At 45.0% G+C, this 144,179-nt stretch overlaps 3 protein-coding genes across 7 annotated transcripts in view; all 3 read right to left on the bottom strand.

Moving 5' to 3' along the window:
- LOC114029442 (forkhead box protein L2-like) overlaps positions 1-479 on the bottom strand; it is an 867-nt gene extending 388 nt beyond the window's left edge. Inside the window, exon 1 of the mRNA XM_027843881.1 lies at positions 1-479. This exon is cut by the window's left edge and continues 388 nt beyond it. Coding sequence (XP_027699682.1) covers positions 1-479 — 479 coding nt within the window.
- An 11,968-nt stretch (positions 480-12,447) lies between these two features.
- TMEM201 (transmembrane protein 201) lies at positions 12,448-58,636 on the bottom strand. 5 transcript variants are annotated; one of them, XM_027843817.1, is made up of 11 exons: positions 58,524-58,636; positions 47,236-47,356; positions 45,435-45,629; positions 40,030-40,206; positions 38,206-38,573; positions 35,491-35,694; positions 24,052-24,275; positions 20,412-20,483; positions 16,729-17,028; positions 15,608-15,745; positions 12,448-15,210 (listed from the first exon to the last, which is right to left on the bottom strand). In XM_027843817.1, the coding sequence occupies exons 1-11, from the start codon at positions 58,634-58,636 to the stop codon at positions 15,113-15,115; spliced, it is 2,010 nt and encodes a 669-aa protein (XP_027699618.1). In that variant the 3' UTR covers positions 12,448-15,112. The 5 variants fall into 5 exon arrangements, with proteins under 5 accessions (XP_027699618.1, XP_027699619.1, XP_027699621.1 ...); XM_027843818.1 differs by lacking the exon at positions 58,524-58,636 and adding an exon at positions 53,463-53,541; XM_027843819.1 differs by lacking the exon at positions 12,448-15,210 and adding an exon at positions 15,922-16,023 and having other exon boundaries at positions 15,655-15,745.
- Positions 58,637-59,996: 1,360 nt separating this feature from the next.
- Positions 59,997-90,516, bottom strand: SLC25A33 (solute carrier family 25 member 33). The gene is made up of 7 exons (XM_027844053.1): positions 90,417-90,516; positions 71,284-71,463; positions 67,451-67,528; positions 65,712-65,812; positions 64,220-64,286; positions 62,748-63,034; positions 59,997-61,394 (listed from the first exon to the last, which is right to left on the bottom strand). Exons 1-7 carry the CDS (start codon positions 90,473-90,475, stop codon positions 61,192-61,194), a joined length of 975 nt encoding a protein of 324 aa, XP_027699854.1. The 5' UTR covers positions 90,476-90,516; the 3' UTR covers positions 59,997-61,191.
- Between the last annotated feature and the right edge of the window lie 53,663 nt (positions 90,517-144,179).

The raw sequence follows: 144,179 nt of genomic DNA on the forward strand, positions 1-144,179 counted from the left end.
GATGGCGTAGGGGACTGCCCTGTCGGGGGCCCCGGGGGCTGCGGGACGCGGGGGCGGGGGCGCCGGCGGCGGCGACGACGATAATCGCCCTGGTCGAACATATCCTGGAAGGCCGGGTCCAGGGCCCACAGGTTGCCTTTGCGCTCTCCGGGGGCGCCGGGGCCGCCGTCCGGGGGAACCTTCACGAAGCACTCGTTGAGGCTGAGGTTGTGCCGGACGCTGTTCTGCCAGCCCTTCTGGTTGCGCTCGTAGTAGGGGAAGCGACCCACGATGTACCGGTAAATCCCACTCAGGGGCAGCCGCTGCTCAGGGCTCTCCTTGATGGCCATCGCGATCAGCGCTACATAGGAGTAGGGGGGCTTCTGCAGGGGGTCTGGCCCTGCCCGCCCGGCCAGCTCGGCTGCGCCTCTGCAGACTAGCGCCTCTGCAGAGGAAGTCCCGGAGGGCACGGGCTGGGCAGCGAAGTCCTGAGTAGCCATCGCCTACCTTCTGCGCTTCGTGGGCTCTCTGTAACGCGCGCCCCTGGACGGACCCGAAGGCCCGATGATCTACTCGCCTTTCTTCCTCTGGTCTAACCGCTGGCACCTTCCGCTTCCTACCCGGCCGCTGCCTCCCCTAGACCCAGACAGACTCAATTTGGTGTCTCAGGAGGGTCAGAGGGTCCAAGAATCAGACTCCAAATGATCCAATGTCCTCCCTTCCCCGAGTTTGAGTCGAGTGCAGGCCCAAGGACAGAGGATCAGCATGCATCCTCGAGTTAAAAGTTAAATTTGTCAGGCCTCTCTTACCAAAGGGAATGTATACACTCTAGAGAATGAATCAGTTAAAATGAGATTCTGTAAACCAAGCCCAATTCTCTCCCTGGTTTCCGTAATAAAGTTGGAGATGCGTTCCGGCCCCTGGTCTCGGCCTAACGCCCTTGACTTGTAGTCCACTGCGCTCACTTTGGCAGATTCAGGAAAACTGGAGAGTGGAGAGCCATCCCTATTCTCTGCCCCTATCCTTTACCCCTGAGCTGCCCACAAGTCACTTCTTCCTGCCTCAGTGTCTTTCCCTTCTCCCGCCCTATCCCCCAGCTCCTGCTCAGGACTGCCTCTCTGAGCCTCCCCACCAGCAGAGCAGTGCCTGCTACCAGAACCTCCTCCACTCTGCTTGTAGGCTATGAGTTGGAGGGAGGAGTTCTTGGCAGCTGGGAGGGACATCAGAGCTTAAAATTCTGCCTGCCGGGAGCAACCTTCCCCTCTATGCTCCTCAGGCTGGTTTTATTTTTAACCCTTAAGCCATACTACACTTGTATGTGTTTTCCCCACCTAACACTTGTGTCTGGCAGGAGCAAAATTTAGACAAAGTGAGAGACCTCTTTGGCATGAAAGGGAGAATGGTGGGGTGGGAGGAATAGAGAGTATTCTCTGATAAGAAAGCCTGACTCCTCCTCCTCCAGGCCAAGAGGCAGCTGGCCAGTGGCCACCCTCAGAGGAAACAGAGGCAGTTGTCCCCAGGGTCACTGGAGAGCTGGGAATCAGGCCAGAAATACAGCCCAGCTGCTTCAGCCCTGATCTACTCTCCTCTCTGTGTGGCTTAAAAAAATAACGGTAGCTGACATTTGTATAGATTTTAACGATGACAAAATATTTAATATACACACATCATTTCATTAAAGTTTACATGCGTGATCTCACTTGAACAGCATGATAACCTTGTGAGATTGATGCTAGGGGTTTTTTCTCTCCATTTTAGTGGTGAGAGAGGAAGTGGGGCACAGAGAATCCAGTACAACTGTTGAGTCCCGCCTGATCCATACTAGTGGGGTGACCTTGGGCACACAGGATTTCTCCGAGCTCTAGACAGCCCTCTGACCCTAGAAAGTTACAGAGAGCTGACTTGCATTTGGTAGAGTTTCCACATCCAGAAATTACCTAAACCAATAAAAACCAGGTCTTATCCCTTCAGAGATGAGGAAACTGAGTCTTAGAGAGAGAAGACTTGTCTATTCTCACATAGTGTCTGAGGTGGGATTTCCAATCTAGCTATCTCCTGATTCCAAGTCCAGGCCAGTACTTACTAAAAGACAGTGTTTCTCCATCATACAAGCCCTCTGGTCCCAGGGATAGCCGGGAGATTCCTCCAGTCTAGGCATGATTCCCTAACAAGACCCTCATCAGCTTCTAACAGTGTGAAGTTCCAGAGACAGTGTGGCATATGGACAGAGTGCTGGACTTGGGATAAAGAAAGCCTGGATTCCAACCTCACCTCTGACATCTAGTGGCTGTGTGAACATGAACCCCTTCCAATCTTGTCGGTTTTCTTAAACGTTATTCCCTTTTGCTCATCCTATGGTCCAACCACACTGTCCTACTTTCTTCTCCTCACCAGGGCTTCATCACCTGTCTCTGTGCCTTGGATTCTCTCCCTCCTCATCCCTCACCTCTTAGTGTCTCTGGTTTCCTTCAAGACTCAGCTCCAATATCTGGGAGGTATAGGAGGTCCCCAAGCATTTAGTGCTTTCTTATTTGAGGTTACCTTCCATATACTCATATACTATGTACCAATGTATACCATATACATTGGTACATAGCATCTTGTATATACCAATCAATGTTTGTGTTGTTTCTCCTGTTAGAATGTAAGCTGTTTGAGGACAAGCACAGGTTTTGCTTTTTCTTTGTGTTCCCCACCTCCCACATACAAAGCACTTAATAAATTTTCATCAGTTGATTTAACCTCTCTGAACCTTCATTTACCTATCTGTAATACTCATATTATAAATGTTTATATAGTATATACTTGTTATACATTTATAATATGTTATATATTATATAAATGGGACAGCTAAGTGGCACAGTGTATAGAATGCTGGGGCTGAAATCAGGAAGACTTCTTTCAAGAGTTCAAATCTGGCCTCAGACACTTACTAGCTGCATGCCCCTCAGCAAGTCACTTAACTCCTCTATTTGCCTCCATTCCTCATCTGTAAAATGAGCTCGACAAGGAAATGACAAACCACTCTGGTATCTTTGCCAAGAAAATCCCAAATGGGGTCCTGAAAAGTCAGATATGACTGAAACAACTGAATAACAAAATTATATAAATATATTTTGTATTTATAACGTATAATACATTTTATGTGTATATACAACATAATTATATGTGATTATATTATGTAATGATATACAAGAAGATTATATACAATTTAGTAATAACAATAGTAAGCATATAGCACTTTAAGGTTTGCAAAGCCCTTGACAAATTTTATTTGGTCCTCACAACAGCCCTGGGAGGTAGGTGCTATAATTATTCCCATTTCACAGATAAGTAAACTGAGGTAGAGAAAAGTTAAATGACTTGCTCAGGGTCACACAGCTATTGTGTGTCTGGGGCTGCATTTGAATTCAGGTCCTCTAGGCTCCAGGGCTCCGGCCACCTAGTGGCCTAAAACGAGGATGATAATCATTGTAGTCCTGGAGGCTTAAATTTTACTGGAAATAGACGTTCCAGCAAAGGGCGGGCTGAAGAAAGCCTTGGGCAGAGGAGACGCTAATGGGGATGTCCTGACTCCAGATGCAGGTTTCAGATCTGCGTCTCAATCTCTCCGGCAGCAAGACTGATCTCTTTCTCATAGCTCTCCCCACCCTGCTATTTCTGACTTCTCCCCACTTCCCAGCCCAACAGCATTCCAGCACCCCTCTCTCCCTCCTCCCTCCTCCAGGGCTCCATTCTCCTTAGTAAGAGGGTAGGACTCAGAGTTAGGAAGAACCTCAGACACATCTGGTCCAAACTACTCATATTACAGATGAAGAAATCAAGGCCCAAAGTCACACAGCGTAGTACCCCCGACTGTCTGAGCTGAGATTCGAACCTAGGTCTCCAGACTCCAAATTCCACCATCTTTCCACCTGCTTCTCAAACAGCATGTTGTTCCCATCTCTCTGATCCACAAAAAAGGAAGGATTATAAGTATCTTGAAGCAGTTTGGTGCCAGTGGGATGCAGACTTGGATTTAGAGTTGGAGCATCTGGGTTACAGTCCTAGCTTTGCCACTTACTGCCTATGTGACCTTGGGAAATTCACTTAACCTCTCTGGGCCTGCTTTCTTATCTGTAAAATGGGCATTAAAAAAAAACCCCCACAATCAACTACTTGCCCTAATTGACAGGGTTGTGGTGAGGAAATCCCTTTATAAACCTTAAAGTATGATACAAATGTGAGTTGTGATTATAACTATTATCTCTAATTTGAAGAGATTGGACTACCTTATGTCTCAAGTCCCTACCTAATCTTGGACTAGATATCATAGCAGTGAGGTGGAACAGTGAACAGAGTGCTGGGCCTGGAGTCAGGAGGACTTGAGTTCAAATGTGGTCTCAGGCACTTCCTTCATGTGTGACCTTGGGCAAGTCACTTAACATTTGTCTGCCTCAGTTCCCCCATCTATAAAATGAGGATCATGAGATCACCTTCCTTGTAGGGTTGTCGTCAAGATCAACTTAACTTTTTGTAAAAAGTGTTTAATGGGGATCATAATAGCACCTGCCTCTGTAAGGTTCTTGTTAAGATCAACTGAAATGATATTTGTAAAAAGTGCTTAGCATGGTGCCTGGTACAGAGTAGGTGCTAATGTAAATACTTCTATCTGCAAAATGAGGGAGGTTGCCCCCAGCTGATCTCTAGTCCCTTTCTACTCCATATCCTACTTCACCTCCATAAGTGTGTTTCCTTATCCATAAAATGGGGATAATAATCTTCAGCACCTTACAGAGCTGTCAGTCAATCACTGTTTTTATTAAGTACCTATTAGGTACCAGGTCCAGTGCTCAGCATTGACCTGAGGCAAGGGCTGCAGACACTATAGAAATATGAGTCCTCCTGCTCATTTTCATTAGGTTCCCAGATTTAGGCCTGGGATCAAAAACCAAGAAGTGACCTAGTAACACCCCTTGCTTTCATTTTACAGATGAAGAAACTGAGGCCCCAGATCAGGGAATTGACTGGCCCACAGATAGAGTCAGACATCTAGTAACTGTCAAAGGCCAGACTCAAAGAATGGCAAGAAAGAAGGTCTTCTGGACATAAGGAGGCAAGGGGGCAAAGGCAGAAAGAAGCAGGCAGTGAGTACAACCAGTCTAAGGTCTTTGTGCACTCTCTTGAACACACCTCTCTCTGGCTTGGCCCCCACTCAGCAGCACTGTTACCCCCCCCCCCCATTAATCTCTCCCCTGGGTGGGTTAACTAAATCACACACTTAGGAGTGGGCCTCCTGAAGTACCAACTCCCTCCAGGAACAAGGTAGTCTCATTAAGTCTCCAGCCTTGTAATTTGGGTTACAACTTGGCATCAGCACCTGCTGTTTTGTTCTACAAGGTGTGTGTATTGGGGGGCAGGAGGGGGGTGGGACTGCCAGGCCTGTGCTGATACTTGCCAGGAGAGCTGTCTGCAGTTCATTGGAACCTAACGTGTGCATTCCCTCCAAATTGTCAATAAAATCTTAATCAATTCCGACCAACCTGGGTCTGGGTTTCTGAAAAGTAAACCCAAAAAGGTTTCTTCCCCTTTGCTGAGTTTCTTCAGCCTCGATTTCCAACCTGGCCCAGCCCCTAACTCCCCTATTGACTTCTCCATCTCTGCCCCATCATCACATGGGCAAAACCTTCACCCAAGAATGTGCTGCCAAGTGTTTAACAAATGGCTTTCACAGGGGCAGCTAGGTGGTGCAGTGGACAGAGCACCGGCCCTGAAGTCAAGAAATCTGGCCTCAGACTACACACTTGACACTAGCTGGGTGACCCTGGGCAAGTCACTTAACCCCAGTTGCCTAGAAAAAGAAATGGCTTTCCAGTAAACATATATACAACATACCCATAAGATAATTTTATATTTAAAATCTGCATTACTAACATTTTCTCCATCACATTCCTAAGCCTATACCATCAACAAAACAATAAATTAAGCCCTGATTTGTGGTATTTGCTGATTTTCAAAGTGTCAATGTTCATGCCAAAAATTTAACAATCAGCTATGTAAGTCCATAGGAGCTGGTTCTAGCGTACCTACATCTTCACCTCTATAACCTCTTCCTTTGATTGGAGATTGGATCTTTCATTTGAGGAAGTACCCACACCTTTTATGTTCATTTAAAACCCATAACTCTCTGGATTACTTTTCCACCTTGTCTCCTGCAGGCACTTATCTCACCCTTTTCAATGACTGTGTTGTATTGTCTTCTCTCATTAGAATGTAAACTCTTTAAGGCAGGAACTGTCTTTCTCTTTGCTTGTATTTATATTTCCAGTGCCTGGCACATAGCAAGCACCTAATACATTTTGTTTTATCCCCCAACTGTACGGGTCTTAGAAATGCTTTTCTTCCTTCATAGGGTGTGTTAAACCCATTGCTTCAAAAGACAAGGTCATAGACTTTCAAGGCCATCTGTTGCAGACCAACCCTTTCACTTTAGAGATGAGGAAAAAGAAGCCTAGAGATGCAAATCAACTTGTCTAAGCTCACAGAGGGAGAAGGAAGTATGTAATGGAGCTGGAACTTGAGCCCGTATCATTCAACTCCAATTTTGCACCACGCTGCCAGTTATTTGTGGTGTAACAGAAGCAGCTCCGGTGTTGGAGTCAAAAGACATGAATTCAAATCTAGTCTGACACTAGGTGGAACTGTGGGTCAAGTTGGGATTTAAAGCCAGGCCTGATGAATAGCATCCAAATATTTGATTCTACCATGATGCCCTGGAGGCATGGGACATAGACCAGCTGGTCTGACTTCCTGTGATCCATTCCTTTCTTCAAACATCAACTAGGTGCTATCTGTTTACGGAGCACTGGGGGGGGACATACAAAGTTTAGAAGATACAGTCCCTGTTCTCCTAGACAGAGTTCAGTCTAGTAGCATTTCCTGAGCTATGACATATTGTGTGAGCCCGGACTATTGTTACCAAGCGTTTACTCTGCCCCTAGCCCTACCAGGGATGAATTTACTGTCTAGTCTCTAGTCTTGGTCACACAGGGTAGTTACTTTTAGGTTCTTCCTCCGTAATTACCCTGTCTCTAGGGTATATTAATTCGGTGTGTGGGTATACACATAAATATATATGTATACATATACATGATAAATATGAAACACGTAAATATGTAACAACATGTTTTTGCTGTTCAGTCATGTCCAACACTTCATAACTCTATTTTGGGGTTTCTTGGCAAAGATACTGGAGTGGTTTGCCATTTCCTTCTCCAGCTCACTTGAAAGAATAAGGAACTGAGGCAAACAGGGTTAAGTGACTTGTCCAGGGTTACACAGCTAGTAAGTGTCTGAGGCCAGATTTGAACTCATGAAGATGAGTCTTCCTGATTCCAGGCCCAGTGCTCTATCCACTTTACCACAAAGCTGCCTGTAATATAACATCTAACATAAATATATTTAATATACCATAATAAATATAATAGAATATATTTAACACATTATATAAATATAATAGAACCTATATTTAATGTCATAAATATAATAGTATACATTTATGTAAAACTATAAATATATTAAGCAATATAACAATATGATATAAATATATTATCTGAAATAATACAATCTGTGGGTATGGAGGAAGAGCTCAGATAGGCTTAGGGACACTTTCCTGTTTTCCTACAGAGAGATTTAGGAGAGGAGTGTCTTGGAAAGGAAGAGGAACAAATCTGAAAGATTGGGTCTGCTGGACTTGGAGGCAGGAGCCCTGGGCTCAGAGATCTTGCCTTGGACATTTGCAAGTTCAGTGACCTTATTCAATCTCTCTGAGCCTTGGTTTGCTTACTGGTGAAATGGAGAGAATACCCACTCCATATTTCTCCCATGAGAAAAAAAAATGTGTGAAGGATTTTGTAAATGTTAAAGGGCATATGGATGCCAGTCATTATTAAAGTCAGAGGAAGTGAAGCAATCCCGGTCCCACAGTTTCCTTGGCTCAGCCTGACTTTAATGTTCTGCAATGGCTGGCCTCATCGCCTGGGATGTCACCAGCCAGGCCAAGCTTCTCTGTGCGAGCTCAGTCCTGGTACAGGCCGGGACAGTTAGCTCCTGTGTTAGTGTGGCTGATCAGAAGATTTGTAGAGCAGGGAGGGGTTCTTAACCTTTAGCATGTCAGACCCCTTTGGTGAAGCCTATGGGCCCTTTCTCAAGAGTATTTTTATATGTGTAAAATAAAATACATTAGAATTCCAAAGGAAGCCAATTATACTGAAATAGTTCTCTCTCTCTCTCTCTCTCTCTCTCTATACACCATATATACATACATGTGTATATATATACATGTTTATATACATACATATGTTTATAGATTCCAGGTAAAGAATCCCTGCTATAGGGGGACCAAGTGACCTATGACTTGGGGGGAGAAGGCAACAATGATGGTGGGGAGCTTACAGTTAGGCTAGTCCCAATAAAATGCAGGTGACTGGTTTTCCTTCCTGGCTGCCTCTCCTCTTCCCCATCTATGTCAGTCCCATCCCTCCTATGTTCCTATCACTCCTCTGGCCTTCCCATCATGCTCTCCAGAACCTTTGTTCTACCGTTAATAAATCCACCCTTCCCTTGAAGTCTATGCCTTCCCCACCCTCCAGTTTCTGTGTGTGTGTGTGTGTAAAACTTACCCATTTATATGTTGTTTTTACCCCTTTAGACTGTAAGCTCCTTGAGGGCAGGGATTGTCTTTTTCCCCTTTGTATCCCCAGCTCTTAGCACAGTGCCTGGCATGCAGTGGGTGCTTGATAAATGTTTATTGAATGAATGAATGGTAGATACTTAATAAATCCTTGTTGATGAAAACATGCCCTTTGATACACATCAATAAATAAGTGCGATTTAGGAAGGGACAGAGTGCTACTAACTGGAGGGTGGAGCCTTCATTTCTGATGGGTCTTTAAGGAAGCTAGGAATTCTTAGAAACAGGGTTGAGAAAAGAGGAAGCACAGGAAGCAGCCTGTACAAAATCACAGAGTGGAGATAGAGCCAAGTTCAGGGAACGCCAAGTAAGCCATTTTGGCTCGTACGTGAAGAGTGTGAGAGGTCCTGCACAAAATAAGGCTAGAAAGGCAGTAGGGAACTAGGTTATGGCGGTCTTTAAATGCCAGGCTCATTAGTGTGTATTTTATCCTGGGGGTAATAAGAATCCACTGAGGACTTTTCAGCAGGGGACTGACATGACCAGGCCTATGCCTTAGGGAGATTACTTTGGCAGCTCTGTGGGAGAAGGAAGATGGTGGGGCTGATACAGGCCGGATGCGTGGCAGGGTGTAAATGACAGTAGGGCAAAGAGACAGTTTCCTCATCTGCAAAATGAGCTAGAGAAAGAAATGGCAAAGCGCTTGAGCATCATTGCTAAGAAAACCCCAAATGGGATCACGGAGAGTCAGACGTGACTGAAATGACTAAACAATATTGAGTCTAGATCTGCCCGTTTGTAACTTCCCTGCCCATTGGGCCTTCTGGACCCAAGTGGAGCAAATCAAAACCCTCCTCCACTGGCCAGTCCTTCAAACACTTGAAGGTACCACCCAAGACTCCGGGCACCATCTCCCAGTCAGTAGTCTTCTCTTTTCCAGGATACAATTCCTTGCCTTCATAAGGCACTCTCTCTGGACCATTCACCATCCTGTCTTGTCAGCCTCCTTCCCAAAATGTGTCACCTGGAAGACTGGAATGAGCAGAGCTAAGAAAAGGGCATCAGAAGACCAGCATACCCAATGACTACAGTGATGCAGAGGGAAAGTCAGAGGCACTGGGACTGTATTGGCCCGTCTCTGTTCCAGAGAATAGATAATGAAACACGCTTTGTTCCTAGAGAAGTGTTGGACTACGAGTATGGAATGCTGTACACATTGTCTCTGATAGTTGGTTCTGTTTAACTGGAGGAGTTTTGGTTATTAAATGCTTGTTGAGTTCATGAACTGGGTTCAAGGTAGGGGGTGTGGATATTGGGAATCAGGCAAGTAACGAGCACTATGCTAGGTTCTGGGATAGAAAGACAAACGTGAAACAATGCCTATCTTCAAAGTGCTTATTCTATTGGGAGAATCAACTGAAGAAGAAAATAGCAATTTATGAAGCACTATGTGCCAGGCACTGTACTAAGTGGTGGGGATACAAATAAAAGCAAAAAAAGAGCCCCTGCCCTCAAGGAGCTTACATTCTAATGGGGAAAGAGAACACCCACAAGGGATCTGAAAAGCAGAGAGGCCATGGTTTTGAAGCCTGGAAAGTTAGGAACTGATCCTGCAGGACAATGCCCAGCCTTGGCCCCTCACAAAATGGAGGTACCAGGAAGAACTCACTGACAGTAGAACTCAATCTTACAGGGGATTTCCCGGGGTGAGAAGGTCACAGGGGTGGTTGGATGTATCAAGGTGAGGAGGCCCGAGGAGCTGTGGAAGTTCTGGGATGAGATAGCAGCAGAAGCCTGCTATCCAGCCTCAGACACTTACTAGCTGTATGACCCTGGACAAATCACTTAGCCCTATTTGCCTCAGTATCCTAAAGTACAAAATGGGGATAATTTCCTACCCCCTAGAGTTGTTGTGAATATCTAACTCGCATTTGTAAAGCAATTAGCATGCTGCCTAACACATAGTAGGTGCTTAATAAATGTTTCCTTCTTTCTGGAAATTCAGGAACAAGGCTGGGAAGGAAATGAAGGACGGCCAGCCTGGGCCCCTCCAGAGACACATTTAAGTGGACACAAAATATCCACAGGACAACTTTATTCCTGTTGTCCTCAGAGACAAGTGTGGGGAAGGTATATGGGGGGGTGGGGTGGAGATTGAGACAAATTAACAACTATTTACTGTTTTCCCTGTATTGGGTAACGTGCAAAGCTAAGGAGAATGAAAAGGTCTCTGACAGGAGTCACTTGGGCTGAGCTTTGACAGAGACTAGGATTCTGACAGGTGAGAAGAAGTTTATTCTAGGTATGAGGATAGGAGAGGGGATGTTGTGGGTGAAGGACAGTGAAGTCAAGTGGAATAGACCAGTGGCTCCCCAAGAGTGCATCTTTAGCTTTGCTAGGGGTGCCCCGAGATTTTGGATGTTTGGTTACTGAAGATAAAACTCTTCTGTTGAATGTAGATTTTAAATAGCATATCCAGTGTGGTTACATGTACCTTTTGAAAAAAATGAATAAAACTTACTTAGCACATGTACACACTACTGTACAAAGAACTCACCAAAAAGGGTCTTCTCTCACTGAAGGGAAATCCCACGCTGGGTATCTCCTACCTCTCCCACACTGTTGTCAAATTCAGCAGCATGCCGCGGCTCCTCGTGGCAAAGAACACTGAGCCCCGGGCTAAACAAGGTTTGAGAACCACCACAGAATGCAAGAAGGGGGAACATCTGCAGTTTAGAAAGGCAGGCTAGAGCCACACAATGAAAGGCCAAACAGTTTGTATCCCATCCTAGAGGCAATGGGGAGCCAGTGAAGGTTCTTTAGCACAAAGCTGACATGGCCAGACCCACACTTCAGGAATACTGCTTTGGCAGCCACACTGCCAGAAAGACGGAGCAGAGAAAGCTAGGAGACCATGCTGGTATTGACAAACAGGAACAAAAAATGACAGTAATACCCAAGATAAATAAGAAAACTTGGTACCCAGAACAGAACTCCACCCCTCCACATCTGCCCTGAGGAGACCCAGTACCTCTCTTGCACTGCCAGGTTGTGGTGTTAACATTCATGAAAACCTCTAAATCCCTGCTAACTGCTAAAACTGCTGCGGCTTCAGTGAGCATTTGTCAGCCCCCGGGTTGGATGAGAATTTCTGACTCTCACCTCTCCTTTCCTGGAACATCCCATCACATTTCCAGACACGGGGGAGCTTCCCTTCCCAATCCCAAGCCTGGCTCCTCACCTTCCCATCCCCCAAGTGGGCCAGGGAATGGCAAGGATTCCTAAACCAGAAGCATAAATAAATGCAAACATGACACTGATTTATATTTCAAAAAGTATACCACAGACAACTTATTTTTTTAATTTCCTTTTTTTTATAAAGAAAAATAAGGTTTGTCTTTCTTTGCTTGAAACACAGAACAAAACTCCAAAGCTGGGACATGCGCATCCCATCTGCCATGCCCCACCCCCCCACCCCAGGACACAGTCAGATACCACCCGGTAGCACATGCCCCACTAATGATGATGAGTGAAGAAAGCTGGGGGGAGGGTGGAGATCTAGCTGACTTCCCCAGCAAGGAGCCCCTGCAGAGGCCAGAAGAGCTGGGGGGGGCAACAAGGGAGGAGGTCTCCCCTCAAGGCAGGGCCTGAGTCTCGAGGGGTGGGGGGTCGTGGCTGTTCTAGCCCAGCTGGGAGACTTCGGCACTATTTGAAGTTTCCCCACTATTTCTTTGGGAAGGGGGCCAATGGGAAAAGTGGTGGTGTTTGTGTTTAAAACAGACAAGCAAACAAAAACCTCACTGTTTGGGCTAATTTATTAAAATTGGAAAAAAAAATACCGCCTATCCTTTAAGTTCTGATTAGTTAGGACTAGGTGACATCAACCACTAGTCAACAGCTGCTTCCTTCGGAAAGCGTGGGTTTAGGTCCAGATCAGTGACACCCCCTCTCCCCTCCTCGGAGATCAATTCCTCTGAAACTTAGTCTTAGAGAGTTGATAGGGGTCAAGTGACTTGCCGAGGGTCATACCACCAGTCTATGTCAGTAGCAGGACTTCAACCCAAGTCTTCCTAACTCAGAGGCTGCTTCTCAGTCCCCAAGTTAAGGTTGTAGAAAAGCAGATATACGAACCCTCAGTCTTTAGAATTCCATCTCCCCAAGAGATCCGGAGGCCCAAGAACCCCTGGAGGGCAGGAAGCAGCTTCACAGATCCCAAATTAGGGAGGGCAGAGGACGGGAGAAGGACAAATTCACTTAGGCCTCAGCTGACTCCCAGTCACCATCCCTTCCTCAAACACTTGCTAAAAAATAGTAACAAAAAACTTTCTAGATTAAGAAACCTAAAGTCTCCTAGGACAAAAGATTCTAAGACAGTTTACTTTTCCCCAAACACCTGATTGGTTAAAAAAAGAGTTTTGTTTTGTTTTTTTTAGAAAAATAAAACAAACTCCTTGAATACAACTATGTGTAAAGCTTGACAGCCTTCTGAAGACCCAATGTTCTCTCCCTGGCCCCTCTATTCCTGCCAAGAATTCATTCACGTTCAGGGGCTTCCTTCTATGAGACAGAGACATCTATCCCATGAGCATAAACGCCGTAGTTATGGGACACACACACACACACACACACAAAATACATCCTAATCTCAACTCAAGCCAATGATGACGAGACCAACAGTTTGGCTCAGATCACAAACATGAACACAGATACGGACGTGAGCCACACCTCATCCGTCAAGCACAGACAGTTCAAGCACCAGATATCAAAAGGCTACTTTCCCCCTCTTGGAATCACTCTCAAACTCACGGGAGGATGTGGCATGGGAAGGTCAGAAAAGAAAGGAGAAAAAAGTACAGATGGATAAAACCACCATGCCACTAGTCACCAGAAGAAAACATGAAATGGGAGGTGAAAACAGAGGCAGGTACAGCAGAGGAAAGGGGAGGGAGGGAGGCTGGAATGAGAGCCTGCATGAATACAGATGGTGGCTCCAAGGTGAGCACAGAAGGCTGGAGGTAGCACCATCCATCGACTTTGAACAGGGTAGGTCATTTGGGGGAGAGGTTTCACAGTGAAGCCCCCCACTGGCAGTGGGTGGGGAGAAAGAGAGGAGCTGGCCTGGGAAAAATCAGGGTTCGAGAGAGGACGCTGGATCTTAGCTCACATCCCTAAATGCCCCTCTCTCCATAGGCTAAGAAAAAAATGAAAAAAAAAAAAAAGTGGCCACATGAAGAGAGCTGGGTCAAGGACCCCGAGCAGAGGGACCTACACAGGAGAGGGCAGAGGGAGGCAGTCTGACTGCTGAACAGGACTCGTCAGGGATGGGGTTGGAGCCAGAGTGTGAGCTGGGACAAGATGCACAATTTTTACGGGTGCTGTTTGGTTGCTCGGGCCATCCCCTAAGGGATGAGGGAGAGGGAGTGGGAGCAGAAGCCCCACGTCCTGGTGGAAAGAGGAAGGTGTTTCCTTGGCATAAAGCAGATTTCATTGCCCCAGCAGGAGACAGAGGAAACAGGGTCTGCTTGCTACAGGTTGATGGCAGAGGATGTTTGTTCTTAAGATGATAAGCTTCCCACCCAAGGGGCCTAAAATTCATGAACTTTTCTGGTTCCAGAAGGAAACACACACAGGCATGCACGCACGCACACACAGGCACATCCACGTGCTTTCAAGTCCCAATAAGCACAAAGCGGGCTCACCTGAGACCTCAGGAAGGGCCTGTCTTCTCACTCCCGAACCAAGCCCCAAGTGAGCCAGCCTGTCCTTGGGAAAGCTGTCCCTGAAGGACAGGCCAGCACCACAGTGTGGCTGGTGGTGATTCGAGTCCCCATCAGGCCAGGGCAGGCCTCCACTCACTCCCTGCTACAGACTAGCATCCCAGTTGTGGTGGCCCCTCTGGACAGGGTATTCTAGGGTCCCAGGCTCCAGACACCACCACACCACAAGGCCAAGCAGCTTGAGGAAGGAAACCAGAGAGAGCCCTCAGGCAGACCCAGAAGACCACTCGGAACCTAAGCATCTGAGCACCTGGGCAAAGCAGCCACCTTGTCCGGAAAAGAGAAGGGAGGAAGGGGGACCCAGGGCCCGATTCGTGCTGAGAGCTGGCCAGCCCCCCCACTTTGAGACAGCTTGTGCTCTCTCCTCAGCAGCAGCTTCCAATGCTGAACACACCATACGAAAGCCATAGGGATTCGAGGGAAAAGAGCCAGAGATGTCAGCAGGGGAGGGGGCAGGCTCAAAGGTGGTTTCCTGGAGAGCGGGTTGCCACCCTGTTGAGGTCCTCACCACTGGCGCTGTCTCTGGTGGTGGGGGGAGCAATTAGCATTCAGTTGCAGAGGCAAGCAAGGCCCACGGGGGAGAAGGGAGAAGAGGGGCCAGCAGGATCCACAGCAACATGTGTCACAGAGTTTGGGGGCTGCAGACCCCCGCGCCCCTCTGGAGGCCTGGAGCGGGGCCGTGGGCTCAGCGCAGGCTCTGGTACAGGTAGGCGGACGTGAAGAGAGCGTTGGCCGCCAGGCTCACGGCCAGGAGGCCTTGCACCACAGAGTTGCCAAAACGAGCTGAAAAGAGGAAGAAGGAGAGAACTGGAATGGGAGAACGTCAGGGCTGGAAGAACCCAAAACAATTAAGGGGCAGCACCAGCAGCTGGGGGCCTTAGCTAGCAAAGCCTTCATGTAGGGAATGATGCTTGAAGGGAGCTCTGAAGGAAACGTTCCTTACACTAGGCTTATTAGCCTTAAAATACAGAAGCATCCGTTAGAATGTAAGCTCCTTGGGGGCAGGGGCTGCCCTGGTTTTGTCTTTACAAGCACAAGGCTGGGCACAGAGTAGGCGCTATTTACTAAATAGATGTTTGCTGAAGTTACATGAACAAAGAAATGGGAGTTAGTAAAGTGCTCCTGCAGTCAGGAGCCCGGGAACACAGGTTCCCTCAGTGTCCAGGGGCGGGACACACACCTTTCCAGCCCACGGCCTCCTCCAGGCACCCTTTGGTAGTGGTGTCCACCACACAGGCCGACGAGCGTGATGAGCCATCCTCTTTTTTGACGGAGTGGTCACTGCAGATGCTGCCGCTCTCGATGTGGGACCGCAAGTCTGGGGACAAAGAGACACTTCACGAGAGGCTCTGAGCACGGGGGAGACGAGGGAAGGCCTGGCCTGAGCTGTCTGGTCACTTCCCATCACTCTGGGTCAAGTTTCAGGAGGGGGCGGGGTGGGACCCAACAACCTAGGGGCTAACCCCTGCAGGAAAGCAAAAGCTGTTTGCTCACTCAAGGATCACTGCAAGGCAGCTGCGTCTGGAGTGGTGAGCAGCAGCTTTAGTGACCACACGGCCACCACAAGCAGCGGAGGAGGGAGGACCCTGCAGGTCACTGAAAATCACAGAAGGAAAAGAAAATGGAATCAGACTAGGGGGGCACAGGAAACAACATCCTCATGAGGTAACCTAATGACTACAGGTCAGGTGAAGGGAACCAGATTCCGGAGGGTGGCCCAGAGGCCAAGGTGCTCACTGCAGATCTGGAGTTGGGAAGGTCTACTACTGTATGTTCATTAAGTTGGTTTCATTACAGAATCATTCAGGAGAATGTAAACTCCATGAGGCCAGACCCTGCTTCACTTTTGTCTCTATTTACCACATGTGTCAGGGGCTACCAGAGGATTTTTATTTTCATAAATTGTTCAATTAAATTGCAAGGGCCTGATAAACTCAGAGGACCTCCGGCAGCCATCTGGCTTAACCAACAGCTCAACAGGAATCGCCTGTCTTCCACACAGTCAGGTCATTGAGCCTTAGCTTGAAGACCTCCAGTGACAGGGAGCTCATTACCCCCCAAGCCAGCTGATTAGCTCTTCCCACTATCAAGGCCCTCCCTCCAAGGCCAGAGACCATGAGAACTATCACCTCACCTGAGATCAATGCCACCACTTGCCCCCCAGCTCCCTCCCTCCTCCCCATGGGTCTCTTACCCAAGGATGGGCCAGACCTGATGTTCCGTAAGTAGCTTGCCAAACTTTAAAGGGCCCAGGCCCAAGGCTTCTCTCACCTCTTCCAGTCTGATGGGGAAATGACTTACCACGCATGGGCTGGAGGCCCTGTGCAGGCTGCCTCTTGCTAGGGAATCGAGAGAACTCTTGGTTGAGCGGACCGCCATCAGCAAGGCTGGGCTCATTGGAGCTGCTGGGGCTGTGGGGGGTCTCTCCGGGGGATGGGAAAAGCAGAAGCTTCTGCCCCTTCAAGTTGAGGCGGGCTGGGCTGATGAGCGGCCGTCGGAGGCGAAGGGAACCAGAGCTGGAGCCCACAGATCCTGCTATGGAGGGAGCCGGAGAAGGAAGAGGGGATGACGCACAGCTCCCAGACAGCAGAGTGAAGTAATCTGGAAGAGACACAAGGAAGGGGCAGGTCGTGAGAAAAATCGGACCTTCAGTAGCTGTGACAAATAAAAGCACGGCCAGAAACTGACATCAAGGGGAGGAAAGGGGTTTCTCTGCCAGCACTGTGGATGTAAGGAGAAGCAGGGAATCCTGGTTACCCAGAATCATAGAATACCAGCGTTGGGAAGGACCTCAGTGGCCATCTAGACCAGTCTCACACAACATACTTGAAAAGTTTTCATCGGGCTGCAACCCATTACCCCCCAGGGGCCTGTTCCACTGCTGGACAGCTCTCACTGCTAGCAAACAGATCCATGATCCCATGGACTCAAGAGCTCGATCCCATGATAAGACTGGAGTCTATTCAACACAAGCCTCACCCACCCCTTCCTACACATTCACCACTCACCATGTCCAGCACATCCAGAGCACTTAATGGGCTGCCCACCCATCATCCCACAGGACCCCATCCTTCCTAGTCTCCATTTCCCTGAGGGTGTGCTTCCCCCCTATTCTGAGATTCCTCCCGGTGCTGGGTCACGGCCCACGCGCACCAAAGGATGCATCTCCACCGCCCACTTTTTGTGATGTTCATCTCCCATTCTTTGGAGATGGCTGTGTTCCCTGCTGTAGCCACAAAGCAACTCTGGGAGAATTTTGGTATGAAAAAGATGGGTCCCAGGGCACTAAAACGAAGCCCACTGCCAACCTCCTGACAGAGCGGTAGGACTTCAGGGGCGGAAGAACATACATTTTCAGACATAGTTAATGTATTTTGGTTACAAAGAGGTATCTTTATTATATAACAAAGAGGCATCTTTGCTATAGCCTGCCCTCTTTCTAATCGGGATGGGTTGGGAGGGAGAAAAGGGCTAGGTGTAAGACAAAGAGAGAAGTGGGGGAGAAGGGGAAAGACATATCATTAAAGCATTTGGTTTAAAAACAAATGCAGAGAAGAACAGAACGTTGGCCAGAAAGAATCAGACAAGCGGAGGAGCTTTGAAGGTTACATCTCGGTGGTACAACACACTAAACAGAGTCATGAAGACCCGAGTTCAAATCTGACCTCAGACACTAGTTGTGTGATGTTGGCAAGTCATTTAACCTCTGCTTACCTTAGTTTCCTCATAAAGTTCCTGTAAAATGGGGATTACAGCACTCACCTCCCAGGGTTATTTTAAGGATAAAGTGAGATACTGGTAAAGTACTTTGCAAATCTTAAATAAAGTGCTATGGAAATGCCAACTATTATTATATTGAATTTATTATGTATTTAAAAAGAAAAGCAAGATGTATATAAGAGATTTACAGAATCATATAATCCTCTTTTACTATGTATATGGAAATGCCCATTTTATTCAATGTTCAAGGTAAAAATTGAAAAAGATAAATAAGTGCTTAATAAATGTCTGTTAAATTGCATTACTGAATTGAAGGTAGAGACAAAAATGGAATTTTGTTTTTCGAAGAAATTTGGGGTCATTAAAAAGAGCTTTTCAATTTTTTTTTAACATTTTTATTTCAAGTTTTGAGTTCCAAATTCTATCCCTCCCTCCTTCCCTCTCCTCTCCACTTTCCTGAGACAGTAAGCAATCAGATATGGGTTATATATGTACAATTAGAAGGTGGGATTTTAGCCAGGACCTGAAGGAAGTCAGTGAAAGTGGGCTGCCACAAGAGATGCTGCATAATAGACCATCACCTTTACTGTCACACAATTTACTGAAAGATGTATAAAATACGAGATCCTATTATGCCTGTTGTTTGTGACTGTTTGAAACCACATTTGACTTGGCGAAGCAAAACACGTTAGAATTTCTCTTTCAACAAGATGCCAAAATTATTCAACATCATCAGACAAGGCATAAGACGGAGATAAATGTACTCATGTTTGCCTCTGTGACTGAGATTGAAAGCAGAGTCTAAGCTGAAGAGAGATTCCCTGTGGATGCTGCAGGTTGATATCGTGTCGATTCCATCAAACCTCAGGACATTGGCAGAACCTCCTGGAAGACGTCAATAATCACTAAAAAAAAGTGTTTGGCCTGACTATCCACATAGGAAAGATCAAGTGGATGAAGACTATCTGCGGCCCAGATTATGACATGTAGTTGAAACTTACAGAACTTGGCCACCACTGTGCACATCTGGAAATGTCCAGTATAGCTGAACACCAAGTTGGGCCTTCATACCCATCATGCCCTCTAGCCCTGATCTCCTCTGCGTATGCTTGGTTCAATTCAGCTCTTTCCTTATTTTTGTTCTCATTATTGCTGCCACTTTTAGCTCATCATCAAGAATACCAGTGGGTTGCCTCTACTGTCCTAGTGGTAAAAAGTTTACTATTTTAAAATAAATCTGTGCAGATCTTTCCCATTCTTCTCCTGTTTGCTGCCCTTCCATTTTTATCTTTGAACAGTCTCAAGATGAAAGCTTAGTTGAGTCTCTTGTCGTTTTCTTTAGTTTTACCTTCCACTGTTTCTGCTTCATGAAGCAATACTACTCATGATTTTCCATTATTTTTCTGCATAGCACATAGCTAAGTGTTTTAATAAATTCTTATTTCTTCCATGCTTTTTACCATTCCAGCTGCTGAGTTCTGGAAGCTCCTCTACTTCCAATACTCTTCCTCTGACTTGGGTCTCTCTCCTTCTCTCCTCTAGCCTCAAGCATAACTGTAGGAGATAAGCCAGGAAATATTCCCCTCTCCTAGCCCTTCCGCTATAGCTTTGGGGCTACCAGAAGGGAAGGAACAGGGAATACACTTGCTGGGACTTCTGCTTCTTTCTAAACCTGCGTCAGCACCCAGGCCCAGTAGGGTCTTCAGCACATTCCTAGTTCAGAGGGACCAAGATGGTATTTGGGGGAACAAAGCTGAGATTGAAAGCTTTCACAATTCAATGAACTTATAGGATTTGACGTTCTCGATCTAGTCCTGCTGCTTGCTGTTTCGTAAGTGACTGTGACTCAGTTTCTCCAACTGTGAATTGAGATCATCCCCCAAAGCCTGGGAATGTGAAATAACAGAATTAAATGCCTGGCTCATTGTGAGAAAAATCACTGAAGTATTATAAAAATGTGAACTACTATTAATACTAACCCTCTGAAAAACCTACTTTTCAAATCTTCCCCTTTCCCCCAACTCTCTCCCCTCCCCTCTAGAGGGTGCAGCAAGAGGAGGGCTGGACATGAAGTTAAAGAACCTGCCTTCCAGTCCCAGCTCTGCCACCTGTGGGACTTTAGGCAAATCCCTTAATTTCTCTGGTCCTCAGTTTCCTCATGTGTAAAGTAAGGGGTTTGACTAGATGGCCTCGAAGTCCCCTCTGGCTCAAGTCTGTGATCCTCTGATCCCACTCCAGTCCCCAAATCCGGTATTTCTCCTTGCCTGACAGAGGCGCCTCCTTGGACTGAGATCCCTGAGATGGTGGGCGGCTCCCACTAAAAAGATATCCTGAATCTGGAGAGGAAAGAGAAACAAAGAATGTCATGAGGATGGCCACCTCCAGCAGAGCACTTCAGCTTCCCATCTCACTCTAGAACACACAGTATGTTCTCTCTCCCTCGAGCTAGAGAGCACCCACCCATCAAAGCACAGCTCAAGACCCACCCCCTACGCCTTCTCTGCCTGCACCAGTCTCCTCTTTTTCTGAATTCTTTACAATGAAACATTTATGCTTTGTTTGGTTTGTGTTCATAGACCGCTGTGGTTCCAGTCAAATTTTCCATTACTCTCTCACATACTCAAACTTCCAGGCAAAAGAATTAGAAATTGAGGAGATACCCATCAATTGGGGAATAGCTAAACAAACTGTGTTAATGTGATTGTAATGGAATACTATTATGCTATGAGAAATGATGAGCAGGATGCTTTCAGAAAAATCTGCGAAGACTTACATGAACTGAAACTGAGTGAAGTGAGCAGAACCAGAACATTCTCCACAGTAAAAGCAATATTGTAATGATGACACACTATGAAACTTAACTATTATGATCGATACAATGATCTAAGACAATTCCAAAGGACCCGTGAGGAAAACACTATCCATCTGCACAGAGAGATCTGATGAATTCTCAGTAAGACTGAAACATACTTTTTCCCCTACTTTCTTGCTTTTTTTTTGTAACAACTAAGACAGAAATATGTTTTGCATGATTTCACATGTTTAACTGATGTATCATTTACCTTCTCAATGGGTGAAAGGGAGAAAATCTGGAGCTCAAAGATTTTTTTTAAATGAACGCCAAAAATAAATAAATAATTCTAAAAGGAGTGCTTCCCACTAAACTGGCCCACTGTGACCAACATGACCCAATTCTTGCCTCCATGGCTTTGCACAGACTCGCCTTCCTCATTTCTCTCAGAATTCCTAGCTCCTTGCTGGGCTCAGGTCAAGTGCCCCCTCCTACATGAAGCCTTTTGGATTCTTCCTAGTTATTAGCACTTTTTGTCCCCTAATTAGTTTGTGTATACCATCTTTGTGCATATTGTTTTCCCCAATAGAATGCAAGTTCCTTAAGGATATAGAATATTTTGATTTTTGTGTCTATAATGTTCCAGTGCATAGCCTGTCATTAGCAGACCATCTTTCTTCTCTCCTGACCCCCAATCTAGCCTACACACAATGTGCCCTCCAGCACCACGGACAGGTACCTCAGCACTGCCCTCCAGCACCATGGACAGACATCACAGGGGTCCTTGTAAAAGTAAAGGAACCAAGCCCCTTAAGTAGAGATTCTTAACCTGGGGTCCATGATTTTTTTTTTAAAAATACCTGACTGATACCTGCATTTTAATATAGGTTGTAATTCAACATATTTTATGCATTTAAAAACACGATTTTGAGAAGGGGTCCCTAGACCTGTTAGAGGGCCCAAGGCACAAAGTGAGGAACCCCCAGTCCACTGGGCAGAGGAAGGCCTTTCAGAACATGCAGCAGCTATGGCTAAACCCAACCAGCACTTACTAAGCACCAGTATACTGTGCACTGTGCTCCGTTATTAGGATACAAAAACAAAACAAAGTTGTTCCTGCCCTCAAAAAGCTTACAATCTACCATGATGGCTTACATTTTTCCTTTCTGTCTTTGTGTCCCAATGTAAGCCTTTAGTAAAATGCTTTCTCAGCCTCCATGATCTCACCTAATCCTCATAATAACACTGTGAGGTGGGAGTTACTATGACATGCATCTTTAAAGCTGCAGAGAGTGAAGCTCAGAGAACTTGGAGATCTGTTCTGGGTCCCACCACTAGGCAATGCCTCAGGTGCGTCCTGTCTCCAAGTCCAGCGCCCTGTGCCCTGCATCCTGCCATCTTGGCGTCAGAGAAGGAGCAACACTAAACTTGAAGTGCTCCATTGGCACAGGGAGGGTCAAAGGCCCCGATCCAGAACAGGACTAGCTCAACTGGCTGTCCCAGAGGCAGCACTGGAAAGGTGTCTCTCTTCCAGACACCCCCCACACCTGCTAAGATCCTGAATGAGGGCTTGTGAAAGCCAGAAAGGGGATTTCAGTGTCATCTCTCTTCAAAGGGAGGAAAGGCAGGGGGTGCGGCTGTGAAGGAGACACCCAAACCCGCCACTGGGGAGGGACCGGTTCAACTCCCTCTTCATCCTTACAGACAAAGGCCTGTTCCTCAAGCCTGTCATTTATCTTCTAAGGAAAGATTAGGGGCAGGAATCATTCCCCTTCTGAAGTTAAGACCCTGCCTTTATCCTGTAAAGGATAATTAACGATACTTTATTTAAAGGGAAAAAAGGCAAGCAAACCACTGTGCCCTCAGATCCTTGTTCTTCCCTCCCTCAGAGTACCATTCAAAAAATCCTAGCAGTCATTCCACTGCAATCTTATTTCCTGGTCTTGAAAAGGGGGAGTGGAGAAAGATGGATAACTCAGAAAGATTCAATGTAATGCAGAGGATCATACAATGGGTGAGGAGGAAAGAGAAGAAGGCCCTTAGAACACAGGATGTCAGAGCTGAGAGGTACCTTAGAACACAGGATGTCAGAGCTGGGAGGACCCTTAGAACACAGAATGTCAGAGCTGGGCGGGGCCTTAGGACACAGAATGTCAGAGCTGGGAGGGCCCTTAGGACACAGAATGTCAGAGCTGGGAGGGGCCTTAAGACACAGAATGTCAGAGCTGGGAGGGCCGTTAGGACACAGAATGCCAGAGCTGGGAGGACTCTTAGAACCCAGAATGTCAGAGCTGGGAGGGCCCTGAGAACACAGGATGTCAGAGCTGGGACGTACCTTAGAACACAGGAGGTCAGAGCTGGGAGGGCCCTTAGGACACAGGATGTCAGAGCTGGGAGGGGCCTTAGGACACAGGATGTCAGAGCTGGGAGGGGCCTTAGGACACAGAATGTCAGAGCTGGGAGGGCCCTTAGATTATAGGATGTCAGAGCTGGGAGGACCCTTAGAACAGAATGTCAGAGCCAGGAGGGCCCTTAGGACACAGAATGTCAGAGCTGGGCGGGGCCTTAGGACACAGGATGTCAGAGCTGGGAGGGCCCTGAGAACAGGCAATGTCAGAGTCAAAAAGGCTTTAGAGCACAGAATATGCCTAGAATCAGTTTCAGTGTTGGCTGTCCGATCCACAAGCCAGGTTGAAGCCTTAATCTGGTCCTTACACAGCCTGACCAGGGAAGGTCAGAGGAGTACCATGCTACCGGAAAGAACAACGGATTTGAAGTCAGAGGAGCTGGGTTCAAATCCTTGCTTTGCCACTTACATCTACGACCTAGGGCACGCCATAAAATTATCCCAGCCTATTTCTTCTTCTATACAATGTGAGGGTTTAGATTCAATCATTCTTAAATCTCTGCTTCCAGGTAACTTTGCAAAGAGGATGGAAGGGTGGTTAAAGCCAGCTGAGAAGCCTCTGAGAGCCACAGGCAGCTGGCCCAGAAGAGGCCTTACAAGGGGCAGGGCCAGCCTCGACAGCCAGGCCCTTGACTCCAGGCTCTGTCCTTTCCCCCCTCCCTCCCCACCAGTCTCTTGCTCATGCAGATGCTGAACCGGTCCTCACCTGCTCGGGTCAGGGAAGGAATGGTCCCCAGAGAGAGGGCCCTGTTGAGTCGTCCTGGAAGGGAGGAAGAGGATGTCCGTCGTGGAGACCTGAACAGCTGCTGGTTGGTCAGGTGGAAGAAGGTGGGCGGGGCTGGGACGAACAGAGTCGGTGACACTGGAGGGTATGGGAAGGCCAGTCCATTGCTGCCAGGGAAGTAGGCATTGGAGTCTCCTGAGAGATACCTGTGAACAACATAAATGACATGGCGGGGGAGGGAGAGACAGCAGGCTCAGGAGGCCCCAAGAGGTAGATGCTGATCATCCCTCCCAATGGCAGCAGGACCCCAGGCCAGGAGGAGCCCAGAGCGGGGGGAGGTGTGAGGTTAGTGAAAGCAAGGAAACAATCTGACCACATTCACATCATTAGGAGCGGGCGGCTGGGAGGTGCCAGCATGACCCACCCCTCACCCCCCAAGCTCATCTCTACCCTTTTTTTGGAGGGAGAACAATACCCCAATCCCTCAGAAATTCCCATGAGCACTCAGGCAGACTAATTTCACTACAGGTGCAAGGGTCTCGACTTTAAAGGGACACTGTCACCCCTGCGGACCCCCACTCTGTCCACTCACCTGTCCTCTTCCCCTATGAGACTCCTAGGACTTGGGACCCAAACCTAGGCTCATGCCCAGCGCCTCCCTTGGTGGTCCAGCAGTCCTACTCAAACTGGGCCAGCTGGGACCAGGGTTTGCAGGCAGGCAATGGGAAAAGGGTTAGGATCAAGCTTTGGGCTTCCAGACCAACACAATACCTTGTTGGGCAACCCTAGTTACATGATTTAGAAAAAAAACAAAAACAAAAACACTTGTACATTTTTGCTGCCTCTCCACGGGAGAGGACCACGCAGGAAGATGGGGAGAAAGCCTTCTCCTGCTTTGGGCCCCAGGGTCAGCACAATGACAAGGAAAGGGCAGGAAAGGGGATGCAAAGCTTTGGAATGGACACAGCAGGACATCGACATCATATACCAAACTCCAGGCTCGGGGTGATGGCTTTAAAATGACTATTAAAAAAAAATGAACACAAAGAAATAGAAATATGTAAACGAGCCAACCGCTGGACAAAAGGTGACAGTGTCTCTTTAACTCAAGAACAAGACAAACGACCACCAGACTGGAAGGTCCACAAGCCAGAATTTTAACCATGCTGCTGATTAAAGCAAATGATTATAAGGGGGGGTGAGAGACAGTGACCAGAGGGAATTAATAGATTAGTCTGCCAACTTTGGGGGGGGGGCAAGGGGTAGGGAGGGGGGATCTGGGGAAGGTCAAACCTTACCTCTGGTCCCAGGGGACAATTGAGGCTGGTGGACTAATTCTTAGGATGGATGTTTGTTTGGCTGTCCAGGCTGCTGAATGGGGTGCAGCTAGAAGGCTGTGGTTGGCCTTGGCAATGGGACTGGCAGGTCAGACAATGCTAAGGTTTCCATTCGCACCAAATTAAGTGTTTGCTATCAGCAGGGTAAGAGGAGCAGCCTGTCGGCCTTCTAGACCTTGAGCAGTGGGTCAACAGAGAGGGCTTCCCATCTTTCTGTTTACAGACATGGTCCATTTTGGGGAAAACTGGGAGATGTGGGGAGGTGAGGACTCAAACAGCCAGCCTGTGCAGGAGCCACAAAGATCAGTCCCCAGGTGTGAGCTTCAGCATTCCATCAGCCCCTCCTGAGGACACAGTTTCTGCCCCCTGTCGCTGCTCTTCTAAGGGAAAGTCACCCCCCAAAAAGAGCCACTTAGTATATAGCCTGAAACCCAGCAGTGTGGCTTCAGCGCCTGTGACACCATCTGGCCCCTGGCTTGCAGACCCTCATGCCTGGATCCAAGATAAAGCTTGCTTATGAGAGACCTCAGATGGGCCTCAGGCAGGCTCGGGGTGGGCTCTAGGTGTGTATATGTGTGTAATCAGTACTGAAGGCAGCAGCTTCTCCTGTCCCTGAGGCAGACACACATAGGCACACACCGGCACTGGGGCTGGCAGGTAGGTTTGGAGATGTCCCCAGGTAGCAGGCCCACCGGCACGTCTCCAGGTGCCTAACAACAGCCAGGCCTCCCTGAACTAGCTGTGTGGAGAAGCTTTCCCAAGCTCAATCATCCAGCCAGAAGCAAGGGCTTGGCCTGCTTGGGGTCCTATTTCTCATATGTCATTCCCCTCCCCCAAATGCTTCCCATCACTCCCTATACCTGGCAGCAGCTCTACTCCTGGGCCTGTGATTTCTGTTAGTTTTGGGGAGACTCCTAGGACGGGCAATTCCCTACATTAACTGAAACAGAAACTTGTATGTGACTGAGCAGACGGGCCCTAGGGAATGACCTGGGGGCACTGAGAGGTGAACCACACATCTGACCAGAGACAAGACATGAACCCGGGCCTTCTATCAGCTGTCGCCAAACTGCCTCAACAAGCACTAAGAAGCCGCTGAGGGTTGAGGAGCATGTGCTCCCAAGGAATTTGGTTTCTATTTAAATATAAGCATAGATCTACTGTGAGAAAAGAGAACTGCTGATCCAAGATTACACCCATGCACATATGCATATACACAGGACCTTAGAGGGGGAGCTGAGATCTCAAGTGACCAGCCCAAGGTTCCAGAGATGATGAGTATCTGAGGCGGGATATGAACCCAAGTCCTCTAACTGCCTGAGATTTATTTTTGTGTGTGTGTGTGTGTGTGTGTGTGTGTGTGTGTGTGTAGTGTTTAAATTAAGATTTAGAAAGTACCTTCTTCTAAGTCTGGGCAGTGAGCTGTATAGATAGAATAGGGAATATAAACTTTTAAAAAAAGGTTTTTCATCTTCCTTCGTTGGGCATAGGGACCTGGTCTGTGATTTCATTACTACCAGGAACTCCTAGGCGTGGGAACTCCCTCTATCAATGTAGGCTGGCACTTTCTTTGTGACTTCCAGCCTTGCCCATCTAAATCTGGATGTGTCGGAGGTCAGGCTTACCCCCAGGTCTTCCTAGGCTCCCCCCCTGCCTCGGAGGCCGGCTCTCTACCAATACCACACTGCAGTGCCAACATTATTCTCAATCACAGATAAGGCTGCCAGGGCTCAGAGAGAGATGAATGATGTGCTCAGGGTCACTAAGCTAGAAAAGATAGGAGCTGGGGATTCCAACCTTCAAACAGGTCCCCCTGTGCATCAAATCCTGCCTCTCTGACTACGCACGCCCACTTCTAAGTTGTGGGAGGAAAGAAGCTACCCGTGAGCGCCTCTTCTGCGTCCAGATGCCCAGGCCCTGCAGGAGCACGCCTCTGCAGCTGAGCTGCCTCCACGGCCCTGGACACATCCGAGTTCACACCTAGGGCTCTTGCCATTCCTGCCATCCGCTTGATAGGGGGACCTTCCGAGGGCCCTCTCCCCTTCTCCAGCAAGACAGGCAGCAGTCAAACCAAAGCGTCTTGGCTTTAGAGCATCTCTGAGGACAACACCAACCAATGGAAGAGTCTTCCTTTAGCCAAGAGATTCAAGTTTCACATCTGGCTACAGAATTCTTCCAAAAGCACCAGACAGTTTGGTTTCTTTTCTTCTTTTACTCTTAAGCCCACCCCTAAAATACCAAGAGATCAAGTAAATTGTCTGAAGTCACACAGAGAGTAGGGTTTGAACCCAAGTGATCCTGCTCCCAAGTCAGCTGCCTGTCTAAGCTCTAGACAACCCTCAAAGACTCTAAGTTGTAGAGAAGGAGCTGACCTGCACTGGCGGAAGAGTTTCCTCACCTGGGAGCTCCCTGTGCCAGTGAAATCACTGGCCTAGCTCTCAAACCTGGTTTAGGTCCGCCTTAATCTAAGCTGAGACTCTTCCTGGCCTTCCAGCCAAAATATGGACGTTCAGATCTCAGCCCAAAAGGTCTGAATTAAAATCTTCACCTGTCAAATGGAGACCATGCTAAATTAGCCCTGGAGAGGAAGTGAAAGGCAAGAAGAGAGGAGAAATGGAGTAGTCAGACACGTGAGAGATTGAGGGGAAAGTTTATTGAGAAGGCCCAGTGAGAGGTGGGACAGGAAGGAAAGGCCAGCCCACCTAAGCTGGCTGACCACCCAGCCCCACCAGCCTGAGGCCCAAGGCCTGACACCTGGAGGGATACCGGTGGGAGACTGTACATCATAGTCCAAGCCCAAAATGAAGCTTCTCTCCAGGTGGAAATGCTTTAAAATTTAAAAAGGATAAAACAATATGTCACCCAGAATCAAAACCGCTGGACAACCAAGGGCCAGGAGGCATTTATTTGAAAGCTGTGAACATGAAAACTGGCACCAGAGGTTAGGTTTATACAGCAATTCGGGGGTCACCAGACAATTAACCAAAATGCTGCTACTGCTGCTACAATGACTACAAGTACTACGAGCAGTACTCGACTATGACTACGATGACGACTACGGCTACGACTACTACACAATTTGATGTTTAGAGAATGTCACAGAGATAGATGTCACAGGACAAGGACTCTGGGAGAAACATGGTCTTTAGAATCCTGGCATCCTGGGGCCACCTGGGGAGAAGCCCATACCTGGACGGGGAGCGATGGGGAGCAAGCTGAAGTCAACTAGGGGTGGTAGAGAGGTTGACCCGGGGATGGAGAAAACCCTGGGACAGAAACCAAGGATGGGTGAGGGGCCTTTCATGTCCAGGCTAAAGGGTGGGGGGCACTTTTAACCCCCCACAGCGCCACCCTCTCAGCCTGTCCTCAGTGTCTTGTCAATCACCCTGCACCCTGGGTGCGATCCATTGACAGCCACCACATACCCTTGGCCCTGGGGAGAAGCCCCAGCACTTCCCAAACCAGATTTTCAATCAATACTTCCCAGAGGAAGAAGCCATTTTCCTACACCTTTAGGGTTCCCCAACACCCACTGGACACATCTCCCCAACGATATTCCCTTTACATCACAGATTTCTCAAAATAAAAAAAGTTAACTTTAATTTACGTTAAAATAAATAAATGTGACACAGAACTCAGAAGCAGAGGGGCAGAAGTTACCAAAATGAGCCCCCACTCACACACACATCTATACACACACACACACACACACACACACACACACACACACACACACACACACAGAGGAGGTATGTTATTTGAAATACCAGCTATATGGTACCACTCCCCCAAAACCAGGAATTACTGTCTTAACCACCTTATCCCTGATTGCCTTTCCAAGCTCCACCCCCAATCAGAAGGGGAAACTCTTTGTTAGAATGATATATAGATACATATGCACATATTTCTGTTTATTATAAATAACTTAATCCTCACACACAACTAACTTTAACTATCAGAGAAAGCTTATTAGTATCACTCTCTCAGTATACATGAAAATGGCAGGTTTAGAGAAGAAACAGAAAATTCAATTGCTAAAAATCAGTAAGATGGTGAGCGTCTCTGGAACTTGATGCTCACCTCTCTTGGTCCTTGGAAGGCTACAATCACGTACCCAGGCTCTGACCCAGAGACAGGACCAGGGTTTGGGAGTAGAAAAGCTAAGTGGATCCATCAGTCCTCACCCAGGGGAGAGGGTCCTTCCTCTATGCACCCAGTACATAGAGGGTCCCATTTGCCCATCCCTGTCTGAAGCTTTGGCACTCTGGCTGTGACAGCTAACGTCAGAGCCTGCTCTGCTCTGATCCCTGTGAAGCAGGCAGCTCTTCAGGTCCCCACTTTACAGAAAGACATTAAGGGCATGTAGAATGGCCACTTATCAAGCACAGTTAGGATTGCAACCCAGGCTTGCAGCCTCTTAGACCAGGACTCTCCAGTCAAGCAGGGAGAGGCCCAAGCTTGGATCCAAAGAAGAGATCTGAGAAGAGCCCTCCCCTTGCTTCTCTGCAGAGGTGAGGGACTACAGATGAGGAACACTGCAGACATGGCCAGACTGGGGCCAGGCTAGTTTTGTTGAGCTGCTCTTGCTTCTAACTAGCACACAGGACCGATTCCTGGATGGAGGAGAGGAAGGGATGTGTTGGAAAATCCAGGTGAGGGACAATAAGAGATAGGAATAAAAATTAAGGGAACAAAAGGGAGGGGGTGTTTAGGCTTCGCTACCAAGCCTGCTGAAGGGAAGGAAGATCTCGTTTGTTTGGCCCCTGAAGGTACTCCACGTTTCCGCAGTTTGGCACCATGGGACCAGGCCTCACTGAAACCTGTTTCAGATTTTGGAAGGCTCACAGTTGGGCTGATCTATCCCAACTCCCAAAACTACTTAAAATGAGAGCCAGGACAACGGCAATCCCAGGGACCAGTCTGGGGGGGGGGGGACGGAAAGCCCTGAAGGCCTTGCCAAGAAGAAGGGGTTGAGAGTCCTCCTTCCTCTCAGCACGTGCTCGGTGCTCCTGGCAAAGGAGTCCTGGCTCCACGCCGCCTCACGAGGTGGGCACGACCTTTCTCTAAGAGGTTCAGTGACCAGTCCTGTGGCTGCGCAGAGCCACTTACTTTCCCCCCAGACTATAATGTTTTCTCTGATGCTCCTTTCCTTAGGTTAAGCTGCCTCTCAAACTCCCCCTCAAATAAACTTTTCACGATTTCACAAGTCAGATAAAAAACAATGGTAAAGGAGTAAAGAGGACATGGAGGTTAGGCTAGAAAAGGCGTTCAGAGAAACTCAGTGGGGCACAGGGTGGCAAGGAGGGTGCACTTGTAACCCAAAAGGCCCAAGCTGGAAGGCCTTAGGGAGGTCACTTTCATCCTGGGCTGGGTTTTTACCTCGTGACTAATGCCACAGTAGCGCAGCTAGAGAGAGGCTGGCAGCAGGCCTTGTCCTGTGGGTTTTGGGTGGGCCTGGGGAGGACAGAGGGGTGATGGGCTTCCATTCCTGTGAGCCCTTAGAAAGAATGAACCAGGAACCAAACTCCTGTCAGCTCCAATCTTCGGATGACACAGAGGGCCTTTGTACCCTTCCCCCATACCTGGTGACCCCCATCCCACCACAAGGGCTGTCTATGGGCCCTGTTCCCCAACAACCCACCCATCAGTCTGGAACATGGAGCACAAAATCATGCAAGAGCTGCCTGCCACCTGCGGGTGCCAATCACCAGACCCACAGCGCCCTCTGTGCTCCTGCAAAGATGTAAGTTTATGAAACTTGGTCGAGGGCTCAGGAGCGTAGGGAAGCAATGACCCAATTTACTGATCCTCTATGTCTGACCTTCACCTGTGCGCAGCAAGGCCCCCACACCAGGATGGGGCTCTCCTGCCCAATTTTCCCAAAGAGCAGCACACACAGCCTCCCTTATCTACCAGCCAATCAATCACCATCTATCAGGCACCTACTGTGTGCCCAGCACTGTGCTGAGTGCTGGAAGGGGTCTCTCAGGCCAGTCTATCCAGTGACGGTCACCACTGAGGTTGGGCCCTGCCAGCGTCACAGATGCCAGTCAACCTGGGAGCACAGAGCCTCAAACCACCAGACAGAGGATCTCCTTGGGGGGCCCTTCAGTCAATTCTCTCCCACTGAGCACCCAAAGGGCACAGGCTAACAAAACAGGCTTCCTGGCCATTTGGTGACACTTCTCAAAGCATTTTCATCTATGTGAGGTCCCCCGTGGTCCTCACAACCCTGTGAGGTCAGTAGGGGGGAGGGTCAGTTAGTGGTTAAGTGACTCATCCAAGGTCATACAGAATTATGGCAGAGTCCATGGTTTTCTTTTTTTCTGTAAACCCTTCCTCTAGTGTTCCACATTATGCTCCTTTTCAACCTCCCCATAAGAGTTGCCTCTGGCTTCCCCACACAGCTTATTTAAGTTAGAGAACAATTCTTTCATAAATTGAGAGACAGGTGAGAAATGGTGATAGCTTTAGGGGACCAGGGTTAGCCTGGAAAAAGGGGTTTCAGGCATACATAGAAATTCAGGACCAGGAGGACCCTGAAAATACAGGTCAAAGCTTGGCCCCAAATAAGAGACATGAGAATGTATCACCTGCCCTTCTCTGTACAGGTGGGGGCCCAAAGGTAGGGAATACATTCTTTGTTATTAGAGATAAGGTAAAAACAAAGGTCAGATAGGAAAAAAAAGTGATAGAAAAAACAAAATTATCAATTAAAAAAATAGAATGGAGAAGGTCAAAGCAGGGAGGGTCTTTAGACCACAAAAGACCGGAGCCAGCAGGGCCCTCGGAGAATATCTAGTCCAACGCACTCCTTTAATTAAGGAAACCAAGACCCAGAGGAGAATCCAGGACTAGAGCTCAGGTCTCCTGACTAAATCTGCTGTTCTTTTTACAAGGCCCCCACTCTTAGCTGCCAACACCCACACAGAGTCAACTCCTGTTGAAGTCAGGCTTGGTAAGACCCCAGAAAAAGCCCCAAATGCCAAGGGAGAACCAAGGTATACTGGGTATACTGAAGGTGGTAGATGGGGATGGCACCCAAAAGAATGGCTGACACACCTGAACAAACCCAAACTCACTTGTCTCTGGACAAGACTTGGAGAACTCCAGATAAAAAGAGCCAGGGCAGAGAGAAGAGTGAGGCAGCGTGCTGGTGATGGTGGCCAGGGACACGTTGTCCGTTGGCCAGTAGGCATTGATGGTGAGATGCATCACAACAGAGGGAGGAAGGATGGAGGAGGACAGTGGCATGACCACCTGGGAGAGACCCTGACAATGAGGGGCCTTGTCGACAGCTACAGAGGCTCTGCCCACCACTTCTACCCATCGCGTTGCACCTAATCTTCCCCAAGGGCAGGTCAGATGCCTGCGGAGTTGTACAGAAATGATAGAAGACCATTCTCTGGGTGGAAAATGCTAAACAAACTGTGATGGGGCTAAGGCAGGAAGAGAAAGGTCTCACTGATCCTCCTCCTGGTTTCTTATAAGCTAAGTTGTAGGGCCAGGGATGGTGAGCCTTTAGAAGTCAGGCCCGAATAGAGGCCTCCAAATCAATCCCCAGGGAATTTGTAGAATGGGGGGCTAACACACCAGGGTAATAATTCTGTCCTCAAGTATGCCAGGGGTTAATAAGGAGGTGACTTTTAGGATATATCCCAGGGAAAAGGAGAGAAGTCTGAGGAAAAAAAACAATGACATGTTGTGAAAGCCTAATAGTATCCCCTGCTGGCAAATCTGGAGACACGGAATCATAAGAAATGGGGGACGAATGGTACAAAACGAGGCCTTTGATTGTACAATCAGCAGAATTCCCCAGCAGAAGGCCTAAAGAGCAGCAACCCTGGGGTGGAATGGAGAAGGGAATGATCACGGAGAAGGCTCTGCCAGAACAGGGATAAGAATCCTTTTCAAAGACGGTGGGAGCGTGTGTTTAAGCACTCACTGTGCACCAGGAATCTAGTTAGGTCTCGGGGATCCGAGACAAAAGGAATCCCTCCCAGAAAGGTGCCCAGGCTTTCCCATCCCCGTGGCAGCAGAACCCTCTGGAGGTGGTGTGTGCTCCAGTGGGGAGGCTGGCTTTTTTCCATCTGAATCTTCAGCTCCAGGCACAGAGTAAGCACTTAATAAAAGCTTTTTCAATCATTCCTTCATTTATCCATTCACTCACCCACTCAGCCAGCTGGGGATTAGCAGGCCACTTGAGTGTGTGCTGGGGCAGATGTGTTCCCAAGTACCAGGTGACCTGGGTCTGGCTGCTAAAATGAGCGCTTCTGCTAGTGGTCAAAGATCATCATCTCCCAGGAGCAAGAAAGCAACCAAAGAGACCTTCCCCAGAAAGAAGATGCCAATGACAAGATGGACTTTACAGAGTGAGGTTTCACAGGCAGGAATGGGGCCAAACAAGTGGCCTGGGGACCCTGGGGGCTGACAAACTCAGGGGAAGATCCCAATTGTTGGTCTCCCCTCGACGAGACGGTCTGCTTAGTTTCTGACCTACCCACCCCAGTCAGGCTTTAATTTTCTGACTACAGGAAGATGCCAAAGATGGCATTTGGCCTTCCTCCTGTTCTTCTCAGGGGCCTGGGGAGACAGAAGTCAGGACCCATCCAGCATGGACCCACAGAGGGGTGAAGGGCGGATGGTACCAACTGCCCTGCCCTGCTCCACTGGGATCCTGGGATTCAGATCTGCAAGGGAACTTAGGAGGTCATCTACTCCACAGTGGAGGCGGCCAAGGCCCAGAAAGCTTAAGAGATTTGTCTGATGGCATACAGCCAGTGAGAAGCAGTGCTGGGATTTGTACCCAGGCTCTCCCACTTCACACTCCATCACTGCCAACCTTGTAGGGGCTGAGAGGAACTGGCCAGTGAGCTCAAAGGGGGTCCATCCCGGAGTCCCTGCTGGGCCAGAGCAGCTAACAAAGAGGAAGAATCGTTGAAGGGGTGGGTGGGTGTTTCCAAGGTCAAGCCCCCTACTAGCTCATGAGCTCTTAAGGGCAGGGGCTGTCTTTTGGCTCTTTTTGTATCTCCAGCGCTTAGCACAGTACCTGGCACACAGCAGGCACTTAATAAATGTTTAATGACTGACTGCCTCTGGCAGTCACACTGAGTCACAGGATATTAGGGCTTGAAGGACACTTAGAATAGAGTTAGAACATAGAATCTCAAAAGCCAGAAACGCCTTTAGAAATCACTGTGTCCAACCCTGTCTTTTCATAGGCAAGGGAAAGAAGGCCCAGAGATGGAGAAGTGACTTTCCCAAGGTTACACCGTTAGTGGCAGAGCAGGGACTCCAGTCTCCAGATTCCCAGCCTGGGGATTTCTTCACCACTGAAATAATGACAGTGTTCTAGGCACTGGAGGAGTGGGAAAAGGCCAGGGCAGATGACGATACAAATGGGAAGGTTCTAAACACTCAGGACAGTTAGGACGTCCTGGAGCCTTGACTCCTGACCTCAAACCCCACACCTTTCCTCCCCAGGGAAGGCTGAGAAGCAACAGAAGAGGGAGGTTAGGTCATGCCGGGAGGCAGAGGAGCCCCGCAACTCCCATCCTTTAACGAGAGAAAGGAAGAAACAGGAGAAAGGTCTGCCTTCTTACCTATCCACATGCCCCAAAAACAAGGACAGGAAGGTTACTGGGGAGAATAAAGGCAACAACAAAAACTTCCACTGGTTTCGGGACCAGGACGCCAGGTTCAAGTTCAGAAGGTGAGGGTGCCCCACCAAGAATAGTATCCATACAGAACCCTCCTGCAAGGGAGAGAGTAGCTCTGTGGTGGGCACTGCAGCATGACGAGTGGGCCTGGGTGGCAGGAGGGTCACTGACGGGCTCTGAGAGGGAGGAGCGAGGCAGGCAAACTGGGCCTTTGTCCTGAAGGGACTCATATCTGTGCGGAGAGCTAACAATGGGAGAACAGGAAGAGTCCTGACTGTCTCTACTAGAAGGAGATGTGTGGGTGCAGAGGGGAGGAAAGGAGAAAGAGACAGAAGCACCCATCAGGTGGAGGATGCCAAGCTTTGCGGTCTGTTGTTTAAAACCACAGCCCCTCCCCCCAAGTCTGTCACTGCTGGAGCTCTGACCTTCGGGGCCGGTATCTCCGCTGGCCCGTTGCTTTCCGTGTAGCCACAGCTGCAGTGAGGCCCACCAGGCAGCACAGGGATGTGGCGCTGAACTTGAGCGTGTCGAGCCAGCTGGGGGGGTCCATCTCTAAGTAGCGTTCCACCAGGTGCAGCCCCAGGACCAGAAACCACAGGAAGGAGGAAAAGGCGTCGATCCTCCGGAGTCTGTGGGATTGGGAATGGGCCAGGGTGAGTCACCATGGGCCCCCTCACCATCCACCAGGGGTTCACAGACTCCCTACCCCCCACTCTACAGTTCTCAGACCCTCTTCTACTTCCTCTTTATTGGTAGACCATACAATAGAGCCAGAAGGGACCCCAGAGGACATTTCTCCTGAGGAAATCCCGAGGCCTAGGGAGTGAAGTCACTTGCCCAGGGTCCCAGAGGGAGGAAGGAAGCCAGGAGAAGGCCTTCTGTCTCCTTACTCCCTAACCCGCAGCCCTTTCCCTGCACCCCTGTGGCTCTTCTCATTCATCTGATCAATAAAGCACTTATTAAGCATCTCCTGTGTATCAGACACAGTGAGCTTTCCTCCTTGGCTGCTCCCAGAGGAGTTGGGCTCAGAAGCAGGGTCTGCTCTACCTCAGCACAAGTCACGTAACCTCTCTTGGCCTCAGCCTCCCCGCCTGTTTAATGTGGGGGGCTGAACTAGCTGGTCTCCGGAGTCTCTTTCAGCTCCCAGTTGAAGACCCTATCTAAGGTCCTACCTTTGCAGATGGGCAGAAAAAGGACCTCTGTTAAAGAAGAGCAGATTAAAAATTAACCTGACCCGATGACCTCTCTGGATAAAAGGCCTGAGACACAAGTGGGGTTCTGAGGACCTGATAAATGGTGCTCAGAGCTGTTTTTAATCTCCCCCATTAGACTGGGAGCTCCTCGAGGGCAGGGACTGTCTCTTGCCTTTCTCTGTCTCCTCGGCACTTTGCACAGTGCCTGGCACACAGCTGTTGTTCAGTTGTTTCAGTCATGTCTATCTGATTCTCTGTAACCCTATTTGGGATTTTCTTGGCAGAGACACTGATTTGCCATTTCCTTCTCCAGCTCATTTTTCAGATGAGGAAACTGAGGCAGAGATGAAGTGACTTGTGCAGAATCACAGAGCTAGTAAGCGTCTGAGGCCAGATTGGATCTCAAGTCTTCCTGATTCCAGGCCCGACACTCTATCTACTGGGCCACCTAGCTGCTCTGGCACACAGCAGGTGCTTAATAAATGCCTGTTGACTGTTTCAAGGGTAGGCCTCAGGTAATAATGGCCGCAGGGCATTGTAGTCCATCAGCTCATTTACTTCCAGAGCTTTAAAGGTGATAACGGAGACACTGTAAACCAAATAACTATCTGGGGACTATGAGATTACACAGGGAATCCTCAAAGAGTTCCTAGGACCTGGGGCTGCTGGGATCATGCCTGACGAAAAGGTGGGACTATGCTACGTTAGCACCGAAGGGAGACGTGAGAAGCTCCCTCTGTCTTCAATGACCGCCTCCCCTCCTCCTCCCTCCCCCGATGATGCAGCCCATCTGGTCTTTTCTCTTCTGACACGCTGGTGTCTTGGCCATCCCACAGGCCTGGGGTGTACTTCCTCCTCACCAAGTCTCTCCTCCCCCTCCCAAACGACCTTGTATTTAATTTGCATATATTTGTACTGCTCCCAACTTCCCTCTCTGATTGGAGGAGACAGAGTCTTTGCTGCATTTCCTAATGAGAAGAAGCCTGCTTTCTCTGAGAGCCAACTGGATGAAGGTGAATTCCCTGCTACTCGAAGAGCTGATTGGGGAAAGGAGGAGAAACTCCTTAGGGCCCCCCAAAAGAGCTGAGGTCCTTGTCAGTTCTCTGATTTTGGGGGGGACTGTCTGCCCCTGAAAGAGAGTAACACCTCATCATCTTGCCATGGGTGGCAGAGTTTATCATTGTTTAGTGGTCTGGGAGTAACATGGAAGGTGATGAATGTAGCAGACTCTAGGTATCCTGGACATTAAAACCGGCCTTCTAGTCACCAACTGCTTCAGGCACATGGGCTTCCCTACTCATTTTCTCCCTTGTTAGGTTTCTCTGTGTGTCCACTATCTCCATGGATACTGCGTGCCTTGGTGGAAGGCTGTGATCCAGGTCTATGAGTAAATTTCTCTATTTTGATTATTCCTTCTCTTAAGTAAATGTTCTGATTATTATTGCTCTTGCTTTATCATCAAGTAAATGTTTTATGTTTAAGAATTAATGGTATTAAGAGTGTTCAAAAAAAAGAGCCAATGGTGTCATGGTGACAGGTTTCTTATAAATGGGAAGCACACCAGTGGGGGCTCAGAAGCTACACCACCAGTTAGCATGAGTTAGCCCTTCCACACACCTCAGATTCTGAGAGAGTTTTAGTTTTACCTTTGGAGCCATGGCCATTGTAGGGCCCTCTCTGGGGAAAAAAACTCAGACAACATGAGGGCTGATTTAGGTAAGTGAGCCAGCTCAAAGAGAGAAAAGGGAGGTACAGGTGACTAGCTGAATATCAAGCCCATCGGCTACACTGTGTGAGGTTACTACGGTGAGTGTCAGAAGCGAGATGTTAACCCAAGTTTTCCTGATGCCAAGCCCTGAAGTTAGGCAAGATGATAACTTAATTCTATGTTCCCTATGAGCCACAGCAAACCCCCCTACCTTCCTTCCCAGAGGCCCTGGCACCCACCTGATGCGTCCAGCCAGCAGCATGGCCAGAAGGCAGGCGAGGAGGCCCAACGCCACCACCACCACCTGGTGGCTCTGGCCCAAGTCCCAGGCCTCACAAAGCTTCTCCAACACATGCTCGGGAAGCAGGTGGAGCAGCTGCTGCCAGCCCAGGGCCCCCGCATCAGCAGTGGTGTTGGATGAGGCCGAGGTCCCCGGGGAAGAGACGTTTCCCCCCGCCAGCAGAGCAGGGGTCCAGGAGGCAGCTGGGGAGAAGGGATGGCCAGAGCCGGACAGGGCAGTGACAAGCAGGAAGCTGCAGATCAGGAAGGCCAGGAAGCGAAGGAGGATGACCTGGGCTGGAGCAGTCACTGGTGAAGAACAGAAGCTCTAAGGAAGAGAAAAGGAAAAGAACTGAGGACTCACGCACCGTGTCTGGGGGCCAGAGTCTAGGGCACAACTTCCAAGAGCTCACTGGGGGGCCCAGGTCCAGAAGATGTGGAGGAGGGGGAGGGCAGGAGGCCCACATAGCACCCAGGAGTCTCAGGGCTCTCCTAGAGGGGCATGATTCACACAGTGAACTCCCATTCTCTCCCTCTGTCTGTGGGAGGCGTGACTCTCCAGGGGGCAGGGCCTGCAGGGTTAGCTTCTATAACTCTACCTGATCACACTCTAGCTAGCAAATAGGGAGGAGGGGGAGGGAGAGAAAAAGGGGTTTATCAAGAAGAGACTTAGCTCCTACTCACAAAATCTGAACTGGAAGAGATTTTAGAGGCCAACCCCCTCATTCTACAGATGGGGAAACTGAGGCCCAAAGAAGGGAAGAGACTTGCTTAAGGTCATAAGGGTAGTTAAGTGGCTAGGATCTGAACCCTGGTCCCAACTGCAAAATCAGTACTCTGTCCCACTAAGCCTTCCTACTCAGAAATGTCTTTTTGTGGCTTCATAAGCTCACCCTGTAGCGTTTCCCAACTCCAGCCCCTGCCCTTTGGAGCTTTGGCAATGGGATTTTACTCATCCTTTATTCAAAACTTCTGAAATCTAAGCAGTCTGTACTAAATCAGCTACACATGCTTGTGTGAGATGTATGACCTCCTCACACCTCAGTTTTCCTACACAAAAAATGGGAATGCATTGGGTACATTACAGCAGAGGTGTCAACCACTAGGCCCACACTCCAACAAGATTAAAACATCATGGGGAAATGTTTAATGTTTGTTTGCCTCAGTTTCTTCAACAGTAAAATGGGAATAACAGTACCTCTCTCACAGCATTATTATGAGGATCAAATAAAAGAATATCTGTACAGCGCTCAACACAGTGCCAGGCACGCAGCCGCCGCCACACAAAGGCTCATTCCCCTTTTCTAAGTCCATCCTCACAGGGACCCTCAGCATGGTTTCGTAGCCGCTGTTTGTCTTTGACTTCGACACCACTACATTATAGGATGGAACAGATAGGGGGCGCTATTGTGCAGAGCGCACCAGGCCTCGAGTCAGTGCAAATCCTGAGTTCAAATCCAGCCTCAGACACTTGTTAGCTGTGTGACCCTGGGCAAGCCACTTCACCCTCCCTGTCTCCTCGGTGAACTGGAGAAGGACCTGGCAAACCACTCCAGGATCTTTGCCAAGACAACCCCGATGGGGTCACATCATCAGACAGGACTGAAATGACTGAAAAACAACGTCATGGGTGACACAGGTCTCAGCGGGCTAGTGTGGGAACCCAACCGTCATTATTAATGCTGCTATGGGGAAACCCCTCTTGAATGACCCCCTTATGAGTGAAGTGGGGCACCAGCAGCACTCGAGCGGCTGTCGAGCGCCCGGAGCCCTTCCTCCTCTACCTGCACGTAGGTCTTGTCTGTCTCGCGCCGCCTAAACTGGTGGCTGAGCAGCAGAGCCCGCAGCTGCCGGTTCTGGTGTTTGATGTAGTACTCCACAGCTGCCTGGCAGGGCCGGCACAGCTTGTACATCTGCTCCAGATGGTGTCTGTAGACTTCAATCTCCTCATCATATTTACCCTGTTGAGAACAGAGGCTTTGGATTGGGGAGGGAAACACTGAGGTGGCGCGCCACACTCTGCCTACTGGCACTCTATGGGGAGGAGAGGAGAGCAAGCTGGAGGAAGGAATACGGAAGGAGAGGAAGGGAGAGAAGAGAGGAAGGCAGAGAGCTCAGGTGCACTCAGGCTGTCGTGCTTCGTCCCAGATGTTGCCCTGGAGGGTCCAACTGCAAACTCTCAAACCTGGGAGGGACCTCAAGGGCTCTCGTGGCATAGTGGAAAAAGCCCTAGCTCTGATATCAGCGGACCTGCGTTCAAATACTACTTCTGATGCTGACTGCTTACGTGACTTTGGTCAATTCACCTGACCTCCCTGGGCCTTGGCTTTCTCAATCTGTAAAATGAAGGAGTTGGATGGACGTGACAGCCTTTGATGATCCTTGCAGGCCAAAACTCAATGATCCACCTAGGTCAGTCCATACTTGAATATGCACGCTTTTTAATGATGTTCTTGCAAAACTGAGGAGCTGATTTTTTTTGGAAAAAAAAAATATATATGTGTATATATGTATATATATATATATATATATATATATATGTAAAATGGACAAGTCATTAGCTAATTTGATTTTGAAAAATAAGAAAACCAAATGACCAGTATCAAAAATGAAAATGGTGAATTCACAACCAATAAAGAAGAAATAAAAGCCATCATTAGAAGCTATTTTGTCCAATTATATGCCAATAAAACTGACAATCTAAATGAAGTGAATGAATATTTACAAAAATATAAATTACTCACATTAATATAACAGTAAAGAGAATATTTAAATAACCTGATCTTAGAAAAAGACACTGAATGAGTCATAAGTGAACTCCAAAAGAAAAAACCCCCAGGATCAAATGGATTTCCAAATGAATTCTACCAAGCATTTAAAGAACAATTAATTCCAATACTAAAGAAACTTTAGGAAAATAAGGAGTCCTACCAAATTCCTTCTTCGACACAATATAGCCTTGATACCTGACCCAAATAGAGTCAAAACAGAGAAAAAAACTATAGACCAATTTCATTAATGAATACGGATGCAAAAACGTTAAAGGAAAGATTAGCCAGGAGATTACAGCAACTTGTCCCAAAGATTATACACTATGACCAGGCTGGATTTATAACAGGAATGTGAGATTGGTTTAATATTAAGAAATAAGAATAACTCACCATCTTAATAACAAACCAACAAAAATCATGATTCTTTCAATAGATACAGAAAAGGCTTGGACAAAACACGACACACATTCCTGTTAAAAACACCAGGAAGCCTCACAGTAAATGGTGCTTTCCTTAAAATGCTAGATAGTATCGACCTGCAATGTCCTTGCCCCAGGGACCCCCGCAGCCATCCCGGGGAAGGTCTGCAGGGAGGACAGGCCAGCCCTGACTGGTGAGCTGCTGCTGACATCAAGTCAATGTCTGCCTCTCTGTAACTTCCACCCACTGTTCCCAACAAGGCCAAGTCCCTTCATGAGACAGCTAGGCCGTTCTTCATGCCCCCAATTTCTTTTCTTCTCTTCTCTAGCCCCAGTGACTTCCACTGATCCTCATGTGACACGGGCTTGAGAAGCCTTTAATGATGATGATGGTGATGTTACATATATAGTGCGTAAAGGTTAGCCAAGCGCTTTATCAACGTTATCTCATGTGATTCCTCCCAACAACCCTGTAAGGCAGGTGCTACTATTTTCATTTCACAGGTGAGACCTCTGAGACTGAGGAAGGTTAACTAACCTGCCCCAGGCTACACAGCTAGATGGATGTGAGAGGCAGGATTCGAACACAGGTCTTCTTGACTCCCCCACTCCATCTGCTGCATCCCCTAGCTGGCATAACGTCTCTGGACGAGCCACAAGACACCCCGCGGGGGCTTGCAGCTCCTCCCAAGTGGCTTTATCATTGTCTCCCTTGCCCCCACATGGCTTAAAAAGGTTGTGCCTAAGTGATGGTGCCATGAACAAACAGCTCAGTCTCAGAAGAAAGGATGAGGGTGGCTACAGGCCTGCAGGAGGGAGCCTCACACACGGGACGTCTGTCCTACCTCAGAGGACACTGAGACACAGGGAGCCACTTTTGCCCCTGCTCAGGGAAGGGCTTAAAGGCATCAGTCAATCGCCTCCCCCGACATGGGTGGCTTTCCATCCTCCGCTCAATGACCTCTACCACTCTCATCTCTGGTCTGTCCTTCCCTCTCCCTCCTCAGAGACGTCATCGGCAGCTCTCAGGAGGGCCAGCCTGGCTGGGCCCGTTAGGGCCCCTGTGGTGGCTTGGCCCATCCCATGTACCTCACCGGGGTGCGGAGAGCTTTGAGCATCAGTTCTTCCTCCCCCCCTTCCCCAGGCTCAGCAATCTCTCCTGCCACAGAGACGCGTGGCACAGCTCCATCTCCCTGGGAGCCTCCCCCCTGCTAGTGCCACACTCCAGTCTAGAGTTCCAGGGTTTCGGCCTAGGGATGGCTGCTGCGCACGAGCAGCGGGCAGCCCTGGGTAAATGCTGGCTGAGGGCAACTCCCAGGTGCAAACCAAGCAAGGATTCCCAGGTGAGGACTGGCTGGAGGAAACAGGAATGTTCAGCCTGAAGGAGAAAAGCCTCAGGGGCACAAGGCAGCTGTCAGCAAGCATCTGATGGGCTGTCGGGTATGAGGGATTCGACTCAGGACCCTCGATTTAAAGCTGGAAAGGACCTCAGGACATCTAGGCCAACTTCCTCATTTTACAGATGAAGAAACTGAGGTGCACAGAAGTTAGGTGACTGGCCCAGGATCACACAGCCAGCGAGCGGCAGAGCTGGATTCAAGCTCAGGTCCTCTGACAATAAATCCAGCTTCCTTTCTATTTCTCTGCCCAGGCTTTGCATTCCTCCTAGCCACAGAGCACAAACTAGGAGGTGGAAGAGATGGTTAGCACTATGCAAGAGGGCACTGGGCAGCCTGGGGAGCTGGCGGGCTCCCCTCCTCAGGCACCAGCAAGACGTGGCTGGACAAACACTGGCTGGGCGCAGTATGGCGGGGACTGCTTCCTGCCATATAAGCTGGACTGGACGGTGCCTGCCAGCTCTACAATTCAATGATGTCTTCAAGCAAGCAGGAGACAGCTGTTTACTGGTCGACGTGTTGTCTCCCTCCGTTACGTGAGCTCCCTGAGGGCGGGCATTGTCTTCTGCCTTTCTCTGTATGCCCAGCGATCACATTAAGCACCTGGCACACATAGTAGGCGTTTAATAAATGTTTGAAGACTGACTGAATGTTGGAAATGATGGAGCGGGGATTCTGGCACAGGTTGGACCAGAGGGCCTCTGGCCTTCCCTCCAGCCTTCAGATTCTGTGGTCCTCCAAGTCTGATGGAGATAGCCAAGTGAGTGGCTCCTCTGACCCCTGAAGCAGTGGTAGGGAGAAGCAGGAAGGAATAAGGAAGCGCATAGTACAAGGAGCTGACTGGTTATTGGTCAAGACGGCTCCGTCAGTCAGTCAATCAATATTTATTAAGCACCTACCACGTGCCAGGTCCTGTCCTAAGACCTGGGATGCAAAGAAAGGCCAAAGACAGCCCCTGCTCTGAAGGAGCTCCCAGTCCAATGGGGTGACCGTATGCAAACTACAGACAAGCTACAGATGGGGCGGACTGGAAATCATCAACACGAAAAGGCCCTGGGATTAAGGGACCTGGCAAAGGCTTCCTGGAGGAGGTGGAATTTAGCTGGGCACCCATGAAGCACCCATGTTTTTCTCTTTTAGTGTTGGCCTCGGAGCTGAGATGGCCTGGGTTCAAATTCTGCCTCTGACCCTATTAACTGTATGAGCGTGAGCAAGAGACTCGACCTCTGAACTTTAGTCTCCTCATCTGTAAAATGGGGATAATCACAGCTCTGATGCCTGGTTTGCCAAGTCTGAAAGTACTCTGCAAATGCCAGTTACTCTAGTTGCAGTCACAGTTGTCCTTACTTGGTTCCTAGAAAACCCCTTGGCCACACTCTGGGCTCCCTCTCCTGGCCACAAGGTGGCCCTCCTCCCAGAGTCATCCATCAGCCAAGGAGCACTGGCTAAGCCCCTGCTGTGTTGGGCACTGTGCTGGGGGCTGGGGACACACAAACAAAAGCAGGCAGCCCTGCCCTGCTCCTTTCCGGCACCTTTCTGGCACCGGCCAGGCCTGGGAGGCCAAACCTCTGTCTGCTCCCTCCTCCCTTTCCCTGGAATCACAAGGCTACGTCCCCCACGGGCCTGGGCGGGGGGTGTGACAAACAATTCAGGACTGGCCAGGCCAGAAGGCTGCACCCTTTCCCAGGCCCTACTGGGGGCAGGCTCCAGGGGAGCACAGATCCTGAGCCTTCCCCAGTCACAGGGGCTCACTGGCCTTGGAACCTGAAGCTCCCACTCCCCCCAACCCCCAGCTCTGAAACAAAAGCCACTTTGTGTCTGGGAGGGAGGAGGGCCTCGGGTGAGTGCCTGCCTGGTTACCATGGCACCCTGCTCCCAGCAGCAGCCTGATGCTGGTACGAACCAGTTACCTGCAGGATGTGGGGAGGGAGGGGAGGCCGATGCAGAAATAGCACAGCCAGTCATGTCGGGGCAGGCAAGGCAGGGGAGACCTGCTGCTCGGCCCAGAAAGGCCCTAAGATGATCGATTTGGGGCCCCGAGAGACCTCAGAGGCATCTAATGAATGTCGTCATTTTACAGATGGAGAAACTAAGGCCAGAGAGGTTAACATACAGGGTGTGTGAATGCAGATCCTGACTCCAAAGCCAGCACTTTCTCCACTATTGTCAGAGTACAGAGAGAGGGATGGGGATGGGAAAGGAGGAAGCATTTATACAGGGCCTACTGTGTGCCAGTTTCATAAGTATCTCCTCTGATCCTCACAACAATTCTGGGAGGTAGGGGCTGTTGTTAACCCCATTTTACAGATGAGGAAATTTGAGGTAAGCAGGGGTTAAATTGACTTGCTCAGAGTTCCAGGAAGTGTCCAAGGCTGGATTTGAACTCGTCTTCCTGCCTCCAGGCCCAGCCACCAGCAGCCTCTGGTGAACCCACTGCAATCTAAGACAGGCATGTGGAGAAGGCAAGAGGGAAGAGTCCAGGAACTGGGGATGAAAGGGCTGCGACCAGCTCACCTTGACCAATAAAAAAACCTTTGTCCAGGGGCTAGAGAGAATGGCATGCCAAAGAGCCAGCCCCACCCAGCTGGCGGCTCCATCTCACCTCCTCCCGGGGGGCGAAGGATGCCAGCTGCTTGATCTTGGTCGTCTGATGGTTGTTACATTTCTTACACAGCAGGACCTGGCTGCTGACCCATTGCTGGGGCTGGGGGCTGTCACAGAAGGGCGCGGCACTGGTCACCACATGGTTCAGGTGCTCCAGGTACTGGGCAGGGATGGGCTTGTTGTAGTCACCGTTCTGTGGGGGAAGGGGAGACGAGACACAGTCAAGGGTGGCAGCGCATCTCCTTCCCCTGCCCTCGGCAGGGTCCGGTCCTGTCCTGTTCCCAAAGAGCTTATCATCTACAGGGGGACACAAGGCAGAACCCGGTAAGGACACGCATGACAACTGGAGAGGACCTGAGCCACAGGGAACCACAGGGGCATCTCATCCAATCTCCTCATCTCACAGATGAAGAAAGTGAGTCCAAAGCCCGCAAAGGATCCACTCCACCTCCCAAGAAAGGATGTGTCACTGGGGGTGCTCGCAGCTGGGGACACGAGAGCCAGGCCTCTCGAAGATTGGCCATTCTGAAACACGGGTGAGGGGGACACATCGGGTTTACAGGCAAACAGCCAGGGCAAAAGTGTGGAGACAGGAGATGAAGAGAGGGTTGGGTCTGAGGAACAGCTGGGGGCCAGTGTACGCACAGAGAGCAGAGTGGGATGGAAGAAGAGAGAAGAAGTGGACCTGGGGCCCAAACCCACCTGAGCAAAGGGAGAGGCCTCATCTGCCCGGCCCAACCCACGTGCAAAGGTACAAGGCTCAGCACCCTCCAGGGGCTTATGTTCTGAGACAGGTGGGCAAAAGACAGGGGTGCAGGCAAATGCTGATGAGGCGAAGGGCAAGATGGGACAGGGAGGCACAGTAAATAAAGGGAGGGGGAGGCAGAAAGAGAGACAGAGAAAGATGGAGACAGAGGCAGAGAGACAGCAAGCCAGAGACAGAGGGAGATCATTTTCAGGGGTGTGTGGGGGGAGGAGAAACTGAGGTGTCTTGGGTGAGGTGGCCCCTGAAATGAGCAATGAAAGGAGGGACTGCAGTAGGTGGAAGTGCAGTAAATGTGGAAATGACTGACTTTGGGACCCTTCCTCAGGAAGGCACTAGGCACAGGAAATGGCACAGAAAGGGAGGATGAGGCTCAAGGCAGCAGGAATGTGTTTTTGAAACCAGATGGTGAAGCCTTTTATCTGAAAGGCAATAGGGAGCCACTGAATATCTTTGAGCACGGGAGGGACACGGTTCTGGCATCCCTGGGATGCATGGAATGGGAGTCTGGCCAGGTGAGAGGTGATAGCGGCCTGAATCTGGGTGGGGGCAAAGAAGAGGGGACAGATGCGAGAGATACTGGGGAGGCGGTCAACAGAGGAGGAAGGAATGGAAATGAGAGAACATCCCTCAGTTGGGAGGAGGCAGGCGCCAACTTTATTCCTGCAGATTCCAAGCCAGCCATCTGTTGTGGGAGAGAGCAGGCAGGGCAATCACACTCATCCCAAGAGAGCGGAGGCTGGGGTGCTGGTGGCAGGAGGTGGAGACGAGAATTAAGGGCCCTACCTCCCACAGGAAGCAATACCCATCCAAGGATCTGACTCCATTAACTGGGAGACAGCAATCAACCACTCATCTAGCATTCATGAAGCGTCTGCTGTGTGCCGGGCTGTGCTGAGGGCCGTCCCTGTCCTCAGGAAGCTTAGGTTCTAATCACAGACGCAATCCGCATGCGGTAAGCAGAGTCCTACCCTCCCCCCTGGAGCTGCAGTGGACAGAGATTCTGCTCCCCGAGGGCCTCGCTCCCCAGCCCTACCTCCTGGAAGCCATTGTACTGTTCACAGTTGGGGCAGTCCCAGCAGTTCCGGTTCCCGTAGGGCACCACGGTGTCCTGATTACAGAACCAGCAGTTAACAGTTGTGTGTGTCGGCTTTTTCCTAAACACAAAAAAGAGAGAGTAATCAGTGGTGGAGCAAGCAATACCCAGGGAGCAACTTCTCTGAACCTCAGTTTTCCCGACCTATAGAATGGGGGCAAACCCATCAGCCCAGGTCTAAGAGTGCAGAATTTGGAGTTCGAGGACCTAAGTTTGCATTCTGGCTCTGAAGCTGACCACCTGGACACGCTGCTTCATCTCTCTGGGCCTCGGCTTCCTCTTCTGTCAGAGAGAGCTCTCCACCAATGATACGATGATGTCCTTGTTCAGATGTAAGAACATTTCAGGGAGGAAAAACGGGGGGAGCTTGAAGGCAGGTGGCCAGGTAACAGCTCCTGGGACACGGCTCCAGAATGAAGGAAGAGGCCTCCCTGGAGGAGGAGAGGGGCCTCTCTAGCAGCTCTTTCCCAACAAGTGGCTCGGCCACTTCCCGACCGAGATGGTCTGGGGCCCAGGCTGCAGGCCCAGGAGAGCACCGAGGGAGACTGGAGGAAATGCAAAGGGAAGACTCACCCTCTTCTGATCCCTAAACTCTGCCAGATCCTCATGACACCCTGGAGCCTCCAGAAGCCTGGGTCTGGCTGCTCAGACATGCTCACTGAGTCCTGCACAAGACCCGCCGCAGGGAGGGGGCCCGGCCACCTCCCCACGCTTTGGAAGCACAGCCTGGGGGAGTTTTCCTAACGCTGTGGGCTGAAGGAAACAGCACTGCTTGGTGCAAAAAACAAGTGAAATAAATACAAGAGTCCAGCCCAAGGCTGCTGGACAGCTGTCCTAACCTGACAGCAAGGCCTCCCACTGCTTCACTACCCATTGGTCAGTCCCCTTGTCATGCACGCGTGTGTGACAGGTGGGTGACCACCAGATAATCCCAAACCCAGACACTGGGGGATCTGTGCTAGGGCGACACCAGCTGCTCAGCCTCAATGCTGGTGGGCTCAACTGGGGCCAGAAGGAAGGGCAACTGGACGGACACATTCTCAGCTCTGGAAGCCTAAAAATAATACAATCATTCTTTACATCAATTTTGCACAAGGAATTCTGGGACTGGCTCCTCTCCCTCCAACCCTCTGCCGCAAGGGGGAGTTCTGTGTGAATACTGGTCTATGCTGGGTGCCTGGCACATAGTGGGTGCTTAATAAATGACCCCAGGGTCAGGTCTGGTTTCTTGCCGCTAGGTGGGCAGAAGACAAATTGGCCCAATACTCCTGGCAGACAATGGGTGCCCTGGTCTCCGAGCTGCAACTGGAGGAGGCCAAAGTCCATTTGCCATCTGCTGCACGGCTAAAGCTTGGAGGAAAAATGGCAGTCAGCAGCATGGCCTTGGAGGTAGAAGGAATAAGCATTTATGTAGAGATTTAGAGATGTCCCTCTTGTCCTCTTTCCCCAAATAAGCAGCTAGATAGAACAGTGAGTGGGTAGAGCTCTGGGCATGGAGTCAAGAAGATCTGAGTTCAAATTTGACCTCAGACTGTGGAGGCTGTGAACAAGGGAAGGGAAGGAGTCCCCAACCTGCTCCAGGAATTCCTAGGAGACAGGTGGATTCCATTTTTAACACCAGCCCTTTCTGATTCCCTAGAGGGCACTTCCAGGCAAGAAGGTACAGGCCTCTCTGCCAGACGCCCTCTGCACCCAGGAACTCTACTCTGTGCCCGTGCTTTTTATAAATAGTCTCTCATGTGATCCTCAGAACAATCCTGGGAGCTCAGTGCTATGAATGTATCATTCCTATTTTCAGATGAGCAAACTGAGGCAGGCAGAGGTGAAGTGACTTGCCCACAGTCACAAAACCAGTCTGAGGTCAAATTTGAACTCAGATCTTCTTGACTCCATGCCCAGAGCTCTACCCACTCACTGTTCTATCTAGCTGCTTATTTGGGGAAAGAGGACAAGAGGGACATACTTGGCCAGCTCTCATAGGATCAGATTTTGAGACTGAAGAGATGACCTTTGAGGCCATTCTGCAGATAAGGAAACTGAGGCCCGGAGATATGAAATAACTTGGCCATACATATGCATAGCTGGTACACCTGAAGTAAGATTTGAACTCAGGAAGACCTGACTTCATGTCCAGTTCTCTTATCTACTATGCAATGTAGAATACATTTTAAGCACTCTAAATGGGGAGACACTGAGGGCAGCTAGGGGGCAAGCAAAGAGAATATCTGGCCTGGGGTCAAGAAGACTCATCCTCCTGAGTTCAAATCCAGCCTTAGACACTTACTAGTTGTATGACCATACATTTAAGCCTGTTTGCCTCAGTTTCCTCATTTGTAAAATGAGCTGGAGAAGGAAATGGCAAACCACCTAGTATCTTTGCCAAGAAAACCCCAAATGGGGTCACGAAGAGTTGGACACAACTGAAAATGACAGAACACCAATAAATTCTGACTGACTGATCCTTGTGGGTCAGGAGTCCCAGAATCAGGCAGAGATGGGGTATTGCTGGATTCTGCCAAAGACAACCCACACTTCTAAATATCAGCATCTTCTCCCGCCAATTCCTCTTTCTACAGGTTGGGTTTTTTTTGGCAGGGGGGTGCACACAGACTTGGTTTTTCATTGGTTTAGAAAAACTCCAGGAAACTCCCTTTACAATGCAAATCAGGACCTGCTCCGAAGTTTTTAATCTTACAGAGCTTCCTGAGGTCCAGATACTGTGGGTCAGAGATGGGACTTGAACCCCAGTCTTTCTGCCTCTAATTCACTTCATCTCAAAGCCTTCAGCCCATAATCCAATTCCATTTGCTTAGAGAGGCAGGCTTTATATCGTCTACAAAACCCAAATGAAATAGTCCCTGCTCTCAGAGAGCTCCCCATCTACTAGGGAGAAACAACCAACACATCGATAAGAACATAACAAATACCTACAAAGAATGAAGGAAGGTGAGAAGGAATCACAGACAGGCAGGACAGCTTTGAAGGTCACACTTCAGCAGAAAAGCAAACTGAACCTGCGAGCATTATCATTTCATGTACCATCTATCCTTTTTTGTCCCGTCCCACCATATGGATGGAAATGCTCGTTTTATTGGGGGTTTAAGTTGAGAACAAAACATTTACAATATGGAAAAAGCAAATACAAAATAATTCGGGGAGGGGAGAGAGACCTGGGCGGTACCTCCAGCACAAGACGGTGCCAGAGCAGGGCCTTGAGGGAAACTGGGCATCCTCCTATCCGGACAGGGGGAAGGTAAACTCCTGGAGAGGCAGGGACTTTGCTCTGTATCACCAGCATCCATCACAAGGACTAGCAGGTAATGGGTACCTAAGCAGGTGCTATTATTATCCCCATTTTGCAGATGAGCAAACTAAAGCAGAGGTGAAGTGACTTACCCAGGGTCACACAGCCAGTCTGAGCCCAAATGTGAACTCAGAGCTTCCCAACTCCAAGACCAGTGCTCTGTATACTGTGGCTCCCCTGCTGCCTGACAGCACCTCCTTCCCAGGGGTGTTGGGAGGATCCAATGACATTATATTTGATACGCACTCAGCACAGTACCTGGAACTCGGCAGACCCTCTATAAACGCTCTTCACCCCCCTTCTGGATGATCATCGGGCAGTGTGGACATCAGTGAGGACGCACTTCCTTTACTCAGTTATCACCATTTTCTCTACCGTTGTCTTTGTGGGTATGAAACCTAAATCTCTAATTAGATTATAAATTCCCTGAAGACAGATACAAATCTCAGCTTTTCCAAGGGTCTGGTGTTTCTCCCACAGCTCCAAGCACCTGGCACAGGCCTCCAGGCAGAGGAGGTGCTCAGCCGTTGACTGCCTCCCACGTATCCTTTGTCCTCCCCACCCCAAGGACACCTCTTTTTAACCACTGCACAGGCTGGTGCATTCCACAGCTGTCTCTTCCCTATTCCAGAAGCACCTCTACGTGCCCACCCCCTCCCTTTCACCTGCCAGCAAAAACCCAAATCTGACCGGCTCGTGAACAAATACAAGAGAGGACAGAAGAGCCAGGAGACCTCTCCCAAGAGCTGAGGATGATTCATGAGCAGACAATCCTGGGGCTGGAGCTCTCCTTGCTCTGAGAAATCCAGCCAGGTCTCTGTCCAACACAGGCTCCCCATTAATTCTGCAGGCACAGCCTATCTGGTACTGTGGGGTGTCCAAGCCCTGAGCTTCTGCTCCTCACCTCCAAATTTCACAAAATGATGCAGAGGCTGGCTGTGAACAAGGGAAGGGAAGGAGTCCCCAACCTGCTCCAGGAATTCCTAGGAGACAGGTGGATTCCATTTTTAACACCAGCCCTTTCTGATTCCCTAGAGGGCACTTCCAGGCAAGAAGGTACAGGCCTCTCTGCCAGACGCCCTCTGCACCCAGGAATCTCCCAAGGACCCCGAATGTTGGTGGCCCATCTGGGAAGTGACAGCGTCCACCAGCTCTAAACCTTTGGCCCCAGCACATGCCCTTGGGGCTTCTTCCAAGGTGAGATAAGAGCCAGCCTCCGGGAACTTCAGGCCTGGTGGAGACATCTCCTACACAGGATCAGAGGTTCTGAGCAAAGGCTCTGAATCCGGGGCCCACAAACTTGTTTTTGGTTCCTTCTGTAACCTTTTGTATTTTACTTTATGCATTTAAAAACATCACTCTGAGAAGGGAAACCCAGCACCTCCAAGGTCTAGGGGTAGTCATTCAATTCAGCCCTCTCACTTTAAAATAAAAAATGTATTATCAAGGGCTTAGTCTCTCCCTCACTCTGGAACAACAGAAAGGGACTTCTGCTGATGAGGCCCTGGCCAGTCTAACACCCTGGCCTGGTCTCTGCTGCTTAGAGTCCAATAATTCACGTTCTTTATTATTATTTTAACACAGCAACACAGCAGCCAGCTTTCTCCCTGCCAGGGACCTAAGGCTCCTGCCACACTCGTCAGCACCGGGGTGCAGGCTCATTTCATGAGCCGCGGGATGAGACAAAAAGCAATGTTCTTTCTGCCTTCCACCCCACAGGGCCCTCCTACCTTGCACAGGCTTTCCAAAGAACAAACCTGCCCTAAAAGGTCAAGCCTGGGGTTGGGGTCGGGGGGAAGGGCTGTGGCCTAGAGGCCAAAAACACCTGCTCCTGAGCACCCCTCCTTGCCAGGCTGTCAAAGGTCCCTCAGGAAACCAGAGCCACAAAGGGTGGAGGGCGGGATGATAAAATGCCATTACATTCTCCAACCCCAGCCCCCAAATCCCACCTGGCACTCCCCACCCCATCATCTAAGCAACTCTGCCTTTGCTTCCTCCTTTGGAAAGGGCGGGCTGGCCCACTCCCCAGACCCCAGGGAGCCTCTCCCTGGGAGGGCGCAGGCCTCAATGTCGGCAGCAGCATCACAGCATTGACAGATCACTCAAGTCAGAAACCCCTTTATGTGTGTCATGTTATCTGATCCTGTTGCGGAGGCACTGTTACCCCCATTTCCTAGATGAGGAAACAAAGGCTGATGAGAAGTGACTCACCCAGGGTCACGGGGCTGGTATCTGAGGCAGCATTTAAACACAGTCTTCCTGACTCCAAGTAGAGCGCTCTCTAACCACTGCCCCATCTAAGTGCCATTAGAGTGAATGAAAATCTACCCAGGTCCAATGAAAACAAATTCTGTTTTCTATTGGGTCTCTAACCACTAAGTCTAGTCTTCCAGGGCCATGAAAAACGAAGTCATTTAAGGAAGAAGAGGAAATGGGCTATCCTATGGTCAAGCCCAGCCCCTGTTTGTGTCCTTGGAAAGAAAACTGGATTTGGGGCGAGAGGCCCTGACTCCACCAGCATGACCTTGGCCAGAACCTGAGCCTCAGTTTTCCCCTCTGTGAGATAGGCAGCTTGGACCAGATGCCTTCTAAGATCCTTTCATGCCTTCAGATCTATGGGCTCGTAGCCTGGACAGGACCGCTCAGCAACAGGCCAGACAAATGCCATCGTGGACCTGATCAACGGGCCCCAAGGGGGAACAGGAAAACGCCCTCCAGGATCTTGGCAGCACAAGGCCAGGGACATTCCCTCCCCCTTCTCAAATTTGCCGCAACGTCAAGTCTGTCATTGGGGGGTGAGTTCTGAGCCCCAAGCTCAGTCCTGGGTCTGACCCTACCCTCCCGTTCCCTGGGCACTGCTCACCAGAGTCCAAGGTCTCTGCTCCTTTTTATCAACGACTTGGATGGAGGCCTAGATGTCTCGCTCATCAAATCTGCCAATGGCACAGAGCTCACGGGCAAGGCCAACACCAGGTGACTGAATCAGGATCCAAAAGATCTTAACAGATCAGAACGCTGTCGAATCTAATAAAATGCAACTAATGAAGAAGCAACGTCATGTCTTACACTTGGCTCAAAAGAAAATCCACCCTACGAGAACACGATGGGGGGAGTGGAGTCGGACGGCAGCTCACGCTTCTACCACGCATCAGGGGTGCGCTACAGCCGGCGAGAACGCTTTGTGCTTTCTGGTCACATAGGTGTATCTGTACATGTGTGCACACACACACACACACACACACACGTCAGAGGTGAGGTGGGTTAGTATAGTGGAGACACAGACTTGTCCTGGACACAGGGAAGATGTAGCTTGAAGACTCAAGACCCAAGCTAGCTGTGACTCTAATCATCTCTGGGCCTCATACAACTCTCTAAGACTGGAAACTGCAGAGAGCACCAAGTCTGGAGTTAGGAAGACCGGAGTTCAAATGTGGCCTCAGACACCTATTAGTGGAATCACCTCAGCTCTGTGTACCTCAGTTTCCCCAAATGCATAGTAATGATCATAATAGGGAAAAGGGAAGGGAATAAGCATTTAGACAGCACCCATTATGTGCCAGGCACTGTACTAAGTGATTTATAACTATTATCTCATTCCCACACCAACGCTGGGAGGTAAATGTTGTAATTATCCCCATATTATAGCTGAGGAAACTTAGGCAAATAGAGGTTAAGTGACTTGTCCAGGTTCACGCAGCTAGTAACTATCTGAGGCCAAATTTGAACTCAGGTCTTGACTCGAGGGCCCTGGAACTGTCCATGGTGCTAACAGCTGCCTCTGACAGCACCTACCTCCCAGGGTTGGTGTAAGGATCAAACGAGCTGACATTTGGGAAGCACTTAGCCCATGGCCCCCAGGGCGGCCCCTTCCCATTTTCTACAACTTTTTATCCAAAGCCCCTACCAAAGAACCACAGAGCAATGTTACCCTTTTCCTCAAAACAACATAAATCCCACACCAAAAAGTTCTCACTTTCATACATCATCCTCATGTCTATTCTTTACATACTGAGTTGCTAATGTTTGTTGATTTTTTTAAAATTTTACACTAAAAAGGCTACTTTAAAAATAACCTCCCCACTTCACTGCTCCCCAAACTCTTTAACTCGTATGGTTGTAATAACAGCTCTGTGAGTCACAGAATGAATGCTGTCCTCAGCCCCTTTTGCAGAGAGGGCTGGGCCCTCAGTCACGAAGGATCAGGACCTGGGAATGGAGGACGAGAGTCCTGAGGGCCTTCTTCAGTAGGCAAGGTCTAGCCTCTTAAGTCCTGACCTGGGCCTCTAGAACAGATACCAGGACAGTGGCAAAATCTGAGAGTGACTGCAAGGCAGCCAGCCAGGATCCCATTTAGAATATCGAAGGAGGGGCAGCTAGGTGGCACAGTGCTCTGATAGAGCACTGGCCCTGGAGTCAGGAAGACCCGAGTTCAAATCAAGTCTCAGACACTTGACATTTACAAGCTGCGTGACCCTGGGCAAGTCACTTAACCCCAATTGCCTTGAAAAAAGAAAAAGAAAAAAAATAAAGAACCTCAATAGAATATCAAAGGTCTCACTGCTCCAACTCTGCTCCTGGGTCCTCTCCCCAGTTACAAGGCCACCCATCACAGGACATCAGAGTCCGAAGGGAGCCTGCAAGGACAGCGAGCACCAGCAAAGTGAGCGGGCAGCAACAGAGTCAGCAGGTGAGGAGTTAGGCTGGACATGGAATCAGTGGCAATTCCAGGGCATTTTCTAAATGTGGCAGAACCCAAACACCAGACTTGGAGCCTGAAAGAAGACTACATTTAATTCAAGTCCACAAAGATTTATTAAACATCCTTAGTGTGTGATGCTGGGCAAATTACTTAGCTTCCGGGCCTCGGTCTCCCCAACTATAAAACAAGAGAGCTGCAATGAACGACAGCCTCTGAGGTCTCACCTGAGCCTCCAACCACAACCCTGAGAGGCAGGCATTACAGGTGGGGAAAATAAGTCTCCCAGAAGCTAGTGAGCACCTTGCCCTCAGTCACCCAGCTAGGGGATGCCTCTCTACTCCGTAGACCCCTGTGGCTCCCTTTGACCTCCACAGGCAATCACTGTCAAGTCCCCGGGTTGCCTTCCCTGCCTCCCAAGCTTCCAGGCTTCTGATGCTGGGCAAGACGGCCCACCTCCCCCTTCTGATCTTTCTCTGGCCACCCCAGGCCTGGCCCCTTCTCTCTCCCCTTGTCTGCACCTCCCAGCTAAAATCTCACCCTCGACAAGCAGACTTTCCTGATGTCCCGCAATGCTAGCACCTTCCCTGTTGGGCACTCCCAATTCATCCTGTTTATATTGCCGGTACTCAGTCAGTTGCATGTTGTCTCTCCCATCAGATTAGAAGCTCCTCGAGAGCAGGGACAGTTTTCTGCCTTTCTCGGTAATCCCCAGCGCTTAGCACAGAGCCTGGCACACTGCAGGTGCTTAATCAATGCTGGCTGACTGACCATGTTGCAGTCCAGACACCACAGACTGAAGGGACACAAATATCCTGTGCCTTTTGCCCCCCTTCCCCACAGGATCACAGAGTGAGAGCTGGAACGGGCCTTAGAGGCCATTTAGTCTAAACCCCTTGCTCTACAGATGAGGAAACTGAGGCTCGGGGAGGTTAAGTGACTTGCCCAGGGTTGCACAGCTAGGAAGCACCACAGATAGAATTTGAACCCAGATCTTTCTGCCTCCAAATCTCCACCTCTGTGGCCAACCTCCACCCTCCCTTTGCCCTGGGCCCCTTGTTCACCCTCTGCCCCTTTCCCGTGGGTTTCCAAAAGAACCAGAGAGAAGCAACTGATTTAAGGTCTCCCTTTGGACACTGCTGAAATAAACAGCAGAACAGTCACAATCATGGTGACTTTCAAGGTCATTGAGGAGGGAAGGCATGGCACGAGGCCTCCTTCCCTCCAAACATCGCTAGGGTCTCCTCCTATCTCCAGAGGAGGGACTGGAGCCCTCAGAGAGAACACCAGGTGGGGCTAAAGGAGAGCCTCAGACTTTGAGCAGCCCCCAAAATGCCCTGTGGCCTCTCGGATTGGGTCGAGCAGCATTTGGCTGGCTATATTGCGGCCCCAGTGAATTTCTACTGCCTGGGGGAAAGGAGGCTTATTCTTGGTTCTGCCACGATGAATCACACCTAGTTTATGAATGATGATGATAATAATAATAATGACTGACAGTTACACAGCACTTTGAAAGTCTGAAAAGCACTTTCCACGTAATTATCTCACTTAACCCTCCCAGCACTCCTGGGAGGAGGTACTGTAAGTGTTATGGTTCGGGGGAAAGTACAATCAGTCGATCTGTATTAAGCACCTACTACGTGCTTAGTGCTGGGGATACACCAACCAAGCAAATCACCGTCCCTGCTGTCCGGCAGTGAACATTCTAATGGGGGGAGATCACACAAATATCTGGGTGAATGGACACATAAGGAAATGGGAAGGCACCAGGCAAATGGGCGCTTCAGAGCAAGAACACTTGGGTTCAAATTTCGCCGCTGACACTTTGTACCTACATGAGCATCCGTTTGTTTTTTCATCTGGAAATGGGGATTGGAGAGTCCAAGCTAGAAGGGACTTCAGAGGCAAGGCCATCACAAACAGAAGAATGCTCACTACTGCCTCCAGAACCAGATCAAAATGTAACTGGGAAATACTTCACAAAATAAATAAAAATACATGATCAATATTCATCTCGCAGGGATCCTTCTGTATGGATGAGTGGGCCCCTTTTTCTATCTGAATGGACACCAACCTCCTCCTTTTACAGATGAGAAAGGGTTAAGGTATTAAATGTCACAGATGAGATTTGAACTCAGGTCTTCATGGCTCCAAACCTAGCACTCCAATCCCTCTGCCTCTCCAAGGGAAGGAATCTTTTTTTTTCAACTCCACAAGGATTACATAATCCTATTATAGGGAAATGTGTCCTTCATTCAATCAATGAGCATTGATTAAGAGCCTACTGTGTGCCAGGCACTTTTCTAAGTGCTCAGGATAAATTGTAGACAATAGAGGGCAGGCATTGGCATTAAGGAAGTTCAGGAAAAGCTTCCTGGTGAAGATGATATTTTAGCTAAGACTGGAAGGAAGCCAAGGAGATGGAGGTGGGAAGGAAGGAAGGGCATTCCAGACATGGCACTGCTAGAGGAAACGCCTGGAGTCGGGAGATGGAGAGGAACAGAGTAGGGGAGAGGAGTAAAAGTATGTGTAAGAAGGGAAAGGTGAGCAACAGCCCCTGCCCAGGACTGCCCACGGCCCACCCAAACGGGGATGCTGCATCCGCAGCATTTATAGCAGTCCAAAGGGGAGGGAAGGGGCGTCCCCGCGGGCTGGGTGTGACCCTGAGGCTACAGCTTCAATCAGGGAGCCTCAGTTTCCCCCTTCGTCTGGCTTGTAGTAGATAGGGCCTGGAGTCGGGAAGACACGAGTTCAAATCCAGCCTCAGACACTGACTAGCTGTGTGACCCTGGGCAAGTCACTTCACCCTGTTTGCCTCAGTTTCCTCATCTGTAAAGTGAGCTGGAGAAGAAAATGCCAAATCACCCCAGTATCTTTGCCAAGAAAACCCCAAATGGTGTCACGGAGGGTCGGACACGACTAAACACTCCCCCGCCCCACCGCGTCTGGAGCCACGGCCCTGCCCCTCCCCCTCACGGGGCTGCGGGGAAGTGGGAAAGAGCGTTTTTGTCAACTTCGCAATGGACGTGAAGGCGGCCAGTGCCGGGGGGCAGGGGCCAGCTCGGCCCGAAGGCCCTAGGTCCGAGTCCCGGCTTGGCCCGGCGGCCCGCGCGGCCCTGGGCGTCTCCGACCGTGGGGCTGAGGAGAGACACGGCGGGGGGCGGCCGAGCGCGGGGGGGGGGGGGCGGGTCGGGGCGCGGGGGCGGGGCGGCCTCGCGGGGCACTCACCTGCGCGCGATCCTGTAGAGCAGCACGCCGAAGGCGGCGCACACGGTGACCCCGAGGCCGCCGGCCAGGCCGCCCGCGGGGCAGCCGGCCAGCAGCGCGCTCACGGCCTCCATGACCGTTCCTCCCGCCGCGGCCCGCGGCCAGAACGGGTCGAGCGGCGCAGCACGACCGAGCCGGACCGGGCCGGGCAGACAAAGCGGCGTGGTCCGGGCGCGAAGGGGCGGCGGTGCGACGTCAGGAGCCACTCCACGAACGTGCCGGCGCCGCGCGCGCCTCCCGCCGTGACCTTCTCCGCCTCGCTTTGGAAGCGGCGCCGGGCCGCTCCGCGACACGGGCGCGCTCCCGCCGCACAGCCAATCAGGGCGGCGGGAGGCCGAGGGGGGCGGTCCGAGCGGAGCCGGGCCGCTACTGGCCGGCGCAGGGCCCGCCCCCTCGTTCTCCCGGCGTCGGCCCGGTGGCTGCGTAAGCCTGGCGCCGAGATTTGGCGGGCCCGGGGCCTCGGAATCCTCCTCCCGCACGGGGGAGGCCGGTCCCGAGGAGCCTCGGGTCCGTGGGACCCTGCTTCCCCTGCAGCCCACTGTGGTGGGAAAAGGGAGGGGGCGCACACTCGCGAGGCCGGGGTACGGGGGGTGGGGGACTGGGGGCACGCAGTCCGTTGTCCCCGCCCGCGGTTTTCCCATCAGCGGGGGGGGGGGGGGGGGGGCTGACCCTCTTTATTTGCGCACTGGGCTTTGCCCGCCCCCAGCCGGCCCCCGGGCAGAGGTCCGCCCAGCCAGGGGCATCCATCCCGGCCGCCCTCGGGCACAGGTCCGCCAGTCCAGGGACGTAAATCCCAGACGGCCCTCTGGCACAGGTCCGCCAGGCCAGGGACATCCATCCCGGCCGGTCCCCCGGGCACAAGTCCTCCCGGCCAGGAGCACCCACCCTGGTAGGCCCCGGGGCACAGGTCCCCCCGGCGGCATGGAGCAGCAGCAGCTGGTCAGGGCTTCCGTTCCTACCACGGCATTGTGCCTACTCACAATTTTAGTAAACCTCAAGGGTGGATCTTCATGGGAAACAGAAGTGATGCTGGGAGACCTCTCTCTAATAAGCATTTCACCAAAATTCCAACCAATTTGTTTAAACAGCTTCCCATGGAAATGCCCCATTTATATTCTTCCTCCACAACTCCTCCCAAGCCCTGGGTGTGTGCTCTTTCTTCCCAGCCAGGGGCAGGGAGCTGGGCTGAGTGATTTAAGTTGGCACTCCTGATGTGAATGCCTTGTCTAATTCACGTAAATAGCAATGAGCCTCTTGAAGCAAAGGCCCAGCCGCTAGCCCCACAGCCAGCTTAGACACAACTGCAGCAGAGCCCTGATGGAGGTATGACTGTTTATTGTTCTTTCAAGCCGTTGATGATGGTTCTCCGACTTCAGTCACAGTGGGTGAAGCAAGTTACGGCACAGTTTATGAGTACGCTAACTGACCAGTCCAGAAGGAGAAAAAGTAACCTTTTAATGCAATCTGCTGAAAACACCCTCTCCAGATCATCTGCAAATCATCATAAATTACAACTCTAAACAGTTCAAGCATGGCAGTCACAAACATCAACCGTGCTATTCGTTCAAATTGAAAACCACCTTAGCACAAAACATTAAAATCCTAGTTACAAGTATGAAGAGATTACTGAATTTCGACATGACTGACCTCTCATAGTTCAAATGAAGTCGACTGGTTTTATATATTACATTGAAACAGCACATGTAAAAGAGGTGGTATAAACTAGCATGCCCTTTTCTGACGCTCTCATTACTAGCAGTTAATTTTCCACCCATTTCCCAAGATATCTTAACTTCTAGGACACAACAGAAATGCCTCAGTGGAAAGAAATGTCCTTGTCCTACAGAGTTTCTCTTAGAGATCTAAGCAAATGGTTAGAAAACCAGACTATGAAATATACATTCAAAGCCAATCTCAAGGGGCTGTCTTCATGTGGTTTTAGTCCAAGCTCAACTTATAAAATTATTTTTGGCAGGTCTGTAGGGGTGAGGTGTGCCTATGGGCTTAAGGGGCAGACTCATGCTTTTGATGAAGTGAGGACGGGATGTGGCTACAAGACCATAAAAATAATTTCACATTCTAAACCGTTTCTTTCCAGACAGCTGAACATTTTTGCTGATCTCAGCAGTCTGAAAGCCTGGGTTATAAGCAGCATGAAAAAATAATGAAACATAACAGAGGAAAAAACAAGACCCCATCTGTTCTGGTCCACGTGCTCCTCAACATTGACGTTTGACTGACACCAGCAGGGTAAAATCTGGGCAGATTACAAATCAGCTCTCCTTCTGGAGCACATTTTTACTAAAATAAATTAATGCCTGATGTGACAGTACAATGAACATAAAAAAAGGACACAAACAAAATTTATACTTAAATTAAATAGCATGATTTAATTTAGTAGCTGCTTAATTCTGAATTCTTAAGTTAAAAAAATTGTAATTAACTATTAACGTTAATGAATTAAAACCTTCCAGAAAGCATGAATCCAAAAGGAAAAGTCCAGCAGGTGATAAGAGCCAGAGATGTTTCAGCCATTCCTGCATAAGTCTCTTAAACACTCTCAACATTAATGAGAAACTGCCCGGCAGTTTCTAATTAGTTGTTCTCCTAATGCCCATTTCCTGGCCTGTCACTTCGTATGGTCTTCCAGTAAGTACACAATGAGCTCATAGGTGGACAAGACGATAGCAGTATTTGGGATCTGCCGGATAAGCTGGGCAAAGAGTCCTCTGTAGAACGCCAGATAGCCCTCTTCTCGTGCTATCAGGCGGGCAGTCTGAATGAAAGCCTTATACTTGGTGCCCTCTTCTCGAAGTCGGGTTCTTATCACTTCTACAAGGAGAAATACATATTTAGTGGTGCAGAGGAACACTGTGTCCAAATCATAAAATGCAACACCACCGGAGAGGCTGCCATCCGTCTCCCCTCTCCAGAGCTTGTACTGGCTTCTCTACATGTTGTACCCCCAATTAGTAGATGATGCAAGCTCCTTGAGGGAAAGACTCCTTGTGGGTTGCTGCCTTACTCTGATTCCCCCAGTGCTGATCCAATACGTGGCACATAGGAATTGCTTAGAACTGCTTGGTGATGGAAGGCCCAGAAGCCAAGATTCCTAGTCTACGCTTCTTCCCTCCACGACCACTGTGTCATTTCCTGTGATAATTCACTCCACTCTGCATCTGCTGCCCAGATGGGTTTCTCCTGGGATAAGCTCATCACCTCTAATCTTACCACTAATCAAGTAGCTAACCAAGCCTGGATACCACCTCCCACCTCCTCCTCTCCTCTCCCCTCCCCTCTGGAGGGCTCAGTACCAAACTCCTCTCAATGCCTTCCTTTATAGAGGGCAAAACCTGGACTCTCAGATCACTGTACTTCGCATCTTCGCCTCTGCTTGGTTCCGCAGAACAAGTTGCCCCCCAAAGCCGGCAATCTCCCATGATGTCCTGTGCACCACCGTCCCCCTTCCCCATTCCCCCCATTTTCTTGCCTCCTTTCGTGTGTTGTGTCCCCCTTTAGACTGTAAGCTCCTTCAGGGTAGGGAACTGTCTTTTTATTAGTTGTATCCCCAGCTTTTCAGTGCCTGGCACACTGTAGGTACTAAATAAATGTTTATTGGATTGGATAACGGCCTGTTCCTAAGTGCAGGATTCCCCTGCTTCTTGTCAGAAACAAAATTATGCATATTAAAAACACAGGATGGGGGGGCAGCTAGGTGGTGCAGTGGATAGAGCACCGGCCCTGAAGTCAGGAGGACCCGAGTTCAAATACGGCCTCAGACCAAACACTTGACACTTACTAGCTGTGTGACCCTGGGCAAGTCACTTAACCCCAATTGCCTAAAAAACAAACCAAAACAAAACAAAAACAGAAAACACAGGATGACCACCTAGGAGGGGCAGTGAGGTGAATTTCATAGACATTTACCTATGCTCATTACATACTCTCATTACTGTGTATAGATATGTACAAGTACATCTTCTCAAACAGAAAGTTGAAGGCATATCTATGAAATAAAAAATTCCCAAAATAAGATCCAAAGCCACCTTAATTACTGTCTCTGCCTTGCAAACTCCAAATAACTAATTCCTCCAAAGAATGTTCTCCATACAGCCCCAGACCTAACAACTACAGTGTCGGTTATTATGAGTTTACTGCCCCATCAGATAAAGGATAACAACATACCATGCGGATAAGCGATACAGGAGGCGCACCCCTTGGAGATAGCAGCAGCAGCCATAAGTCCAAAAAAATTGGTGGAGTTTCTGCTTCTCTCAGTTCCGTTTGCAGAAGGGGTTAATGGGACCTCTTTTAGCCATTTCTTCAAACTTTCATAAATAGCAAAACAGATTATGGTCTCAGAAATGCCAGCATACGAGGCAGTCAATCCTCTGTAGAATCCACGAATGCCTTCTGTCTGGTAAACATAACGAGCACATTGGACAGTGTTCATTTGTTTGGAACCCCTCACTCTGCAAAGGGAAAAATAAAAGAGCAATTAACATATCTATGTTTTAACTCTTCCCACTACACCAAACGGCTGACTTAGAAAACGAGAATGAGGATCCCTTAACCAACCTTTCTGTGTGATTAGGACTGATAGTGATAATAGATTCTGGTCTCCTGCTAACCATCAGACCTTAAAGCAGAGTTCAGAAGAAAGAAAACAAAAATCACTTTTCTCCTTTTCCACACAAATCAAATATCAGGAGCTCTGCATATGCCACTTTGAAAACTGGTTGCACTAAACCAGAATGGCACACTAACCATCTGGGTTGCACTGTCACTCATCTTAATTTTTCATAGCACTTAAACAAGAAAACAATCGTACCAAAACTACGTCGTCTCATGTTATACAGACATAAAATGTACGAAACAAAAAGATTAGACAAACTAATTAACAAATTCAGAGAAGAAAAGCCATAATACAAATTTTCAAACTTCAGTTTCTGGCATAAACCCAGTCATAAAACAAAATAAGACTCTGAGGAACATTATCTTAATGAATTATTGTGCAACTGTACTTGGAGGTTTATTCTGATGGATGAATTTCACTGATGTTGGCATTTTCTGTGTACAGTTTTATTTCCAATTTCAAGCATTCCATCAAATCAAAAGGACCTGCTAGGTACAAATCACCGTGCTAGAGGCTGGGGATACAAAAATTAAAGCCAAACAGTCCCAGCCTGGGTGAGGCTGCTGACTAGGCAAAGATTAGGGAAGCAGACACTGCTTCAGACCACCCTAGTGCTGAGGAAGCTCTTGCCTCCCTGGATGGCCGTCTCTAAAAGCAGAAGGTTGGGATGGGGAAAAAACAGCCTTCAGGACTAACAGGCTGATTGCTACCAACCAACTAGGGATACGGAAATACGTGAAACTTCACGTACGCTGTACTCAAAATTGTAATTATTTGTAAATTGCCTAGCAGTACTCTTAGGACACAGAGGATACAGAGGCAAGTCCAAGGAAAATGGTTTTTGTTTGTGACAGATCTCCTCTGAGTCATCATTAAATAACCCTTTATTTAGCTATTGGACATCACTAAGAAGCACAGGCAAAAAAGAATCCTTTCTCAATCAATATGCAGTAAGACACATGCAGAGGAAACATATGTGGTTTTAAAAGACTTTCAGTCTAAAATTCAATTAATTACTTACTTCCGTTCTAACTGCATCCGGGTTTTAACCATCCATATAGGATTCATTAAGGTATTTGTGATAAAAGCTATAAAAAGAGAAAAACAGTGAAACTGTAAGGGAAAGGAAAGGAAAAAGCATTTTCATGGCACCTACTATATGCCAGCCACTGTGCTAAGCACTTAAAAAATATTATCTCTTGATCTTTATAACAACCCTAGGAGGTAGCTGCGATCATTATGTTCATTTTACAGCTGAGGAAATTAAGGTAAAGAGAGGTTGGTTAAGTGAACTGCCCAGGGCCATACAGCTAGTAGTGTCTGAGACTGGATTTGAATTCAGGTCGTTCTGACCCAGACACACTGAAGTCCCATTTCCTATGATTTGAAATGTCTGACAGAATCTCAGAATTGGGAGGGACTTTTGGGAAGAGATAACTGAAGCCCAGAGGTGAATGACTCGTGGTCAACTTGTTTGGATGTTACATTATGATTCAACGATCCTAAAAAACTGCCCTCCCGACCCACTTATCATGGCTGTGTCCTGGAGCAGCACTGTCCCACACCTCCAGGTGGCGCTGCTGCTATTTCTCAAGCTGTCTCCTGAGCCTCTGGGGCAGCCCGGGCGCTGGGAGCACAAGCACTCCCTGGCACTGACCTGGGGAAATGTGTTGAACCAAGTGCCAGCTCTCCCAGACGGATGCCTAGCACACACAGCCCAGTGTCCAGGCTCCTCATTCTATTACTCATAGGCAACGTTTTCCAAGCATCCTCATAAGAACCTTGCAAAGTAGGTGGTGGTGTCCCCATTTTATAGGGGAAAACTAGGCCTGAGAGATGTCAGGTGACATGCACAGGGTCACACACAGCTGTGCTTGAGGAAGGATTTGAATTCAAGTCTCCCTGACAGACTCCAAGCCTAGCACTCTATCTACTGTGCCACCTCTACCCCATATCATAAAATGCATCTGGGGTGTGTGTATAGAGATTTTTTCCAAAGAATTTTTGGAAAACATCTTTCTCAAAAGAGTATAGTTTTCCTATTTTTTTCCTCAGCAATCACAATTCCAGAAAAAGGAGAATAAGCCAAAAGGCTAATACTTCATTATAAGGACTCAAAAATATTTAAAAAAAAATTAAGAACATAAAACTCAGATTAGTAAAGGTTCATCAGTTGTGTGCAGAAATTATGGGGAGTGACCGAAGAAACAGAAGACTGAAGTATCTAAGTCTGGAGAAGTTGCAATCTAATCAGGGAGAGAAAACCATACCAAAAACCCATCAAAATACCTTATAAAGAAACACGTACCCTAGTAGTTACATGCAAGGTAGAGTGTGCACCAGAGAACAAGGGTTTTAAAACAAACAGGGGAAAGCCCCCAAATACACTTAAATAAAGGCAACGCCACGGAGTTTCAGGCTACCCTCTTTCATGAGAGAGAAATGTAAAAGAAGACTAGCTAACTTAAGCAGAGTCAGTGATGCAGCCAAGCAGCTCCCACAAAATCTCCTACCTGCAGAGCCAGAGGAGAAAATGTGGACGACATTGCTGTTAGGCACAAAAATGCCATTAAAATGCTCTTTGGCCTTGGAGTAACATGCAAAGTAGACAGCCCTGTTAAGAGACAGAAGAGAACTCTGAGAAACAGCTAAAGGACTCAATAGTCTCTACACAATATCTGAAAAATGAGGACAACATCCATCTGCAACAAAGCCTTCACTAAGCAGAGCAGGGAATTCTCATCCCTCCAGGAACTGTGTGCAGTGAGTTTTCCAGAACAGCAGAAATACCCTGTTATGAATATTTTACCAGATAAATGAAGATTATATGTCCAATTTTTAAAAAAGCTTTTTATGGAAAATTTCCTGTAGCTATACTATGGATACTTCAGTACTTATACTATACCTTAGTAACCAGAATGTCTGAACTTGTCAAAGGAATTGCTAGGATGGCAACACTTTCCATGGACAGAGATCATAAGATAATTCTGAGGGCACTGCTTGAGGTATGGAGTATAGTGTGTAGAATGCTGGGCCTTCAGTCAAGAAGACTCAAGATCAAGGTTCGAATCCTGCCTCAGACACTTACTAGTTATGTGACCCTGGGCAAGTAACTTAACCTCAGCCTCAAATTTTCCCATCTGCAAAATGGGGACAATACCTTACAGGATTGTTGTGAGGCTCAAATGAGTTACCAATATGTAAAGCAATTTGTAAGCCCCAAAAGCCGTATTAATGCTAGATATTATTACTGACTAACCCAGGATAACAGAGTTTAATAAGCAGCAGAGGCAGGATTCCAACCCAGGTCTTTTCTGAGCCCCGAGCCCAGCATTCTACCTAGGCTGTCTCTAGCTGTGGTACATTAATCATCATTAACTTAGTCTTTCTCTTGATGATTAAGGGTTACATACATCAACCACCCTTCTATGCTGTAATCGTTTCAGAAGAGACAGAGGTATGTAAGGCGCTCTAACTGCTCATGTCACACATTCTGTTCTAACTGGCCCATCTCTTCTCTTCCCACAGAGGCATCTCTGTTCTTCGTCATCACTTATCCACATCTCACTGACCACTGTCCTCTTCCTTCCTGCTTTTTTCCTTGTTATCGCTTCTTTATTTGTCACTTCTGAGTTTCATCACTAGAATGCTCTATTCTTCTGTTATTGATCATGTTATTCCCTATGTAATCTTCAAATGTGCAAGTCTCTTGAACTATTTTCACTATTGCTTACGTTTACCAAAGGGTTTTCATCTAGTCAAAAAGGCCAGCATTTCCATGCATTTGATGTGTTGCTGAACATGAATTTCAACTATGGTAACTCATGAAATTTGAAAAAGACTGAAGTAACCCCATAGATTCAGCAAGAATATGTATTTTATTTCCTCCATATACTCCCGTATTATAAACTTTTTAATATACTATTGATTTATAATGTTTTATTATCTAACACTGCATAAAGACTAAACTATACAATAAAAGGAAATATTTGTTCTATTAAAGGTAAATTGTGAGAGCCTCATAGTCTAATAGAGCAAAGCATACTCATTTTTAACCTAAAGATAAAATAATTAGTAATCATATCTTCAACTATAGTATGCTCCAACATTTTATTCATTAAATATCTTTGTATACATTAAATATTAACATACTCCCAACACATGAATAAAGAAATTTAGCAATGTTACCTTGATTTTTAAAAAAAAAGATCACCTTACAGAATAAAGTATATGAATATTTTGTCATTCTTACCTTGATGGTGCAACTCCAACCAAGTTTGGACCCAAGCCTCTAAAAAGTGACCTTGGTCCCTCTTTCTCCAAAATTGACCTGGACAATAAAAACACAAATCAAAAACCTTTGTGCATGACTTTATGGAAAATTATGAAACTTAAATCGGTTAGCAGCCATCAAAGTTAGTACATTGGAAGAGGCCAAACTAGACACTAGATACTTGTATAGAAATGTATAGTATAGGAATGTAGTAAAACTGGGACCCTCTCTTTGCTATGAGTATAAAAATATGCTTAAAAAACATTAGCATATTGCCTATAAAAGGTGCTAAATAGGTTTTCTGAAATAATTGTTTTGAAGAACAACTCCTCAAGCCCTTTCTCCATTCACATAGGAATAAAATATCCAGTGCCCATATAATTAGCTAAAATTGTGACATAGGGTGAAAGAATTTAACTAAAATCATCCATTTAAAAATAAAGCTCACCATGCAAAGAATACAAAGTTCAAAAGGTATCCTTTATTTGAATTTTTCATTTTATAATTCTACTCTCTATCTTTTGAAGCATCAGGAATCTCTAAAAACATGCATCTGAGCCCATACCAAGGTCATTATTTGTGCATAAGTTTTAAACATTCATTTCATAGTACAGCTGCATATTATGTAAGAGTTGCAAGTTCAATATTTCCAAGGAGATTGTTACGACTGCAAACTTAACACATTTATATATAGTGTATTCTCCTTTCTAGATTACCATAATAAATTTGGACAGATGCCTAAGGTTTTTTCCCCATGAAAAAGGCTGACTCTTAAAAGTTTTGGTCAGGAAGAAATAAGTCAGTGTCAATAATGCCCAAGAAACTGCAATTAACCAAAAAGGGAAGAGAGTAGTTAGAAAGCTCTGAGCCTGTTAGTCCTGCCTCTGACACATACTGGCTAAGTGACATTTGTTCAGTCACTAGCTCTCATGCCTCAGATGATTCTCTACTACGGAGCTACAGAGTAAAGTGTTGGTAGCTTACTGTGGCCCTTAATTTTCTGCTCCTAAGAGGTTTTCCTTACTAGGCAGGTATAAATCCAAGCTCTTACTATTTGACTCTTGGTTTAGGGACTCCATGAGTCAATTTAGTTCTCCTCCCCACATGCAATGAACGTGCACATCAATTATGCTTCTCTTACTCCAAATGGAGAGTCTCAAAGAAAAAATTTCCTATACTCAGCCAGATCCTGTAATGAGGTTGCCCCAGTGGAATGTAATGTATGGATACCACTTTGGTATGAGCTATACCTTTGGTCACTGCCACTTTATTCAATAATGAAATTCATGATAAAAGATTTTTCAAATGGATAAAAAACCTGAAAAAGCTTCTCGTTTGCTTGTGGCCATCAGTGAAGTACACTGTGCAGCAGCAGCATCCATTTAAAGCACAGCCTCAGCTCCAGGAAGCTCCAGCCCTTTCATCTACGATGCAGCAGAGAGCTAGAGTCCTCAAGTGACTCACTCTCTTCAGAACTGCATTTATGCAGATGAACACCACAAGGCCAAATTGCATATTACATAATCCAATAACTATAACCTATTGGCATCTTTACTCAATTTTTTCTAGAGCAACAAACTTCTTACTAATGGGCATTTGAGCATCAAAATAAGCCTAGTGCCTGACACAAAGTAGATGCTTGTTCTGAATGGCAATAAAGACACTTAGAGATGAAAACAGATGTTTTCCTACCTTTAAAAACACAGCTACCAGTCTCTAGATGCTTTAGTTCAGAAAGAGGAGTAATAGCTAATGACCTAAGGACTGGGTTATGTTAGTCACTGCATGCAAGTCAAAAGATATAAACCCTTTAAAATAATAATTACTAAGATAAAGGTTGCATCCTTAACAAGTTATGTTGCTTTCTAGGATTTTATTAAACTTAGAGCTCAACAGGTCAGATTAGGGCTGCCAAATAGCAAGAAAGTACCTCAGCTACTTAAAGACCAAGAGCTCTGAAATTCACCCTGCAGAAGACTTTTAAACAAGGAACTATCTAAAATCAACTGGTAAATGACCACAGGCTGCTTACACTTACATTTAGCCTGTATCCAATGATGAAAATTTTGCCTCTTTTTAAATAATTATATCTTACTGCAGAATTAAAAATTTAAGGTCTTTATTACTCTACTCCAATATGGCTAACACAAAACTAAGACAGCACAAAAAATGTCTTATTTGCCCTTTGCAGTACTAACTAACCTATTCAGTTAAATACTACTTTCAAATCACAGGGCTAATACGGTAATAGCTTAAACTTTAAACAAATTATCATATGTAAGCTTCTCACCGTGGGCTTTAATGCATGCTAGAAATGTTAGTTTTCATCTCTTCTTTTGAAAATTTGAACAAAGCATACATAATGTGTCCCAACTGTCATCTTTCCACTTTAAAAAGCCTTTTCCACCTATTTTGTGAGTTTAACACCAGACACATTTTTCACTTAAATCAGAAGTTATCTCAAGCTCTTCCTTGACTCACTGGACATAGATCCTAAAAGAGGTTCCTTTTTAGCTATTTACTGAGGTCACCCAAAACTGAATAAGGATTTAAGCAGTATGCCCCTGTTGACACCCATGTAACAGCTTCCCTATTACGGTAAATGTAAATTCATTAGTCATGAATTATTTGGCAAGCACAAGAGGAAGTTTATTTTCAGTGTTAATAAGCTGACAGAATACCTGTCTCAGTTTCAACATTTCAAAACATCTCCTAAAGCAGGATATTATTGTTTGAACTTGTGAACTGACAAAACCAAGGTGGTGATTCTTGGATTTTTGTATAATCTAGCACCTGAATTTAAAATGGCTAGTTTTTCCACTGTTAAAAAGTCTTCAAAAACAAAATAAAGTGAGAATTCACAAATGAATGGATTTCACTGCAGAACAGGCAGGAGATATAAGGACAGGACATGAGTCAGGTTCCCTCATTTCTCTAGTCCTGATCTCCTCCTAGTTCCTTCTCCCCTCCCCTGAGCTTCATCCTATCACTCACGACGCTCCCCCCCCACCCCGTTAACTCCCTTTCTCTAGTTCAATTCCTAATCCTGTAGTTCTCACCAGCCGGCAGCTAGGGGTGGTCTCTCTGTCTGTTCCCGACAAGCACCTAACTGATGCACGTTTGGCGCTGAGTATGAGCAAAATGCAATGTAGCATTCCCTGTGAATGAACTCAAAAGACTGTTCAATATCATAGGTATTAAAGAAAAAATAAAAAGGGCTCTCTCAATTTTACACCATTTTCTACCACTGCCCCGAGCTAAAAGAAAAAAATGTTTCAACTAAAAAGCTTCACTGACAATCTCAATGGTCCTGTTTTCCAGGTACGTGCTTTAGATGTCTTTAATTTATATCTTCTGAACTTCTAAGTTTTGCCAAGAATGAGGAAGCATGCCAACTTTTCCTTAAGTGGCTCAGGCATAAAGACAAACATTTTCAAAACAGCTTCCTTCTATCATTTGCACCTCCCAGCATGCACTCCTCTTCTTTTCCACACTTAATTTCCACACATAAAGCCAGTAACTCCTCACATCACCAAAGAGATCTGACCAACTCCTTCAATCCCACTTTAGTTTCCTTTGATAGAGGCTACTTTAAGATTTGATCACAAGCTGCTGACCTTTCGTGACCCCTCACCACTTGTCATCCAAGGAGCAAAGATACATTTGTATAATGCTGGTAAAATGGTAAAAAATCTCATTTAAATTGGATTAACATCATTCAAACAGAAAATTTTTATTTCATGTGTCCCATGTTCCAGGCATATGAAGCATCATAAAGTCAAGAGTTAAGAAACAAAAGTAAAACCACTCACTTCAGAACCTGTATGAGTCCAGGTGATACTGATGTTGGTCTGACCACTCCTGCTCCACTAATGGTCCCCAGCTGAACTTGAGGATAGTAGACAGTTCGTAAAGCTAATCTTGAAGACTGAAGTCTGGTCTTAATTACCTCTAGAGGACAAGTAAAAATAGCACCAACAGTGCCTCCACACCTGTAAGACAGAATTTAGAATGTCAGAAAAATGGCTATTTTGTATATAATCACAAAGTGTAAGCAAAATCCTTATTTTAATAAACTTCCAACACAAAGTATTTAAATCTCATTTATTTCTCCTAATTTGGAATTTAACTCTGACTTAATGAACTCATCTTTAAAATACACAAAGAAAAGGTTTGCTAAGCCAATTATAGTGGCCCAATAAGATCTCAGGAATTTTTTAAAAATAAGCAGCATTTCAGTCTTTAAAGAAAGCCACAATTTACAATTCATTAAAAAACAATTCATTGGACTTCTACCTGTCTCTCCCTCTCTTTTTTTTCCTCCCTTCCCATCAAACCAAGGTCTAATAGCCAGAAAATGAGACCCAGATTAGCTGGGTTTCATATACTGTGCCTAAATGGTCCAGCTATACAACCATTTAGTGTCCAAAGTGGCTCTCTAAAAAATTTAGATTGTTGTAGAGAAGTTACTTATCTGCATAAGCACAGAGAATTCCCTCACCAGGCAACACAAATGATATTGCAGGTCCAGACCAAAAGAAAAAAAAAGAAAAAAAAATCCATGTATTTCAAAGGATCATAAATTTAAGGCTGGAAAGGACCTGAGAGGCCATCAAATCAAATCTCCTAATTTTATAGAAGAGGAAACTGAAGCACAGAGTTATACAAACTAATAAATGTCTGGTGGCAGAATTCAAACTCAGGACCTCCTGACTCCAAGTCAAACTGATTATCCACTATACCACTCAGCTGCCTGTATATACATCACCTCGCTGCTTGTAAATGTCATCCCGTATATCAACTATTTTCTCTGCCAAAATAATCTGCCTCGCATAAAAGCTGACAGCAGTTCAGAGTTTGTGTTAACTTCTGCTTATAGGGTTATATTTTTAACTTGAAAATAAAAAACTGGATTTCTGGTCAAAGATGACTGTTTGAATAAAGGCAGATAGCTGAGCTCCCACACCCTGACTCCAACAAAAAACTTAAATATAGCAACAAATGAAATCATGATCAAGGAATCTAATGACAAACTATAATAAGTGACTTATTCTACCCTAGAACTGCAGAAGCCCACAGGCTCTTACCTGGGTAAGAACCAGAGGGCAGATGAAAAAAGCACTGACCACAAATCTCCCCAGATCACACCACCTCGGAAGCACAGAAAACTTACGCAAACTAGCTGTGAACAGAGCAGGCGAAAAAAGTCTGAAACTTGGGACAGTGCTCCTTTACCCTAGGTGAGCACAGCCCAACTCTAATATAAAGTTTAAAGTCAAAAAATAGACTGGAAAAATGAGCAAACAACAAAAAAAGAATCTGATTATAAAAAGCTACTATGGTGACAAAGAAGGTCAAGACACAAACTCAGAAGATAATGATGTGAAAACATCTACAGGCAAAGCCTAAGAAAATTACAGATTAGACACAAGTCCAACAAGAACTCCTGGAAGGGCTAAAGAAAAAGACTTTTTTTTTAAAGAACAAAAATAAATTTTTAAACCAAGTAAGAGTAGTAGAGGAAAAACTGGGAAAAGAAATGAGAGCAATATAAGAAAATTATAAGAGAATTAACTGTTTGGTAAAAAAGCCACAAAAAATAGTGAAGAAAAGAACTCCTTAAAAAACAGAATTGGCCAAATGGTGTAAAAAAAACCCAAAACAACAAAAGTCACTGCAGAAATCCTTACAGAGCAGAATCAGTGAAGTGGAAGCTAATGATACATCAAGAAACAATAAAACAAAGTGAAGAGAATGAAAATGCAGGCCTTTGGTCTCTGAGGTCTCTGGCACTCTGTCTTGAGTGCTATATAGGGCTGGAAGATCCAGCACTTTGAACCTCAAAAATCTAGCTAGGGCTACGATGTGGGGGTTGGAGGTTAACATCAGAACCTACATAACCCAGACTGAAACCAAGAAGGGTTGACCACTCCACTCAAAAACAGCAAAAGGCAGCAGAGTCTGGCCCTGGTACAAAGTACCAATTTTGGAACTAAGACTGGAGAAATGACTAAACCAAAGAAGATACAAGCCACTATAGAGAATTACTGATCCAAAAGATAGCCACAGGCAATAGCGCTCAGGGTAGCCTGAGCCAGCAAGAGCAGAGAGAGGCTTCCCAGAGAAAGCCCCAGGGTGGTCAGAAACCCATAGCATCAACCTTGGAAACAACCAAGAGCTGAAATCAATGACCAATGTGGTAGAAAATTCAGGCCTGGTAGAGCCAAGCTGCTGGAGTAGAGGGAACGTTCAAGTCGAACTCTCCCAACATTCCCCTCCAAACAATTTTAAAATCATGCGTCAAATTGAATTCTGGAGCAGCACAGCCACTGAAAGATTGGAGTGAGACATGTTTCCAGCCCAAGACAACTAAGATCAGAAGGAGAGGTCTATGGACTGGGGCAGAGGCTGGTCAAGAGCACAGTGTGGTCCAGGGATAGCAAAGAGACTGAACAACTGGTCAGAAAGAGATTACAGGGAATCCTTGTGCATGTACAAGGCACAGGACAGGTGCTGTCTGGCTTCATTTCCCAGCTCTAAGGCACAGAGGAGCATTCAAAGTTGTAAGGGATTCTGCCTTATAATCATCATATAAAACACAAGCCTATAGTACATCAATAATATATCCCACCTCAAACAAATTTATCTTCTATTAAATTCTGCTCTGTAGTAAACAGTGGCACAGCAAGGTTCCAGTGTTTTAAAAGAGCATATGCTCACAGTATAATCATCAAAAGAACTACCACCTCCACCCCCATTACACCTGACTAGAACATTTTAATCATTGGATTATAGACTGAAAGAACAAACAATATCATTAACCAACAGCCTGATGGTATTGAGTCAGAGGTAGAAGAAAAGCAGTCAGAAAGGTCAAGATTTACAGCAACTAGATTTTTCTGACTATTTAGGGAAATTGTGGTTAAACACTTTCTAGTTGCACCATACCTAGGACCACAGACTTAGAACTGAAAAGGGCCTGAAGAGATTAATTCTAATCCCTTCCTATGAAGAAGGAAAAAACTGAGGCTGAGAGAGACTCACTCAAGTTCATACAGACCTCAGGATTTGAACCCTTAATCTCTGACTCCAAATCCAGGTGCTGTTTCTGCTACATCACAAATCTTTCCAATTCTATTTATTATTTAGTCCAAGTAAAAGATGTGCCCTGCAATACCTAAAAAAAAAAATATTACGCACCAAGTGAGTGCTAAAAATGTGTTACTTTCCAATTAATTCTGGGCTATACATAAGGTGAAATGTAGAATTTTAGGGACCTGGTGTCCCAGTTAAGCTCTGCCTCCCTCACTTAAACACAGTAAGTAGGGCAAAATTTTGTTACTATTCAAGTAAATAGCCGCTCTAAAAAACTAGATAGAACATATCTAAAGAAAACAGGTGTAGAAGTGTTAGGCAGGATATGAGAAGCAAAAAACAAAATTCTATAACCCAAGTCAATTCAAATACCATTACTGTTTTCTCTTGAGAAAATTCCATATATATGGAAAAAAAAAACAAAACACTTATTTGAGCTAATAATCCCATCACAGGCAATCAGCCTCTGGGCCCGACAGGTAGATTAGATTAATGCTCTGTTTGAAGTGTACTTTGTTTAATAAAATGACTCTCAATGGAAAGAAAATGTGGGTTCTGAGTATGTCCTTTCATCAGCTCATATTGTTTCTCGGTCAGTTGCACTCGTAACCCTGACCAACTATCTTCTTAGTCCTAGGCCACTGGTCAGTGAGGATCAGGAAAAACTGTGGATAAACAAAACACGCCCAGCTGTCCATGAGTCAGTACTGTATTCAAGAGGCAATTATACCCACGGTTACTTTTTTTTAGAATACTTACAGAAACCTTACAGTTTTTAATATACTTCTCCAGAATGAATCTCTTGAACCTTAGAACTTAGAAATAATACTGGTTTCAAAAGACCTTTGAAAGGTAATTTAAGATTTCACATCAAAAAATTTGAGTATAAATTTTAATATCTTCAATTAGATGAAAAGAATCAATTCCAATTTCAAAGCACATTCCTTCTTGAACTGATCATTTTATCACTATGATGTGTAAAAATTGTCTATTTACTGCTATTTGATATTTTTCACAAGTTTAAATAACCTGGATTCTGGAGAAAGGAAAGCCATAGCAATTTTCAGATCAACTTTAGCCCTTTTCCCCTCATGAATCAATAAATAAAACATGTTTTTTGGAGTCTTCTCTGGGGAAAAAATTAAGTTAAGTGATTAAAACACAACTTTTATTTTTTTTTATATTTTTATTTTTTTGTTTTCAACATTTACTTCCACAAGATTTTGAGTTCCAAATTTTCACCCCATCTCACCCCTCCTCCCACCCCAAGATGGCATGCATTCTGAATACCCCCCCCCCTCCCCTGCCTTCCTCCCCCCCCCCCCCCCCCCCCCCCCCCCTTCATTTTCCCTGTAGGGCTTTTTTTTTTTTTTTAAAGAAAAAAAATTCTCAGAAGTTTTCAGTACTTAAGACTGTCCCTCCCCATGGCGCTGTGGCATGAAAGCTGGCCTCAGCACCAGAAGACAGATATATTCAAGTCCTGCCTTTGACATATTACCAGCTCAGTGTCCTGGGGTAAGTCATACGCCTCAAGCATTTCTCTAAGATAGTAATGTGCAGGAAAGGCCCTGGCTTACGTTTGTAGAAGCTCATCCAGGAAAATCCCTAATGGAATCAGTCCTATCCCTGTCCTGTTGAATACAGGTGACATATTTAATGCCAATGAATTTTGTCAATACATGAGAGACTGCAAGATTCAGATTTCATCTTATATGAGCCTTGTCCCTGACTTCTTCTCTATAAAGAAAACCCACCCAATCCACTGAAGCCTTCCATCTCACTCTCTTAACAGGGTGGGGGGTAGGAGGGAGGGAGCAAGAAGAGAAGGGATCAGAATACTCAATCTTCCATCTGTTAAACTGTCTCTTTTACTACATGAGACTAAAAATTCCATCTCTACATCCTAATTTTCTATTTACTTCTTATGTATCCTTCACTGACATCATGTGCTTCAGCATGTAATCTCAAGAGTTTCAATGTGAGGCCTTGACAATGGACAAATCGTGATATCACTTAAACTGTTGGCACTCTAGACTTTGTCCAACGATGGCTCCTACCCACACCTGCAGAAACCAGTGATAACAAATAGGGACTGCATTCAGAATAAAGTTGGCCAACTGCTTAGTCAAAAGGATACCACTATTTAAAATAGGGGACATGCTGGAAGGCAATCTATACAATAAAATACCTTAAGAACTTTTCAAACATCAATCACAGTCTTAAGAGTTGGGAAGGAACCATCTAGTCACACGTGTGAAAAATCCCTCCTGCAACACAATCAGCAAGTGGTCTTCTTTTCTTTAAGACCTCCAATGAGGGAACACCCTACCTTCTGAGGTATCTCATTCTACTTTTGGATAGCTCATCAGTATGTCTTTGAGGCTCATGTTTCTAACTTGCTACAACAAGGCTGGGGAACTTCAAGGATCTAACTTTTGTTTTTATTTTGGCCCCAGGATTTTTAAAAATGTTTTGACATTGTCACCATACCCCGGAGAATAGTTCATGATGGGCCTCGACTTCCTCATCTGTAAGACAAGTGGAATGGACTGAACAATCCAAAGTCCCCATAATCTCATATGAATTAAAGGTTTAAAATACTGTCAGTGGTAAATAAAATGTATGCTTCCCTACTCAATTTTAAATTAAGTGAATTTAACCTTTTACGTCCAACTTTTAAAATAAAACACAAATTAATGGTGCTTTTTTTTTTTAACTTCCATACCACTTTTGATTCATCCCCTCCCTCCTGGATTAAGGACCCTTGTGGCAAACAAAAATTCCTCTCCTCAGTTTTGTCACACAGCATGATTATTCTTGATACAATTTGTTCAAAATAAAGATCATTAATACTATATTCGGGGCACCTTTTCTTTTTTAATCTATTATTTATTTTTAGTGTCCTTTTTAAATTTTGAGCTCCAAACTGTCTCCATCCCTCCCACCCACTCTACCCACTGAGAAGGCAAGCAATGTCATTTACATGTGTGAAATCATGCAAAATATTATTTCTGTATTAGCCATACCTCCCAAAAAAAGCAAGAAAAAAATTTTAAAAATGAGAAATTACTTCAATTTGTACCCAGGAGTTCATCAGTTCTCTCTCTGGAGGTAGATGGCATTTTTTCATCATGGGTCCTTCAGCACTGTCTTGGATCACTGTTTTAATCAAAGTATCTAAGTCATTCATAGTTGTTCATCATACATTGTTGCTGTTATTGTGTACAATGTTCTCCTGGTTTTGCTCACTTCACTCTGCATCTGTTTATGGAAGTCTTTCCAAGATTTTCTGATGTCATCCTGCTCGTCATTTCTCATAGCACAATAATATTCCATTACAATCAAATGCCACAACTTGTTCGGTCATTCCCCAATCAATGAACATCCCCTCAATTTCCAATCCTTTGACACCACAAAAAGTTGCTATGAATATTTTTGTACATATAGATCCTTTTCTTTTTTCTTTGGGATACAGACTTGGTAGTGGTATTGCTGGGTCAAAGGGCTATACAATTTTATGGGCATAGCTCCAAATTGCTCTCCAGAATGGTTGGACCAGTTCACCATTCCACTAGTAGGTCGTTAGTCTATCTATTTTCCCCTCATCTCCTCCAGTATTTGTCATCTCAGATAGGTGTGAGGTGGTGCCTCTAAGTTGTTTTAATTTGCCTTTCTCTAATCGATAGTGACTTAAAGCATTTTTTCATGTGACCATAGATAACTTTGATTTCTTCTTCTGTGAGCTGCCTGCTTCTATCTGGTGTCCATTTATAAATAGGGGAATAGCTCTTATTTTTGTAAATTTGACAATGTTCTATACTCGGTATACATTTCCTTTAACAGAGAAACTTGCTGTTAAAAATTTGATATTATTTGTCTATGATATCTTTCAGCAAAATGTAGTTGCCCTGATTTAGATCTATTTTTGCTTTGTCTGAGAGATCATGATTGCTACCTGTGCTTTTACTTCAGCTAAGGTATAATATTCTGCTCCAGCCCTATATTTTAATTTTGTTTGTGTGTCTTTCTATTTCAAGTGTGCCTCTTGTAAAAAACATTGTTGAATTCTGGTTTCTAAACCATTATTTACTGTCCGTTTCCATTTTATGGGTGAGCTCATCCCATTCACATGCCGTTATGATTTTGTACTGTTTTTCCTCTGCCTCATTTTCCTGTTTCTTCTTTCTTTTTATCCTGTCCCTCCTCAAGTCTATTTTGCTTCTAACCACAGTCTACCTTAATGTGTCCTCCGCTGGTCTCTTTCTTTTATTCCATTCCCCTACTACTCCCCTATTGGGTTAAGTTACATTTCTATACATAACTGAGTGTGCACAGGTACATATTGTCTTCCTTCCTTTGAACCTCACTCTGATGAGAATGAGGTTCAAGCACCTCCGGCCACCCCCCCCACCCCTGCCCCCTGCAGCTTTCCTTCCATTGTAAAAGTTCTTCCCAGTGTGCTTCTATGTGAGAAAAATTTCTCCCTCTCCCTCCTCCCTTCTCCCTCCCCCTCCTCCCTCTTCCTTTCTCCCAGGGCATCCCTCCTTCTCACTCCTTTGTTATTTCTGGAGTTCATTCCGACATAAAAATCCACTCAAACCCATGTCAGTTTATATAAACTCCTTCTAAGTGCCCTAATAATTCTTAAGGGTTATATGTATCATCTTCCCATACAGGAATGTAAACAGTTGAGGCCCTTATGATTACTATTTCATACTGATATTTATCTTGGGCCTTCTGTTTCAATATCAAAATTTCTGTTCAGCTCTGGTCTTTTCATCAGGAATGACTGAAACTCCTCTATTTCATTAAATATCCACTTTTTCTCCTGAAAGATTATACTAAATTTTGCTGATTCTTGGTTGCAATCCTAGGTCCTTTGCCATCCAGAATATAACCAAAGGTTTTTTTTTGTTTGTTTGTTTGTTTTCAGGCAATTGGGGTTAAGTGACTTGCCCAGGGTCACACAGCTAGTAAGTGTCAAGTCTGAGGCCGGATTTGAACTCAGGTCCTCCTGACTTGAGGGCCGGTGCTCTATCCACTGCGCCACCTCGCTGCCCGATCCAGAATATAAATCAAGCTCTCTACTCCTTTAATGTGAAAGCCGCTAAATCTTGCGTGATTATGACTGTGGCTCCACAATACTTGAATTATTTCTTCCTGGCTACTAGAAATATTTTCTCTTTGACCTGGGAGCTCTGGAATTGATCTATAATATGCCTGAGAGTTTTCATTTTGAGATCTTGTTCTGGAGCTGATTAGTGGATTCTTTCAACTTCTATTTTACCCTCTGGATTAAGATATCAGCAGGGCAGTTTTCCTTGATAATTTCTTGAAATATAATGTCTAAGTTCTTTCTTTGATCATGGCTTTCAAGTAGTCCAAAAATTCTTAAAGTATCTCTCCTTGATCTATTTTTCCAAATCAGCGGTTCTTCCTATGTGATATTTTGAATTTTCTTTTATTTTATATTCTTTTGACTTTGTTTTATTGTTTCTTTATGTCTCATGGAGTCATTAGCTTCCCTTTGCCCAATTCTAATTTTTGAGGTATTCTTTTCTTTGGGGGAGATTTGTACTTCTTTTTCTATTTGGCCAATTCTGTTTTTTCTTTTCTTTTCTCCCCCTCCCCCCTTTTTTTGGCTAGGCAATGGGGTTAAATGACTTGCCCAAAGTCACACAGCTATTAAGTGTTAAGTGTCTGAGGCCGAATTTGAAGTCAGGTCCTCCTGACTCCAGGGCTGATGCTCTATCTACTGTGCCACCGAGCTGCCCCCCAATTCTGTTTTTTAAGGAGTTCTTTTCTTCAGTGAATTTTTGTGCCTTTTTTACCATTAGGCCAATTCTGTTTCTTATGGTGTTAATTTTATTCGGTACTTTTTGTGCCTCTTTTTACCAACTTTTTTCTAATTTTCTTATATTACTCTTATTTCTTTTCCTAATTTTTCCTTTACCATTCTTAACCCTTTCTTTAAAGATTCCAGGAATTCTTGTTGGGTTTGGATCCAATTAGAATTTTTCATTGAGGCTTTGTTTGTAGCTGTTTTCAAACTGCTGTCTTCTTCTAAGTTTATGATCCTGTTCTTCCCTGCCACCACAGTACCTTTTTAGAGTCAATTTTTGTTGCTGTTGTTTGCCCATTTTCCCAGTCTATTTCTTGACTTTGAACTTTATGTTAAAGTTGGGCTTGGCTTGCCTAGGAGCGGGGAGGCACTACTCCAAACTTCAGAATTTTTCATGCTGCCATTTTTTTCAGAGCTAGTTCTGGGGGGTCTGTTAAGTTTTTGTTGCTTCCAAGGAGGTGTGATCCTGGGAGAAGCATGGTCACTGATCTCCTGGTCTGAATTCTTGGTTTTTACCCAGGAAGGGCCCCAACTCCACTACAGCCACAAGTGCTATTGCTCTTCTTTATCTTGGAACTGCAACCAGGGCTCCCTTCTCCCTTGTAACCAATCCTCAGAGCTCCTCTTCACTCTGGACCAAGAAGTGCATATAGGAATAGAGTTGCCAATCAGTGCCAGCTATACCCACAGCCAGCAAAGGGTCCCCTTGTAATCTCTTTCTGACCAGTTGTTGGACCCCCTTACCATCTCTGGGCTGAGAGTTCCCAAAGCTGTTGCCACCACCACCAACATGGACGTAGACTTCTACAAAGAGACCTCCACTCCAGAGTTACAAACGTCTCCTGCTAACCTCCTAAGTTTCCTTAGACCAGAAAAGTGTCTCTCTCTAATCTTTTATTGATTCTGCCACTACAAAATCTGATTTGAGGCATTAAGTCATTTGGAGAGAAATGTTGAGAAAGTTTAGCTGGATTGCCTCTAATCCACCATCTTGGCTCCACCCTCCACAACCTATCCCTTTCTAAGCAACAATGGAGAGAATCTTAAGTTACCTACAAAAGGAAGGTAAATCTGGGATCTGAGGAAGTTTTGAAAAAAGGGGAAAAAAAATAACTTCTGATAAGCTCTCAGAAACAGGAAAAACAATGAAAAGGTATGGGAGTTATAATGATAACACAAAGCCATTTTTCCAACTAGAAATTCTCCAGCCATTTTTTTTTTTCCCATTCTGATGGGAAATATTTTTTCATTATTTCAAGCATCTATTTTGTCAAAGATGTCTTAGTGGAGGGATCAGTCTTCCCATCCAGGCATACAGTTTCCTCAAATGTAAAGTGGAGATCATAACAGTGCTTACCTCACAGGATTGTTGTGAGGATCATGTGGGAAAATGTTTGTACAGCTCTTAACCCAGTGCCTGGAACACAGCAGGTAAATATAAAAATGCTTATTCTCCCTCCCTCTCACCATCCACAAAGACACAAGGGCCTACTCAGAACAGGTCCTTCACCATCTGTTCTCTCTGGCCATTCATTCCCCCCTTCCCTTTGTGCCCACCAAGAATAGCAATCCTCAGGTCATCCATGGGGAAATTCAAAGGGGGAGGAAAGGAATTAATTCACTCAGATTTGAGACTCTCACTAAGAACTGAACAGATGTGGACTGGATTGGTGGACAAGTGAAAACTTATTTCAACCCACAGTACCAAGCGGACCCCAGACCATGCTTTGCATCCTCATCCAGCCATCAACCAGGATACCAAGACGACCCAGCACGTTCACCTTGTACTTTGTCCTGACACGTAAGCTGTTCCCTTCCCACTACTCCTCTTCCCACAACAGCCCCTCTTGCACTGAGAACAATAACCAAATCAATACTCTGCTACTGAAAAGGCCAAAACTACACTGCCCTATGGCTCTACTCACAACTCGTTACTGCCTCGACCAAAAACCCATGCCATAACTGCTACTCCCTTATATGTGCTAAAATTCCCTTATAGAATGTAAGCTTCATGAAGGCAGGGATTATCTTGCTTTTGTATATTTGTTCCCAGTTCTTAGCACAGTGTCTGGGAAATAGGGAGATGTTTAAAAATGCTTGTTGACAGAATCGCTATGACTCAAACATTCACCATCTAAGGGACTTTTGATAAAGAGCCTCTTCAAACTTAGCTAAGCTTGTCCTCAGCCCAAAGACGACCATCTTTCCAGTACGGGGCCTGCCAGAGCTTGGCCCTACTAGCATAGCCTTTAAGAACCCAGAACCACAGGAAGATTTGCATGAACTGGTGCAGAGTAAAGGAAGCAGAAGGAGAAAGATGTATACAAAGAGCACATTACTTTTAAAGGAAAACAACTCTGAAAGACAAGATCTTGGTGGAGGAGTTGGTAGAGAGAGCTCAGTTTTACAATGCCACCTAGCTGGGCTCCTCCATAATAATAATAAAAAAAAAAATTAAAGGAAGAAGGGGAAGCATATCTACAGCAAGGTGATACTTTAATGGAGAATGACAAACATAACTAAAAATAAAATTTGTTAAAGTATACATTAAAATGCTCAATTAAAATTGTTATTGGTTTGTAATTTAAAATAACCGCAACAGAAACTAATTACTACTTATTTTGTCTATAGAGGCAAACTGTTTTATAAATAATAATTCTTCTTCTGGATAAACCCCAATTTCAGCAACACTCATTCATACTTTCCATTTTTGGTACACTCTCAAGAACAAAGAAACAAATTACTACTTTTAAAAAAAATACTAAATACTTTTTGTCTCAACGTTGTTTACTCTCTCATTTAGTCACCTGATAAACCAATAGAACTTATTATTTGTCATCAACTTACTGCCATTATGACCTTGGAGAAAAAAGTATTCTCCCTCCAAATACCATATAACTACTTGCAAAAGAAGTTTAACAGCAATTGCTACTGCAAGTGTGGTGCAAGTGCGGTACAATTGCTCTTTTTCTGGCAGTATCTGGAAGTTTCTATCTTTACTTTTTGCTATCTCTATTATTTGCCACTTCAGGCATGCAAATATATGTATATGTGTGTATATATTAAGTAATTATGCATAAATGCATTAATTGTACAGGAAGGGATATATATACATATAAATATGTTCTTCATACTTCAATAATCCATTATTTCAATGATGTGGAAAGTTTTTAAAACTCCTTTATAACTTTATTAGCATGCTTAATTTGCCTTTTAATAAAAAAAAACAAACCAAACCAAACCAAACCTGGTAGCCAAGGTTATACTTTGATGAGTTTTTCTAAATATAGGTTCCAGGATAATAGGTAAGTCTGCCCACCAGGTGCTGTCCTACACACAATACTGGAGCACCAGTTCAATAGAGACAGGATAATATATTTCAACTTACCAACTTTTTTAATCTGTAAGCTTGACATAGATAGCACAATGCTACAAACTCCTTAAACTTTTAAGGTTGGTAAATGTTGCCATCGAAATTGAGATTTAAAGTTAAACAGAACTTCCAACGAGTCAGAGAACCATACAGTTTGTACACATGAAAATAAATACTTGCACACTGTGAATCAGCCAATTCTTCAAATGACACTTCCTATATCCTGTCTCAATTGGGAATAGAGCTAAAAATAGTAATACGAATGAAAAAAACACTTTGTAGTTATGTGTTCAGACCTTCTAAAGAATCAGCCATCTGGAAAAAAATAGGAAAGAAGAACAATTTTGCACAAATGTACACAAATGATTGATCATTTCTTCATACTACCAATTAGAGCATGTAAAGTTTGAGAATGTTTACTACAAAACCCAATTTACAACCCACAAAGATACAGTGATGCTTCCCTTATTTAAGTGAAACTTATAGGTGACCACAGGCTACAAACGCAGATAAAAAAAAGTAGCATCTCTTCCAAAGAACTCAATCTCAAAACTGTTTAAGGTTGCACAGTAATTATCTGAGACAGTAAATGAAATGGAGCTTAATTTGCATCACTAATGGAAATATATATACACACATATAGAGAATTATTTTTAAGTAGACAGAATTCATATATATGTTTAACTCATCAAAATGTCTAAAAGCTTCAAAGAAATCCATGTGCCTCCTCAATTGAGCCCCAAATAAAACACACACAGACTCACAAGTGTCATTTTTTCCTGGTCCAATTCTACTTCTGCGCTATATCCTAAGTCAAAAACTGAGTTTATAAACTTTCTTTAAAAGAGATGCCCAAGTAGCCTATCAGCCAACTTGATAAAAAGGTCCATAACAATGTTGGAGAAAAGAGGTCTTTAAGAAATTTCCCATGGGTTATATTTTAAAATCATAGCAGCCATACCTTCTTTCTTAAAGTGGAACTTGGAGAAACTTTGAAGAGATCTGAGGTTCTAGGATCTATTTCAAGACTTAAGATTTAAAGCATGTAGTTCAGTACTGTAGCGTATAAAACAAATTATAGCTTAGATCAGTTATTACAAGTAATACGTAAGCCTCAGAAGTCTACAAGTTACTGCCTGTGATAGCTGATGAGGGATATCATATCAAACTCTAGCTAGGTGATAATAATAAGAAAAATAATAATACCTAACATTTATATAGTACCTACTATGTGCCAGGCTCTGTGCTAAGGGCTTTACAAATATTATCTCAACTGATCTTCACAAAAACCCTGGGAAGTAAATGCTATTATCACCCCCAGTTTACAAATGTAGAAACTGTGGCAATAAAGGTTAAGTGACTTGCCCAAGGTAAGCCAGTCGGTATCTGAGGCCAGATGTGAACTCAGGTCTTCCTGACTCCAGGCTTGGTGCTCTGTGCACTACCACCTAGGTACCCCAAGATACTAAAAGTACTATGCAAGAAACTGTACCACAGGTACTAAAATATATACTCAGTATTTCTAAGTTTAATCTGTGATGAACAAATGTTAAATTTAAAAATGAAAATACTCTTAATAATGAACACACATACATACATAAGAGGGTCACTTAAGATGATCTCAACTTTTTAAAACTACATTATGTATTTGGAATAAAAATTTCAGGTTTTATTTTGTATTTAGTCATGTTTGTCAAGACACTGGGGCTGCAGGTTCCACCAAGGAAACGTACCTAGAAGTAGGGGACAGGAACAAGACCACCAAAGGTCACCCTCTCAAAATATATCCACAGTGAGTCCCCCAAAGTATCTCTCTGGGTCTCAGTTTCCTCATCTATAAAATGAAGGATCTGGACTAGGTAACCTTCCAGGTTCCTTCCAGCTCCGGAGCTAATAAGAATCAACATTAAACTGATGACTACAAGCAGCTGCAAGAAGTAACCACTCCACATGTTTTTCAAACCTTAACTAAAACAACATGAAAGCTAGACTATAATTGTAGCTGTCACCAGGAAGTGTTGAAACAGAAGATGGGAGTCTCCATGGAATCTAGAAAAAGGAGAGCAGAAAGGAAAACTTTGGTCTCCAGTTTTGTCTAGGACAAGAAGCTGCATGTTCCTCACCCCTAGGAGGAAGGCTGATAATTTTAATGCTGGCCACTCATTTAGCTAGAAAAAATACCCCTAGAATGAAGGGCAATTTACCCCTACAATAGCTGGAGGGAAATATTCCTCAAGATATCCAACTCCCTTCCTTCCAATTTCATTCCCACTAGACAACCTTTTGATTTATAATTTTACTTCTTAAGTGGGCCTGCCCACCAAGAGCAAGTGCCCTCTTCAAATGACTAGCCTTATTGCCAAATAGATCTCTAGTTATTATAAACAAATATATTGGTATTCTCATTTAAAAAGAAGCGTTCTTGGGGCAGCTAGGTGGTGCAGTGGATACAGCGCTGGCCCTGGATTCAGGAGGACCTGAGTTCAAATGTGGCCTTACACACTTGACACTTAACTAGCTAAGTGACCCTGGGCAAGTCACTTAACCCCAATGCGTAACAAAAAATAACAACAAAAAAAGTCCTATGAATTTGGTCAGCATGTATCAGAGATGGATCATACCTTGATGAACTAATAAAATGAGTTTCTAAATCTTCAAAGTTTAGCACCATGCCCTATACCAACAAGAGCTCACCAAAGTATGACACTTCACCTCTCTCTGGGTCTCAGTTTCCTCATCGGTAAAATGAAGAAATTGGACTAGGTAACCTTTCAGATTCCTTCCAACTCTAAATCTATGATCTTAATCCACATAAGCCTATTATATAAGTTATCTGAATACTCAGTTATCTTCTGACAAAATTGTTAATTAATGTCAAAAGTCAATTGAAAATTTTTTAAGTCTTTTTCCCCATTAAAAAAAGAATGCTTATTGGGTCTCCACATAATCAGATGTAAAGTTCCACAGTACTGTAATGTTTCCAAGGACATGCAATTCATTTAAAGTCTTGCCAACTACTTAAAAACCATCTCCTACTAGATGGTTTATAAGTCTTGCCAACTACTTATAAACCATCTCCTACTGTCAGCACTTAAATGCAAAGTGTTTAATAGTATAACCTCTACTGGCTTTAAAAGAGAAATGGAGCAGTTATAATAAGGCTGGGGCTAGAGGGGAGGGTGAATGTCTTTCTTTTAAAAAAAAGTATTTTTTTTTAAATGAAATTAATTCTCTGGAAAGCTGCCACATTAACAGCAAAAACAAACTATTCAGCAATAGAAATGAAAAGCACATAAGCCATATGGTCTTCACTTTTATTCTTAGGGATCATTAGGCTGATTGGTTTCAAGTGCATAATATATAATCATAATAGCTAGCATTTTATAGTGCTTTTCAGCTTTATATCTATTACCTCATTTAATTCTAACAAACCTGGGAGGTAGGCACATTTTTGAGCAAACTGACCCATTTTATAGTTGTCCTATTACCCTAAAGTAGAACAGGCTAGGGAACAGGGAAATAGATCAAGATATTGATTTATTACACAGAAAACTTTTTTTGTAAAAAGGCATTTTCTATGCTTAACTACTTGCTTCACATAATTTCTAAAATTGTAGTTTATCAACTACAAAATAAAGCTAGTGAATGAATACAAAAACTTCATAGCCTTGCCTTAATTATCTACTTAAGCTTAAATCAAGATATGCTGAAACAAAAACAAAAAACAAACAACTTTACTAAACAGAGCAAGTGAATAAAGTAACAGGTATAGCAAGGCAACACCTTAGAGTAGGGGTTCTTACCAGTAATTCATAGACCCCTAAGAGGTCTAAGGATAGATATTTTAGGGGATTCATTAACATGAATGAGAAAAAAAAATAATCTTTATATCAACCAAATTAGTTTCCTTAAGTAATCCTATGGATTTATTTTACATATGTAAAAACATAAAGGGGTACATGAACCCAAAAAAGGTTAAAAAAAAACAACCCTGCCAGACAGGGTACTGAAGGGCACTTTAGAAGACTCATGGGGATTTCTTATAAAGTAATCCTCACGGGATCACAGATTTAAGAGCTAGAAGGGACCCTGAAGGTCACAGTCTGAATCTCTCATTGCAGAGAGGAAGAAACTGAAGCTCAGAGAGTCTACATGAAGTCACACAGGTCAGAAGTGATAAAAGCTGAGACTGAGATTTCTTCAAATGTTTGCTGAAATGATGAGTATGGAAACACTGACTAACCCAAATTCTCAGATACTGCCTGCCTTCAGTATCAATCTCAAGGGAAATTGCAATTCACTTTTACATAGGGAACTTCACACACCTATAAAAATTAGCCAAGGTTTTTTGGAAGGTAAACACATTCCTTGTGGTGCTATACCAACAGAACATATCTTCATATGTAGAGCTTTAAAACTGTGCTAAGACTATTGGGACATTCTTTATAATCACAAAACACAAATGAGCAAATTAGAGCTTTATTCCTTTCTCTACTGAGATGTTTCTGAAAGATGTTACGTAGAAAACAAGAGTCTATGCAGTAATCTAAGTGTTCATTGTTGTCCCAAAACTAACAATAATCTTTTATTCAAAATCTGTCACCCTCTTACAATACAGGGCAGGAGACAAGTGAAACTTCTCAAAGATTCAACACTGCTACTAATTAACCAAAAACATAATAAATCTATCCAGTAAACTTTTCTAGTCAATCCAATAGACTCACTTCAAATAATTATTTAAAAAAAAACCACAAACAAAATAAAATGTTTCAAACTCATAGCACTTACTATGAATACTCTGGTTTATAGGCTAGGTGTCACACAATAGATTCCCATTTTGATTAAAAAACAAAAAACAAAACAAAAACCTTGACCTACAAGAAACAATTAAACTCATCCTTCCTGTACCTGAAATGTATCACGTAAGTATCCCAAAAGTACACTGTGACTAAGTTTATAAGGAAAAGTCATGGTCATAACCACAGTAAACAAAACATTTATTAAGCGCTTATATGTGTCAGGCACTGTGTTTAGGACTGGGGATATAAAAAGAGGCAAAAGACAACCCCTGCCCGCAAGGAACTCACAATCTAATTATCTAAAAGTCTTATGATAATGATGACTTTTTTTTTTTAATCTGTGGAAAATGAACTGGGGGGTTTGGGAAGCTGGATTTTGAAGCCCTGGACTGTGATGCTGACTCCTCTCCTAGATAGCTGTGTGACCTTGGGCAAGTCACTTATCCGGAGACTAAGTTTTCTAAAGCTCGTTTTGAAGATCAAAAGAAAATATACGAGAAAGCTCTTAAAAAAAACTGTAAAATGCTATAAAAATGTTAGGTATTGTTATTAGGATGCTCAAATGATGGAGGAGAAAACAATATGAAGTACTAAGGAGATAATAGAAATAGCCCTGACTTGGAGTCAGAAAATCTGAGTTCCATTCCTGGCTCTGGCCCTATTACCTGTGTGACCCTGGTTAGAGACAAGATGCAATCTTTTTAGGCCTCAGTTTCTTTACATGTAAATTCAAAAGAATGCTCTAGATGATCTCGAAGGGCCTTTCCACCTCTAAATCTATGCTCCTAAGAAAAGCAGGTCTGTCACCAAGACACAGAGGAGGGTAACAACAGCACGGGGAGGAAAAGCAGAGGGTTGGTGAGCTAGGTCAAAAAGATTCCAGAGATCCAAACGGTTTTGGAAAAGGCTTAGAGGCTTGGCAAGGTCCTGTCCCCCACTCTTGTCCCACTCTCCAACATCAGTAAAATTCAACATCCCCACCCCTTTCAGGAGTTTCATGAACAACGTGCTTCTCTTGAATTTACCCACATCTAAAAAACAAAATCAAAGCTCTTCCTCTTTCCTAACTCGTAAACGTCTACATTTCTCCTTCAAGATAACTAACTGCAAAGTGGGGAAAGAAGTGACAAAGTCGAAGGGAAAATGAGTCCGAGGGGAAAAGAATTAGGGCTGGGGGTCAACACCAGCAGAGGCACAGTTGGACACGCAGAAATCGGGAGGGGATCCAGGAAGGCAGGCAGAAAAGTGGGGAGAGGAGAGAAAAACAGGGAGACAGGCTGGGGGAAGGAGGGAAATGGGGAGGGGGAGAAGAGGCTGGGAGCGTGGGTATGTGGTAGAGATCCAACGAAAACAGAACGGAGGTGAGGGAAGAGAACCAGTTAAGGCAACACGGCGGTGGGGGTAGGGGTGGGGGGATTCTGGGAAGACAAAGGAATGGCAAGGGGGGGCGAAGAGGTAGAAATGGGGGTGCGTCAGGGCAGGGAACGGGGAAGGGGACCAGACGGACAGAGGTGGGGGAGGGGGCAAGGCCGAGGAAGGCAGAACGAGTGGACGACGAGGGAGGCAGAAGTGGGGAGACCCGGGGAGGCAGAGGGAGGGGATCCAGGGAGGCACAAAGCCGGGCACTAAGTAAGGGGAGGGGGCCTTCGGGAGGGGAGTGCCCAAGAACACTCTCCAGGAGACCACCAGTAAGGGGGTGGATCCCGGGGGTCGAGGTGAGCGGGAGGGGCGAGAAGGGGCCCGGGAGGGGGGAGGGGAGGCCTGAGGAGGGGCGCCCCGAGGCCACTGGGTGAGGCCGAGGGAGGAGGGGGCCGGGGCGGCCGCCGCTCCACTCACCCTCCGGCGAAGAGGTGCAGCAGCGTGTTCTCCTTCTGCTGCGAGGGGGCCGTCGCCATGGCCGGGCCGGGCGTGAGGAGGGGCACGGCTCGGGGCTGCTCCGCCGCCGCCGCCGCCGGCTGTCGGTCAATCACGGTCAGTTGGGCGGCGGGTCCCCGGCCTGCCTCCTCCTCCCCGCCTCAGGCCGCCTCGGCCGCAACCGTCGCCGCCTCCATCCAGAGCCTCTCCTACCACCGTCTGCGTCCGTTCCACCGGCCCCTGCGGCGCGAGCCGGCTAGCGAGGGGGTGAGGTCGTCACGTGGCGCCGGGGGCCGGGCCGCTGACGTCACGCCGGGGCTGACCGCGTGCCCCGGGGCTGCAGGGGCGGAACGAGGCGGAAAGAGCCTGAAGGCGTGGAGCAGCCGCGCGCTCGTATGCGTGCGCATGCGTTTGGCCGAATGCTCCGAGAGGGGGAGGGGAGAAGCGCGAGGGAAGAAAGAAGGGAGGGCGGGGGCGGGGCGGGGCGGGGCGGGGCGCGCTTCTCCGCGCCGATTGGCCGGCTCGCCGGTTGCCCCGGTTCTGTGGTTGCCAAAGCACTGGGCGCTGGAGCTGCAGTTACCGCTACCCGGGGGCAGAGGCAGACCCGCGGAGATTGTTTAGATTCCGACTTCATGGACGCCTTTTGTTTTTGCATCAAGCTCATTTCGATTCGGTCCCTCTGCCCATGCCCCCCTCAGCTAGCCATTCCTCGAAATAGACTTAAAATGGGGAGAGGCGGTTCATTCTGTCTGTCTCTCTCATTCTTTGGCTATCAAGGGAGGAAAGGGAGAAGGGACGTAGTTGGACAGAAGTTTTATATTTTTAAAAACTATCAATTTACAATTTTTTGCAACCAACCAATAGTTCCACAGGATCTGGTCCTATATATATATGTATATGTATGTATATGTATATGTATATGTATGATGTGTGTGTGTATGTGTGTGTATACATACATACAGATATCCACATACGCAATATTCCACACACATAGTCCCCCTCCTCTGCAATGAGGTTCATCATCTTAATTCTTCTCTAAGTGACAAGCTTGCTCATTGGAACAGCACAGCGTTTCTTTTTATTTTATTGTTGTTTCCCTCTTCGTTGTTGTATATTGGTTTTACTGGTTCTGCTTATTTCTCTCAGAGTCAGTTCATATAAATGTTTGGATTTAAATTCGTCTCCAGGAGCTAACCCAGGCGACCTGAACCCCAAACTCTCCTACAAGCTTCCTGGGACTCCCAGGCTACGGTGACTCATCACTTGGGCTCTCTATGGATGACAGACTTCTTGGCTGCTTCCAACTATGGGTTGACTCATCTTGGAAGGACTAATCATCTTAGGATAGCACAGAAAGCCTAAGTTTTCCCTTAGTTCTCCCCTACTCTCACCCCAGGGGGATAGCACATTATATTCTGTCTTTCTTGGACCCCATGTGTGGCATCAGGTAACTGCAAGACTCCTAATTTGGGATAAGATGCCCATGTCCATTCCATCACCATGCCTAGCCCATCTCTTTCTAGGGAGAGACTCAATTGTTCCAGATTGCTCTTGGGATCCTGGTTGCCTTTTCTCCGTTTTGCATTTCCTGAGTAGGGGGCAGAGACATTTTCAAAGTGTGTGTGTCAAGGCACGGACCTTGTGAGTTTGAGAGGTCTAGAGCAACTGGGACACAGAACAGACAACCGGGGCAGTTTCTTCTTCCAAGAAAATGACCACTGGCAGGAGGTTGGTGGGGAGTCATTTCAAAAGTGCAGAAACAAGCTAAAATATGACCATACCATTCTGTAGTCTCCTGAATTACTTTGCCTTTATGTGCTTCCTGAAAGCTCCTGTTTTACGTCATTCTGTCAATGAAAACTGTGAGCCTTTTGTGTAAGTAAGTATTTGCAGGTGGAAAATAAATGCCTATTCCATGCTTGATTTACATGGTACATTGAAAACTTCCCTGATTTGGGGAGTTGTAGACAAAAGCCCAAAGCTTTAAGTAACTCCCTCTCCCACATATAGTGGGTGACTGAAACAGCCAAAAAGCAGGAGAAAAGGGAGTCTCGACCCTTTCTCACTAGAGGCCAGGTCACCTCTTCATTGACTGACTGACAGGTTCCCCAAGTTTGAACCCTTTAGGACCATAATATCTAGGTGCAGAGAAGACAGGGCCCCTTATGAGGGAAGAGGAAGGTATGAAACCACATGGGGGGCAGCTAGGTGGTGCAGTGGATAAGCTCCAGCCTTGGAGTCAGGAGGACCTGAGTTCAAATCCAGTCTCAGATGCATGACACTTACTAGCTGTGTGACCCTAGGCAAGTCACTTAACCTCGATTGCCTCACCAAAAAAAAAAAAAAAAAGAGTGAAACCACATGGTCTCTTGGACTCAGCAGTGGTTCTGAAGGGTAGACAAATCTTTCCATACTTCTCAGAACTCTTGTTTCCCGTTTCTTCCAATGCAATCGTATCTCATTACATACATCCATCGCCATTTCTTTAACCACTCCTTAATCAGTGGACATCTACTTTGTTCACAATTCTTGGCTACTATGAATGTTTTGTCTATATGGGACCTTCCTTTGTCCTAGAAGTGGTATCTCTGGGTCAAAGAGTTTGGAAATTTTAGACACTCTGTGACAGTCACATTTAATGACTCTGAACTTGTCCCCAATCTCCAAGGTGTCCCCGTAGCACAAGAAATCTCTTAAGAGCAGGGAAAATCTACACGTAGGTCATGTTGTTGTGTTCCTGGTTACATAAAATGTGCACCTGGTCATCTACCCAGGTATGGGTCTAAAAAAATACCAAGAAACTCTTTCAGGGGTCACAGTCTCTGTGCTGTACTAGGCAAAATGGGACTTTGCAGAGTAGGAAGCAGAAATTCCTGTCTATATCCAGGGAACATGATTGTTTCAAGCACAGATTAAGCAATTAGGGTGAGCAGAATGCTGACCTTTACTTTGGAAACTTCTCTAAATAGTTTTTGGCCAAAGCAAGCAGATAGTAGTTGGTACAAACAAAGTCTGGCCTAAATAAAGAGGAGGATTTTGCGTAAACATGTGGTCATCAGCCCAATTCAAATATGCCTCACATGATTCACTAACAACAAACCTCAGGAGCTTTGATCCCAGACACAAATGAGGTGATTTGGTGACATCCTCTATGTGGGTGAAGGACCCTCCTACAATGCCTATCACCACTCACCCGTGTGTGGTCATATCCTGGGACTCTGGTCCTTGTCTTTCTATGAGCCTTCCACAAGGGATTCAGCCAGGGTATGCTGGTAGCTATTTAACAACCAAAAGTCCTCGCTTGACACAATTAAGTTTAGTGTGCATTATTAACATTTTCTCAATCATTTTGAGTGTATTCAATCAAGAAAACAACAAATCAAACCCTGGTTTCTAGCATTTGCTGATTTCCAGGTGTAGATGCTCACCCAGAAAACAAATGGCTAGACTCTTGGGCAGGTTAGAGCTGGCTCCGGAACACCATTGATTCCTGCCAGATTGCTGGAGGCCACCCTCAATATGTCTTGACATCTCATGGATCCCAGTAGACGGGTCCATGTTTTTTTTCCTTGATCATACATTTCTCTGATGAAATCCTTTATATCAGTTCCCTTTCTTAATTCTTTTTTTATAGAGACCATGTTACCTCTTGCTCACACCCACTAGTCTCCCCTTCTTTTCCTTTTTGGGTGTGATCCTTGCTTTCAGTTCTTTCGAGACATTCATGTCCCACAACTCGAAGGTGGGAAACATCCCAGAAAAGATTTATGCCAGCTCATGGAAAAATCAGATGATTACAGTAGATTAGCAGCTATAATTCTAGTTTTTGTTCAGTCATATCCAGCTCTTTATGACTCCATTTGGGGTACTGGAGTGGTTTGCCATTTCCTTCTCCAGCTCATTTGACAGATGAGGAAACTGAGGCAAACAGGGTAAAGTGACTTGCCCAGGATCACACAGCTAGTAAATGTCTGAGGTCAGATTTGAACTCAGGAAGATGAGGGTTCCTGACTCCAGGCCCAATGTTGCCCTGTAATTCCTGGTAAATAGGAAAATCTACAGAATTACACAGTAAGCAATACCTGGGCCAAAAGATCCATGCCTAACTGGAAAAAGGAATCCATATGCATGTCCTTAATTCGAAAGTGTATTAGCATCAATCAAATTTGGCCCTGAAGAAAGCAGAGAGGTGTATTTTTTCCTCTCTCAGTTTCTCTTCTCTGTCAGACTTATTTTGTTAAATTACCTTTTTCTCTCTCTTTTTTATTGCTTCTGACAAGATGAGCCTTATGGTGCAGTAGAAAGAGAACAGTCTAGATTTGGTGGACCTGAGTTCAAATCCTGTCTTTGGCATTTGTTACCTGCATAACCTTGGGTAAGTCACTTAACCATCTGGGCCTCAGTTTCCTTATTTGTAAAACAAGGGGGGGTTGGATTATACTGCCCCTAAGGTCCCTTCTAGTTGATAACCCTAGGGTGATTCTTAGAGAAGGGAGAAAGGATATATTTAGAAATTAAGGTGATGGAGCAGCTACATGGTGCAATGGATAAAGCACCAGCCCTGGAGTCAGGAGGACCTCAGTTCAAATCCAGCCTTAGACACTTGACACTTACTAGCCATGTGACCCCATTGCCTTGCCAAAAAATAAAAAAAGAAATTAAGGTGTTGTAAAAACAAATGATATCAATTAAAATATAAAAGAGAGTTTATTAGGAGATAGCACATTTGGGGGGATTCTGACTCAGAGGCTTCGATCATTCCCACAAATGGTATCTTCACCCCACTGGCTTTTCAGCCAAGCACATGTACCAAGTGTCTAAACTTGGTGTTCTTCCATTAAGATTACTATGACAACAACCGTTCTTGAGTGGGGGTGAAACTCATCAAAGCCAAGCCCCTTCATTTATGGAGGAGGACCTCTATAACTGAGGTCAAGAGAGGTGAAGCAATTTGTTTGCCAGACCTTAGTTTCTGACCACATTGTCTGTTATCTTTCTACAAATGATATTCCTTGACTGACTATCTCGGAACCTCCTTGTTCCAGGACAGAGTAGAGGGTTCAGGACAAGAGACGACATGGAATGGTCCCCTCCACCCTGCCTCCCAACTCTGAAACTCCATGATTCCAAGTCAGAGATTTTTCTGGAGTGAAACCAATGCATTTCATGGAAACAATATGGCATCCATGATAACTTGGAAGCCTTACGTTCATCATGGGAAATGCATAAGATGCAAACAACAACAGAATTCCCCTTTCTTAGACTTCCCCAATCCTTGTTTAGAGAGTCAATATTCTGTTGTCTATGGAAGTTAAGCTATATGCCCCATTCCAAGGGCCTGAATTGACTCTCAGAAATTCAGAGTCCTTCATTAATTTCTGGATACATTTGCAAATCTAAATGAAGAAGTTATCATTTAAAGTATAAAGAATAGAACATTTTCCCCTTCCACCTTTGGCTTTCTTCCTCAGACGGAAAGGCTGATTGTCTAGAACAAACCTAGAAATTAATTCAGCAGACATTTTATTAAGCACCACTGGGGAATTGATATTACGTGGGGGTGAAGTATCCTAGGACTTCCAAGATTCCAAAATAAGGAGCGTTGTGGTGTAGTGGTTAGAGACATGGCTTTGATTTCAAACCCTGCCTTTGACACCTACTGGCTATGTGACCTTGGACAAGTCCCTCAACCTTTAAAAACCCCCAAGGTCCCTCTCTAAGGCTTAAAATTGCATTGCAGTTGCTGATCCGCACTGGTAGAAATCCAGAAGGATCATGGCAGGTTCAAACACTGGGTTGAATCTAGTTAAGATGAGATTCAATAAGGATAAATAGATATAAAGTCTTATACTTGAGCACAATAAAATCAGCATCACAAGCATAAGATGGGGAGGCATGGTTAGACAACGATTGCTTTGTTTGAGAATTTTAGTGGACCATGAACTCAATATGATTCTGCTATGAGATGTGGCAGGGCCCCCTCCCCACCCCCCACCCCCCAAAAAAGCTAATTTGTTCTTGGGCTGCATAAAGAAGGGTACATCTCCCAGGAATGGGGAGGTTATGATCCTGTGTAAACAACCTTCATCTGTCCTCATCTCGGGCACTTTGGTCAGCTCTAGGTTTCATAGTTAAAGTTCATTGATGGGTGAATAATGAATATACCCTCATTCCTGGCCAGGTTTCACTAGGACTCTCTGAACTTTCTCTACCACGCCCGGAGGGAGGGTACTTTCTCTTTGTGTGCGTCTCTGTGTCTCTTTCCGTCTCTCTGTCTCTGTCTCTCTCTGTCTGTCTTTGTCTCTGTCTCTCATTGTCTCTGCCTGCCTTCCTGCCTGTGTTTGTCTCAGTCTGTCTCTCTCACAAGTAAACTGCTTAAGGGCAGGAATTTCCTTTCTTTTTGACTCCCACCCCACCCTCTCCATTAGAAAGTAAACTCCTTGAAGGTAGAGACCTTTTTTTTTTTTTTTTGCACTGTACTTAATAACTACTTGTTGACTTAAGAGTCCAGGGGGGGTGCTGGGTTTGGGGAAAGGTCCTGAGGCACGCAAGTCATACGAGAGCTAGGAACAGACTGTGGTTAGCCTGGAGAAGAGACAACTGGGGAAGGGAAGGGCATGACAGCCGCATGACAGCTTGTAGTCACGCACTGGAAGGACTGTGATGTGGAGGGGTTAAAGCTGTTCCCGAGGGCAGAACCAGAAACCGTGGGTAGAAGTTTCAAAGAAATTAATTTAGACTCCATGTCATCAGAGCGATTTCCTAACAATCAGAGCTATCCAAGAGTGAAACAGGCTGTCTTGGGAAGGGAAGGGAAGGGAGGGAGGAAGGGAATCCTACTCAGAAGCTAAATGGTCCCTTATCATGCATGTTGTACTGGGGATGACTTTTGTGTGTGAAAGGCAGCCAGGTGGCACAGTAGAGTTCTGGGCCTGGAGTCAGGAAGATCTGAGTTCAAATCCAGCATAAGATACTAACTAGCTTTGTAACCCTGGGCAAGTCACTTAACCATGTTTGCCTCAGTTTGCTCATCTGTAAAATGAGCTGGAGAAGGAAATGGCAACACTCTAGTATCTTTGCCAAGAAGACCCCAAATGGGGTCACAGAGTGTTGGACACAACTGAAACAATTCAAGAACAGCTGTTGTGTGTAAAAGAAAGCAATTTCTCCAGCTGTCCCCCTATGCCTGTAATGCTTTCTCTTCTCTCAAATTTCTGACCTCCCTGGCTTCCTTTAAGTTCCAATTAAAATCCCACCTTCTACAGAAAGCCTTCCTAAACCCCTCATTATTCCCTCTTTTAGTTATTTCCTATTTGTCTTGTATGTAGCTTGCTTTGCATATATTTGTATGCTGTCACCCCCATTAGATTGTAAGCTTTTTGAAGGCGGGGACTGTCTTTTGCCTCTTTGCACTTAGCGCAATGCCTGGCACGTAGTAGATACTTCAGAAATGTTTATTTATTGTTTGATTGTGGGGCTCCCTTCTCTTTCCATCTTCACATATAAACAGAGTGTTGGTTTATTTGTTTAAAGGATCCTATCAGATTTAGTGCTAAACAGAACCTTCCAGACAGCAGCTACTGAGTCTTTTAATGTAAGAGGCAATTGAGGCACAGAGAGATTAAATAATTTGCCCAGGTTCATTGCTCTAGATAGTAGTACTAGTCACTGGTTACTCAGGTACAATTAAGTGTCTGAAGTGGAATTTGAACCTAGATCCTTCCTACCTCCCAGTACATCATGCTGTCTCGGTTGCTAGGGCTGAAAAATTGTTATTGTTATTATGCTCAGAGACACACAGCTAGTAAGTGTCTAAGATCACATTTGAGCTCAGATCTTCCTGACTCCAAGCTCAGCTCTGTCTACTGCTCCACTTAGCTGTTCTGGGGCTGAAAAATTAGTCACCCCAATTTTTGAAACGATTTTGTTCAATTAAGTAAACATTTATTAGGTGTCTACTACGTGCCAGCAATTGTGCAAAGGCCTGGGGTCATAAAGGCAAAAATTAGATAGTTCCTGCCCTCAAAGAGCTTACATTCTACTAGAAACATACAGGTATACATGAAATAAACACAAAACATTACATGTGGGGGTGTGGGGGGGGAGGAAAGTTGATTTCCTACTCCCTCAACCTCCTGGACCAGCTTAGGACTATGGAAAACATTAAAAACTGCTTTCTTAGTAAAGCTAAACATATCTTAAAATAATATTTTTCTGTAAAATTCTTCTAGGAGGAATAGAAGAGTGACTTGGTTGTTCAGTTCTGAAATATTAATCCAGACTGTATTTTAAGATATTTTTACCTTGTTCATTCCTTGAACAAGGTAAGAGGATTTGGACTTCATTAGTACCTTAAGCCCTCCTGATTGGAACTTGGAACAAAAGAGCTTCTCCCAAAATCTCCATTTGAAAAAGGTGGCCTAGAACTTGAGCCAGGAACCAGGGCAGACCTGTAATCAGTGGTGCACTTCCTCTTGACCTTGATGAGATCTGAAGGCCTTTAGGTCTTTGCTGTCCCACCCATACCAACCATTTTGTCATTTCCCATCTTTTCCATCATACCCCTTACCTATACCTTCCTTCCTCTCCCCTCCCTTTTTCAGCTTCCTTTTGTATATTATATTTTCCTGTTAAAATGTAAGCTTCTTCAGGGCAGGAACTCTCTCTCTCTCTCTCCTTGGTATTTATTTCCCCTTAGCACAGTGCCTAACACAATAAATGTTTATCAAGTGATTGAATTTGAATGTTACCTAAAATTGTCTTGGAGCAGAGTCATGTTAGAAGATAATGGAAAACTATGCCAGTTTGAAAATTGCTCTCTCCAAACTAGGAATGGCTTGAATATATATTAATTTGAATTAAATAAAATTATTTCTGGCAGGCTTCAACAGAGTACAGTAATAGTATTAATATCTTTTTTCTTTGACAGGATGTTCTAACATTAAGAATTGCTGGGGCAGCTAGGTGGCGCAGTGTATAGAGCTCTGGCCTTGAAGTCAAGAGGACATGAGTTCAAATCCAGTCTCAGACACATGACACTTACTAGCTGTGTGACCCTGGGCAAGTCACTTAACCCCAATTGCCTCACCAAAAAAGCAAAAAAAATAAAAAAAATAAAAAATAAAATAAAAAAAGAATTGCTGCTGGCTCCAGGGGACTAAGTCAATATCCTCTTCACTAAAGGGCCTTTCTGTTCCAGACCCACACATGTGGTCCAAACTAGGTTCATTCCTGAGGGAAGCCTGGCACCTATATTTTTTAAATAATATTTAATTTTTTCCCAATTACATGTAAAGACAATTTTTGACATTCATTTTTTTTTTTAAATTTGAATTCCAAATTCTCTCCCCCCTCCCTGAGATGGTGAGCAATTTGATATAGGTTATACATATGCAATCATGCAAAACATATTTCCATATTAGTCATGTTGTAAAAGAAGATACAGATTTAAAAACACATAAAAAAATAAAGTGAAAAATAGTATGCTTCAATCTGCATTCAGACTCCAATTCTTTCTCTGGAGGTGAATAGCATTTTTCATCATGAGTCCTTTGGAATTGTCTTGTATCATTGTAGTGCTGAGAAGAGCTAAGTCATTCACAGCTGATCATTGCTTGATATTGCTGTTACTATGTACAATGTTTTCCTGGTTCTTCTCATTTCACTTTGTATCAGTTCTTATAAGTCTTTCTGGGTTTTTCTGAAATCATCCTACTCATCCTACAATAGTATTCCATTACAATTATATACCACAACTTGTTCAGCCATTCCCCGGTTGATGGGCATCCCTTCAATTTCCAACCCTTTGCTACCACAAAAAGAACTGCTATAAATATTTTTGTACAAATGGATTCTTTTCCCTTTTTAATGATCTCTTTGGAATATAGACCTAGAAGTGGTATTGCTGCCTGGAATCTATTGATAGGGTTTAGCTTCCTTTTCTCATACTCTTTAGCTAGTTATTACTACTCTACCCCCCCCCCCCATTTTGGCTCTCTAGGGGAGAAATCGTTTAAGGATTAGGCTTTGTCTCAGATCTCCCTGAAGGAAGGAATAGAAAGATACTTCAGGTGCTTCATGAATGTTTCTTGACTGACTTGACTAGCAAATGTCTTTTGACCAACTGGGTCAAGGATTGGGTTCACTCTCCTGCCAGTGGTCATCTTCTCCAAAAAACCTTTCAGTAATTTCAGGAGACTCTTTCCCTGGTTGTCAGTTTGTGGGACCTGGACAGTGGCCTCTAAGCATCACTATCGATACTTAATCACCTAAGATCAGGAAAGAACAAGGTCAAAGGCGACAGACCCAAACCTTGGATCAGGCTTGCCTAGGTGGGACTTGGGCTGCAGGGCCACATGGAGGCCAAGCTGTTCTTGCCTCACCTCTCACGGGAAGTGCCTTAAAACACTCCTGACATGACCTGTAGCCAGCAAGAGAAGAGAATAGCAGAGCATGGGTCACTTGATTTTCCTGTGAGTTGTCAGCTCTTCTGACTCAGTGGCAAATAAGGCATTGTTACTTCACCATATCCAAAGCACCAAGTTAGCTGAGTCATGCACATGGGCCATCTGGGAGCAAGCAGGCATTTCATCATCCTCACAGCAGCCAAGCGCTGAGATAGCACAGGTGTTGGGCCAGAAGGGAAGGGTTGCTCTGGAGCTGTTCCATGGGATGCTCCTATTACAGTATAATTACATCACAATCACAAAAAAATGCAGAGTAACAAGTTGTTAAGCTAAATATAAAGGTATATTTAAGCCCTAAATGCCTTTACAAAGAATAAAAAAAAGTTTCTTAATTTAACCGGAAGGGGTAAGTGCCATTGGCTGGCTGAAGACTAACCATACCTATTTTGGCCTGTAAAAAGCTAGCTTGCCAGCCCTGTGGTCACTGAAGGCAGGAGCTGGCCATTGAGGAAGAACCTAGTACCTGATTAGGAATTGGTCCTCACATATTGGGGGATGGGGAGGAAGGGATTTCAGTTCATCCAGCAGAGAGGAGAGAGTAGTGTAAGAACTCCAATGAGGAAAGTCTACTGGGGCCCTTCAGTACCAGAGGCTTGATATGGCCTGATCACACATGTTCCTCTCTATTTGGTGTACTCACTCTTCCCACAGATATGTAGGACGGTGCGGTGCACCTCAGATTGTGGGGAATATTTGTAGCACCAGTGAGAAGGAAGGCCTCCAACAATCATTTGAGCTAATTGCATCTATTGACTTATTAAAGGCAAGCTAACCAGTAGTGGCTTTATTAGCAATAATTTTAGGAGTATGGCCCCATAAGTTTCCCTTTGAACCTTATAGTAGTAACTGGGAAAGTGCCCAGAGGTGGTAATATGTATCTAACCCAGAACTTAGTGTGTCGCAGGCTCTTGGCTCACATGTACTAGGTCAGATCTCAAGGGCTGACCACAAAAGCTCATGTTGTCTTTGGCTCATATCCTTAGTTTACTTGGGGAAGTCTTCAAATATCTCGTATTTTGGATCTTGCAAATGTGAGTAACAGGATTCCCAGATAACAAGCATCCAGGGGCTCTAGGTAAAGGTAATGAGTCTATATTGGGTAGAGGACAGTCATTATTTGATTACACAAAAAAATGCAGAAGGTAGAAATGACTCACAGATACCCATAAATAGATAATAATAATAATAAAAAAGCACCCCTAATAGCTCATAAGCTCCTCTCAGAAGGGAACTGAACGTGGTGTTGTTAATAGGGCAACTTTGACATTTTGGGTAAATCCCCCTATTCCACAGAAATGCCCCATTAGCAATCCCAAGTTGAGTCATTTGTACTCATTACCTTGAGTAATGGTACTTGGAGACCCTGGGTGCTACCAAATGAATAACCCTGTTCTTATTTGTCAACTCTGAAAACAAATGACCAAAAAAATCACAAAGGTTATGCAACCACTGTCAACTCAAAAAGTAAAGTAAAATAAAATACCAGAGAGCTCACACAGGTTATCACAACCACAGTTAACTCTGAAAATATCAAAGGGTTCACACAGGTTATCACAACCACAGTTAACTCTAAGGAATAAAAACAAAAGAAAAAATAAGCAAAAAGCTTTCTTTATTCCACTGAAGGAGGGAAATTAGACACATTTGCCAGGGCCAGCTTAAGTAGGAGACCCCCTTGAGTATGAGCAAACCTCAATACATGGACCAATGGTTATGAAGTGAGCTGTAGCCCTGGCAATGACGGATAGCAGCGACAATGAGATAAATTTGATTCATAGCAGTGATGAGGATGGGATCTAGACACCAAAAAGGAAAGATCCTGGACTTTCCCACATGGCCAAATCTCTGGCATTGGCCTGAACCCAATCTCCTGATTCTCTGTTCCATTGTTTTACCTCCCTATGTCCACTACCCATCCTTAATCCTATCTAGGCTCCTTTTTCCCTTGGCCACTAGGTCCAGGTCCCTGGAATTCTATTACCTCATAGACTACTTGGCCACTCCTAGATCCCTCCCATAGTCTTTCTGTATATAAGGTCCATCTTGTCTCCATTAAGATGCTGGTATTCTTATAATCTGGCTACTGCTCAGATTTTACAATCTAGCCAATAACTCACAGATGCTCAGATTCCTTAAGATTCTGGTTAATATCGACAGATCTTTAATAAACCTTGTTTTTGGCTGAAAAAAGGCTTGGGTCGAATTCTTTCAGGCAGGACCCGTGTGATCTTGGGGCTCCAGCACCCCTAACTTCTAGACCTCATCAGCACGGCTTCATGACTAGAACATGGTTTCTGCAGGGACTTGTCTGAGATCAGGGACCACCTGGTGCTGATGTGAAGCAATTCTGGGGTTTTACTGTGGCTGAGTTCATCCAGAGGGTGAGTGCCAAGCTCAGGACACAGCTTGCTTGGTGGGCCTTTGTTCTGGAAAACAGGGTGTCTCCTAATAATAAAAAGAGAGGGGTAGTCTTGGCCTGAGAATCCTGACATGTTAAAAAAATTTTTTTTAAAGCATTATCCAAATAACTTACTATCATAGCAGAGGTGATAGCAAGGTCCAATCCTTTGTTCTTGAATGGTTTTTTAATTTGATATTTTTATTATAATTTAATATTTTAAGATCTCCTTACTACTCTTCCAGATCAGGAATGCTCCTATTCCTTCTCCAAGAAGAGCCTAGCCTAGAAACTCCTTTTCTTTCTCTAAAAGCCAAATACTAGAACTCTTTAGGTTGAAGTCACTCACAAGGCTAACACTGCCTAAGAAATCTAGATTCATATCTCTGTTAAACTGGTGAATTATTTTTCTTCCCTTTGGGAAGAGGTTGAGCCCAAAGGGAAAGGAAATAATCTATCAATTTAATGGAGATATAAGCATCAAGCCAGACTCTTTTTAATAGGAAAGTGAGGAGAAATGCAATTCCCTCTAGCTAATTTCAACCTCACCAATATGCATTTATCAGTTCTTGGGGGTGGGTCACCATCATTTTAGCTCCCTAGTACCTAGCCCGGGCCTGGGGGCCTAGAGATTGGAGTGCCCTGAATGAATTTCATTCCCTCCTCTCACAACATGCTTGCTCTTCACAATTTCTAGTTTTTTCCTCCCAGAAACCCTCCAGAAAACACAGCCCCCAAAATCCAAATTCAAAACACATCACCAACTGATGGACTCTGGGACAGCAGCTGCCTGAGTATCTAATCTGCATAATCAGTCAGACAATTAGCATTTATGAAGCTTCTACTATGCTGGCACTTTGATAAGCATCAGAGATACAAAGAAAGGCAAAAAAAACTGTCCCTTCTCTCTGGGAATTCACAATCTAAAGAGGAGATAACATGCAAATAAGGATAAATGGGGATTGTCTAAAAGGGGGGCTGTTGTTGTTTGTCATTCATTCTGAAAGAGGACCAAGACATCAGGAAGATGATGCCATGACTTGCACATGGTTATAAAGATGACCTCAGACTCAGTTCCAAACACTGGTGTCTCAAAGACTTTTTATTGAAGAGGTTGAAGTGAGTCCTTCTGATGCTCAGGAGAAGCGGGCATACCTCCTGGAAGGAGAGAAATGAGCTTGGTAAAAGAAGGCAGAGGGGCAGCTAGGTGGCACAGTGGATAGAGCACTGGCCCTGGAGTCAGAAGGACCTGAGTTCAAATCCGGCCTCAGACACATACTTCCTAGCTGTGTGACTCTGGGCAAGTCACTTAACCCCAATTGCTCACTAAAAAAAAAAAAAAGAAGCCAGAGCAAGTAATTTAGTAATTGCCTAACTCCTTCCTTCTGGATCAGGATTGGTCCTAATCCTTCTGGGTTACAATCTTCCTTATACACCCCACCCTTAACATACATTATGTGCCTAGAATTGTGTTGTCATTCCCCCCCTGGACAGAGAAAGTTAGCCTGTCTGAGCTGATTTCTTATCTACTTATGTGGAAACTTAACTCTTTCATTTCTCATCATTCCTACCATTTTTGCTTTTTTTTTCAACTCTAAACACATTGCCCCGTACCAAATGTATTGATGGGAGGGATACAAACACAATAATTCAAACTCTTAGCCTTGGGATCCCATTAAACCTGAATTCAAATTCTTTCATTTCTCACACACATGAATCAGATTTAAGTAAGGTGGTCATCAGCCTCGCTTTCTCCTCCAGAGCCATCTGGATCCAGTGGCACGATATAGATCAGAAATGAAGGAGGACCGGGAAAGGATTCGCGGGGAAGGTGGCATGGTAACTGAGTCTTGAAGGAAGCTAAGAGGTGTAGAAGAGGAGGAATAAGGGAGAGCCAGTGAAAAGGGGAAGGAAAGAGGGAGGGAAGGAGGAAAGGAAGGCAGGAGAGAAAGAAGGAAGGGAGAAAGGAAGGGGAGAGAAGAGGAAAGGAGAGAGGGAAAGAGTGAGGGAGGAAAGAAGAGAAAGAAGAAAGGACAGAGGGAAGGAAAGAGAAAGGGAGAGGAGGAGGGACCCCTTCTCAGAATCAGGCTTTTAAATCATTGAAGGAAATGGTACATTTTAGTTAAAGGTTGGTGAAAATAAAATCCAAGTTCACCTAATGAGTCCCTGCTTCAGAGAGAGCTCCCCTAGTACATTTCAGTGTTTATCCCAGATCATAGAGATAGAAATACAAAGGCAAAAGCTGAACTGCCCCTGCCCTCAAGGAGATTACATTCTAAAAGGGGGGCGGGTCTGCTACCTCCCTAGGTAACTCTTGGTCAAATCTCTAATTTTCCTGGTCTGTAAATGAGTAATGTAATTAGCTCTCTGATCTGGTCTAAATCCTTGAGGGAGTCCCCCTTGTGCCTTTCTCCAAATATGGGCCAGGGCTGCAGTAGGCCATGTTGGTGTTTGCAGTACAATTGGCCCATTTTGAATGTTCCAAATAACAGGGGTTACAAAAGACTCCCAGGAAGGCACTGCCTTTCCTTTCTTCTGCCTCTCCAAAGACCAGTCATGAGCTGGCAGGTCTCTGTAAAGTTTCCTCCAGCCTTTTTTTTTTCTTTTCATTCTTCGTTTTTCCGCCGTCTTCCCATCACAAGCTACCTGCATGGCAGGAACAGAGGACTGAGGGTTGCTGATGCTATTGGCTGTTGAAGGACATGTCCCCCTGCCTCCTTCCCAGGATTCCAGATTGAATTGAATTCACTCGTAGCAAAAGCCTAAGGAGCATCACAGCTTTGCCAAAATAAAAAGGCCAGTCCCTGGGGTCTCTGGCAGAAGGACTACCTTGAAGGCTGGTCAAGGCTCCTTCTGTTCAGAGCAGCAATCTTGCCCTGTTTTAGGCTGAGCTGTTGCAGGCAGGAATTACAGGTCTTGGCCAAAGCACAGATTGTTGCTGCCTTGCTAATGCTTTCTCCCCCTTTGCTTTTCTTTAGCAAATGGAGCGGTTAGTTGCCTGGCTCAGCTTCTAATGAGCATTTGGCGTTCAAGTTTCCCCCTGGCTTCTAATAAAGGACTACATTGTTCTCTGGACACCATCAAGGGCATTCGTTAGCAGGGAGTGGCTGTGACCTGCCCTCCACTAGGAGGGAACCAGCTTTTCCAAAACAATTGCTTTGTCCCTGACATAAAGCTCTGGTAACTTCTAAGAACAAAGGTACTTGCCAAAGAAAATTGGTTCTCAGAGTGCCTAGAATGTGTTTTCCATGTATTTTGAACAATGCTCCATTTCAAGCTCATGGTACCGATAGTAAGTGTTTTTTTATTGCCCAATGGGCACTTTTTTGGCTTTTTCTCCCCACTGAATAGTATTTTATATTTTCCAATTACATGTAAAGGTAGTTTCCAACATTCACTTTTATAAGATTTTGAGTTTCAAATTTTTTCTTCCGCCCTCCTTTCTTCCCCCCCCTTCCCAATCTGATACAGGCTATACATGTACAATCGTATTAAATTTATTTCTACATTAGTCATGCTGTAAAGAAGAATCAGAACAAAACCACAAGAAAGGGAAAAAAAAAGAGCAAATAGTATGCTTCGAATTGCATTCATACTCCATAGTTCTTTCTCTGGATGCAGATAACATTTTCCATCATAAGTCTTTTGGAACAATGGGCACTTTTCTGAGAATGTACCTTGTCCATGAAGAGCCATAAAGGGGGTTAGCCTGACATAACACCAATGGCCATGGGGATATGAATCATGGATTGCTGAAATCAGTCAGTCAGTAAACACACATGGATTGAGTGCCAACTACATGCCAGGCACTGGGCTAAGCTCTGGGTTAGCTGTAGATGACCCAAAGGGAAATGGAAAGGTCTATGGTTTGAAGCAGGAGGACAGCAATGTTACAAAATGAGGGATTGTGTGTGTCAAGGACGTCATTAGAGACCTGTGCTGTGGTCTCTCCAATGTAGGGAGCCCATCTAGTGATGAAAATTACAGGCCATTCATGCCTGCCCATACTGTGCCACTTGCAGCATCCATGTCAATCAAGAAGCTCTTCCTGAGGGGCAGCCAGGTGGCACAGTGGATAGAGCGCCAGCCCTGAAGTCAGGAGGACCTGAATTCAAATCCAACCTCAGACATATAACACTTGACACTTACTAGCTGTGTGACCTTGGGCAAGTCATTTAACTCCAGTTGCCTAAAAAAACAAACAAACAAAACAAAATGAATGAAAGAAGTCCTTCCTGAGACCTGCTATGTGCCATGTACTCCGTTGGGTGCTAGGGATATAAAGACAAAACCAAAATGATTCCTGCCCTCAAGGAGGTAACATTCTATGGGAGACACATTCTGCCAGTATCTCCTTCCATAAATTCACCCGGGGGGGCCACTTGATGTGTTAGAAGTTTTTGATTTCTTTAAGGTAAAGAATTTATTTGCTTACTATGCACCACACGCTTTTGATACTGCATTGATGTCAATGGAGAACTCAAGCTGTCTCTTAGTTATCACTGTCTCTTAGTTATCCCTCTCTCATCATATGGCTGGACCAAGCTCTTTTCTAACCAAACACTTCTTTGATAATGTTTTAAACTATTTTTCCCTTTGGCATGGGACAGCAGAGACTAAGGAAGTGGGTTCAGATCTCACTTCTGAAGCTTCCTGCCTTGTCACCTAATCTCCCCCAGCCTCTATTTTCTCCTCTGTCAAACTAGAAGGGCTGGGCTGGATGTCTTCTTTCCATCCTGTCCTTCTTGTCTGGTATGCCATTAAGCCTGTTCAGGCTCACCTTGAGCCTTTCCAGAGAAATGACCTGAAAAAAAAGATGAGGTGGTCTGAGTGGGAAAGGAAGCAGACATTTATTATATGCCTGCTATGGCCAGACACTCTGCTAAGCATTTTACAAATATTATCTCGTTTGGGAGATAGGAAATAGGAAGAAGGAAGGATAACCAACTGAGAGCTCCATTGGTATCCAAAGAATGTCAAGAGGTCTATAGGAAGGCACGCAACGTTCTGAGTGTACCCTCAGTACCAGATGTATGGGAGATATAGACAAGAGTTCTAGTAGGGTGGCAAAGCATCGATGGGTTTTACTTGCATTGCTGGAGGGAATAGAGAACATAGATTCTTCCAGCGAAGTTTCATAATATGAGCTTTCCTGGTTTTAAAGCAAGGTTGTTTGTCTGAGGGAATCTGATAGAAATTCATTTTGGCCTCAGTGACAGAATTATTTGATAAACAGCTTTGAATGTGCTTTGAAAGTCTACCTGTGTCTCCTAAGGCTTTCTACCACTCTCTCACAGGGAGCTGGCCAAGAGAAGTTTAAAAATAAGTATTTTTAAAAAGAGTGCATTGTGGACTTAAAAGGCAAGCCGAGAAGCCCACCGGTTGATTTTTCTAGGTAATATCATCCTTGTTGTACCTAATGGAATTTTAAAAATGGCAACAGTGTTCAGTTTCCTGAAGATAGTACTGTTGGACAAATAGAGCTTTGCTTAAGAGCAAAGCTCTGGGATAGCAAACCAGCTCATTCTAGCTATCAGTAAAACAGGTATAAATCATCTGAGAGAAGCCTGGGTACCTGATGACATCAACAGCCCTTAACTTTGTGCCTGCTGGCATGACTAGGCTAAACAGAAATGAGCTGCAGTGTTTAATTTTTAAAATGTAGAACCTTGGAATCTGAAAACCTGAGAACATCTTGTCTTCCTCTCCACTCATTTTACAGACGGGGTAACTGAGGCCCAGGAAACAGAAATGCCTTGCTCAAGGGCACGCGATGAGTTGATGGCAGAAGAGGAATGAGAAACCAGGTGACGAAATAACAAAAGACATCAATAGAACTTTAATTTAAAAAATTTCAAACCCACTAAATTTTATATGGACAACATAGCTACTTTGGGTAAGGAACAAAGTGGGGAGTGGGAGGCCTGGGATGAGGTCAGGCCTAGTATGGTGCTTTTCTACTTTTCCAAAATTCTTTCATGTCAACTTTCTGGGAAGGCAACATGATACAATGACAAGAACATTGAACTTGAAGTTACCCAGACCCAAGTTCAAATCCTGATCCCGCCACTTACTACCTGTGTGACTTTGGGCAGATCACTTAAACTCTCTGGGCTCCAGGTCTCTCATCTGTAAAATGAAAGGGTTGGATATGATGCTCCTCTTGGGACCCTTTCCTACTCAAATTTGTGATTCTATCTCATTTCATCTCTCAACCACCCTCAGACTGGTGAAGTTCATAGGGCATATGGTCATAGTCCCAATTTTACAGATGGGAAAATTAAGGCACAAAGCATTTAAGTGGTTTGCCTGAGATATTGGACCAAGTTATAGGTCCAGGACTTGAATCTACGGCTACTAATTCCCAGCTTTCCAAGCCAGGGCTTGAGAGGCAATGTAGCGTAGAAGACAGAGAAGTACTTGACCTAGTGGTCAAGAAGACTAGTATTTAAATCCTACTTCAGACACTTCCTAGCTGTGTGACCTTGGGCAAGTCTCTTAAACTCTGTGAGGTTCAGTTTCCCCATCTGTAAAATGGGGCTGGTGATAGCACCTATCTCATGGTGTTGTCCTGAGACTGAGCTGACCTGCTTGCTATGAAGAAAGTGTCAGCTGTGTTATTATTATTCCCTCTACCGACGTCGCTGCTATCTATGACCACCCTTCTCCCGATTCTCGAGCTTAAAACAGATGTCATCTTTGACTCCTCTCTGTCTTTCCATTCTTATCTGGTTACTCATCAAGTTCTTCCTCATCTATCCCTTCCGTCCCCTCCTCTCTGCTCTCATTCCCCAGTCCCAGCTAGAATTCTTTATCCTAGCCTCACAGAGTTGGGAACACTCAGCATAGTGCCTGGCACAGAGTAGGGAGGGGCTTAATAAATGCTAGTCGACTGACTGAAGGAAGGGATTTTTGATACCATTCAGTTCAGTCTCCTTTTTTTTTAACAGATGAGGAAACTGAGGCCTAGTAAGTTAAATGACTTGCCCAAGCCGAGACTTGAATATAGGTCTTCTAATTCCAAATCTACTTCTCTATACCAGGGATGGGGAACCTGCAGCCTTGAGGCCACATGTGGCCCTCTAGGTTCTCAAGTGTGGCTCTTTGATTGAATCTAAACTTTGCGGAACAAATCCAAGGCCAAGCCTCAAGGCTGCAGGTTCCCCACCCCTGCTCTACACTATTCTATTTCTTGCCTGTAATTGATATTAGTGATTAGTTTAACTATGTTTCTTAAGCAAGTTTAGCTGTGTTATCTTCCCATTCAACAAACTCTAATTGCCTCTAGGAAAAAATAAACAAGCTTTTCTTTTTTTATTAATTTATTTTGATTTATCAATAATCTCTTCCATATGCTTTTGAGTTTTAAATTTTTCTCCCCCTCCCTCCGCACCTCCCTCTCTAAGAGGGCACACAATCTGATATAGGCTATACATATACATTCCTATTAAACATATTTTCACATTAGTGATGTTGTAAGGAAGAATTAGAACCAATAAGAAGAACCACCAGAAAGAGGAAACAAAACAAAACAGAAGGAAAAAAAAATAGCAAATACTATGCTTCGATCGGCATTCAAACTCCATAGTTCTTTCTTTGGATGTGGATAGAATTTTCCATCATGAGACCTTTGAGATGGCTTAGATCCTTAAATGAGCTCGTCTATTTTGCTCTTAAAACCTCTGGTGAAGCTCAGATATTATTCTTACTTTTTAAAAAATATTAATTAATCTATTTTAATTTTCAACATTCACTTCCATAAGATTTTGAGTTCTGAGTTTTTTCCATCTCCCTCCCCTTCCCCCACTCCAAGATGGCGTGCAATCTGATACAGACTTTACATATACATTCATATTAAACATAGCTCAGAGGTTATTCTACGCCCCCCACCCCGACTCCAAACCTCTTCTGGGAGCTCCCCACCCCCACCTTCCTCCTTGGAGTACAATCGCTTTGCCTGGACCCTTTAAAATCCCATCTTTGGACTGTAGCCCTGGGGAAAAGTCACTTAGCCTTGTTATTGTGTTGTGCATGTATTTATTATTACATTTCTGTGCTTCTGCACTTTATGGTCTAGGAAATTTGTCTTTCTGGCTTTTCCTGAAATAGAGTACTCCCATCTTCCCTCTCAAAAGCGGCTGAGTGGTGTAGTAGATAGAGCACCAGGCATGGAGTCTGGAAGATCTGAGTTCAAATCCAGCCTCAGACACTTACTGGTTGTGTGACCCTATTAGCCTCAGTTTCCTCATCTGTAAAATGAGAGGGAGAAGTAAATGGCAAACCATTCTAGTATCTTTGCTAAGAAAACTCCAAATGGGGTCGTGAGGAGTCAGACACGACTGAAAAATGACTGAACAACAATCTTTCCTCTCTGCACTTTATCACCAGCTATCTATTCCCCCATGTCTGGAATGTATTCCCTCCTCTCTTCCACATCTTAGAATCCCTTATTTCCTTTAAAGTGCTGCTTGAGAGTGAAATAATATTTGGAAAGCACTTAATACAATGATTGGCATACAGTGGGCACTTAATAAATGCTTGTTCCTTTTGGTCTTTCTGCAAGGCAAAGGACAAGAAAGCATGTTGAAGTGTGTTGTGGTTGTTTTACGTCATTTTTTCAGTCTTATCTAACTCTCTGCGACCCCATTTGGAGAACAAAATGCCAAACCACTGCAGTATCTTTGCCAAGAAAATCCCAGAATGGCATCAGGGAGAGTTGGACGTGACTGAAATGATTCAGCAAAAACAACAAAAATGGAGCGCTTACTAAATGTTGATTGAAAGGAAGGGACAGGGGCAGCTCAGTGGCACAGTGGATAGAGCACCAGCCCTGAAGTCAGGAGGACCCGAGTTCAAATCCGGCCTCAGACCAAGCACTTGACACTTACTAGCTGTATGACCCTGGGCAAGTCACTTAACCCCAATTGCCTGGAAAAAAAAAAGAAAAAAAAAAAGAAAGGGACCAAGCACTTACTACATGCCTACTATGTGCCAGGTACTATGTTAAGCACTCTACATATATTATCTCATTTAGTCCTCACAACCACCCTGGGAGGTAAGTGCTATTAATACCCCATTTTACAATCGAGGAAATTTGGGCAGACAGAGGTAAAGTGACTTGTCCAGGGTCACACAGCTAGCAAATGAGGCTGGATTTGAACTCAGATCTTGACTCAAGGCTGTGTTCTATCCACTGCTGCTTTGATTGGTTGATGATTGATTTCAGTTCTCTACTCATGGGATCCTCCAGTCTCTCTCTCCCTCCAATCTAGCCTGTTTTGCACTCCCCAGAGACCTCCCATGGTTTCCCATAGCCTACAGAATAAAGTCTGGTGCCCAGGCAGTGCTGCCCTCTAACCCTCACCAGTCTCACCTCCCTCCTTCCCATTGTTCCCTTTCCATTCCCTCTGATCTATTTGCCTTCCAGGTCTCTGCCTCTGCGCCTTCGCCTTCCCTTGCAGCCATCCTGGTGATAAAGAGATTATGGTTTATGTTACTAATTAACAGAGCAGTAACTAGGGCAGGGTGATCAGGGCTGTGCCCCTGAGGCAGTGAAATTTGTTCCACAGTAGGACATTTAAAGGGCCCAGTGCAGGAATTGTACTGGGAGGAAGAAGGGTGCCTGGGGAAAGGGGAACTGGTGGGGTGGAGCTATGACCTGGTGGGATAGGGAGAAGGGAGGCAGTAGCAGGCTCTTGGGGGAGTGAGAGGGGAAGGGAGCACATGAGTGTCTTTAGGGTGTCTCTAGCACAGACCCAAGCTCTGGCCCTGCCTGGGGAGTGGAGACGGGCATCTTAACTGAAGCCGTCGGTCCCCTAGCTCAGCCAGCCTGCCCCTTCCGTGGTGACCCAAGGGCTACCTCTTAGTAGTCTAAGGAAAGGGGGCATCTCGGGAACCAGGGACGGGCTGGGAAGGGCACATCTCTCTCTTGTCTATGATTAGCCTGCCCAGGGATCCCTCTGGAAAAGGGATAGGAAAGGGCAAGGGGAAGGAGGAGGAAAAGAAGAGCATCTTGGCCCCTGAGGAAGGGCCTAGACACAATCCTGCCTCCTTAATGCTGCAGTACGTGGTCTTTTAGAAATTTTGCATTCTTCATCACAGAGGATAAAAGGGACTCTTGATTTCATAAAATGGTTGTGAAATAAAACCGATGCAGCTAGAATTAGAAGAGAAATAGTTATCTTGGGTGGGGAGGGGGAAATGGCTTTGCAGCAAGTTTCTCTGACATGGGTCTCTTTTCCAAGATATATAAGGAACTGATTCAATTCCACAAGAATGAGTCATTGTCCAAATGATAAATGGTCAAAGCATACAAACAGGCAGTTCTCAAGGGAAGAAATTACAAGCTGTCAACAACTACATAAAAAAGGCTCCAAATTACTAATAATTAGAGAAATGCAAATTAAAGCAACAGAGGCTTTATCTCATATCCATGTGGTTGACAAAGATGACAGAAAAAGGAAAATGACCAATGTTGGAAGGAAGGGCTGTGAGAAAACAGACATATGAATTCGTTGTTTGTGGAGCCGTGAGGTGGTTTAGTCATTCCGGAAAGCAATTTGGAACTATGCCCCCAAAATTGCTAAACTGGGTATACATACCCTTTGACCCAGTGATACCTCTACCAGGTATGTACTCCAAAAAGAGGGTGGTATGGGGTGTTCAGGGAGGGCTAGCAGTTGTGGTGGGAGGTGCTGAGCCCTTATCAGGGCTGCTCATCTGCCTTTGGTGTCCACCTGCCACCCACCTCTCACTTGTGGCTCCACAAAGCTGTAGCAAGAGCAGCGGCCACACCCTGGTAAAACAGCCTTGGCGGATAGGCTAAAGCAGGTTAAGGGTGACTGATATGCCTCAAACCCCTTGGTAAATTGGGAAAGGGTGTCTGTTCCACGCATAGGAAGACCTCTCCTGGTAGAATGAATGGATGAGAGCAAGTTGTTCCAGTGGCCATGAAGGTGGCTGAAGTAGGCACTTAGAGCTCTGTCAGACATCAAAGACACTGAGGTCATCCACTGCATCCCGGGCCATTGCCAGTCATCCTGATTTTTATCTTATCACTGGACTTTGATGACTCTGGAAGAGAGAGTGAGGCAGATGGCTTTGTGCGACTCTGCCTCGCTTAAATTTGATTCATTCACAAGTCAAGACATCACCCCTTGACGTTGCCGGTACTCTTCGAAAACAAAGGACAAACAACTCAAAAAAGATCAAGAAAAGTGGACAAAGGACCCATATGTTTTACACACACACAAACACACATATGTATGTATGGATGTATACAGCTGGTATTTTTTGTGGTGGCAAAGAATTGTAAATTGAGGAGGCACCCATTAATTGGGCAATGCCCAAGCAGGTTATGGTATGTGAATGTGATGGAACTCTATTATAAGAAATGATGAGCAGGGTGGTGCCGTGGATAGAACGATGGGCCAGGAGTCAGGACAGCCTCAGACACTGACTAGCTGTGTGACCCTGGGCAAGTCATTTAACCCTGTTTGCCTCAGTTTCCTCATCTGTCAAATGAGCTGGAGAAGGAAATGGCAAACCACTCCAGTCTTTTTGCCGAGAAAACTCCAAGTGAGATCACAAAGAGTCGGATATGACTGAACGACAGCAAGGAGTGATGAAGGGGATGGTTTCAGGGAATTTTGGGAAGACTGGTCTGAAAAGTGAAGGGAGGACAACCAGGAGAACGATTTATGCAATGATAAAAAACAATGTAAGGACAAACAACTTAGGAAAACTTAAAAACTCAGATCAATGACTATCCACGATTCCAGAGGACTGATGAGGAAAAATGCTCCCATCTCCTAACTGAGAGGTGGTGGCTTAAGTTGCAGAATGACGAACCCATGGCTAATGTGGGAATTTTATTTTGTTTGTGTATATTTTTGTTTGTTTGTTTTTTTGGCTAGACAATGGGGTTAAGTGACTTGCCCAGGGTCACACAGCTAGTAAGTGTCAAATGTCTGAGGCCAGATTTGAGCTCAGGTCCTCCTGATTCCAAGGCCAGAGCTCTATCCACTGCACCACCTAGCTGCCTCTGTTTGTGTATATTTTTAACAAGAATTTTTTTTTAATAGGGCATAAGAAGCAAGAAAATTAATCCTTGTTGATTAAAAAAAGTAAAATAAAATAAAGTTTGTGGTTTTTTCCCCATCTCCAACTAGAGTCTAGGCCTGGAGTGAAGTGATTGTAGGCCAGTGGGGTAGGTTGAAAGTGTATCAGGCCTCCTGTAAGGGGAGAAGGAGGCATCTGAGGAGGGACAAAGCAAATGCCAGACAGGGAGTCTCTAAGCCCCTGAGACAAGTAAGAGCAGAGTTTTGCCTTCAGGTGAATGCCTCGGTTTTCTTACAGTCCTGGGACTTTTCTGTCCCTGGAAGCTTTGCCCTCTCAGGTTACTTAAGCTGTCAAATGATCTGGAGAAGGAAATGGCCTTGGAGGGTGTGTGAAAGCAACTTGGAGGCTCGCATGCACCTGGAAGGACTGAAGGCCCATCCCTCCCACCCAAGCACCATGCCCACACCCCCAAATCCCTTAGCTGCTTATCCTGACCAAAGACCTGTGGCTGTCCCAGGCCCTCCTCTTCTCCTGCCCCAAGGAAGGTCAAAACTAACAACCTGACTGAAAGAGTAATAGGCTGGGAATCAGGACAGAGAGGCTGAAGTCCCTGATCTGACACTAGTTCTGTTTCTCTGTTTCTAGCTGAATTTGGAGTTAGGAAGAACTCAGTGCAAATCTTGCTTCAGCTGTGTGAGCCTGGACAAGTCACTTCACCTCCGCCTGCCTCAGTTTCCTCAACTGTAAAATGGCGATAATAACAGCATCTACCTCCCAGGGCTGTTGTGAGGATCAAAATGAAATAACGCAAGGAAAGGGCCTTATGGACCTTTGTAATCTGCAATGTTTGATTTACTGTTCCATGTACCAAAGCACTAATTCAACTTATGCTTCTTAATGCATGCAATAAAACTTTATTTGATGCAAACAATTCAAACATGAGCCCCATATAAGAACAAATTACCAACTTGAGTCTTAGATGTTCCTGTAAGTTTCTTTCAGACAGAACTCAGGACAACGTTTCCTCTGCTAGGCCACCAACTCAGTCATCTGGCAATGTTCCATCCATTAGCTGATGGGCCTGGCCTCGAGCTATTGGAGTCTCAAGTTGGGAGAACAAAGGAGCTGCCCCATTTCCCACCTAGGAGCAGGCATCTGATGGTTGGAACCTTTTTTTTTTTTTTTTTTTGCAATTGGGGTTAAGTGACTTGCCCAGGGTCATACAGCTAGTAAGTGTCAAGTGTTTGGTCTGAGGCCAGATTTGAACTCAGGTCCTCCTGACTTCAGGGTCGGTGCTCTATCCGCTGCACCACCTAGCTGCCCTTGGCTGGCACCTTTGACAAGCATCTTATAGTTCTGGCTGTAGAACCAGTAGTTTATGACATGATCTCCTTACTGGTCAAGTTGTTTACAATATTTTTTCATTGGTGGTCTGTCTTATCAGAGGCGCCACATATGTTTATCAGTTGCTTAAGAATATATGCATTAGGGGCAGCTAGGTGGCTTAGTGGATAGAATAATTAGGAGTTAGGAGGACCTGGGTTCAAATCTGACTGCAGACACTTCCTGGCTGTGTGACCCTGGGCAAGTCACTTAACCCCAATTGCCTCTAAAAAAAAGATACAAAGAATATATGCATTATTTACTACATCATGCCATACTAGTGCTTGCCTTTTTTGTTGAAAAACAACTTGCTCAAAAGGACTCAATCACAAAATAAAGGGGTAAAACAAGATGGGGGACGATTAGGTGTCAAAATAGATAAAGTCAGGAAGACTCATTTCCCTGAGTTCAAATCTGACCTCAAGCACATACTAGCTGTATGACCCTGGGCAAGTCATTTAACCCTGTTTGTCTCATTTTTCTCATGTGTAAAATGAGCTGGAAAAGGAAATGGCAAACCGCTCCAGTATCTCTGCCAAGAAAACCCCAAGTGAAGTCACAAAGAGTCAAATAGGACTGAAATGATTGACCTGAAAAAACAAGATGGAGTTAGTCATGTTAAGTTGACAACATTTCTTTTGTTTTATTAAGGTAACAAAATCTGTTTTCATTACAACTTTAATGCACTTTAAAAATGCTACTATTATTTATTGTTCACTTCTCTTTAAAGAGAAGTAAGATAAGCTCTTCCAGGTCTAACAGTTTGTAAGGCTATGAGATCTGGGCCCCACTCAGTCTACTTCACCTGAGCCTCAATTTCAAGAAGAGTTAAATGGGCCTTCCCTGCCTATGAGCTCCATTACGTCATCCCTCCCTCCCTGAGCCTCTGTTCCCATCTATGAACAACAAAGGAGTTAGGTTAGATCGTTCCCCATCGAAAAGGTCACAACAATAGGATATTTTGAGATTTTTTTTGGGAGATAATTCCAAGGCTTTTTTTAATCCTTCTTTTTAAAACCATCTATGTATTTGCTGTAAGAGTTAACATTTTCCTTCATTCCATCACCACCTGGATGCTGAGCCTGAAAAAAAAACCCCAAACCACCTGCTTTTAGCACCTAGCTAGCAAGGATACTTGGTTAAAATAGAAAGCTACCAAACAGGCCAATTCCTCTGGGGGGTTGGAAGTGACAGGAGAGGAGGGCCATCTTCTGTAGCGGTTGACTCCTAGTATCCTGGGGTCTCTTGTCTCCTCCCCACTCCCCAAATGAAAGTGCTTTCAGGGCACTTGCTGCTCCCCTCTCAGTTTTTAGTACTTGCCCCAGATGCAAAAGGCAGAAGCACCTCAGATAGAAGGAAATACAGTCTATTCTTAGAGAAAAAGCAAGCCCCCTGGAAGGTTGGAGGGTGGGGGCTGGGATTCTGGGACCTGATACTGGTTAAGCCATCGAAAGACTGAGCTTTCTTTCTTCTAATCTTCTCTCTAGGCTCTTTACGTTCCATTTCTAACAGCCCACTTGCATAAACACATTTACCCATAGCTATGTCAATAATTGATAATAAACACATGTATGAACAATTGGGAGGGGGTCTCTTTTCCCTCCACTTTAGGATCCGTGTATTGAATATTACATCTCCTGCCCCTATATGTTTGCTTTTTTGGGGGGGGGGTGAGGCGGGGAGGCAATCAGGGTTAAGTGGCTTGCCCAGGGTCACACAGCTAGTAAGCAACTGAGGCCAGATTTGAACTCAGGATGATGAATCTTCCTGCCTCCAGTGCCAGCACCCTATGCATTATGGCACCACCTAGCTGTTCCTCTGCCCCTCTATGTTTGCACAGGCTGTCCCCCATGCCTAGATTGCACTCCCTCTTCACTTCTACAGCTTAGTATCCCTGCCTTCATTCAAGGCTAGCCTGATGTGCCCCCTCTTACAGGATAGCCTTGGTTTTTCAGTTCTCTCCCTCCTAAAAATAGTGTCTTCTCTCTCCACACTCTCTTTCTTGGTGACTTCATCAGCTCCCATGGGTTCAATTGCCATCTCTATGCCAATGACTTCCCACTCATAAACAATCTCTCTCTTGAGCTCCAGTCCCATGTCACCAACTGGACTGGTCCCTGTGAGTACTGACATTTCACAGAATCACAGAAACATGGAATTTGACAGTTGGACGGTATCTTGGTGGCCATCTGGTGCAACCCATCCACAGGAGGAATCCCTAGTGTGATGTCCCTGACCAGTGGTCCTCAGCATTTCTGTCCTTGAAGATGTCCAATAAGGGAAACCTTGCCACCTCGTAAGGCAGCCCGTTCTACTGTTCTATGGAGGCCCTAAGGCTTAGAAGGTTCTCCACACATCAAGCCTCCCTTTTCCTCTTTTTACTTTCCATCTTTTCTCTATTGCTTTATCTCTTCCAGGAGTCCGGGTGGATTTGTGTCCAAGCTGCATTCGAGGCTTTGTTTGAAGATACTTTTGAGTTATTTTCTTTTCCTGGTTTTGTGTCTCAAGCTTCCTAATTAGGTTACAGTAATACCTCTTCATGGTGGGATTTTTTTTTGTCGGCTCATTTTTCCATGGATTTCTTGACTTTGGACTCTAAGTTAGGGTTGAGATGTGCATGCTTCTGCAGGGGGTGGGGAATGTTTGTGCTGAGTTTTGGTCTTCTTGGGTCCTGCTGTTTTCACAGGGTGGGCTGGCCATGTGCAAGCTTTCAGTGCTTCCAAAGAGAGGTGATCCGGGGCGACATCTGCTCATTGCCCTCCTGGTCTGAGCTCCACAAGTTCTAGACCCAGGTTTGGGCCTGTTGGCTGGACCCTGGTTGGGAGTTCCAGTAGAGTCCTGTTGGACTCAGCCACACTCAGCCCTCTGGGAGGTTCTGCAGGTTCAGAAGGACAGAACTGCCGTCTCCCCTTTGGTCTGGGACTTCTGTCCTGGTTACTTCGGGCTTCAGCCTGGGCTGGAGGCCAGAACTGAGTCCCAGCTCTGTTCCTGGGATGAGAGCCACACAGCTGCTTTGACTTATGGACTCGTTCCTTGCTCAGTAACATAGTTAGGGCTCAGTACACTGAGAGCATTTCTGTCCCCCACTCCAAGGTACAGGCCCCCCCCCCCAGCCCAAGATCTGTGACCTGGAACTGGGGAGTAGGTGACAGATTACCAGATGGCACCAGTTCTTCTACACATTAATTCATGGAACTCCTGGGATCTCTTCCTGCCCCAATGCCCAGTCTCAGCTCACTTTTAGCTCCTGGCTGCTGGTGTGGTTTGCTGGTCAGACACCACCCCCTCTGTCCGAAGACCTCTCTGTCTGTCTCCCTAAAATGCCTTGGGTAGAAACAATTGCTCACTGTGATTTTCTCTTGGATTTTCCAATTACAGTTTATTTGGGTGTGTTTTCTAATTCTTCATAGAGGATGTGTGATGGGGAGGAGAAGATAGGCTCTTCTCCTGCTTGGTTCGGCCTCTTGACTCCACCTCCAGGTACTATGAATGAGCTTCTTGAAGCATGGCTGACCACTATAGTTCACATGATGGCTGACAGGGCAGAATACAGTAGAACTATCACCTTCCTCTTCCTGGGATCTGGGCCACTTTTAATGAAGCCCATTAGCTTTTTTGGCTGCTACATCACACTCATATTGAGCTTGTGGTCCACTAAAACCCTCAGTTTTCTGAACCAATGCTGTCTAACCCATTTTCATAGTTTATATATATAAAAGTAAATATTTTTTATGCATGTGAAGTTGATTTTTTAAAATATTGAACTGGATATCTGTTGTAGAATCCATTTGACTAACGTTTCTCTCATTCATTTCATAGTATTTGATTTGTGGTTGCTACAATTTATCTTGGGATTTGTATAAGGGTATGTGTGCTTCTTGGGATTATCATAATGGCAAATACCATCCTTCCTCTGGGAATGCAAATGGTTTGATATGACTTGCTGGAAGAGGAACACATAAACATAAGAATAGGGACCTGTGATTTCATTGGTAAAGGGAGCTCTTGGTGAGGGAATTTTCCCACCCATGCAGGTAACCAGTAAATTTAGAGAGTTGGTTGGGGCATTGAGGTGGACATAGAGGACATAAAATGGGTCTGTCTAGAAGTTAGTTATTTCCCAAGGGTCACACAGCTACTACGTGTCAGAGGTACATATGCATGCACACATTTATATATAACTATATTAATAATTGAGGCCTCTCTCTACCCCACCCCACCTCCATATTGGGATCTTTGTATTCAAAGTTGATTCCCCCTCTTCTATAAAAGATGAGTTGTATTCATATGTAGAATCCCCAAGGAAAACCAATGAACACCTCCATCAAAGGATCTTTCTCTTCAGAGACCAATCTAAGGTCATCCATCTATTGTGGACTGGTCTTGCTTTAGGCCAGTCTTCTGGTAGCTTATGAGGCTCACACCTAGGTCATTCAAAAGTTAACAAAATGAGATTTACTTAGCCATAGCAAGAGAAAAGGGCAGATAAGTGGTGTAGTAGATAGAGTGCTGGGCCTGGAGTCAGGAAGATCTGAGTTCAAATCCGACCTCAGATACTCACTAGCTGTTTGACCTTGGGGAAATCATTTAACCTTGTTTCCCTCAGTTTCCTTATCTGTAAAATGAGTTGGAGAAGGAAATGGCAAACCTCTCCAGCATCTTTGCCAAGAGAACCCCACGAAAGTCATAAAGAGTTGGACATGATTGAACAACAATGAAGGCATGAGAGAGAAATGCACTGAGGACACTCCAAATTGTTTTTAGCAGAGTGAAGTTCTCCTGCTTACGCTATCCTTTGTGGTTTACTCAGCAATCATCAGAGAATGCCTGGAAGTCCTCATGTCTGTTTTGTACTAAGGCAGAAGCAATGTCAACAGGCTGAGCCTTTAGCCTCTTGAAACGCTTGAGTCTTGAGAATGTTTCTATGCCTTTTAAGGAAAAACTAGTCTAATTTGCATGAGGGCAGTGTTTAGGCTGGTTCTTCTATCACATTCCACCCCTTGGTGGTAAGGTCTTTGAGGTCTTTTAGGTCTTTAGGGATTAGGTTAACTTTGATCCCTGGTGTTATTCCACCATTTTGACTCTACCGCCAGGAGCTATCAATGAGTTTCTTAAAAGCATAGCTTTTAACTAGTTTACTAGTATTTAGGAAACCTAATATAGGTAGCACTAAATGAGGGGGGGGAAAAACACCAGAGACACAACAAAAACAAAATTAATGATGGAATGGCTCCCTGAAGGAATGATTGAATCTGGAAGAATAAAACCCAGAAATCCCAGGCTTCAAACTTCCCCTCTTTGAAGGACTGAATCCCAGGCCCAACAATCATGAATTGTGATGAGTGATTACACATCTTTGCCCTTCACAATAGGCCTCTTAATGTAAAAAGTGCAGCACCAGGAATATCAGGGAAACAGCAAAGATGATGCCACTTCCTGCTGCTCAGTCACAGATCCTCATCACAATTCAGGGAGAATTGCCTTGGAAGACCATCCAGCAGCCAGGGATGCCTCCTCCCTAGGAACCTCATGGGTGTGGGATGTAATACAAAATCTGCACCCCATGAGAGGGTCCTGAGGAACTTCCCTCCTTCTTTGGTGGGGGCTGAGTAGACACTCTCACTTCCCACTTGTTCCCAGAAAGCAAGTCACCTCCCAACAATACCATGCCTTGGACTTCCAAGCCCTCCCTGAGAAGGTGGAGCACTGGTAGCAATATGGAGGGGCCAATCAGTTCTAAAGAGCTGCAATGGGCCTGACTTTGCCACTGTCCATACTAGCTACAAGTATCACCACTGAGGCCCACATCAGTGCTTCCTCTGCCAGGATCAAAGGCTAGCCCCCATTGCTGCTACTGCCCAACTATATCTGGGCCAGACAACTGCCACCACTGGAGCCTGAGGGATGGAGACAATTAACATTTATTAAGCACTTGCTGTGTACCAGGCACCATACTAAGAACTTCACAAATATCTCATATGATTCTCATACAACCTTGGAAGGTAGGGGCTATTATTATCCCCATGTACAATTTAGGAAACTGAGACAGGCAGAGGTTAAGTGACTTGCCTAGGGTCACTCGATTAATAAGTGCCTGAGGCTGCATTTGAACTCATCTTCCTGACCCCAGCCTAGAACTCTATCCATTCAGCCTTCCTATGATGGGGCCAGGTGCTACTGGGTCAGAGTGGCACTATTCCTGGCTGGACTGTCATAGTTGATGAGGTCAAGAACTGCCACTCAGGATCTCTCAGGCAACTTCAAAGGGTTCTGGCCCATTGCTCCAGTTCTTGAGTTGATCAGTGGTCACCTTCTCCAGTACAGGAAATTCTGCAACTAGTCAGCCCTGCTTGAGGAACATGGGAGCTCCAAGCCCCTCATACTCACAAAGCTGCCACAAACTCAGAGTCACCTCCTTCTGCTCAGGAAAAACATGACACGAAAGGCAGAGATTACATTGAAGAGAGGGGAGCCAGAGATTCCTTTATCTGGGTATATGTGCTCTATTTGCCTGTGTAAGCACTTAGAATTTCTACCAGTATGGCAGACAGTGCCTGGGTTCTGAGCTCTGAACAGGATCCTTAGAAGTCCAGAGAGATGACTACAGTTAGCAATTTGCTGGTAAATGGCTAACCATGGGTTCTCTGCAAAAAAAAAAAAAATATATATATATATATATATTATATATATACACACACACACACACACACACACGATACATTTCAGTTTTAATCTGAATTATTAACAATTTTCTATCATTTTCTTAAGTCTAGATAACCACCACCACCACCACCAAAATAAATCAAGCCCAGATATATAGGATCTACCAATTTCTGAAGGGTGAATACTCACACTGAAAATTTAACAATCAACTCAAAGCTGATACCATCTGCTTCCAGCCCCCCCTCTGCCCCTACACTTCACAGTTTAAGAGTGAGAATGGGAATTTTTTAAAGTGATGCAGCACCCTTCCTCATCTTCAGCAAATTAACTGGGGGTACACTTGGCATTTTTGTCCATGTGGTTAATTCCAGAAATGTCTCTGGACATGAATCATTGTCCTTTGAAGTGCCGTCCCCAATGGCTTGTACCAAAGAATCACAAGGAAAATCACAAGGCACAATTTTGGTTGACTTCACAATCCTAAATTAGAAAAAAACAAAAACAAAAACCCCCCAAAACTGAAATAATTGCTGTACAGTTGGGTGGGAACTGGGAGATGCAAGGCTTGGGTTCCTTTTTTAAATGGAGGTTTGGGGAGAAGCTCTCTCCTCCCCTCTCCATTCATAAGGGTCTCAGAAGCCCTCCGTGAGTATCAAGGCTGAAGTGACTTTGCAGGATGGTGAAGTTCTGGGGGGCATGATGAGGAAATCCAAAGAGGTGCAGCAGGATGGGAAATAGAGAGACAGAACTCCTTGGGAAGACCCATGACTATACAAATTGGCAACTACCATGGATACCCATGTAGTTTCCTGTTGCTTCTTGCTCTCTTTAGCTTTTAGCCCTAAACCCAGCCCAGGGTCTATCTGTATCACCAATTATAACTTCATAGATAATGTCTACCTGCCCCAAAGCATGTGGAATCGTAGATAAACTATCCCACATTCCCTTTGTTAACAGAGCTTGAGTAGTTTGGAAAGAGGAGGGAGTCAGGGATCATCCTTGATTTCCAATGGTCCCTCATAGCCAATTAGTTGCTAAGTCTTGTCTATTCTGTTTCCAAAATGTCTCTCTCATCTGTCCCCTTTTCTTCACTTATTCAACCATCTGGTTCAGACCCTCATCACCTCTAATCAGGACTCTTCTAATGGCTTTGGTCTCCCTGCCCTGTTTCCGTCATCTCCAATCTACTCTGTTAGTCAACCGCCAAAGTCATTTTCTTTTTTTCCTTTAAAGTTATGTTTACATATGAACTTTTAATCCTGTGCATTTCTATTTCTTTTTTAATTTCCTTTTTCCTTTATAAATTAATTTATTCATTTGTAGTTTTCAACATTTACTTCCATAAACTTTTGAGTTCTAAATTTTCTCTGCCTCCCTCCCCTCCCCCCCAAGATGGCGTGCAATCTGATATGGGCTCTATATATACATTCTTATTAACATATTTTCACATTCATCATGTTGTAAGGAAGAATTAGAACCAATAGGAGGAACCACAAGAAAGAGGAAACAAAACAACGAAAGAAAAGGACAGCAAATAGTATGCTTCGATCTGCATTCAGACTCCATAGTTCTTTCTCTGAATGTGGATAGCTTTTTCCATTGTCAGTCTTTTGGAGATGTCTTAGATCCTTGTACTGCTGAGAAGAGCTAAGTCTGTCAAAGTCAGTCATCACACAATGTGGCTGTTATTGTGTACAATGTTCTCCTGGTTCTGTTCACTTCACTCAACATCAGTTCATATAAATCCTTCCAGGTTTTTCTGATGGCCGCCTGCTCATCAGTTTCTTATAGCACAATAGTATTCCATTATATTCATATACCACAACTTGTTCAGCCATTCCCCAATTGATGAGCAGTTCCTCAGTTTCCAATTCTTGACCACCACAAAAAGAGCTGTTATAAATATTTTTGTATATGTGGGTCTTTTCCTCATTTTTATGATCTTTTTGAGATACAGACCTCCAAGTGGTATTGCTGGGTCAAAAAGGGAATGCACAATTTTATAGCCCTTTGGGCATAGTTGTGCCCATAGTTTGGGCAAGTCAAGCCACTTAACCTCTACCTCAATTTCCTCAACTGTAAAATGAGGAAAATAACAGCACCTACCCCCCAGGGTTGTTGTGACAATCAAATGAAATAACATTTGTAAAGAGTGCTTAGCACAGTGCCTGGCACATAGCAGGCACCATACACACGCTTATTTCCTTCCCCTCCCCACTTTTTCACATTTAAAGTCCTTCACAAGTGGGATCCCATCAACTTCTCCCAGGTTATTGTACATTATTTGGCTTCATGCACTCCTTTGGTCCAGCCAAACTGACTTTCATTTCCCATCTTCATGTGTTTATGTGGGCCCGTCCCCCAGGTCTGAAATACAATCTTCCCTCCTTTCTCTCTCAGAGTTCCCTGGTTCCTTCTAAGCTCACCTCAAGCACCAGCGCCAGTGAGAACTTGTCTGATCCCCCAACTACTAATGCTTCCCTTGCCCCACATAATCTTGCATTAATTTTGTACAGGCATGAGGTGATCATAGATTTAGAATTTGTTAGGCCTCAGAGATACATAGTCGATATCTGCTTATGAATGGGCATGATTTTTCTCCCTTTGGAACAATCTCTTGAGGGCAGGGTCCAGTCTGCTTTTGTCTTTGTATTTCCAGTATCTAGCACAATGCTTGGCAAAGGGCAGGTACTTAACAAATGCCCATTGATACAACTAAGGCTATAGTCCCAAATGGATCAAGGAAAAGGGAAAAGATCCTTTATGTACGAAAATACAGGTGGTTGCCGATTAGTGAGAATAATGAATGAATCCCCCCTCTCCCTCAGTGGTCAAATTAGTGATGCATATTTCCATCAGGCTAGAACCCTTACCAATTTTTACCTAATTTGAATATGTGCAATCACATTCATGATATTCATTATTTGTACTAATCTGGACCTAGCTAGATTTATAGCAATCCTTTTTTTTTTTTGTGCTAGCAAAGAAATTAGAATCCGGTGGGGTACCCCTCAATTGGGAAATGATGAACAAGTTATGGTTTATGAACGTAATGTAATTACTTGATAATTGTATTATTATTGTAGACCATGATTTCTTACTATTTTAAGAAATGATGGAGATGGATGATTTCAGAGAAACCTGGGAAAACTTGTATGAATTGATGCAGAGTGAAGGGAGCAGAAACAGAACAATTTATACAGTAATTACAAATTCTTTTGAAAGACTTAACTCTCATTGATGCATTGATGAGAGACTTAACTCTCATCGAAGGCCCCTTCCAGTTCTGACATTGCTTGTTCTAAGGCCCCTCCCAGCTCTGACATTGCTTGTTCTAAGGCCCCTCCCAGCTCTGACATTCCCTAATGACCAATCATGATTCCAGAGGACCAAAGATGAAGCATGCTGCCCCTCCTGAAAAGGAGGGGATGAATTAAAGGTATAGAATGATATATATGTGTGTGTGTGTGTGTGTGTGTGTGTATACACATATATGTATGTGTGTGTGTGTGCATGTATATGTTCAACATGGTTAATGACAGAATTTGTTTCGTTTGATTATGTGTATTAATACAAGGGTTTGTTTTTCTTTCTTTTTGTTTTCCCAATTGGGGTTGTGGAGTGAAAAGGTGAGAAAATAGATTTTTGTTAATTAAAAGATTTTTGGAATGTCCTCCCTTATCAGCTTTAAGTCTCAATTAAAATCCCATCTTTTACATGAAGCCTTTCCTACCCTTCTTAATTCATGTCCCTCTGGTAATTATCTCTTATTTATCCTGTATATAGCTTGCTTTGTATATATTTATGTATATATACAATATATTGTATATATTTATGAATATATTATATATTCAAAATATATATTTATGTATGTGTATGTATATATATATATATACAATATATATTGTACATATTGCATGTTGTCTCTTTCGTTAGATTGCAAGCTCCTTGAGGGCAGGGACTGTCTTTTCTCTCATTTCATATTCCCTGGACCTGGTGCAGTGCTTGGCAAATTGCCTTAACATATACTTGTTGAGTTGTTTTCTACTCTGTTATTTGGTTACCCAGGCAATTTTCCTTTTTTTTTTAGGCAGTTGGGGTTAAGTGACTTGCCCAGGGTCACACAGCTAGTAAGTGTCAAGTGTTTGGTCTGAGGCCAAATTCGAACTCAGTTCCTCCTGACTTCAGCACTGCGCCACCTAGCTGCCCCACCCAGGAGATTTTTCTAAACTGTAGGTATGAGCTTGCCACCTCCTTTCCCACCTTTCTCCCCTGCTCAGTGAGTTCTGGTGGTTCCTGGTTGTCTTTGGGATTAAATAAAAACTTCTCTGGCCAAGTCCTGGCTCCTTTTTACCTTTCCAGGCTTCTTATGCTGTACTCCCTCCAGGAACGTTATCATTGGTTTCATTGACCTCCTCCGCTTTCCCTTGAACAAGATGCTCCATCTCTTGACTTTGTGCCCTGGGCTTGGCACACTCTGCCCTCTTTCCTCTGCTTCGTCCAAGACTCCTATCCAATGGTCTAGTCCCTCCGGATGCTAGTGCATTTCCCTCTTATATTGCCTTTTATTTGTATGTATCTTGTCGGCTCCTCAGCATTTCCATGCCTTCTCCTTTACTAGAAAGGGAGCCTCTTGAAGGCAGGGCTTGTTTTTTGTTTTGGCTAGGCAATGGGGTTAAGTGACTTGCCCAGGGTCACACAGCTAGTAAGTAGGGCTCATTTTTACTTCTTCGTATTCCCAGGACTTTAAGAGCACTTGGCACATAGTTAAGTGCTTAATAAATTCTGGTTGACTCATAAAAACACTTGTTGGGCTGTTTTGGATTGATTTGGATTGGAATGAAATGAAGTTCAACAAATATGTATTAAGGGCTTACTGTGTACAAGACATGGAGGAGCACGGGCTTCTAAGACAGGAAGACCTGAGCTCAATCTCTGACATACAGACCCTTAACTTCTCTGGGCCCCCAAACTCTAAATTGCAGGACAAATTCCTGTCTGCACTGGTAGAGACACTTCCTTTCAGGGAGCTCCTTACACAGATGAAATCACAAATCTGGTCCCATCCCCTTCTTGCCTCTGGTTCAAGGCTCCATGCAAGGAGCTGGTTTAATAGGGCCTCTGAGTCCTGTGCTTCCTGAATTACCAGCAGGCAAAGTGTCAGCTGTCCTGTGACCAAGCCCTTGGGGAGACCAAATGGAAGGACACCTGGCATTCCAGGACCTGAGCTGGGGAGCTTACAACTGAAATGAAAAGGTCCCCTGGTGAATGGAACTAGTGTGAATCCAAGCAATACATAAAGACCTTGGCGGGGGGGGGGGGGGGGCACGGGGACCCTGGCCTCTCCTCAGTGAGAGGATTGGAGAGCCTGAGACCAGCCTTTGCATTAGTGAGGGCCTGGTAGAGTTTCCATGGAAAGTGGAGGAGGGTGGTGAGGGGGTAGAGATAGCAAAGGTCGGGTTGCTAAAGGCAACCTTGAGCTAGCTTAAATTTCTGAATGCAATCCCTCATCCAAAGCTATTAAGGATTCATGATGTCCTGCCAGTTTTAAAGGCTTGGAGTCATGGGAACTTAGAGCAGGAAAGGACAGAGAGACCATCTAACTGTACCTACCCATGAAGCCCCTCTGCCACAACCCCAACAGATGGTTGAATATGGGTGGGCAGTGGGGGTAGGGCCCTGAGTTGTATAACTTGGAAAGGACCAGCGACCACTTTGTTAGTGCTGAATTGTCCAGCTCTCCATGACCCCATCTGGGGTTTTCTTGGCAAAGACACTGCAGTGGTTTGCCATTCCTTCTCCAGCTCATTTTACAGAGGAGGAAATAGAGGCAAACAGGGTGAAGTGACTTGCCCAGGGTCACACAGCTGGTAAGAATCTGAGACTGAATTGGAACTCAGATCTTCCTGACTCCAAACCCAATACACACACACATCAGTCAATCAATAAGCATTTATTAAGTGTCTGCTGTATAAAAGGTAGTAGCAGTCAGCTAGCCCTGGAATCAGGAAGAACCAGGTTCAAATCCCACGTCTGACCATTCTGGCTGTTTGACCCTAGTCAAGTCACTTACCCTCTCAGTGCTCTAGCCAGCCTTCTAAGATCATAAGATGCAGGAGTTTCCTCACCTAGGAGTTTCCTAAACCAATGAAATTACAGATCTAGCACCTAGACTGGTGATTAGAGCTGAACCTAAAGTCAGGAAGGTCTGAGTTCAAATCTAGCCTCAAACACTTCCTAGATGTGTGACCCTGGGCAAGTCGCTTAACCACTGTCTGACTCAGTTTCCTCAACTGTAAAATGGGGGTGATAATAACATTTACCTCACAAGGTTGTTGTGAGGATCAAATGAGATCATATTTATAAAAGGCTTTGTTTGGCACATAGTAGGCACTTAGTAAATGCTTTTTCCCTTCCCCTTGTCTCTTCTATGTACCAGGAACCAGATATGTTGTATATAACAAGTTTCATGAATCTAAAATAAATATGAACAAACAATACAATAATTTATAATGATTCCCTTCCTCAAATTGTGATGTAACTTCAAACATAGTTATTTTCTTTTTAATTCTCAGCCAAAGTCCCATTTTCTGCCAGAAGACTTTCCAGTCCTTAATCCTAGGGTCTTCCTTCTGAGTCTACCCCCAGCTGATTCTGCCTGTCTCCTGTTTATGCAATGTTGTTTACATGTTGTCTCTGAATCACATTGTGAGCTCCCTGAGAGCAGGGACTGTTTTTGTTTGTTTGTTTGTTATGTTTCGTTTTTGCTGATGCCAGTTGACTGACTGACTGTGTCAAAGGTTGGACCATTAGAGCTATAAGGGCCCTTCAACATCTAAATTCTAAAACTTCCATGCTGGGTCATGGTAGGGCTTGCCTATAATCCCTACTGCTAGGGCCGTCTGAGGCTGGAGGATTGCTTGAGCTCAGGAGTTTTGAGCTGCAAAAAGCTGATCTGCTTCCAATATGGTGAGCTCTGAGAGTGAGGGAACCACCTGGCTATTTAAGGAGGGTTGGAGCAGTCCAGGTCAGATATAGAAACCTTCCCTGATGATAAGCAATGCGGTCAGGCCTGTGAGTGATCTCTGTATTTCCAGCCAATCTAGAGAGGGAGGTTGTTGAGTCATTTCAGTCATGGCCAACTTCACAACTCCATCTGTGGTTTTCTTGACAGATATACGGGAGTGGTTTGCCATTTCCTTCTCCAGCTCATTTTGCAGATGAGGAACTGAGGCAAACGGGGTTAGATGACTTGCTCAGGGTCACACAGCTAGTAAGTGTTTGAGGTAGGATTTGAGCTCAGGAAGATGAGTCTTCCTGAGTCCAAGCCTGGCACTCTATCCACTGTACCATCTAGCTGTTGACCCTAGATAGGGAGGCAATCTCAAAAAAAGTAAAAAAAATAAAAAATTATGACTTATTGTATCAATGTTCAATGTTAAGGTTTTAGTGAAACATTTAAATAAGGAAAAAAAGAAGAGAAAAATGTTTATTTGGCAACTGAAATAGACAGTAATAATAAATGGTATTTATAGATACCTTGAAGGTTTGCAAAGTATTTCCTATGCACTACCTCATTTGAGGTCAGCCAGGTGGTGCAGTAGATAGAATGACAGGCCTGGAGTCGGCAAGAATCATCTTTCTGAATTCAAATCTGGCCTCAGTTGCTAACTGTGTGACCCTGGGCAAGTCACTTAGCCCTGTTTACCTCAGTTTCCTCATCTGTAAAATGAGCTGGAGAAGGAAATGGCAAACCAGTCTAATACCTTTGCCGAGAAAACCCCAAATGGAGTCATGAAGAGTTGGACATAACTGAAAAACAACTGAACAATAAACCTCATTTGAGCATCACAGCAACCCTGCGAAGTAGGAGCTGTGGTCATTTAAAAAAATCTTTACTTTGCAGATGAGGAAACTGAGGTAAAAAGAGGTTAAGTGACTGGTCAAGGGTCACTTTAATAAGTGTTTGAGGCAGGATTTGAACCCAGGTCTTCCTAACCTCCAATCCATCACTCCATCCAGTACCATTTTTGTTAAGTCTTTCCTAACCATTGAGCCCTTTGATTCAAAGAGCCATCACAAAATTGGAAGGGGAATGTTTATCAACTTAAGAATTTAAACTTTTTTTTCCCAAAGGACTTTAGCCGCATTTCTGTGAGTGGAATTCGTTTCCATACAAAGTACTTGCTCTGGCCCCGAGCTGGTTGCTTTCCATAGCTAGGCTTTGATGTGCTAATAGATCTATTTCCATTTATTCAGTGAAGCAATTCCAATTCCAGTAGAGTTCTAAAGTAATCACAAATTGGTTTCTTTAAAAATTATTTTCTGGCTCAGAGCTGTAAGGCTCCTAGGGCTTAACCTCCTCCTTTTACTGGTGAGGCCACTGAGGCCCAGAAAAATGGCTTACCCAAGGTCACACCAATATCACTGGGCCAGAGCAGGGATTCAGTCCACCCATAGTTCTCCAATTCTATTAAAGGGATCTGATTTTCTGTGCCTTTGACCTTGGTGACCCTCTTCTTCCCTGCTCCAACACACATCGCCAGGTGAGATGCTGGACACCATCTCCTAGCTGGAGGCCAACGTCTCTCCTCCAACATCACTCAACAAACCCCCACTGTCCATAACCCACAACCTGCCCTTCAGGACCACTACCTCTCTTCCCAAAAGTCATTGCTCAGGGACAGTTCCCAGCACTTGTATGAGCAGGAATTCCCAGCTACGATTTGACGGTGGACTGCTGGGCCTTGCCATGTACCCCGCTGATGAAACCTCCCTTATTTCTCATCTTTCCCTAATGAAAATGTCCACTCCTTAAAAGCAGGGGGCTATTTGGTTTTTCTATCATGCTAAGTGCTGGGCGCATAGGAGGCACTTGAGAAATGCTTTTTCCATTCCACTCAGCTTTCAGGTTTTGCTCTGATGAGCAGCCTCTTTGAATAGATTCTGGCTTCCCAGGGTGATATCCACAGGGAGCTTCCTCTAGACTTTTCAGAATGCCAATTACAACTCTGATGATCTCTTATTCCCTCTGTCCCTGGGTATCTTAGCCTACAGCAGCCTCTCCTGAGAGGTATCCATTCCAACATAGAATATTAGACCTTGAAAGAAGCTTAGAGTCAGCTAGACAGTGTCATCTAGTCCAGAACTTTGTAAACTGTGGGTCCCCACCCCATGTGGGTTCATGAAAAATTTGGCAACAGTAAAAGGTTTCTGAATGCACAATGACCAAAAATCAATTCAAAATCAAACATATAATGAATCCGAGGTGTTTTTGACATCTCTTGCCCCACGTTGCATCGTTGCATCGGAAAACTTCACTGCAGCCTTGGTTCCAAACACAAAGCATGCGTACTTTGCACTGTGCATGCCCTCAGGCCATGCAACATTAATGAAAGAAAGGGGTTGTGAGTGGAAAAAGTTTAAGAATCTCTGATCTAATCCACTCTTCATTTTATAGAGAAGGAAACTGAGGCTCAAAGTCATTTGGTCACAGAATACTTTGGGGTTTGAAATATATTGTTAGAATCCATAAATGCTTTGTTTGGGGTGAAGACTGTCTACATGTAAGGAATGTTGGATTCTTCCAATTGTTAGCCACCTCCCATTTGTATGGTATTAGCCACCTCCATACTTTGTATGGTATTCAGTATATCTATATCTATATCCATCTATCCATCCATCTATCTATCCATCCATCCATCCATCCATCTATCCATCATTTATCTATCCATCTATCACTCTCTATCATCTCTCTCCTCTACCCATCCATCCATCCATCCATCTATCATCTATCTCTCTATCATATATCTACCTATACATCCATTCATCCATCTATCTATTATCTATTCTCTCTCTCTCATATTTATTTATCTGTGAACAGTTTGTTTACCCTTAGTGTCTGGCACATAGTAAACCCTTAATTAATGTTTCTTGCCTTCCTGCTTTAATACAATGTAAGCTCATTGAGGGCAGGGACTATTATGGTTTTTGGTCAGAAGGCTTGGCATAAAATACTTAATGTTTGTTGAATGAATGAATAGGGCAAGGAAAGAGTTGGAGAAATTTTGGAGCCAAATAGAGGGGATTCTGGACCTCTTTCCATAACCAAAAAAACTGTCCCTTAGAAGAAATGTTTTGAATTGATACATACTTTAAATGTTTAATATTTTAGAGGTAAAGGCATTATTGGCACTGCCATTTCCCCACAGAGGCCCTATGATTTAAATCTCCTGGAATGTCAAGCATCTATGGAACATAGTTTGGGAAATATTAGTTTAAGGGCTTCAGAGAATTAAACTTTCATTGATAACTAATGTTTTAAGGAATTGCAGAAACCTCCTAAACAACCCAACGCCACAAGGGAGAAACCAATTGTTTTTGAGCCAAATTAACTGTGTTCATAGACTTGGACCTTGTTTTTAGAAGACAGAGTCAATTGAATTAAACAAGAATTTATTATTAAGCACTTACTTTGAGCCATGCACTGTGGTCTGGGAATAAAATGAACAACAACTTTTTTTAAAACCCCAGGAATAGTCATTTTTATGCAGCCTAGATTTTATTCCAATCATTTCCATAGGATTAGTCATTTAGAGGAGGAAGAGACCTTAGAGGTTAATCTGTACAACTCCCTTTATTTTGCAAATGAAGAAACTGAAGCTCTGAAAGGTAACATGAAGATCCAGGGGTCTCACAATATCTAAGGTAGCTCTCAGACCCAGGTCCTCCTAACTCTAAGTCCAGTATTCAATCCTTCCTGACAAACAGCCAACAATAATACATTTTTGTCTATTCATGCAGTGGTTAAACGGTTTCCTACTATTAGCTGCTGTCCTTTACACGTCGGTTTATGCGAGCCAGTCCATCTCTCTTACTTAGATGTTCCCAGAGGGTGAGGAATGTCTGTGTAATTCTCTCTGGAGGGTCCCTAACACTCTGAATTCTCAGACACCAGATAAAGGCTAATTGATGATAAGGATGGATGGATGTTTCTTTTCTCCAGGACTACTGAGAGTTCACTTCTCAGCTCTTTTTTCCTCCTACAACTGATAAACGAGAGGCTAGCAGACAAGCTGACCCTGAGACTGAGGTCTGCAGACAAGCTGGGTGACATCAATCGAAATAACTCTGGAAGCATGACCTTTCTCTAGCCAAGGAGAGCTATGTGTGGAAGCTGGCGGGGCTGCCGTCGACCAGAGGGACTCATCCAGGAATGTCACATGATCAGTGTACCTTTATCTCCCTCCTCTCCTTGCTTCAAATGCAGGCCCAGCTGATGTCACAAGGTGAAAGACACAACAACAAAACGCAAAACCCGGGGAGCCAGTACGTACTGTACAAACACATCCTCGGAGTGGGGCCAGTCCTGCAGCTGGGGTTATTTTTATTTCCTGGGCTGTCTCAGGACAGTTCCTGGATGAAACTGGTTTGTTTCAATGGGAGATGCCAAGTGCCCTTCTGGTCTTGTTTGTTTAAACAAATTAGAACATTTGACTGTGGGAGGGAGGGAGGGAAGGAGGGAAGGAGAGAGAGGGACGCAGAGAGAGACACAGAGAGAGAGAGAGACAGAAACAGAGAGACAGAGACAGAGAGACAAAGAGACAGAGACAGAGAGACAGAGACAGAGAAAGACAGACACAGAGAGAGAGACAGAGACAGGGAGACAGACAAAGAGACAGAGAGACACACAGACAGACAGAGACAGACAGAGAGGGACAGAGACAGACAGAAAAAGAGACAGACAGAGACAGAAAGACAGAGAGACAGAGGGAGAGAGTGTGAGAGCCAAGCACCAGGCATGAGAATGGAATATGTCACTTGACCTAGATCACTGTAGAAACACCTGAAAACACCTTTGAAATTTACATTTCTCTGGAGCTTACTACTAGGAAAGGCACTGAAATCAACACAAAACCAGCAGCCACTTGGAGGAGTGAGTATAGGGAGACCTGAGTCCTAATGTTACTTCTAACACATACTGGCTGTGTGACTCCAGGCAAGCCAATTAACTTCTCAGTGCCCTAGAAGGAAAGGGATCAAGCATTAAATAAGCACCTACTATGTGCCAGGCACTGTGCTGAGTGCTCCCTAAACTTTTTGGCAAATGGACTTCCAACTTTTATTATTCAACTGAAATTGGTCTCTTGAATGTTGCCGGTAAACTTAGTGACCTGAATAGCAGAGAAGGAGCTGACCTGCATCTGTAAGGTAGAGTTTCCATATCTAAGAACTTCCTGTTATCAATGAAATCTGAAATTATGATTTAGCCTCTGGTCCCTCCCCCATCAACTATTTAGTGCCTACTATGTGCAAAGCACATTGTAAAGGGTTGCCTCAAGGATCCACTGACTCTATGTACATTTCAGTGCCTTGCACATGGTGGGCTCTAAATTTAGTAGGCTTTCAATACTTCATCTGTGCCAAACTTCATCTTCTCTTTCTCTAGCCTTTCACACCTCTTTGTCCGCTACCTTCTCTCCTCTAGCTTCGCATTTCTTGTGTTCCAAATTTTGTCTTCTTTCCTCAAGCTTCCCATATTCCTTCATCCTCCATCTTCTCTCCTTAAGCTTTCTATTTAATTTGGTTTTTTTTGTTTTTATCTTTTATTTATTTTTTGTTATATTTTCAGTTCCCAATTGTCTCCCTCCCTCTCAATCCCATGTTAGAGAAAGCCAACATATATATGTATATATATATATCTGTATATATACATATCTGTATATATACATATGCACATATGTGTATATGTTTGTATATGTATAGATATATATATATATGGAACCATACAATACATACTTCCATATATCAATTCTTTCTCTGGAGGTAGATAGCATTTTCCGTCATAAATCCTTTGAAGTTGATTGGAATGTTCATACTACGCAGAATAGCCTAGTCATTCACAATTACTCTCTGAACAATATTACTGTTAACTGTATACAATGTTTTCTTGGTTCCACTCATTTCACTCTGCATTATTTCATGCAGGTCTTTCCAAGTTTTTCTAAAATCAACCTGCTCGTCATTTCTTATAGCACAGCAGTATTCCAACACAATCATATACCACAAATTATTCAGCCATTCTCCAATTGATGAGCATCCCCTCAATTTTGAGTTCATTGCCACCAGAGAGAGCTGCTATCAATATTTTAGAGCAGATAAGTTCTTTTCCTTTTTCTCTGATCACCTTGGAAAACAGACCTGATAGTGGTATTGCTGGGTCAAAGGATATAGAGAGTTTGATAATAACTCCGTGCATAATTCCAAATTGTCATCCAACTATTTCATTTGTTCTAAATGTCTTTTCTTGGGCAGCTAGGTGGCACAGTGGATAGAGCACCAGTCCTGAAGTCAGGAGTACCTGAGTTCAAATCCGGCCTCAGACCAAACACTTGACACTTACTAGCTGTGTGACCCTGGGCAAGTCATTTAACTCCAATTGCCAAAATAAAAAAACAAAAAAAACCCCAAATGCCTTCTCTCCTTGAGCCTTTCACAACCTTTCATCTATCCCACCTTTTTTGGGTACCTGACCTCCTTATTCCCTGAAAAAATGAGGCCATTTGTTGAAAATTCTCTCTTCTCCCCTTCTCCTTTTCTCATAACCCTCTGCCTTCATCCTTCCTTCTCTCCTTCACTCTAGGCTCTGATGATGAATGAGGCTGCCCTTGTGCTTCCTAAGTAAACCTCTGTACCAGCAACAGTGGTGCCAGCCCCTCCCATTTTTTCCAGCAGATTGCCCCCATCATAATCCCTCCCTATTTACTGGTTCTTTCCCTGCTGCTTCCAGGCACACCCAATTCTCCCCCATCCTTAAAAACTCTCACTAGATCCTACCATGCCCACTAGCTATCAGCCTGTATCTCCTCCCTGTTTCATGGCTAAACTTGAAAATGCTGTCTATACTCTGTGTTTCCACTTCTCCTTTCTCTCTTATAAACTCCTTTCAATTTGGCTTCTGATTCATTATTCAGTTTCTCTTTCCAAAATTACCAATGATCTCTTTGTTGCCAAAACTAATGCCTTCTTCTCAAATCTCATCCTTCTAGACATCTCTGTAACATTTAACACTTATTACCTTCTCATGGACGCTTTTTTTTCCCCCTTGGGGTTTTTGTGATTCTGCTTTCTCTTGGTTTTCCTCCTCCATATGACCATTCCTTCTAAGTTTTCTTTTTTTTTCTTTTTTTAAAATTAATTTCTTTTGATTCAACAACAATCACTTCCATAAGCTTTTGAGTTTTAAAATTTTCTCCCCCTTCCTTCCCACCCAAGATGGCACGCAATCTGATATAGGCTGTACATATACATTCCTATTAAACATATTTTCACATTAGTGCTGTTGTAAGTAAGAGTTAGAATCAATAGGAGGAACCACAAGAAAGAGGAAACAAAACACAACAGAAGAAAAAAAAACTAGCAAATAGTATGCTTCGATCTGCATTCAAACTCCATAGTTCTTTCTTTGGATGTGGATAGCATTTTCCATCATGAGGCCTTTGGAGATGTCTTAGATCCTTGTATTGCTGAGAAGGGTTAAGTCTATCAATATTAGTATCTAACTGATTATGTTATTCCCTTCTTGAGTCAAATCTGATGAGAGTAAGGTTCAAACAATACTCATCTCCCTCACTTCTTTTCATCTGCTGTAATAGGTTTTTGTGCCTTTTCCTATAATGTAGTTTACCCTTGCCTGCCTCCACCTTTCCATTTCTCTCAGTACATTTTCTTAGTTAGATCAGATTAATCCACTTACTTGGATCCATTTAACCCACTTGATTAGATTTTTTTTTATCATTACATCAAAGTCAACTTATACCCATCCCCTTTATGTATACCCCTTTAACATGGTGTAATAATATGGTGTAATAACATGGTATAATAACAATACAGTTCTCAAGGGTTACAAGGGTCATCTTCCCTTGTAAGGATGTAAACAGTTTGCCCTTGTCAATAACATGTTGTTTCTTTCTGTCCTGTTTAACTTTTTATGTCTCTCTTGGGTCTTGTATTTGAAGATCAAATTTTCTGCTGAGCTCTGGTCTTTTTATGAGGAAGGTTTGGAAGTCCCCTATTTCATTGAATATCCATCTCCTCCCCTGAAAGATCATGCTCATTTTTGCTGGGTAGTTGATCCTTAGTTTCAATCCAAGCTCCTTTGCCTTATAAAATATCATATTCTACGCCCTACGGTCTTTTAATGTAGAAGCTGCAAGGTATTGTGTAATCCTGACTATGGTTTCATGATATTAAATTATTTCTTTCTGGCTGCTTGCAGTATTTTCTCTTTGACCTGGTAATTTTGGAATTTGGCTACTATATTCCTTGGCATTTTCAATTTGGGATCTCTTTCGGGAGGTGATTGGTGGGTTCTTTTTATGGCTATTTTACCCTCTGGTTCTAGGACCTCAGGGCAATTTTCCTTTATGATTTCCTGAAAGATGCTGTCCAGGCTTTTTTTTCCATTGTGATTTTCAGGTAGATCAATAGTTTTAAGATTGTCTCTCTTGGATCTGTTTTCCAGGTCAGTTGTTTTACCAATGAGGTATTTTACATTTTCTTCTATTTTTTCTTTCTTTTGTTTTTGTTTGACTGATTCTTGCTCTCTCATAGAGTCATTAGCTTCCATTTGCCCAATTCTAATTTTTAACAAATTGTTTCCTTCTCTTAGATTTTGTACTTCCTTCCCCATTTGGCCAATTGTATTTTTTAGGGACTAATTTTCTTCAGTGTACTTTTTTTCCAGTTGGCCAATTGCATTTTTTAAGGACTTGTTTTCTACAGTTAATTTTTGTCCTTCCTTTTCCAAGCTATTGACTCTCTCTTGCATACCTCTCATTTCTTTTCCCATTTTTTCTTCTACTTCTCTCATTTGACTTTTAAAATCCTTCTTGAGCTCTTTTAAGAAGGCTTTTTAGGCTTCAGACCAGTTCATATTCCCTTTTGAGTTCCAGATGTGGGTTTGTTGACAATGTTGTCCTCTTCAGAATTTCTGCCTTCGTCTTCTCTCTTCCCATAACAAGAATCTATCATGTGTTTCTTTTTGCTCATGGTGTTTGCTTATTTCCTGGCCTGTAAAGAGATTGAGCTCTTCTGCTGGGGAGCAGAGGGCACTGACCCAAGCTTCTTGTGTTGGGAGCACAGGGCCTGGTCACTGGCTTTGTGTGCTGGGGCCTCCAATGCTGGCAGTTGGAGGCTGTAGGGTTCTGGCAGCTTACCTGGTGTTGGGCTGGAATCAGCAACACTAGAACTCTAGGGGTAGGATTGGGTAGTGTGGCTCCTGGAGATTTCCTGTTCACCTGGGCCTTTCCTTCCTTTTGCCTTCTTCAGCTCCTTTCAGATGAATATTGCAGGATGTTTATCCACCTGGGGTCTCTTGGAGTGCTGCTCGCCTTAGTTTTGCTGAGGCACTGAGAGACTTGGTTGCTGTAGAATGCCCTGACACCTAGTGGTTTTCCAAGGTGGTTTCCACTGGTTCCCCTGCCCTCACTGAGGCACTCAGGAGTCCAGGTGTTGGTCTTTGCCTGCTCCTTCTTCTAAGTTTTCTTTGCTGGATCCTCATGTAAGTCAAACTCCATAACTGTGAGTGCCTCTGTCTTGGGCCCTCTTCTCTTCCCTTGGTATATTCTCTCACCTGGTTGTTTCCTTAGCTCTCATAGGCTCAATTATCATCTCTATGTTCAGATCTGTTTATGTGGCCCTAATCTCTCTCTTGAGCTCCATTCCTGCATCAGGCATTTTGAAATGGATGTCCCACAGGCGCCATGTACAAAACAGAACTCATTATCTTCCTACAACTTCTAATCACTTGAGGCCCAAATCATGTGCATTCTTGCTATCATCTCCTAATTGGACTCCCTTCCTCAGGTCTCTCCCCTCCAATCCATCCTCCACATAGCAGTCAAATCAATGCTCCTAAAGTGTGGGGCTGACCATATTGCTCCCCTTCTCGATAAACTCCAGTGGTTTCCTATTGCTACTAGGATCCTTATAAATTCCTCTGTTTGGCATTAAACCTTTTCACAACCTGGTGCCCTCTTATTTCTTCTAGGCTTTTAACCCATTACATCCTCCATGAACCCTATTGTAGATCCATAATGGCCTACTTTGCTGTTCTTCACATGAGACACTCCCTCTCCCACCTTCAATGACTTTGCTATCCCTGTACCTCTTGCCTAGAATGCTCTCCCTCGTTACCTCTTAGCATCCCCCATTTCTCATAAGACGAAGCCTAAGTACTAGCTCCTCTGGGAGGCTTTTCAAGGTCACCCAAGCTGCTAGTGCCTTCCAGTCTAAGGCTACCCTTATATCTACTTTTTATTTCATGTATGTATGATTCATTCAAGTTGTCTCCTCCATTAGAATGTAAACTCCTTGAGTGCAGGAATTATTTTTGCTTTTTCTTTATACCTCTAGAGTTTAGCATCAATGCTTATTGATTAGAATGAAATGTTTGTTGCATCCTTGTAAATTTCTGTGCCTTGAACATTTTAAATCTAGACTCAAGATTTCATCTGTGTAGAGAAATCGCTGTGAGGAGGGCCATCTATCGATGCAGGTCAACACCTGCTTTGTAACCCAGTCTTAAGCAGTTGCCTAGGGCAACTCAGAGGTTAGGTGACTTAAACTCAGCTTTTCCTGCCTCTAAGGTTGGCTTTGCATCCAAAACATCATGGTGCCTCTCTGTCTTGCTTGTAGTAGGTACTGAATAAACAGTCTTCTGTCTTCTAACAACATTTCCTGTTCAGAGGAGGGCAGTGGCTGCATGGAGGAGGAATGGGTCCAAATACACTATTGATTCTTATCTTTCTTGGACTCATTAATCAGTTAATAAACATTTATTAAATGTCTACTGTACGCCAGGCACTGAGGTAAGTGCTGGGGATACAAAGAAGGACAAAAAGATGGTTCTGCCCTGGAGAAGCTTCAATTCTGACAGGGGAGATAACCTGCACATGGCTATGTCCGTACAAGGTATATACGCGATAAACTGGGAAGAAACTCAGAGGGAAGGCAGTAGCATTAAGGGGGAATTAGGAAAGGCTTCTTGCAGAAAGTGGGATTTTATCTGGGATTTGAAGGAAACCAGGGAAGCCAGGAAGCAGAGAAGAGGAGGGAGAACATTCCACGTATGGTTGACCGCCAGTAAAAATGTCCAGAGGTGAGAGATGGAATGTCTTGTTCCATGCCATTGTCTCTAGATCATAGAGTATATGAAGGGAAGTAAAGGGTGAAGGATGAAGGGAAGGGTGGCAAGGGACTAAGTTATGAAGGTCTTCGCCTGACAAACAGAGGATTTTGTATTCAATCGTGGAGTTGATAGGAAGGCAATGGAGATTACTAAGTGGAGGGAGTGACGTGGTCAGATCTGTTCTCTAGGGATATTAATTTGACAGCTGAGTGGAGGATGGACTGGAATGGGGAGAAACTTGAGAAAGGGAGACCTCTCAGCAGGCTATTGCAATAGTCCAGGCATGGGATGATGATGAGGGCCTGCCCCAGGGTGATGGCAGTGTCAGAGGAGAAAAGGAGCGCTATTTTAGAAGAGATGGTATGTTATGTTAGAAGATGTGTTATGAGGGTAGAGACAACAAGACTGGAGAACATATTGGACATGAGGGCCAAGAGAGAGCAGTGGAGGATGACCTCTAGGTTGGGAATTTGGGAGAATGATGGGTACTCTTGATAGTAATAGGGAAATAATAACTAAGATTTAGGTAGAGCTTTAAGGTTGTGTAATTTTGTCTTCACAACAACCCCAGGAGGTAGGTGCTATTATTATCCCCACTTTACAGATGAGGGAACTGAGGCTGAAAGAGGTTAAGGGACTTGCCCAGGTTCATACAGCTAGTACATGTCTGAGGTCGGATTTAAACGCAGTTCTTCCTGACTCCAGATCCAGCACTCTTTCCACTGTGGCACTTTGCTGCCCGTGCTAAAGCCCTTGGCAGAAGGACATTGCAAAATTATAATGTAGTTCTGGACTTCTTCACCTCATTTAAACTGTAACTATATTTGAGGTCTTGCTGGTGTTTTTTAAAAACCTAAATGCCTCCATTTTGTTGCAAAAACAAAACCAAAACCCACATGAGACTCGCTAGTTTTCTATTAATCAATAATTGGCCCCATTTGGCTGCAGTGGTACATAAGGGCTGAAAACAAAAATCATCCAAGCACTGAAAGCATCAGCTATTAGCATCAATTCTAACTCCGTGACCCTGCCTCCCACTTACAATCTGCTAACTGCTAGAGCTGTGTCACAGTGAATTCCCCATTACTGGAAAGCTTTAAGAGGAGGCAAGACGACATTTGTTAAGGATGTTGTAGAAGGAATTCCTATTTAGGTATGCAGTGGATTCATCTGGCTCTGAGATTTATCAATCCAAGCTCATCCTATCCAACTTCATTCCATCCTATCCCAACCCATTCCATCCTCTCTCAACCCATTCCATCCAATCTCAACCCATCCTATCCCAACCCATCTCATCTCATCCTATCCCATCCATCCAATCTAATCCTACCCCATCATAGTCTGTACTATCCCATCCAATCCTACTTGATCCAAATAAATACAACACACACACACACACACACACACACACACACCATTTCTTAAATGCTTTCTTAGTATAAGACAATAAAGATTCAAAGACGAAAGGAAAGGCAGTCATTGCCTTCAAGAAGCTTATTATGGGAATACAACTTGAGAACCTATAAGTATACACACAATATTTTGGGGAGGAGAAGAGCACTTAAAACAAGAGGGAGCAGGAAAGGTTTCCCATAGGGGTTTGCACAGGAGCTTAGCTTTGAAGGAAGCCAGAGATTCTAAGAGGCAGAGACCGACACACCAAGCAGTCATCAAGCACTTATTAAGTGCTGACTACTGCATATGGCAAGCATAAGGGATGCAAAAAAGTCAAAAAGTAGTTCTTGCACTCAAGGAACTCATATTCAAATGAAGGAGAGAAGATTTAAATAAGCAAGTCCACCAAAGATGTAAACAACGTAGGTGGAAAATGATATGAATGGAGAAGGCTGAGGAGGGAGTGTATTCTAGGCACGGCGGATAGCCAGTGTCAAAACCCAGAGATGGGAGATGGAGGCTCATTCATGAGAAGCCACTAGGAGGACATTTGGGCTGGAACATAGAATATAATAAATCAATCCATCCATCAACAAATATTTATTAATAGGAGAGCAATGTGTAAGAAGCCTAGATATACATTCTGTGATCCTAGGAGGAAGTCATTAATGTTCTAGACATTGAGCAGGTGTTTTTGTGACTAGAGAAAAGCAATGCTTTATTGGAATGGAATAATTTGGTTTCATTCCCCTGCCCTTTCACCTTCCTTCTATATGTTATCTTCCCCATGAAAATGTTAGTTTCTTGAAGCCAGATATTATCTTTCTTTTTGCTTGCCTTTGTAACCCTAAGCTTAGCACACAGCCTGGTATATAGTAAGCACTTAATAAATGCTTGTTGACTGACTGAGTGCATAAGACTTTCGATGCAACATTGGTGGGAGAAGCTTGGGTTTAGGACTTGAAAATCAAAGACTTGCAGGGATAACAGAGTGTTAGGATGGAAAGTTTAGACCATAGAGGCTGAGTAATTCAACATCTTATGCAGATGAGGAAACTGAGGCATTGAGGTTAAATGATTGGTCCAAGGTCATGCAATGAATTAGTGGTTGAGCTAACACAAGAACTCTCCAGATTCCGAGTTTAGTGCTCTTTTTTTTTAAAAAATCAAATAAGATAATATTTGTAAAG

Source organism: Vombatus ursinus, unplaced genomic scaffold (assembly GCF_900497805.2).
Source record: "Vombatus ursinus unplaced genomic scaffold, bare-nosed wombat genome assembly UNPS02014932.1, whole genome shotgun sequence".
Classification (NCBI taxonomy): Eukaryota; Metazoa; Chordata; class Mammalia; order Diprotodontia; family Vombatidae; genus Vombatus; species Vombatus ursinus.

Coding starts and splice junctions, on each gene's coding strand:
- TMEM201 (XM_027843817.1), bottom strand. CDS start 58,636: ATGGAGGCCGTGAGCGCGCTGCTGGCCGGCTGCCCCGCGGGCGGCCTG. Junction 24,276..35,490: donor CGGAGATACCGGCCCCGAAG/GTCAGAGCTCCA, acceptor TGTTGTTCACAG/GTATCTCTCAGGAGACTCCA. Junction 15,211..15,607: donor GGAGGCCGTGGGCTGGAAAG/GTGTGTGTCCCG, acceptor TCCTCTTTTCAG/CTCGTTTTGGCAACTCTGTG.
- SLC25A33 (XM_027844053.1), bottom strand. CDS start 90,475: ATGGCGACGGCCCCCTCGCAGCAGAAGGAGAACACGCTGCTGCACCTC. Junction 71,464..90,416: donor CTGCACCTCTTCGCCGGAGG/GTGAGTGGAGCG, acceptor TCTGTCTTACAG/GTGTGGAGGCACTGTTGGTG. Junction 65,813..67,450: donor GTTGGAGTTGCACCATCAAG/GTAAGAATGACA, acceptor GTCTCTTAACAG/GGCTGTCTACTTTGCATGTT.